Source organism: Falco cherrug, chromosome 6, assembly GCF_023634085.1.
Source record: "Falco cherrug isolate bFalChe1 chromosome 6, bFalChe1.pri, whole genome shotgun sequence".
In the NCBI taxonomy this organism is placed as follows: domain Eukaryota; kingdom Metazoa; phylum Chordata; class Aves; order Falconiformes; family Falconidae; genus Falco; species Falco cherrug.
Window position 1 is genome coordinate 54,635,558 of NC_073702.1, and position 107,415 is coordinate 54,742,972.

General features: G+C 41.2%; 6 protein-coding genes and 3 non-coding genes across 10 annotated transcripts; 5 read left to right on the forward strand and 4 right to left on the reverse strand.

The window, feature by feature from the left end:
• Positions 1–7,444: 7,444 nt before the first annotated feature.
• On the reverse strand, positions 7,445–11,539 carry RPS12 (ribosomal protein S12). The gene is made up of 6 exons (XM_055714323.1): positions 11,399–11,539; positions 11,209–11,260; positions 10,694–10,810; positions 8,908–9,010; positions 8,307–8,408; positions 7,445–7,531 (listed from the first exon to the last, which is right to left on the reverse strand). The coding sequence occupies exons 2-6, from the start codon at positions 11,220–11,222 to the stop codon at positions 7,469–7,471; spliced, it is 399 nt and encodes a 132-aa protein (XP_055570298.1). The 5' UTR covers positions 11,223–11,260; positions 11,399–11,539; the 3' UTR covers positions 7,445–7,468.
• On the reverse strand, positions 7,863–7,994 carry LOC114016846 (small nucleolar RNA SNORA33). Its single transcript, XR_003561571.1, has one exon. It is a non-coding gene; the product is annotated as a small nucleolar RNA SNORA33 (small nucleolar RNA).
• On the reverse strand, positions 8,475–8,561 carry LOC114016847 (small nucleolar RNA SNORD100). The gene has a single exon (XR_003561575.1). It is a non-coding gene; the product is annotated as a small nucleolar RNA SNORD100 (small nucleolar RNA).
• LOC114016845 (small nucleolar RNA SNORD101) lies at positions 9,892–9,966 on the reverse strand. The gene has a single exon (XR_003561567.1). It is a non-coding gene; the product is annotated as a small nucleolar RNA SNORD101 (small nucleolar RNA).
• Positions 11,540–19,550: 8,011 nt separating the features above from the next.
• SLC18B1 (solute carrier family 18 member B1) lies at positions 19,551–37,558 on the forward strand. The gene is made up of 14 exons (XM_055713409.1): positions 19,551–19,705; positions 20,203–20,342; positions 21,450–21,545; positions 23,230–23,303; positions 24,076–24,223; positions 27,043–27,199; positions 28,702–28,838; positions 30,484–30,585; positions 31,571–31,662; positions 32,860–32,955; positions 33,761–33,835; positions 35,274–35,367; positions 35,465–35,511; positions 37,005–37,558. The coding sequence occupies exons 1-14, from the start codon at positions 19,660–19,662 to the stop codon at positions 37,075–37,077; spliced, it is 1,377 nt and encodes a 458-aa protein (XP_055569384.1). The 5' UTR covers positions 19,551–19,659; the 3' UTR covers positions 37,078–37,558.
• An 8,244-nt stretch (positions 37,559–45,802) lies between these two features.
• Positions 45,803–56,601, forward strand: LOC129734113 (pantetheinase-like). Of its 2 annotated transcripts, none has more exons than XM_014282912.3 (8): positions 45,803–45,982; positions 47,792–48,033; positions 48,134–48,264; positions 50,110–50,302; positions 51,763–52,054; positions 53,244–53,617; positions 55,387–55,557; positions 55,805–56,601. In XM_014282912.3, the coding sequence occupies exons 2-8, from the start codon at positions 47,821–47,823 to the stop codon at positions 55,931–55,933; spliced, it is 1,503 nt and encodes a 500-aa protein (XP_014138387.2). In that variant the 5' UTR covers positions 45,803–45,982; positions 47,792–47,820; the 3' UTR covers positions 55,934–56,601. The 2 variants fall into 2 exon arrangements, with proteins under 2 accessions (XP_014138387.2, XP_027665961.2); XM_027810160.2 differs by having other exon boundaries at positions 47,802–48,033.
• A 2,105-nt stretch (positions 56,602–58,706) lies between these two features.
• Positions 58,707–67,370, forward strand: LOC102058065 (pantetheinase). Its single transcript, XM_005432861.4, has 8 exons — positions 58,707–58,827; positions 60,739–60,970; positions 61,071–61,201; positions 62,264–62,456; positions 63,034–63,325; positions 64,314–64,687; positions 64,854–65,024; positions 66,361–67,370. The coding sequence occupies exons 2-8, from the start codon at positions 60,758–60,760 to the stop codon at positions 66,478–66,480; spliced, it is 1,494 nt and encodes a 497-aa protein (XP_005432918.1). The 5' UTR covers positions 58,707–58,827; positions 60,739–60,757; the 3' UTR covers positions 66,481–67,370.
• Positions 67,371–82,013: 14,643 nt separating this feature from the next.
• On the forward strand, positions 82,014–83,216 carry TAAR1 (trace amine associated receptor 1). Its single transcript, XM_005432837.2, has one exon. It carries the CDS (start codon positions 82,034–82,036, stop codon positions 83,102–83,104), a length of 1,071 nt encoding a protein of 356 aa, XP_005432894.2. The 5' UTR covers positions 82,014–82,033; the 3' UTR covers positions 83,105–83,216.
• An 8,304-nt stretch (positions 83,217–91,520) lies between these two features.
• On the forward strand, positions 91,521–92,592 carry LOC106631381 (trace amine-associated receptor 2). Its single transcript, XM_014282542.3, has one exon. The coding sequence runs from the start codon at positions 91,521–91,523 to the stop codon at positions 92,556–92,558; it is 1,038 nt and encodes a 345-aa protein (XP_014138017.3). The 3' UTR covers positions 92,559–92,592.
• Positions 92,593–107,415: the final 14,823 nt, after the last annotated feature.

Below are 107,415 nucleotides of genomic sequence, written 5' to 3' on the forward strand. Positions count from 1 at the left end.
ATTATCTATATTCACAACCATGCTAGCTCATCAATAACAACATGATGGATTTTATCATAAGATAATGGTGACAGCCATACAAAGGGTGCTGCAATTCTACCCCTTTCTCTTGGCTGTAGGCCAGTTTGGCTAAAGTTTTTCTTCTTTCCTGAATATATACAAAATCCCGCATAGCTCATGTGCAAACAGTGTTTCGGAGTGGTTTCACACAATTGCAAGTAGAAGAGGCACATATATTCCAATCTACTTCCGCTTGTAGAGGACATGTAAATAGGCTTGAGGGTCAGACAGAATGATGATGCTGTTCACAATGATCAGGAAAGGATTGAGACATACTGGTCTTAAAAGGAAATGTTAAAAGATGCTGTGCTGAGTTAAAAACAGATGGTTAGATAGCCATGAGGGGAAAAAATATATCAATGGGAGGAATGGTAAGGTGAAAGTCTCTGCAGAAATGGGACTTGAATTTATATGTTTTTTAAAGTACAGTAGCTTGCTAAATTCCATGCACATAAAGGCATTTCTTCTTCATGTGCTGACAAACATTGTATTTTGTTACCCTGAAAAAAGCAAAACTGAAGGGTGTTACTTAAATATTGTCCGTTCAAATAAATGGATGAAAAAGGGAATATATACCATAGCTTGTATTGACATAAAAACACTTTTATATATATGGATATCTAAGGGTGTTTCATTTTTTTGTGGAGGGGTTCTACAAAACATGACCTCCATTCCCTTAAACACATACTCTTAAAACTAGAAACATTTTGGGTTTTTTCTCCTATTTGCCTTCCTAAACCTGTCCTAAGCATCTGTATTATGTTATCCAACACACTGGCTGCTAACAATACAATCAATATAGAAGGTTACTTAGGGGGCATGGCTTTTTGATGTCCTCAATATACAAAGCTTATTTTAACAGGGATTTGAACTCTTTCACTGTGGAAAATGTCTTAGAACCATTCAAGGCGGGGCGGGGGAAGGAAAAAATGAAGCATACTGGAATTACAATTTTTTGAAGTATGAAAACAGGAAATTTGCTTTAATAAACATTTTTTTGCACATCAGCATAAAATATATTTTTTCAGTTTCATAACTTGATTGTAAAATTTTACAGGGCAGGAACTTGGCATGCCAGGCACTGACGTAAATGCCTATTATTTCATTCCTTTTAGAAAAGAGTATCTGACTGCTTATGTGTTGGTATTTTTGTAGAGTATCAACATACAAACTACTGTTCTGCTTCAGAGAATAAAAGTTATCTTACAGACACTAGCCTCAGTCAGGCTATAGCAAAGATGAAAGAATTCCTGACATTGACTGAGCTAAAGGACTACCTTGTAGGTAACAAGCTTCCGATCAGATAAGCAAAACAGCTAGGTTGATTTGTACAGAAACATTTTTCTGTTTGTAGACACATTTTTATATAACTCTGCTTTGTGTCTGATAATCTGTCAACAATATGAAGTATCAGATGATTGTTAAAAGGATTTTTTTTTAAACAAACCAATCAGGTACAAACAAAATTATTATATCAGATTGTAATTTTTTTAAAAAATTATGGTTGTTGTTACTTTACTTGAAAGTAAAGTATCAACAAAATTGAAAGTATCCACATTTTGTTTAATACTGTATTGCTCACACAGGTCTCAGTGAAAATATTATAACTACTTTTGCTTAAGTACTATATATAGTCCCCCAATTGCTTTTGAATTGGAAGAGGAGGGGAAAAGCTGTTTTAAGTCAAAGTGATTTTCAAGTTAATTTCTACTAGTTCATATAACATAACATGACTCTGACCCCTTTGGAATTAAAAGGAGAAAGCATAGTTACCAATGGCTGAAAGTTCAGATATTTGTATAGTGATTTACTTCCATAAAAGGTTATATCATCATTTAGAACAGGTCAGCTACATGAAGCAGTTAATGTGGATTTAGGGGTTTCTGTAGGACTTTCATTCAAAATTAACAACAGTGCATGAGAAAATTATGAATGTGTGGCATCATTATATAAAGCATACTGTCCACCTGCTCAATTTGGTGAAGAGACTCTCAAATGCTTGCTGACCAATGGCCAAAAAAGTTCCTGTGAATTTATGTTGCTGTCTAAACCCCTTGAGAAAATAATTTGCTATTACTTCTGTTTTCCTTCAGGCACAACTGTACTCACCAAGCATCCAGTGTCTTGTTCAGTGGCCTAATGCAAATTAAAAATCCTACTGAGGCTTCACATCACATCCCAAACACATCATCTCAAAAGGCAGGACTGACAATGGATGTATGTTGAGTTCCTCTACATCATTGCATGAGACCCCTTCGTGAGGTCTCCAGGAAAGGGAGCATGTTTCAGGGACCATGTTTGCACCAGTTCAGTAACATGGACACAAGGGACACAAGAGGGGCGCTGGCTTACAGCTGGGATATCCAGGTTCTGTAGTATAAACAAAGAAAAAACCAAACAGGTAGAGGCAATTGTAAATCAGGAACATTATTCAGCAATACTAGGGCTTATGCTTATTTGTTACAGAAAGTGTCAAGGATGCTACATGCTTTAATACTAAATATATTGTTTCTTCATGTGGGATTAGTGCTCACCCTCCATAAAATACTTCATGTGTTAAGTAAGAGTGGAAAATAGACTTTTCTCTTAGCAAAGCAAGCAGAATAAACAGTGCTTTCCAAAGGAGTGGTTGGAGCCTGCAGAAGTGTTTGCACAGCATGGCAATTTGCTGCTGACAAGCCTTGATCCTCTGATGTTTGTGCTGCTGCAAAACATGTCAGCACATTACAGTGGGAGATCCTGATGTGAATGAGTTGTCCTGATAAGACATTACCTTCAAGTGAGTGCTCAGGCTCCCACTACACATTACGAGCACACACACCTCCTCCTCAACCACAATTAGCATGCAGTAAGCATGGAGTAGCACTGCTGTTATCCCAGGCTCCAAGGGATTGAAACAGTAAAACGGGCACTGTCATGGGAAAGAGCAGAGGGCAAGTGTAACCAGCTACCCTACAGGAACCACAGACAGGGCCACAGCTCTTCGAAGTGGGAACTGTGCAAATGCGTCACGGTGGTGCTGTCCAGACGCTCAAACTTTTACCATCTTAACGCAAAATGCACAAGACACAGAAAAGCAGTGCTAGCCAGGATGACACACAGGTGGTTCCAAACCAAACTGAGCTTAGCTGTTCTCAAGGTACCTTTTTATTTTCAGTCTCACATAGGATGTTATTCCAATAGTGTCTAGAAGCCTGTACTTAGCACCTTCACAATGACTTACCAGCATTCTTCAAAGCACTTTGTAAGCTTTCTATTTCACATGGAAATGTAAGAATTTAGGCCTGGAAAGGACTACCAATCCATGCAAACCCACTGAAACCTGGTTATTTTAGTCCAGAAAAAGAAATCCATTCTGCTTCTTCTGCCAACCAGAAGTCAAACATGGTTTGTTGAGCACACCATTCTGCATTATCCCTGTTTCACAAGGAAAACCTGCAAGGAACATTAAATATGATCAGCAACAGAGCAAGTCAGGGTCAGTCCTGGAACTTTCCAATTCCCAGTCCTATGTTTAGTGCTGTCTAATCACACCCTTTCAGGGGACAGGTGATGGGTACCTTTAGGGTGATTAATACAGACAGCTGTAATTTAGAGCAATCCAAAGTCTACTCCTCTGAAACCTTAACTGAAATCCTGCAGGACATGTCAATTATCAATAGATCTTCTGCGGCAAAACAAAAATACCATCTATCAAGAAAAGTTAAGAAACCGGGTCTCTTTAGTCTACAAAGCAGAGGTCTCAGAGAAGCAGATGCTAAGTCTTCCAGTATGAAGAAAGATTAGCAATCACTTGTATTCCTTGGCCAATTTAAAAAAAAAAAAAACAACAACACAAATTTAACTTTCACAAAAGATGAAGGTGAACCAGAAAGTTTAGGTGGAATTTAGTTCTCAGGAAATTTTTGAAAATAAAACTATCCTTAGTGTGTGATTTAAGTAAAAAAAAAGGTACAAGTATAAAATAAACTGAGTCTTAATCAGTTCTCTAACACTGACCCTGCATAGGTTCTAAGGTCACTTCCAAGAAATGAAAGATTACAGGAAACACCTTAACTTGATACCAAGCATTTAGATCAGAAAATAAAGATCCCAACCCAATTCCTTCTGGCAGTATTTCAGAAGTTCATTGGTTTGAACATTGAATTGGTTCAGTCCCAATGAACAAAATCTTGTATCCTGGTTTCAGCCAGAAAAGCGTTAATTTTCTTCTTAGTAGCTAGTGCAGTGCTGTGTTTTTGATTTGGTGTGAGAACGTTGATCTCGCACTGATATTTTTAATTGTTGCTGGGTAATGTTTGTACTAAGTCAAAGGCTTCAGTTTCTCAGGCCCTGCCAGCAAGAGGGCTGGAGGGGCACAAGAAGCCAGGAGGTAGCAAAGCCAGGACAGCTGACCCAAACTAGCCAAAGGGATATTCCATACCACAGAACATCATGCTCAGTACATAAACTTGGTGGAACTGGCCAGGGCCTTGTGATTGCTGCTCAGCAACTGGCTGGGCATCAGTCAGCAGGTGGTGAGCAACTGTATTGTGCATCACTTACAGGGGTTTTATACCTGTAAAAAAATAAAAGGAATTACCTTCCCTTTGGATTTTCTCTCTCCCCTTCTCTCTCCTTTTCATTATTACAGTTTTATTTTATTTCAGTTATTAAATTGATCTTCTCAACCCTCAAGTTTTACCTCCCCTCTATCTCCTCTGCTCCCCATCCCCCTGGGGATGCAAGCAGCTGCATGGTACAGTTACCAGCTGGGGTTAAACCACACCACCTTGGCATAAAAAAAAGTTCCCTAGTATTAACATTAACATTCATTACCATGTGTAAAATGTTAAGGTGACATAACCTAACCACCCCCCACGCCCCCCAGCCCTGACCTTATATTGAGCTATCATTTCATTGTTGCAAAAGAAACACCACATAACAAACTTGCTCCTGGACTACAGGTCTTACTTGATCCCCTTTTCCCAAGAGTTAATTGATGATAGATGATGGTAATTAAGAGGAAACTTATAACCCAGCTACTGCTAAAGTAGCAATTCCAGTATCCCACCATATAAATGAAACATAGAAACCATTTTGATGTTATTTTTCTCACACTGAAAATAAAATGTTATATGCAGCAGAATATTCTGTGAAGTTGAATAGCAACCAAAATTGTGTCAAACAGCCCTAAAGCCTTAAGCAGGTTAACCTGACATCATTATACATCCAAAAACTATCTATACATTATTTACTTGCCTGAACAACTTGCCTTTGTAGTTAGTGAAGTGTTACCTGTAATTAGGGGCTATACTCTTTTCCATTCTCCTGGATCAATTTGTATTAAAAAAGTAACAAAATTGAAAGCTGTGTTTTAGCCACCAAGCCAAACATCTGAAAAAGCTCAGTTTGCCTGCACAGACTTAGCAAAGACTTCAAGTTTGAGAATAAAAAAGATTAAATCTTGCAAAGATCTTCACCTACTAGCCTGGAGGGGCTTACTGGATCACATTCATTACCCTGCATCCAGATATGTAAGGCATTAAGAGGATTTTACTACTAGCAGGTAAATGTTCCGGTACAGAAGCATATTCAATTAAGAAAATTTTCAAACTCAGCAACATACAGGCCATCAAACACAGGTAGAACTCCCATTTTGGCACCCAAATCCTTTTGTGAATTTAACTCTGACAGAACAGCCAGCCAAGGAAGAGCAAATCATAAATCCTGTTAGACTGCCAACACCATTTCAGAGAATTCTTTCTCTACAATGTAGCTGCCAACAGTATAAAAATATGAAGACCAAATAATAAAACTATTTTGTGCTAAACTCTTGGAAGATGCAGCTTTTTAAGGCAGACTAAAAGATGAAGTGTGCTTCTGTATACAAGTCCGATACTCAAAATTACTATCCACCCTCAACTGACAATTGGAGTTTTTCAATAGTAGTGTCCTTCAAATCCATTTAGAAATTAATATTCTTATAAATTATTCCTATTCTCAGTACTTAGAAACCTCCAGTAAGTTAAAGAAACTTAATTGCAGATCTTATTTCATATCTACAGGAGTGAAATTGTACAATTTCAACTATATTCAAGAACATCCACATAAAAACTTTAACATTCATAATTTCACTTCCCTCTATTTGCAATACTTGCTTGATATTAACTAACCTGTTAAAAGCTACTTTAACCCTTTCACTGAGAATTTCAGACAAGACTGAACATATATAAGTTCAGCACAAAGATACACATTTTTAATCAGAGTTGGAACAGGTGACTCCATGAGGCACGCCTGAAAATATTCCTACAAGAATCTGTCAAAAATCCAAGCCACCTCATCTAGCTACTAGAAAGCTGTGACAGGGACAAAACTTAAGAGACTGAAGAACTTTAATGAGGGCTACAAGTGCATCCGAGCCATCCACACTACATGAATGATTGTGTATATAAACTAAAAGAGTTACAAACTATAATGAAAATTCAAGCTGAAGAGCCCGAGAAGACATACACATTCTCATTTCCTTGGTCTACAGGTGCCCAGCCCCATACTTGCATTCATGTCCTACTTCTCAGTGTAGCACAGGCAATTCCTTGACTCCACTTGACAGCTGCTCCCCAGAAAATGACATAAAACAACTTGCAGGAGAGAATAAAGTAATTTTGTATTTCAGTCTGAATCCCACCTTGTTTGCAAAAATTGACAAAAACACAAGTTCTGCACATCATCTAACTCCTATGGAAACCAAGACTCTGGGCAAGTCAGAGTTCAACACTGCCTTGTTTGAGCAGCAAGATCTCAACGACTTTGCTACCTTGATACTCAACTTCTACATAAGCAGATCTAGAAGTACAAGACAATTCTTATAATAATCTAATTCCACTCACAATTTGAGAATTGGAGGACACACACACGACATGATAACATGACATCTTGCATCAAGTAAGTTCCCTGTATAAATTAAGATAGCATTAAAAAAAATTCCTGCAACATTCCAGAAGTTTGGCAACATTAAGACTGTTCTCATTTGCTTCAGCAGAGGGAGCCAATTTTCACCACAGATGCAGTACTTCAGCCTCTCCCTAAAAAGTTACTCAGAATCCCTGCAGGAGTACAGGCCTAAGCACTGTCAAACAAAGGTATTAATTCTCAATCAGCATTTTTGCAACTGAACAGCTGTGCCAAGTTCCCCAAGTTGGTAACCTCTGGGGGAAGGAACAGGAAACAAAACCCTAGAATACAAATGGCAAGGATCACCATTATCTTTTTGGCAAGTTGACAAGAGTTAACATACTAATAAACTACACCAAGACCTGCAAAGTCCTTTTATCTTCTGATGTTAATCCTCTGCAACTCAAAGAACTACCCCAGACACCCACACATTAAAACACACACACACTAGTCAAGTTCAAAATTTATTTTCCATTCATTTCTTGCACTTGAAGTACTCTTCGATGACATCTTTGGCCTGAGATTCCTTGCCATAGTCCTGCAACACAAGATAACCCGTTATTAACATACTGATCCATTCAAAATTTTACAACCAATTTTTAAAAGGACAACTGAGACTCTGACACTTTCTCAAGGCGTTCCAAAATATTCCCAGAATTCTGCCCATACAAGTAACCTCAAGCAATATGCCAGATGCTTTCTCTTCATTCTCTAAGAAGACTATTCTAATAAAGGACTATTCCACTCAACTGTAACACCTACTGTATGCATCCAAACAAATTCTTATTTTCTGCTTAAAGAAAGCCAAGTAATGTGAAATAGCAGCGAAGTATGGAAACACATGCAGAAGGCATTAGCCTTTATTGCTAAGATGTAGCCATCTCCTGGGACCTCAAAGACAAAGTCTTCAAGGCTCGTACTGTGGCATTACTTTACCAGTATCATTTTAAAATATGGTCTGCAAAACATTTTCAAGTTGAGCAGACACATTTAACTGGCATTTTTTTTCTGATGCAAAACTTCATCTCTTTCAGTTAAAAGGTCTTTCCTTTAAACACTTACTGTCAAGTGGGCATAGATACTTCAAGGAGACAACTGTTAATTCACAAAACGAGCAAAAAGTATTTTTAAATAAACATGAAAGGGAACATAGAACAGGGAAGCAGTTTATTTTCACTATCAACAGGGGAAAGCAGCTGGTTTAAAAAATAAAAATCCAGGAGCTCTATTAAATAGTCCCTTATCTAAAGCAACCTCATTTTACTGCTCATTTTCAGAAGTCAAGAAATAAGCTGTAATTGGCATCATCTTACTTTGACAACCACACAACTGCAGCCCACTACTTTGCGAGGTTTTCCTTCTCTGTCGATCTTGCAGAGACCTACCCATTCACCGAGTTTCTTGTTGTCATCAACCTGTGTAAAACATTGCATCCCATTAGAACCAGCCACTTTAACATAACTGGATTCAGGAAAAAAGCTGCTGTACACTCAGAAGTATTGGGTAACGGATGGCTGCTTTCCTCACAAGTATCAGCAGAGGGAGCCAAAGTATCATCACTGTACAGCTTCGAAGTATTTTAATATGAAGAAACAATCATAGTGAGACTCCTCCCATGCTCCACAACCACTTGCAGCATTAATTCCAATTCTTATTATACAGGACAAATTCACTTTAACTTTCTAAAATACCTGATACACATCCTTTGCCATTTAAATCCCATTTCTGTAGTGTTTCTATGATAATTGCAAAGAACTAAAACAATACCTGCTGCAAAGAGAAATTCTGCTTAGATAAGCCATACACAAAATCTCAGTGTTTCAGATGTTCAGGTCTCTATACACTGAAACAAGCTGCTTATATTTCAAGCAGTATAACAGTTCCAAACTTGTGTCTCGATGTTCTGACACTCACCTTTATTAAGTTGATCTGATGTTCTGCACAAAGTGCTTCAACTAATTTTACATACGTGGGTTCATCACAGTTTGAAGCCAGAACACAAAGATGGGCTTGGCGTCTAAAAAAAAAACCACACCTGACAAATGTAACTTCAGACACTGCTTAAACTTCCTTTATAATCAAAACCACAAAATTCTGCATGTGCAGTTCTAGACAATCGCTACCTAAGTTTAATTTTTAGTTTTGAGATACTGTATGTTTTTTAAATATTAAATATACTTTTGATAGGAACTACCGTTATGTATATGAAAACATAAAAGCAGTCTACTCAGATATTCTTAGCTTTATTATCAGATTCTATTCCAGTTTCAGAAGCTTCTAAAAATCCCACTAAGTTCTCAGGCTCTGAAAAAAGATATAATGACTAAATAAACACAGGGCCAATAAAGGACTGGCGTCAGTATTAGAAAGCAACCAAGTAGCAAGTTGCTTTTTCTTCATTACCACAGATTACGATAATTTAACAATAGAACTGTAGTTATTAAAAACTTGAATTTCTGTATCAAGTTGTTATAACCCCTTCAGTACAATCTTTTCTACTTACGTTCAATGAAGCTGTTATGACAGGGCCCCAATTCTAATTAGGATCTTTGTATACTGTAGTACAATGTTAAGAATACCAAAGGGATACCTGACAACAGAGAGAGCTGTATAGGTCTTCCATGTTTAATCTAATGTAATGTGACCACTGCAAAAAAGTCAGTTTTCTCTATGGCCTTCATCACTGGTTTCACTGGAAAGTTTCAGGTGGTTCTTGCTTCCAAGCAAAAACCATCACACAAATGTATATCGATCTTATACATTCATCATCCTCTTAACACACAGCATATAAAGTTGTAGCTGAACTCAAAAGAAGTCCTACAAACTAGCTGTTGCTTGTCTAAGTTGTATTTCTCTTTCATTATTTGGTACCTTGTCTTAAGAGCTTTTTGCATACAGGTTTGTCAGACCACTGTTTTCACTCATAAGTCGAGTGAAGGGGTATCCGACAAATTGTTAAGTCATCAGCCAAACACTGTAGCATTACACTTAAGCACTATTTTTAAATGTGCCTGTATACAGACACACACACAAACAGGTGTGTATGTACATATATATATACACATGTGCATATATAATACTTCACCCTACCGATAAACCCTAACTAATTACTGTGGTTGGCTCATGTATGACAAGTTTAATATTGTACCAACACAATTATTTACAGCTGCAACAACAACAAAAAAAAGATTAAACTGGCAAAAAAGTTAAGGCAAGCTATGGATTTCAGGTTTTCTTCATAAAAACTAACCAACTCTTCCAGGTTAAATCTGACATACATATTAACCTATTAACCCAATTAAAACTTAGAAAATTTGGAGGGGCATTTTCCCCTTCTTAAAACACAAAGTTCTTGAGCCCTAGATTTCCAGAGCTACACACTGCAAGCATCATTCCATTTACTCCACAAAACCAAGCCACATGAAAACTCGATGGCAGTGAGGTCACAAAAAGACAAAACTTAATGCACTAGATGCTGTTATTCTTGAATCTCCGAGTTTAGCATCTGTATTTTATGACCACAGTTAAACACTCAAAACAGACAGAAGACAAAACTCACTAGCAGAAAAACATGATCTTGCAAAAGCTGACAACTACACATGTCGACAAAGTGACCTCTGTGTGTTCAACATACCTCATCACAATGTATCTCACCCAGTTTTGCTGTTCACCACAGACAAAGTGAGAAAGCACCACTTACTTGTCCAAGGCTTTAGCTGCTTCACGAATACCACGAGCTAGCCCATCATGGATAAGTGCGGTCTTCAGCACTTCTTGCAGGGCGGTGTTAACATCCATGACACCTCCAGCAGTAATGCTAAAGACAAGACAGAGATTACTCTGACCGTGCCAACATCTTGCAAGTGTAAGCAAAAGCTTCCCGTTCACCTGCAAGCATCCAATCGTTAAAGAAATAAAAACAAGGCAAAGAGCACTTGAAAGATGAACTTGACAGAAACCAAGAGACTGAATCCTCCTGGCGAGCCAGCCAGCTGCTCTCCCCATGCTCCCTTACCAAGAAGGGGAAGCCACGCACACAGCGACCCTGCCAGCCAGGCCGAGCAGCCAGCCTCCCGCCTGCAGGAAGCACGCGGCGGCCGCGCCACGGGGCCTGCGCAGGCAACGCGCGGCCCGGCCCGGAGCGGCGCGGCCTGGCGAGACGCGGCCCGCGCGGTCCCTCCGCCCGCCGCCCCCAACGGCCCCGGCCCCGCTCACCCTTCCTCGGCCATGGCGCTCTCGGTGGGTGCTGTCCCCGCCCGGGTTCCTGCTGCAAATACAGACACAGGCCGCCCCAGTGAGTGGCGCCGGCCGCCCCGGGGCCCCCGCCCGGCCCGCTCCCGCCGCGATGCCCCGCAGGCCGCGGGGATTCAGGCCGGCAGGCCCCGGCGCCATCACGGCTACTCACCCCGGCACCACCGCAAGCCGCCAGCGAAAGAGGGGGCGGGCCTTCCGCCTCGCGCTCTTATAGCAGGCGAGGACCCCAGCCGCGCGGGCGCGGGGGCTGTCCGCCGCGCTGCCTGATCCGCCCCTCGCCCGCCGCGGCGCCTCCGCCCGCGCTGCCAGCGCCGGCCCGGCCCGGCCGCAGGGAGGGCGGGCTCCCGGGGGAGAGCCAGCTGCAGCAGCCGGCTGGGGGCCGCCAGGGGCTGGGGCCCGCCTGGGGCTGGTCCCCCTCATTTTCCCTAGGGCAGTAGGGTGCACCTGTTGCCACTAACGTGGTCTGGCTTCAAATGGCACCGTTCCTCAATACCTGGCAGCCTAGAGGAAGATGGAGAACGAACGTTAAATCCCTGCCGTCTTTCAGTGGGGTTACAGCACTTAGCTGGAACTTGGAAATTTTATTTAAAAGTGCAATGGCGTGTTCCCGTTCCTCTCCAGCGCGCAAGTGGTTCGGCTGGTGGCGTGTGCAGCATGGCCACCCCATTACGAACATGTTACGTGCCCTGGTTCTGTCAGTCTGGCTGGGACTTTGTCCGTCCTGTTCCAGACTGGAAATTGGCTGTTAGGAGGTCTACATATTGCCATCTTCATAAAAAATACATAGTGACACAATATAAGAAAAACAAGTAACAAATAGCCATGATTTGTAGCTAATGCAAACACATTTGTTACTAATGTTGTCGGTCACCTTTTTTACAATATGTCCCTCGTTGATCTTCCCGGCATCAAGTGGCAGGCTGTAGGCTAGAGCCAGGTAGTGAGGAGATGCTCTGCACAAAGCCAAAGTGACCCATCAGGGCTGACAGGGCAGGGGAGGACAGAGGGAAGGTGGCGGCAGCTCAGCTGGCTCAGGACTGCCTCCAGCTCACAGCACAGCCTTGCTGAGCCTGCACCCAGGGAAAGGCCTGTGGCTGCAGCATCACCAGGTTCCAGCTGGCTCTCTCCCTGCTAATGTCAACTCTGAGGCCGTCAGGTATGTACCCTTTATATTACAGAGGTCTAGAAGTGGCAGAAGCAAACCGGAGCCCTCTCAAGACAGTCACGGAGACGGAAGTGTAGCGTGGGGCACTCCTGCTGCACTCTAAGCTACCAAGGGCAAAGACAGTGGGAACAACACTGCCTGTTACTAACACTGACAGCCTCCAAGGTGCATATGGCCACCTCCTAACTACTGCTGTATATTGCTTGAAACTTAAACTGCAACCCCAACTGCAGTACCCCATTGGGTACAGGTGGGAACATGTAATCTCTTTCATACTGCTCAGACCCTAGTAAGCACCCAAACACACAAAAATTACAATGCCCATCTCCTTTCCCCCTCTCTCTCTCCAAGGAGAATGCTCTTCCCTATATTCATCTATCACTTAACCTTTCTGTATTCCTTAAAAAGCCCCAAACACACCTAATCTATAGAGGAGCTTTTGTGCTGAATGGAACAATAACCTATTATTTCCCTCAGGATCATCAAAGGATAACAAGAAGTCTGTAGCCAGACACATCAGTATTGCCAGACAAGCAATTCTGTCCAGGAGATGGAAGTATGCACATCTGAAAGATTTGTACTGCAGCAAAAGTGGTAATCACAATGAAATTATAATCTAATATTCTAGAATTAGAATATGCAAAAATAGTTTTCCTAGTACAATTGCAAGAAAAGAAAGCCACAGTAAGATAAATTATGTATGTGTAGAGGGGAGGTTTTCATTGGCACTGAACTCTGTGTTGAAATGTTGGTATAGCATAGTATGTGCATGTATTTGTGTGTAATAATTAATGGAGGTGTGTGATCCTGTTTAAAAGTAGACTCCACTGCACAGTGTGTTAATGGGATCTCATTGTTCATGTGGGCACTCTGCACACTGTTGGCACTACTCCACCTGCTCCACCTTTCTGTCTAGATTCCTACAAGGAGTAGCTAGCTTCTTTACCTCTGTATTTTCTCTTGGAGTTAGATCCATTGAGCACTCTGCAGTTTAAATGCTGGCATACAGCCACGGGGCATGACACCAGCAAAACAGACACAAGGACTGCAGTCTTGTGCTAAGAGAGTAATTCTAGTGCACTTGAGGGTGGGTAAGCAGGGTAAAATGCTGAGTGCTAGAAAACAAGGACCTGCCAGATGCAGTGCAAGAGCCTGCCTGTCTTGTCCAAAAAGCAGATTCATGACCCAGTGTTCACTAAGTCAGTTTTCACACACCCAGGGAGACATTGCTTATTTATTTCAGGTTTGCACAAAGCTGGGGGCTAGGTGGTATTCCAAAAAGCAAGCCCCCCAGATGAAACTTCTCATGATCTATTTATAGAGTTAGTAAGTTTCCAAATCCCTCCTCTTTACACTGACTGGTTAGTAATTGACATATAATATGGTTGCACAACTATTTCTACTATCGTGAGTGCTCAGGAGAGGGGTCTTCACCTGGGCAAGGCTCTTTTTGACTTAGGGGTGTGATTTTTAGTATTGTAATGGGAGCAGTTCAGTTAAAGATACATGGATCTTGAATCTTCTTGCCAAGTTGGCAATGCATCCTCAAAGTATCCTTATTAACTGTTTCTTCAAAGCCTAATTGTTCCAGAGTGTCCTTGCTCAAAGAATGGCTATGTACTTTTCTGATTACAGCCTAAACTTGTTAACTTAACATGTACAAAGTATGCCTTGCACAAAACAATCAGAGCATTCTGCATTTTCTGAGTTATCCTTCAACACCTGGGCTCGGGACAGCTGAGGTGGTGTCATTGCATGCACTAGCCTGGTGTTTCACTGAGCAGCCAGCCCCAGCAGAGTAATTCGGTCCTCTCAAGTTTTGCTTACAGACAGCATAACATGCTGTCTATAAATGTGGATTTGGGGAGAGGAAGAGTAACCATGAGCTGCTGTCACATGACATGCAAGAATTTGGATTCTCACCAGCCTGCTGTTTTGGGCAATCTATTTCGACTCACCATCTTGCTGCATGTATTTAAAAATCCTTTGGTTATAGCTACTACCCTCTGTGCTCTCCATTCATTTCCTTGACTCCCCCTGATTGTCTTTTGGGGTGGCAGCCTTCCTCTTTTTTTCCTTCTATGATCAAAACGGCAACTGCACTTGGGGGCTTCTTCAGAAGAGTGGTACTGCAGTGAGGACATAATGCTTCACTCTGTCTCAACCATCCTCTTCCTGCTCCTTTTTGCTTTCGCTATTTCTATATTTGTCTCTTGCTGTGGTAATCTTTACCTTCACCCTGTGCTCACCCTGGCAACAATCACCGATCTTTTCTTCAAAATGCCAGAGTCCAGTAATAGCTTAAGTGGCAACTTGTAAACTGTGGAGACTCAGAAACTGAAAATGAGTAGCTCAGACAGTGGCACAGTACAGTGAGGCAGACAGGTCAGCAAGTGAAAATGCCAGGTATTAGAAACTCCCCAGAGAAGTCCATGACACTGCTAAACTGAACAATCAGTTCTGAATTTCAGTTCTGAACAATCCTTGCAAAACTTATTTCCGTCTGACATTTGTTTCTAGAAATACAAAGCACAGGCATGTGCTATGATTAAATTTCCAGTGTCACAAGATAGAATTATCTCTTTTTCCTTGCAAAACAGACATGATTTCTCAGCCTTGTGGAATATAGAGTTGGAAGCTTTCTTGTAAGTTACACCAGTGCACATTTCGCACTTCTTAAACTATTTTCTTGTTTATTTCCTGGTCGCACAGTCCAAGAAAAGTTTCTGCATCATAAAGATAGGAGACCGGGCTATTTTTACTGATTTTCTTGCCTGACATCCACAGAAGCCCTGCTTACCAGCCCAGAGAGGAGAGATGTGTATTTTTAAGAGCCTCCAGGTAAGAGTTCAGAACAGCCCACACCACATGCCGCTATTCAGGAGTGCCAGCAACGTCTTTGTTGAGTTTCAAGCGCCTGGAGGAATTACAGTGAGACCATTCTGGGGTTCAGAAAGAGAACAAGCTATGGCATTTCAATACTGATTTGAAAAGAAGAAAGACCTTGATGTCATTGTAACTGAACAAAACAGTTTGCTGGTTTTTGTTGCCTTCCGCAGATTCTGGACTAGTCTCAAAGGATGTGGTTATCATGTGGCTACATTAGAACCATTTTAAACTTTTTCCAAATATGTGCAGCCACTATGCCTTCTGGCAAAAGAAATAGTAATAGGTGTAGAAGAATGGCTGCAGAAGCATGGCCTTAGAATCTCTGAAGATCTGCACAATCCAGGCGTGGTATTAGCATAGGCCTGTAATCAGAATTGTACTGAAGTTGCTGTGCTGAAGTTAACAAGAAAGGTAGCCTTGAGCTATTCTTGAATCCTGAGACCAAGTAATTATGCTGTGCCAACAGGCCGTGGCTGTAACAAGCTACAGCTGCTGGGAAAGCAGGTGCAGGGCCAAGAAAGATAGGGACCGGTATGGGAAAATAGGGAGTAACAAACTACAAGGCTGAAGCACAGCAACACAATTAGCTACATGGATAGAATGCTTATCTTAGTCATGATAATTAGGGGTGTGAGAACCGCGCACGTTTTAGAGACTATTAACCAATTTTATTTCTGCTTTACGAATATGCATGTGTATCAGTTCTATATAAGTAGCGTTAGAAACTAATAAAGTTGAGCAAGATGCATAACTCATATTGAGCATCTTCTTGACTCCAGCAAACCCTTCTTCCAACAAATAGGATGCAAATAAGCAGTGGCTAAGTGATTTCTGGATTGTAATGAGCAAGTATTTCTAAGATCTCTACAAATACACAGAACAATAATAAGGGATATGTATTCCCCCATGTGCTGAGCATTTCAGAACGTCCTGGATGTCCACAAAGGAAGCTGTTCTTAAAGCAGTTTTTCTTAATATATTTTTATCTTGTGGACGTGAACAAGGGATGTAGACTTTATTTGTAGTATTTATAGAGGACTAGTGTTCCAAGGCTTGAATTCTACATATGATTTGGGATCTGAAAGGAAAGATACATTATTTTAAAGTTGCTGAAGACATGAAATAAACAAGAAAGGCTTGTATGCTTAAAAAGAATTATTTTTGTTAGACTTGAAAAAGTGTTGCGAGAAGCTGGTAACAAGTCCCAGTTCAAAGGTCAACAAATATTTATAGCTGTGCTGGTCTTGGCTGGGATGGAGTTAACTTTCTTCATGGTAGCTGGTATGGGGCTGTGTTTTGGGTTTGTGCTGGAAACCGTGGATAATACAGGGATGTTTCAGTTGTTGCTGAGCAGTGCTTACTCAGCCAGGGCCTTTTCTGCTCCTCACCCCACCCCACCAGCGAGGAGGCTGGGGGTGCACAAGAAGTTGGGAGGGGGCACAGCCGGGGCAGCTGGCCCCAGCTGACCAAGGGGGTATCCCATACCGTATGGCGTCATGCTCAGCATATGAAGCTGGAGGAATAAGGAGGAAGGGAGGATGTTTAGAGTCACGGTGTTTGTCTTCCCAAGTAACTGGTACATGTGGTAGAACCCTGCTTTCCTGGAGATGGCTGAACCCCTGCCTGCCGATGGGAAGTGGTGAAGTAAATTATAAAGGCAGTTGCACATGGCTTTTGCTTTACCTGTTAAACTCATAAGTTGTCTCACTTGTACTCTCCTGATTATCTGCCCCATTCCACTGGGAGGGACTGAGCAAGTGACTGGCTGGTGCTTAGTTGCTGGCTGCGGTTAAACCATGACGCTAGCTTATGAAGAATTAACAAAAATGTTCCCTTGACCAGTTTCTTCTGGCAATAATGAGCAGTGCATAAGCAAACGGTATGCACGCATAGGGAGTTCATAGCCCTGTTTCATTATTTGAGCCATAGCTTATGCTGATCACGGTGCATCACTGCTACTTTCCATGCTTCAGCCTTCTACTGCACACACTGACTTTGTGGAAATCCGACTCCATAAGCTTTATTGAATTACTCATTACTCGCATGTAATGAGAGGAGGACTGGGTTTTGAAAGTAGTTGGAATCTGTTGAGGGGGTGTCTACACTGAGAAGAGCAAGTACTTGGAGTGAAAACTATTTCACCTAGCCACCAAATGAAAGCTTTATTCTCTCACAACTTTAATCTCTCTCTAAAAGTTTCTTATTTGCTCTATTTGTGTGCCATGCTTTGTATATATCACCTTTTTCTTATTACCCTTTTGCGAAGTCAGGATGACTTGCAAGTACTCTTCCTCTTTTTGGGGAGAGGGGGTTAAGGCTGCTCAAGGGGCAGTATCTATGAAAAGGCTTTATGTTTATGTCTTTTTCTGGTGGCAGACAGGAAACAATAAAAGTAGTTCTTAGGGATTTTTCAACTTCACAGCAATAATACTGGAGTACTGTATCCAGTTCTGGGGTCCCCAGTTCAAGAGAGACAGGGAACTACTGGAGAGGGTCCAGCGGAGGGCCACAAAGATGGTGAGGGGACTGGAACATGTCCCTTATGATGAGAGAGCTGGGCCTGTTTAGCCTGGGGAAGAGAAGACTGAGAGGGGACCTTATCAATGCATACAAATATCTTAAGGGCAAGTGTCAAGAGGACAGGGCTGGGCTCTTTTCAGCGGTGCCCAGCGACAGGACAAGGGGCAACAGGCACAAACAGCAGTGCAGGAAGCTCCACCTAAAGAGGAGGAAGGTGACAGAGCCCTGGAACAGGACTGCCCAGAGAGGTCATGGAGTATCCTTTTCTGGAGACATTCAAAACCCACCTGGATGTGGCCCTGTGCAACCTGCTGTAGCAGGGGGTTGGACCAGATGGTCTCAGAGGTGCCTTTCAACCCTCACCATTCTGTGATAATATGTGCCACAACAATACATTGTCAAAGTAGGCTTCAGCAAAGGAACGTGTGGCTCTTGTTCCTTGTGGCTGCTAACTAGTTTTAAAGTTTCCTAATCTTGTGATGAGACAGTAATTCTGCATTTTCCTGTCACATGGAGTGTGGGATTCTGAAGTTAGGTACACGACAACATTTGCTCTGAAATGTCCTCATTATGCATCTTAATACTATAACTTGTGACTAGATGGAATACTGATGGCCTAGTTAAAATAGTGCTTTTGAAGAAGTAATGACTGGGTTTTCCTTTCAAGCAACAGGTGGTCTGTCCTTTATTACATTTGGAAGAGGTCCCCAGCTCATTCCTCATCTCCTTCCTCACTTTCTTCCAGATGAGAATTCATGCAAAATGCGTTGATTTGATGTGCGGAATTAAACTTTATAACTCAGGATAGGTTATAAAGCAGGTATGTCTAATTCATCGGTGGGCATCAGGGTGGATAATTCCAAAAGCACCTGCTGCCCTGACTTCTTTGTGCACGTGTGATTTAAAGTATACATTAATACATATTCAATAGATGCCCGAGAATAGGTTGGGTTAGGATAATTAGTCTACCTAGAAGTCATTAACCTAAGTCTCCTCCCATTTGCGCTTGCGCACTGTCTCCTGGCGGGGGTCGTTGAGGATGAAGGCTTAGTAGTCAGTCTCCCTCAGTCTGAACTTTTCACCTTCACTCTTTCCACAGACTCAGTCATGTCTGGAGTTTCTTCCAAACCAAAAGCCAGGACAGATCCAGTTTTCCAATCTCAAGGCACAGATGTTCGCATACCAGTGTCTTCTTACCAGCACACAGAGCATCCCAGGTCCACCTTATCAGTACAAAGGGCCTAATTTGCAAAGTCATCCTGTGAAGCTCCTCTTTGTACATACAATGAGAGTTTTAATTATTCTCAGTTTTTCCATATCCAGTTAATCTAGTTATTTCTAAGCTTTCATCAGACTCCATCACCACTTGCTCATCTCCAGGATGAAATCACTCCTGGCCAGTTTGTAGCTGTTAATTCTTGTGGTAACGTTGTCGTTCAGCTCCTCTGTTAATTTTAATGGATCCTGCAACTCGCTAGGGGCTGTGTAGGTGATCAGCGGTTTTGCTTGGTCTGCCAGTCCCAGGGAAGCCCTCACGACTGCCCCGAGCCAGACCGGGGAGCCCGCAGGGTGCTTCCGGCGCCCGCTGGCGCCCAGGGTTTTTCCCCGCCCGGACCGGCACCCGCCGAGCGCCCCCGGCTGCGGCCCGGGCACCCCGCGGCGGCTGCCCCCCGGCTCCCGGCGGGGCGTGGGGCGCAGCAGGCCGCGCCCGCGGCCCGAGCATGCTCTGTGGCGGCGGCCGGGGCGCCGGGGCTGGCGTTGGCCCCAGGGCGCTGCGAGCCCGCGGCCGCTGCCAGACGCGGCTCCGGGGAGGCACCGCACCGCTCCGCGCCTTCCCCATGGGCAGCCGGGCGGCGGACGGCGCGGGGAGCGCGCAGCCCCCAGGTGGGAAGCGAGGGGCGCCCCGCGTTTCTCCGCCGGCGGCACGACCGGGGCCGGGGGGCGGCTGCGGCGCCGCAGGCTCTGCCTGCCCGGGCCGGGCCGCTCCGCAGCGCCGGGAGCCCGCGCTGGGGCAGGGAGCGGCGTGCGGGCGTCGGGCTCGGTCCTGCGCGGGCTGAGCCCCGCCGTGCCCAGCGCGGCGGCCCCGAGAGCTGCGGCTCGCGCCGCCGGCGGGCGCGGGGCCGGGGCAGCCCCGCCACAGCCCGTGCCTGCGGGGGGCCGAGGGGCGGCTGCGGGCTGCGCCGCCCGGGGAGGGGGGTGCTGCCGGTACGGCGGAGCCTGCGCTCCTGCGTGGGGAAAGCGAGTGGCACGGCGGCGCTGAGTTCCCCGGAGCCGGGAGGTACAACTTCTGTGTGCGGATCGTAGTTTTCAAACCCGGTCTACAAACTGTGTTTCCCTCTATCAGCGTATATTTTTTCCCCCTTTTTCTTTTGTACTTGAAGTACGTGACGTGCCAGAAGCACTTGCCGAGGAATCAAGAAGGTTTACCAGGGAACAGCTGTTTACAATGGTTGCAACTGCTTCTATAAACTTCAGTTCAATGATATGCTATTCAATCCTTGGACCCTTTTTCCCTGCAGAGGTAAACAAACAATTTAGCCAGCTATTCTTTAGTGTATTTTGCATGTTGAAACTTTTAAAAAGATCTTTAACACCATGGGACCTTTATGGCTGGCTGTAAGCTCCGAGTTAGATGTTTCATTTGTCGGAATTCGTAGTGGTAGCCTGATGCTGGCTGAAATAGATTAGAGTGTATATAAAGGTGACCTGGCTTCTGCCCATGGATTAATTTAATCTTCCCTGCGGCTGTGGAGGAGACAGCAAACTAATAATAAAGGATAGAAATTGAAATGGATGCTTGGAGAAGTGAAAGTTTTTTGCCCAGTGTTGCATAGCAGTTTGGTAGTAGAGCTGAGATTAAAACTCTGTCCATGTCCTGACTTGCATTTCAGTGTGTAGCCACTCAAGGACTTTTTATTTGTGGCTACCTCTCTGTTAATTCATACGGGGCCATCGTTCACTGCCTTAAACTTCCTGACCTAGCAACTGGAGGGGAAAAAAAATAATCTCTGCTTATGTTGAGTGAATACAATGTTTAAACATAGGGTGAAAAAAATGGTCATGCCATCTTTGCAGCAGAAGTCCATTTCTCTCATGACCAAGTTGTTCCCAAGTATTAACAAAGAAATGTTAAAATTATTTTTACTCTGAATATTTCTATATACTGCTTGTACCTAAGTAAGTGTACTTTGCCAGTTGCTTAAGTCGAAAATTTGCCTGGTGCTTGTTAGAGGGAGGCGTGATAACAGTGAAGATAACGGATACCTCTGTTCACTGCCCTCTCACATGGCAGGGATCAAAGCTTTGTAGTTAGCTCCATTGCACACCAGCTGAAGCCACCTGTATAAAGTCTGGTTACCTGTTCAGTAGTTCAGCAAACAGCACAGTGTTTCCATTCATTGAGGAATGAATGTTGCTTTTCCCTTGATTACATATAGCTTAAATAGAAGTGCAACGTGTCTTTAAATTGCTGTGTTGTTACCTTATGAGCCCCTAATACCTTTGAGAAAGGAAATTGCTTTCTAACTGCACTAACAGAGAATTAAAAAAATTCAAATGTACAAGACATGAGTGTTACTCATCTCACAGATTTGCCTCTGTCTTTACATAGCTGTGATCTTTTTTACAGGCAGAAAAAAAAGGTGCCAGTAACACCATTGTTGGCCTGATTTTTGGATGTTTTGCTTTGGTCAATTTCTGGACTTCTTTAATCTTGGGAAATTATGTAAGTTGAATAGAAGCTGTAACTTATTTCTGTGATGATGCAGGTTGGTATGTGAAAATAGTTCTCTAAGGCTGAGAAAAGAGATGTCTCTTCAGTAACAGTCCTGCAGGCCTGTGTCTACAGTAACTGCAGCCTGGCCAGCCAGTCTGAAGCTGATCTACGTCTTGTCAGTACGACTTAAAAATTACTCTTCTACAGTTCTTGAGGGTAACATAGGGTGGCAGACATGCAGATGTTTTGTTTCTCTGGTTAATTGTTCTGTTTGCTTCAGAGTAATCTGCTGATCAATTCACCTATTACCTCCTTTCCCCCACCCCTCATTTTATTTATTGCACTTACTTACATATTCTGTTTGTCTTTGGCAATGTTCTTAATGTGTTTTGGTTTGGTTTTGGTTTTTTTCCAGTTAGCTGCACTCCTACGTTTATGGTATGTTGTCTTTTTTTCCTTAACATTTCCTCCTGTTATGACTCTCTGCTGCTTAATTTGGTTTCCCCTTATATTTCATTATACAGCAATATGACATAAATGTCTCTAGTTCTTGCGACTTCAGTTTTCCCACAGATCCAGGATTTTTCTTATGCTGGAGGAATTGCAAATAAATTATATAGCAGTTTGTTTATATGCTGGAGCACAGCTGTCTATGCATTTTTGGCTACAGCTGCTCAGGATCATACCCTGAGTTGGGGCTGCTTCAGTGTCACGGTCTGCTCTTTCTTTGGCTGGGCAGTCTCTTTGCTGACTCCATGGTGAATGATTTTCTTTGGTGCTGAGGTGGCTCTTAAAAGGTGTCACACCAGTGCCATCAGTAAGTTCTATCTCGGTGCCTGTATCGGCATTTACCTATGTCGCAACCCTCACAAAGTACTTTGGAGGGCAGAGGGTGTGCACTCCATCCTCACTGCAGACAGGTGAAGTGATCACCAATAGAGGTGGACAGTCCAGCAATCAGAAATCCTGAGGACTTCAGTGGAACTTGCCAAAATATGGGCTTTAGTAATAATGGCTGAAATGCAGGGACTTTGTCCAGGCCTGAACAAGAAAAGAATCTGAAATACCTGCTGTCCTTAGGGGAAGTTACAGCATGGAACTGGAAGCTCAGATGTACTTTGTTATGGGATTGAGTTAGCTTTATGGCAGTGCCTCTTGTCCTTCACCCTGGTGGTGGAGTCTGAAATGAAGGAAGGAGGGGTCCTTTCCCTGGTAAGGAATGGGGAAGCCTGAAGCTACTGTCCTTCCTATGCTAAACCTTTGTGCTATTAAAGGTTGTGATAAATTTGCTTTAAAATCAGCTTCCAATGACTCTCCTTAGCCATGTATGTGACAGGTATTGCTGACTTGGCATCACTGACAGTGCTGGAGGGGGAATGTATTATTTTCTGTTTGTTTATAATGAGGAATGCTGCTGTAACCTGCTGCTCTGCAGAAGGTGCAGCGCACTGCTGTGAAATAGTTAACTGCACCATTGTCTTACTGAACTGGGTTAAGTCACTTAACCGTTCAGAATATTTTTAGGTTCTGTATTGCATGAAGGCACACTGTCAGGAGCAGTGTCTCCAGATCTTTTAGTTACATATGCTATGAACTGCCCATAACGTTTTGATTTCTTAACAGTAACTTACTTTGAAAGATTTTTGATCTAGACTTGAAATAATGACATGTAAAAATGGTGTTTAATTTACAGCTTACACATATTGGAGCAAAATTCATGTTTGTGGCAGGGATGTTTGTTTCAGGATGTGTGACCATTCTGTTTGGGTGAGTAGTTTTTGTTGGGTTTGTTGCATATGTCGTCTTATCGTTTTCATTCATGTGCAAAGGTGGACACAAAACAAAACTGGAAACTCTTGGGCATCTTCTGGGTGTTGGTTAGGTTACCTAACTTTTTGCATCTTTTTTATCTATCCTTTGTAAAGCAGAACAAACACTTCTGCCTTTCAGAAGGTTTCAAAGCCTGTTTATTACTTTGAGAGCAAAGGAGGAAGGTTCTATGTATTAAAGTAACTACTATAGTTCATGAACAGCAAGTCTGTCTAAGTGCAGCAATAAGGGAACTATTTATGCATGATGTTTTAATTATTCTTTTCTTAAAAATATTGAGTGCAAATGAGAAGCTTTGCCTGGCAGACAGAGAGGCCAAGACACTAATCTTAGCAAAATAAAAGTTTTATTAACAGTGAAGGAAGCTCTTAATAGGTAGTTGTAACTCATTGCATCTGTCTCCTTGCACAATTGCTTGGGAAAGCTATGAAATAGCACAGAAGATGGCACTGGAGTTTTTTACAGGTTAGGTTTTTCATACTTTTTTCACCACCAAAGAAAGGGGAAAAGGAGAAAGCTGCCAGAAATATTTTGGTAAAGTTTGAGTGACTTCACTGGTAAGATTCAAAAAGATGTGGCAATAGAAAGCATAGAGTGTCTTGTAACTGTGTCCTTTAATGAGTAAGAGGTGATGCTCCAGGGCCTTTAATAGATGACTTGTTGCATCTTGAGAGATCTCCATTTACTGAGCATGATTCTTTTTTTTCAGAATGCTGGACAAGGTGCCAAGTGGACCTATATTCATTGGTTTGTGCTTTTTAGTAAGAGCTATGGACGCAGTAGGTTTTGCAGCAGCAATGACAGCATCATTTTCAATCCTTGCAAAAGCATTTCCCAATAATATAGCTACTGTCCTGGTAAGTGCAAAAACCTGTGTTAAAGCTGAATACCCGCAAAACGATAAATTGCCAGTAGGCAGCCTAAAACTGGGAGGAGAAAACCTGCTGTCTCGCGCAGGCGTATTTGAAATTGTGATGTAATGTTTGTAGTCTAGAATCACAATCCTAGAACAAATTTAGAAGTATAAAGCAAGCAGTGTGTATTAGTTGCCTATGTTTTGAAGACAGCTGACCATTGACGGCAGTAGTTATCTCTTCAATTGAAATCAGACTATCAAAACACTAATACAGCTTTTAGTGACTACTTCTACATGGATTTTAAGAATCAATGTGGATATATTCAAGAAATTTGATTAATTCATTCAAATAGTATTGATTTAAATGACTGAAAGATGCAAAACTGGAAACAATTTTGATTTCATTTTTTTAATCTATTGATAAAAGTGATGTATTTCTCTATGAGAAATACATAGAGGAGACATAGAGGAGAGCTAGAACTGGAAATCTGGAGGGCACTGTTTCTGGTCATCAATGATTAATTTCAGCCGGAGATATCCTTATTTAGTCAGTTTTTGTGGTGCCAGGGAAAAAAGTTTTGTATTTAATAAAATGCTGCTTTCTGTTTCTCTTTTTCAATAAATTATAGTTTCAATTCAAATACAGACTGACAGAAATAACTGGTTTAAATTTTAATGAGTGAACAAATGTTAGAACGCCCTTCAGAACATTTAATAAAATCAGAAAGGTCGATGCTTTTATTAATATTGTTGTTAAGCTGTATAGTTACTGTATAAATAAATAAATGTCTATAAGAATATGACCTCATAACTAGCAAAAACTAGTAAATTGTATGAACAGTGAGGAGCTGGCAGTTTCTTTGGAAAGCAGGTTACATATTGTAAGGGTGTTTTGGATTTATTCAGTCAATAAAGTTAAAGTTTCCTGTTTGTAAATTTAAAGATGTAATTTATATCAGTCCATCAAGTAATTCTGACTTAAAGGGACTTAGTTATCTGTCTTATAATCAGACTTTAAAATAAATGAAATTCTGTGGTGGCAGCACAATAAACACGATGCATAGCTGAAAATGGTATGTGATAATGAAGATCACCTCAAGACCACCATCAGAAATGCTACACTGCTATGGTTTGGCAGCTACCTATGTTTAAAATCTAGAAAGGGTCTATCAGAAGACAGATCTCTTTTAAATGTTGATCTGTTTGCTATATTTTATACTAATATCTTGTTCTGCATGCGAGTAAACCCTCTTCAAATTCATTCATGTAGACTTACTGTCCTTAAATAGACATGATGGAGAGTTCTTGTTACTGTGAGCTCTGCTCATGGTGGCTGCAGAGGCAGGAGGCAGAAGACAGAGCTGATTAGTGGAAGCAAGGTGCATCTTAGGGTAAAATCATATGACCTGAAGGAATGGAAGAGGTGTTTTTAGCCTTGCTTTCCATTGCCCATCTTAATAGTGCTAGATACTGAAAAGCACTTTCCCTCTCCTTACCCTTTTGGTACCAGTTTTTGGCCCACCTTTTACCCATTGGGTACCCTAGAGAATGTATGGGGAAGTTATTAAATGTAGACATAATCAGCCTTGTTGGAGAGGGGAATTCAGCATTTGTCAACATGATCCATCCCGCTGTTGGAGGAGGTATGGACTTCAGAACACAAGCGATATTACTTTTCTTACAGTATCAGGTTTGCCTTGTTCTTCTCGATCTGTAATAATGCAATGACGCAGCCTCCCCCTGCCCCCCAATAGTTCATTAACTTAGAAGGGCTAAATGGTGTACAGCCTGATTTGAATTGAAGTCTCACCAATCATAAATATTTTTAATGTATGTTTGATGAGCAACACAAGTAAAAGCATTATTTGGATGCGGTTAACTCATGGGCGTTCCATGTGCTGAAGTTTACCAAAATGTCTCAAATCTATCCAGAAATTTTGAAGACTTGCTAGTCATATCTTACTACTAGTTATTTCCCTTCCTAGGAAAGGAAAGGCTGTGACCCTGGGCTGACCTAGAGTGAAGAACTTGGCTATTGCTGACTGTACCTGCTTTTGGGCCACTTAGCCACTGTGACTTGTATCAGTAAAACTAAAGATGGGAATGAATCCCTATACTATATCTGCGTCCCAGAAGTTAGCAAAATGTTAATTGTAAGCAATTATTACCATCAGCTGTTAGTGCTGGTTTGAGTGTTGATTAATCAAGTGTTGGGGCAGATGTTAACAGTGGTGATTATAGTGTTGTAACACAAGATTTAAGTGTTTAAATTTATTAAATTGATATAATTATTAAATTATAGCCAAAGTAATCTGAGTTATTCTCGTTGCAATTTCCCTGTCATTCCCTACCATTTGTCAGTTATAGAGAGAAAGCTTTAACTTGGCACATGCAGCTCTTCGCATGCGATGATGACCCATCCAGGCAGGCTTGTTTGGGTCCTCCCCCTCAGGCTAAAGTGTGACAGCAGGTGGCAGAGATGATCACTTCAGCTTGAGTTGTCCAACAAATACTTTCCTAGCATGTCTTCCCTTAGGACTGAGATCTGTTAGGTGACAGCAGAGTGGCTAACACTGCAGTACAGGTGGTTGCCTGAAGCGAAGCAAAAGAAGTGATGGTTGTTCATGCAGGCAACTGAAATTCCTTTTGCTATCCCACTTTGTGAAGGTCACTACCGGCAGTTATCCCCTGTAGTGATGCAGTGCCTTTTTTCTTTTCACTGGCCTATGCTGTGCTGCACCTCAGTAAATGGCTTGCTTTTTATTGTTATGTTGGAGTTTCCCAGCTCTTTATCTTTTCATTTTCTTTTTAATCCTTTAGGGCAGCCTTGAAATTTTTACAGGACTTGGACTGGTGCTGGGTCCGCCTTTAGGTGGCTTTTTGTATCAATCGTTTGGTTACGAGGTTCCTTTCATTACACTGGGATGCGTAGTGTTGGTCTTGGTGCCTGTGAATATGTGCATATTATCAAAATACGGTAAGCATCCTTCCTCCTGTCTCCTTAAGTCACCTTAATTTCGCATATATTTAACTGTCCTTTAAAAAAATACCAGCTTCTGGAGTCTGGTCCAACTTGGAGGGCAAAGCTCCAGCTGAATTAACTTGTGATCTTGATCAGTCCCATGTTTTAATGTTACTCTAAATTAATGTGTGCAGATGGCCTGGAATGAATCCAACACCTCATGCCCATCTCTGCAAATACTAAGAACTCTGTGTGGAATTGAACTGAGATATATTTTTGTTTTCTTTTGTCTTGTTAGCTTCAGGGCTTATAAAGGGATCAGTTGTGTCTGCTTAGTATCAGTTTGTCATTGCAGCTAGTTGAAAAAAAGCTGGAGATAGGTTTTGCCTAAAACAAGAGAACTTGACATATCTGAAGGATAAAACAGAATTACAGAGAGAACAAAAGGTGGTTGGGGTTTTTTGTACTGAATAATGCAGGTTCTGATTAAGAGGAAACAGCATTAAAGTTAATAAATGAGGGGTTTAACTGAAGTACTGGCGGTCAAATAAATTTGATTAAATTTTAGATGGACCTGCTTGGAGGGAAAGCTAGCGTAAAGATAAATCTTCACACAAGATATTTGCAAGGTTACAGTTCTGTTAGTCTTTTCTAGAAAAAAACCCTAGTAACTTATTTTCAAAAACCTTTTTTCCTCTTAAATATGAAACCCTTGGAGAGTAACATCATATATAGTAGCTTTTAGAAGAAACTTCCAGTGGTTAACCATGTGCTGCTACTGCTGGCTTCCCCTCCACCTCCCCAAGCTTTGAAATTGTCTGGAGTCATGATGTTCCTAGCCGATTTAGAGACTACATTGAATAAATATTAGCTCTGAGCTGGTGGATGCTAATGAATGAACTTTTAGTTCTATGTATACTTTGAGACCACATTCTACTGTTAAGGTACCAACAGCATCAGGAGGGGAGCCTGACTTGGAAATGACACCTAACCATGACACCTGAAAGAAGCTTCCTGTCTGGAGTACAAATTGAATGTGTAGGAAACCTGAATGACTAGTTGCTTAAAAATTCAGACAGATCTCAACTGATAAATAGTGATCTTTTTATTTTACTTCCAAAACATGCTTCTCTGGATATGAGCAGTTCATGCGTGTGTGCATGTTTTAAGTTGAGACAGATCCATGAGATTTTCATTGTATAAAGGCTAGTGGAGAAATAACTGTTTTTTCACATAATTGGAATAGTACATACTTTTGTTTCTTTCAGGTTGGGGATTTGCAATGTTGTAATCTAAATTGTGTACTTTTCTTCTTTTATTCACCTATCAAATTTGGGTTTTTTTAACAAAAATAATATAGTGCATAATAGTCTACTATTGACTTTCATTTGTTCAATAACAAGAGTAATTGGACTAGAAAAAGCAAATAATAGTGATTTCTAAAGCAGAATTTCAATCATGAGCTTATGCTGCTGAAAATAATGCACTTCCCCCCTGCCCCCCTTCTCTTAAAACAGATTCAGTCCCTAGCAAGGACTCCTTTTGGAAACTCATTCTTCTGCCGAAAGTCTTACTGCTCTGTCTTATTATATTTTCTCTAAGTGCATGCTTGGGCTTTTTGGATCCCACGATGTCTCTATTTATCCTAAAAAAGGTAAGTCCTGTTAACACGCAGGGAAGTCTTTACCTGCTAAATAGTAAATAACTGGTTATAAATGTGGTTTAAATATCCTAAACAAAATTAAGCCTTATCCAATTACACCACTTTCATTAACTGGTTTCCAAATGACATTTTTTTCACAGTACTGACAAACTACGGTTTCCATAGACACCATCTGTTGTCACTGGGTCTCAGTAACTTTGAGGAAATGTAAGGCCTTTAAAAATACGCTTTTTCCACTTAATTGGCTTTCAGCTGCAGAGTACCTTCTCCACACAGGGCATGGCAGCTGGTTTTGTGAACAAGGGACTCTTTCCTCCTTTCTGAAAGCAAATTCTGTAAAACTGCAACAGTCACTGACAGCGTTGTATCTCTTGATACGGACATTGTTTTCATGGACGTGATGTCACAGCTCCGCGTTCTCCTACAACAATGCCAAAATGTAGTTTAAATTTAGTAGTTTTAATTTAACTGACTTCTTCACTCATTAAAAAGGCAAATGCCATTTCATTTATTTATTTTTTACATATTTTAATATTTATTGATTTGTTTCCTACCTAATTTTATTTTCCCCATGGTGTTTAAGGTAATGATTTTGAAGTAAACAGATTAAGATTCTATAACTGTGTGTAATTAAGCAATGCTTTTTGAGTCGTTTGTTTATTAATTGTTTTTCCAGGGAATAGCATTTCACAGGTGGTTGTGCTCCTACTTTTTGTCTGTTTAGTCCAATACTTAAAGCACTCATCCAGGGTGAAGGAGGCTTAGTGCTGATGTCTTCCATCATTGGAGGTGTGAACGCACACCTTCCGTCACCCAGGAGGGATCTGTAATTATCCCACTGTAGAATATTGTGCACTTAGGTGGCTCTTCTGCTTTCCCTCTGCTCTGTGCTAACAGATACTTGCTGTTGAAGGGCTGTAGCCTTCTAGGCAGTGTATGGCATATGGCAAGGAAATAGTGAATATTTATGTAGTCCGTGCCACATGGAACATCTTGGAATACCTTCTGCCTGATAGTTAAGGCACTCATTTGAGAAACTGGTATGCTTTTGGTTCATTACACGTTTTGTTTCAATACAGAAATTTGACTCTGCCTTAGGAAAATGTAGACCTCAGGTTATCTGCAAAAAGCCTCTTATTCATTCTCATAAAAATCCTCCTTTTGTTGAAAAGCTAGCATTGTGTTTTGTGGCACTACTTACTTTTAAGATCCACTGATTAGCAGTGGATGACTACAGTATTTATGCTTTTTTAAATGGAAATAAAATTGAAGATTGGAGAGGTAAAGACTAAATCCATCTAAATTTCAGTGTCTGAAGTATCTGTTTCAAATGTGCCAGATACTAATGGTAGAATCCAGTGTGCTGGTGTAGGGACATCCCATAGTGTTTCCACCTGAGATTATTTAGGCTTTATCTGAGTACAGTTGTGCCCAGAGTTTTCACTCCATGCTTAGAAGTGGAAGTAAACTGGAGTTCTGCTGATGAATACTTAAATAGCCTCTGTATGGTATAAGTAAAATACTTAAAATCATGTATTTCAGTATTTTGACCTAAAATATGATTCTTGGATTGTCCTTTAACGGACATAGCATATATGGTTTGATGTTTTGTTTTTTGTTGTCTGTCTTTCCATAGTTCAAACTCCCAGCTGGTTATGTGGGCTTGGTATTCCTTGGTTTAGCACTCTCGTACTCCCTGTCTTCTCCCCTCCTTGGACTCCTAAGTGACAAACTGCCAGTGAGTACTACCCTACTGTTTGTACAGGGTTAGTAAAGCAGTCTGTGCATTTGGTTAAAACTGGACAACTTCCCATATTGAAGTGGTGGATATAGGCCTGGTACTGTAAGGAGATCTGTCTTTCAGGTCCTTGCACATACACCGAACACTGTCAACTTGAAGGTCTCTTTTTGCAAGGTCCAGGTAATACAAGAATGTCCAAAATAGTAAAGGATATTGGACAAGTGTCATGTAGTTGAAATGTGTTGAGCTTTTCCAGTGGACTAAGCCCAAGCTATTTCCAGCCAATATGGAATACAGAGTGGGAAAATACATCCCAGTTACACGTGCTATTGACCACATCTAACGTTATCAGCTTTTGAGAAGAGGAGTAAAGATGTTCTAGTTAGATGTATTGACTTTGTTTCTTTAAAAATGTAATATCCAAATTAGAACAGCACACTGGCTGTGGTTCTTTAGCTCTTAAATGCACCTCAGAGAGACTTTAACAGTAATACACTTCAAATGGCCTGGTTGACAGCCACCACTAATTAATTGATCAAGGAAACCTACACTTTGAATGCTGTGTGTGAAGGACAGTGCCATTTTTCTGACAGTTTTTTCCTGACACAGACTAACAATGGCCTTTGTACATGAGAATTATATGCAATGCTACATGATATTTCTTATACTAAGGAAGAGTAAGACCTAAAATACGTTGTTAATAGGGAAGCACCATTACTCAGTATCCTAAAGAAATCACTGTATTAAGCCGCTGCTGCCAGTGATTGCACTGGTGGTAAGGAAACATGAATTCAGTATTTCTTGATGGTGTTCAGAACTGGCAGAGAAATTGTGAATTCCCAGTTTGTGAGTAATGATGGTCTCTACGGGAGTTGTACTTTTCAGGAGATGAAGATTTAGAAGAGCGGTATTAGGAAAGGCAAAATAGTTACATTATAAATTCATGTCTTTAAAATACATACCTCTTCCTTTTCATTCACAGTACCTCAGGAAGTGGCTGCTGGTATCTGGGGGTTTAATGACAGCACTGTGCTTTTTCATGTTAGGACCTGCTCCTATACTGCACATTGAAAGGTACAGAACTGCCGCTTCTTCAGCCTGTCCCCTTATGTGATTTTTTTGTGATAGCTGTCATGACCATATCATGTATATTCACAGATCTATAATTAGCACCTCTGACCATGAAACAGAATTTTTTAACTTCTAACATGTGAATACAAATGTAAAGCAGTGGAAGCGTCTGAAAATGGAAATTTTACAGCTTTGTAAAACAGATCCTTTTCCTTTGCTTTTTACTGTTACTGTGTTTGCTCACATTAATGTGAGTGGTGGGAAGAGCGCTGCTTTTTATTTTTGTTTCTTCTCAATTCTGTAGCATTTCTAGTGCAGCAAAACAAAGTTCTTTTTTTGGCCTTATTTTTCAATTTTCTCTATTTCATCAGTATTTCTTAACTCTGGGTTTTATTTGCATGGCTGTGCAGCAGTATTGATTTTTCCTCTCTTTGTATATAGCTTACTGAGGAAAATGCCGGATTATGCATGAATTACGCATTATGATTATTAATGCTTTGTTTTCAGCTAGCTAAGTAAAGACAACGTCTGTTGCACCTGAACACTGCATTACCATATCTCTCAAGTTAATTCAGAGCAAACCACTCTAGTATGTTTTCAAAACAGCTATACAGTCCTTTTATCTTAGGTTATGTACTCTGTTAAAGATGATGATAGGCTTGCTAATGTGCAGAATTATTCGACTTCCTCCTAGACTTCTAATTTTTAAAGAAGATCATACATTTGAAACTGGTGAGGTAATATGTTAGAGCTGGTGAGAAAAAGAAATCAGTAAAATCTTCATCATTATTTTCTTTAACTAAGTCTGTTTCATTATAATATATTAGGCTACACAATTTTAGGTGCAAAATCCTTCACTTGTGCAACAAACCAAGCCTGGAGCTTGGACATAGGTATTGCCGAGTTAAGCTCATCTGTCTACCTCTTCTCTCTGTGCTCCTCTTAAAATTAACTGCATGTGATAAGGAAATAATTTGAGCACACGATTTTCAAATTATTTTACAAAGTCTTTTTTTAAGCATAGAATTGTATTTTTCAAGTCATAGCTTTCAGTTAAATTAGAATTCTTTTTGGCTTTAAGAAACCTAGTTTTCTGGTCAGTCACGGAGAGCTGATACAACAGCCTTCAGTCAGATGGGGTCCTTACTTGAAAAGAGTCTTCAGCAGCTAACTTCTTTTAAATGCCTCTTTTTTTTTCAGTCAGCTGTGGATGTTTGTGCTAGTGCTGGTTTTGATTGGCTTTTCCCTTGGCATGAGCGCTATTCCAGTGTTTCCAGAGATACTGCACTGTGCATAGTAAGTAACTGGGTCCAACAGGTCTTTCATGTTACCGACAGTAGGAAACTGCAACTAATTTTCAGGGGTGGATATGAAGTAGAATTTTGGCATGGCTATTACCGCCGTTTTTGAGGCAAAAGCAGTAACATTTAAATGCTTCCACTACTCTTTTGTCTTAGTTGTTTTTTGACTGAGAACCCCGGTCATTATACTCCAAATGTAATTTTCTAAATGTGTACCTCAGTACTGTGAACACACTGAAGTCCATCAGACTTTGGGTCTCATAGCATGGGGTGACCTGCGCGTGGTTTCATATACATAGGATTTATTTCAGCTTCTGAGGACAATTAATAACAGTTTTCACTGGATTTTCAGACTGCATTGTCACTGCATTGTCTTTAGTAGCTGCACCTACAGGAGTCATACTTGCTTAGAGTGCACAGCCTGTGATGTGGCTTGGCAGTAACGACCTAGAAGGGTCTTGGTTTACTCTAGTTAATATGTTCCTTTTGGAACAAGGTCTTTCTGTCTTAAGTCACCCGTCACTGTTTTACACTTGCCATATGAAACATGGGGATTAAGTGATGGTGTGATGTTAGGAGTCTTACTTGAAAGACATCAGAGATGAGTAGTGGCACTGCAGTCCTCCAGAGAGGCAGCAAAGAAGAAAGTACTGGGTAAACAGATATGATTCCACTGTAAACTTTTGCTTGTTAACTATTTATGTTGTATGTAAATTAAAAGGAGGGAAAAAACTATATAAGGGAAGGCTATAGACTGAGACACAATAATGTACTACTCTAACTGGTCTGTCTTTCTGCAGTGAGAATGGATTTGAAGAAGGTCTGAGTGTGCTGGGACTGGTGTCTGGGCTTTTCAATGCCATGTGGTCCCTTGGGTAGGTACACAGTCACCTTTTTGTAAGCATTTGGTTGTTTTATGCTACTGTCACATGAAAGCCTGATGCGTTACAACCAGAAGTCTTGCACTGCAGTCATTGTGTTGACCTTGATTCAAAAGGTTCTTGCTAAACAGATGCCTGGTGGACATATTAAAACAAAGCTTTTTACCCAACAAAGGAAATGGACTCTGAACTTATCTTCCCTGAAATGTATTGCCCTGCATATCAAAACACTTCAGTGATTAAGTGGATGTTAGCTTGCACTTCTGTGTGGTCATTTTTGTTGTCACTGAAGTATTTAATGCTTAATACAGGGAGAGGTGGACTATTAATTTTTTACTAAGCTAAGTCCATCCACATGGGATGGGCTAGAAGGTATCTGCTCCCGACTAATTCTGTTCTTCCTTTTTCATTTTCCACATTTCCTCCTTGTGTCTGGAATAGCATAAGGTAGAATCTCCTTTTCTCTTTCAGCCATTATTTAAAGTCTGTGTTTGTGCATCTGTGTGTTTTACCCAGTGGTCATCACAGAAATGAGTGGAAGGTGCTACTGGCTGAGTGACTCTTCAGAGTTGTCACTCAGTGGGAAGTGACAGTCCCCCTGTTGACAGCCACTTTCAGGATTTTTTTTTATTTGGCCTTGTAGTCCTCTGTGGCTGCAGGCGAGTTTCAGTGGTACAAACTTGCATCATTTTTTCCAAGCTAACTGAAGTTCTAGCTGCCCTGTTCATTTGGCATAGGGTTCAGTACAGATCTAAGTAGTATAAAGTTACCAAAGCGCAGCTTTATGCTGTTACCAAGCTTGGCTTTATGTGACTTGCTTCCAGGAAGTCTCTCGAGTTTTACAGAGTTTTGTCCCTTTCTATAGCAAGAGACTGTATCGTGTAAGACCATTCATAAAGTGACAGCAGCTGCATAACCTTTCATGGCATTCTTCAGACAGGCATGAAGGTGCAGGGCAGTTACACACAGCTCAACCTTGCAGTGACTGCGTCTGTCACAGTGTGTCTCCCCACCTGTCTATATCCATCAGTCTTTTGTCTTGAAGTTTGGAAGGTTTACATTTTGAGGGAAGGGATGGGAGTTTAAATTTCTTTTATGATAGAATTGATTGGTGTAGATGCCCTGTTAGAACATGGTTCGTAATGGGGCCTCTAAGGTGTTCCAGATACAGAAGAGAGTGCATTCAGCTTTCTGATGTGGATCCTATTTCCAGCTGAGGAGGTAACTAAACAGGTTTGTTGGGGCCATGGCAAACAAAGCATTAATACTTATTGTGGATTATAGGAAAGTTAGGTCTGTAGAAGACAATCTTTTTGTTGACAAAGGAGAGAGAATCAATGGTGGGAGGCCACAAAATGCCATAAAAAAGTTCTCTGAGAATGTGTTATCCTTTCTGTTTGGGATACCAATACCTCATTTTGATTTGTGGCAGGGCATTTGCAGGTCCTACTTTGGGAGGATTTCTAAATGAGAAGCTGGGTTTTGAATGGGCCTCAGCCATCCAAGGAGGATGGGCACTGTTAAGTGTAAGTAATTACACATTTTTTGCTTTTTATATCTATTGCAATTATGAGCTATTGCATAAGGTTATTATTACAATTGTAACTGACTGTTTCCTCAAAGGGTCTTGCAACTGGAATATTCTATATCACTGAGGCAACAAGAAGCAGGTATGCTGAGATATTTATTCTTTACTTTGCTTGTAGCCATATGAAGCAAGCCTTTGAAAGCTGTGCTTCCAGTTTTTACTCTCTACCAATCTGATAATTGACAAGATGAGCATTAAAAACACTGCTTAAATACTTTGTCTGTATCCTTTCCTAAATCCCTACTGACCTGAACAGAGACCTAAACCAGGCAATGCCTGTTCTACACAAGCAACAGGACTGTAGCATTGACGAGCAAACTCCACTGATGGTTCCTCTAGGAGGGTGTCTGTGATCTTGAAGTGGTTGGATGGTTGCGTCCAGAGAGTAGTGGTCAATGGCTCAGTGTCTCTGGGTGGAGATCACTGATGAGTGGTGTCCCTCAGGGGTCAGTATTGGGACCGGTACTGTTTAATACCTTCACCACCAACAACAGTAGGATTGAGTGTATCCTCATCAGATTTGCAGGCGACACCAAGCTGAGTGGTGGTAATTGACGTGCCTGAGGGACAGGGTACCATTCAGAGGGACCTCGACAAGCTGAAGAAGTGGGCCTGTGTGAACCTCCTGAGGTTCAACAAGGCCAAGTGCAAGGTCCTGCACCTGGGTCAGGGAAACCCCCAGTATCAATAGAGGCTGAGGGATGAATGGATTGAGAGCAGCCCTGCTGAGAATAACCTGGAAGGTACCAGTGGATGAAAAGCTGGACATGAACCAGCAAGGTGCACTGACAGCCCAGAAGGCCAAACATATCCTGGGCCGCATCAAAAGAAGCATGGCCAGCAGGGTCAGGGGAGGTGATTCTGGCCCTCTGCTCTGGTGAGATCCTACCTGGAGTGCTGCATCCAGCTCTGGGACCCTCAGCACAGGAAAGACATGGACCTGTTGGAGAGAGTCTAGAGGAGAACTAGATCAGAGGGATGGAGCACCTCTTCTACGAGGAGAGGCTGAGAGTTGGGATTGTTTAGCCCGGAGAATAGAAGGCTCCAGGAAGACCTTATTGCAGCCTTTCAGTACTTGAAGAGGTCCTATAAGAAAGATGGGGACAGACTTTTTAGTAGGGCCTGTTGTGATAGGACAAGGAGTAATGGTTTTAAAACTAAGAGAGGATAGATTCATACTAGACATGAGGAAGAAATTTTTTATGAGAGTGGTGAAACACTGGAACAAGTTTCTCAGAGAGGTGGTAGATAACCCCGTCCCTGGAAACATTTAAGGTCAGGTGGAATGGGGTTTTGAGCAACCTGATCTAGTTGAAGATGTCCCCAATTATTGCAGGGGAGGTTGGACTAGATGTCTTCTAAAGGTGCCTTCCAACCCAAACCATTCTGTGAAAAGATAGCCATAAAAGCAATAGTACATGGTTCTGCACAATAGTGGGGAACCAAATCCAGTGATCCATGTAGCTATTTCAATGTAATGTGTGGCTTTTTTGCTGTAACGTTGATATTGCATAGAAGTATCTGGAGAATATTAAACCTGTTTCTTCCCTCCTGTTCTTTTCCTTGTGCAAACAGTTCCAGTTCCAGCCTGCAAAATCCTGCTGGTAATAATGAAGAAAGAACTCATCTGATGGGCAGTGAAACATAGCCAGATATACTTTCAATTCTCTGTTTACTATTGTGGTTTAACCTAGTGTTGAGATGAGTGTTTCATTATTCTGGAGCTGGGGTACGTGATCCCTTAATGAACAACCAGTTGTGGTTTAGTTGTAGCTGCATTACTGTTTTGAAACACTAAACACTGACTGTCTTTCTTTTGGAAGTCCTCCGTGGATTGGCCGAAGTGATGAGTAACCCTCAGATGTCAGCCTGTTTAATTGTGTTCCATATACAGTGCACCACTGTACGTGAAGAGATACGTTTTCAAATGTCTTGTTTCTATACTTGAGCCTGCTGTGCATTATTCTTGGGTAAAGCTACTATTTTGCTACCATGATTTTCTGTATTTTTTTAAAGAAAGTTCAGTATCTTGTAATACTTAAACTGATAACATAAAATGTTGAAACAGAATTTGAAATTACAAAGCATTAAGCACAATATTGTTTTCAATAAAGCAACTTTTTTCCTAAGTTTTGTGATTTTTCTTAGACAACAAGAGTCTAAAAGACTTTGTGTCTACCAGCACTTGTATTATCTCGAAAGTGGCTGAAAACAGAAGGCAAAAGTAACGAAAAGTTAGCATCTCTATACAGAATTAACTGACCTTTGGTCCTGGAGGAGACTTTGCATCATGTGTATGTATGTTTGTATTATATATGAAGACTCGGCTTGGTATGTATGAGATCTGTTTTACTCATAAATGCCAGCTGGAATGTTTGTAACTGATTGCCTCTGCAGCAGTAAATCTATAAAATGAGGGGCTACTCTTTTCCAACAATGGGGAAAAAATGATCTCCTCATCTCCTCTGGATGCTCAGCAGTAAAACACATTGGGAAGTGAGGTAAGGGTATGACTGGCACACTTCTCAGCCTTGGCCGTGGCAGAAGTCTTTTCATTTGTCCTTGAGGCCAGAACTGGGTCCTAGAAGGGGTTCTCTGTGGGATCCATTTTCCCCTAAATGAGAGAAATGGTCTAGTCTTAGCAATTTCCAATAATTTTCTCTTGTGAATAGCTACTGGAGTTTACATGACAAGTACTTCTTTCTTTCTCTCCCAAAAAGGGCTCTAGCAAGAGCTGCTCTGGTAGCCAGCTGAACTGTGAAGCATCAGGGCACCAGAGGCTTCCCCTGGGAATATCCTGGCAATACCTCCCTTTCCTTTTATATTGGGTGTTAGACTGGAACTAGGAATGTACACCTCAGCCTATTATGAAGTGCTGACCCTGCCAGTGCTGATGGTGAAGCAGGTGAGAAGGAGCTGAGAGGACTGGAGGTAGATGCAGATGCACAAGATGCAGATCTGTAGACATGAGACTTAAATTAGCTCTCTTTGTGGAATGAGTTGTTCGCTTACCTGACTTGTGCTGTTAGGACTTGAAGTGGCTGGGATTATCAGGAAGAGCACAAATGTCATTGGAATTAATGAGCTGTCCTGCAATGCATGAACTTCATCAGACCTCCAGTGGAAACTGGACAGGTTTAACGAACCCCTCTGGCTTTCTGGCAACACATCTTCTCCCCTCTTCATTCTTTCATGTGCACAATAGAGGCAAAAGAAATCTGAAGAGGAGTCCTGGTGTCCAGGTTTGTTGTTCAAATGGACTCACAAGCATGTTCTCCTGCCGTGATTGTCCAGGGGTCCTGGAACCACGGTTAAAGCAGAGCAGTGGCAACTCCTATGGGAAACTCAGCAACCCCTTGGCTAGGGCTGTGCTGGCCTCCTGCATGGCAGGGCTGAATGCCCTGCTGTAACGGACACAGCTGTACGATCTGTGAAGCTGTGATGAACTACACTGACCTAGATGGGAGCAGCCCTGAGCTGGGGTGGCCCAGGCAGTGCCCATGCGGCAGCACCAAGCTGGGGAAGGGCTGCCTGCCTCCTGCAGCCCGTGCCCTCGGCTTTGGGCAGGAATGTGGCTGTGCTGAGATTTCACAAATTCTGGCTTGTTTTCCTGCTGTGACCTGGGCTTGCCTTGAACTGCATTACTACAGCCATGCCACACCTGAATCATTATTTGCAGATCTGGCAGGTGATGTGTTTCTTCAGCTGCAGCACAGCGGTGACTTCGCCATGACTTCTCTGCCAGTGGTGTAAGGCAGAATTGCTCAATGCTGGCAGCTCTCTTGCCTTTGACACTTGTGAGACTTTCCAGGCAGGGTGATTGCATCCCCAGGTGTTGGCTTTCTGCCACTCTGGGGAATTCCCAGGTTTCATGCAAGACTTTCCCTTTTAAGGCCCCCATCTTTGCTTGCCCCTGACATCTCCTTGGGTGACTTGGTTGCTCCAGCCATGGGTCTTCCTAAAGCCTATGCCTCTGCTGTGCTTTTGGTGCTGCCTGCTCTGGAAGCCTGTGACCTGGACAGCTGCGTTGCAGCCGTCATACGAGTACAGCATGGTCTTAGAATCATAGAATCACTGAAGTGCCAGTTTCTCCTGAGGAGGCCTTGATGACGATAGGGAAAAATATGGCAATTTTGGAAGCAGCCTTCAAAGAAGTAGCCAGACATGTATTATGACCTCCTTAGAGACTTCATTTTGGTAAACTGACCATTTATTCCTTTTCTTAATAGCATTTTTGGGCTTTGCACGTTGGTACCAGGGTGCCCATATCATTGTGACTCCTGAAGATGGCATTTATGGCTAGGTCTTCACAAGGGAAACAATATATCCTTATCTTGAGGATATCCCAGAGCCACAGGTGGACTGGATTCCATGTGCTGATCCTGGAAGATACTGTCCCTACTGTGCATGGGGGAACAATCTGATGGGAAAGACAGCTGCCTTTAGGAGTGGTGGTTGATAGTTTTAAATGTCTTCAAACAACTGCTGTGAAATGAAGGCAGGTTAGGCATCATGTAGTTGCCATTAAATAGCTTCAGTTGACATCTTTTTTTTCTGTCATTTTTGCTTGCTGTAATTCTTTTTATTTTAGTTAGTATACTTGTAAAGTTTGAGATTTATTTAAAAGAAAAACAAAAACTTAACAGAATCCACATCTTAGTAATGCGTTGTAGAAAAATAAGATATGTGAATATTAAGAATATTTGTGGGTAAGATACCAGCTTCTACTGAAAGGATATGCTGCACAATTTCAAATCTGTCTTTTTGATTCATGAAATGCTAATCTTTTTATTCTGTTACTTTCCTTAATAAACTGTACCATTTTTTGAAGCTGGAATACTTCATGAAAGATAACAAAATGCACCATGGAAGAAACAAATCCTAAGCTACCTCAGCACAGCAGCCAAATCAAGAGCTGAAGCAGAACAGCTGAGATTAGCCCATGTGTCGGTGTAACATCAACGCTGTGCCACAGGCCGGCAGCAGAAGGAAGACTTGAAGGTGCAAAGATTCACTTTCACTGCAGGGAAAGCCCTGTATTCCTCAGTTAATGGGAAGTGAAGCCAGGGTTTCAGCACACGAAGCTTTGAAGCGCAAAACCGCTGCCTTCTGTTGAATAACAGAAAGTGACAGTCTTGTATTAGATATGACTAATTTACAGCTATCATCCTTGTGATCTGTAGTCTTAGTGTTGGCATTTTTATGGGTTGACTGGTTTTGATATTTTACTTCCTTTCTTCCTTCCCTGCTGTTGAGGTTTGCTCCCTCACTTGTGCTGGTAAGACTGAGCTGTCTGGCAAGGGGTAACTCCATCTGTGTGATTGTGAATCTGAGAGATAAGAAGCCACGTAATTCCAGTGATCCAAGGTGCCCGAGTGATGGTCACTAGCGGTACAACACCAACGTTGTCTTTGGCTCAGAAGGGAAACTGGTGGCTTGTTACCCACAGTGTTCGGGGAGCACGTGATCCTCGGGTGATTAAAGATGTGAGAGACAAGCTGCTTCCCAGGCTTAAATGTATTTGCACGTAGAGTCAGGTGTCAGAGGGCAGTTGAAAGCCACTGCCTCAAGATATCTTTGTTACTGCTATTCTGAATTCAATAGCAAGCACTTAAATTAATTACAACTCAATAATGCCTCTATTTTTACTGCTTCTCAATAGGAAGCAGCACATGAGATTTTAAAACATGAATGTCCAAAACTTGCTAATACAAATCCCCTTCACTATAGATCAGAACCATGGATATTTGTGCTTGACTCCTCTTGCAGTGGTATCAATTGTCCTTTTCAAAATTAAGATATAGCATATTCACAAAACATATTCTCCATTAATTGTATTTAAGTGAATGAGTATTATATTAGTCTGATTTAAATGGTTTGATTTCTTTTCTAATCTTTTTTTTTTCCTTTCCATGAGCAGTACAACCTTTTTGTGACAGTTTAATTGCCCTAAGGATCCAGAATTTGTAACTATCAATACTTCCTTTGGCTATGTTGGCATTTTCACTCGTGCAGATATCTGACATTCTGTCTTGACCCAGCTGTGGTCTTGGCAAGCAGATTTCAGGCTGACTCGGTGCTGTTCCCAACTGCTTGGGGTAACACTCTTCCACTGGTGTCAGCTGTCCAGTTTCACTCAGCCCATGGGAATGAGCGTCAACTTTCTTTCAGCAAATACACTCAGCTCCACTTTAGTTATGGCAGATAATGTAATATTGCTCTAATTGATCTTGTTTGTATGGGCAACATTTATATCTATGTAGTGCAATTGACCTGAGCAGAAATTCCCATCAGCTTTAGGTGTGCATGCGTGTCAACAGGACTAGGACAAGAGAACTTGTACAGGTAAGAAGAAAATTAAAATGTGATGTATAAGAACTCAGAAGCTCTTAAGTTGACTAGAACACCTTTAGTTACTTGTTAAATGGTCGGTCCTGGGAGTTTACCCATGTGATCCTTAATCTGACCCCGCTGTAGATGGATGTTTTGGTCATGTGAAGGCCCAGACTTTTTCTTCTCCACTAGGTGGAAACCTAACTCTGAGAAACGCGGCGAGCCCTGCAAACATCGCCTTTGGATGGGAGACCTTGTGCCTTCATTGCAGGCTCTGGTTCCACTGTGTATTTCCCCTGAGCAGAGGCTAGAAGTCAAGCACAAGTGTTTTGGGCATGTGCTTGCAGAAGTGAGAGAAACTTCCTGGTGTGGCTCAAATGTAGCCCTAAACTTTGCCTTCTGAATAAAAGCAGATATGGGCCGTTCCTTTAGTTCTCAGTCATGGATGACCCTGTGTTGTACAATCCATATTCTTTATGAATAGATTTTAATCTGGGCTTTAAAGGTTTATGTATTTATGTAAAGAGCTTGTGTAAAGATGTGACTTTTTGTAATATCTTTCCCTTATAGATTTTTTTGACTTGACAGTGTTACCGTTCATTTTAATCAGAAATACTGATTGCTAATGCAGCTAAACCCAATGAGGAACTTGGTCACTTCAGCTACTTAAATCACATATAATGGCATATAATTATTACAGTAATCTTGTCACTGACAAGACATTGAAACATCAGAGTTTGGTCTACTTTCTATTGCTTTCAAAAAGCATCAAGTTAGCTTGTAGTCTGTGAAGGTGTAGTTTTAAAACAATCTGGTAAACATTAGACTAAAATTTGGCACATGTTTAATTAGCGAAGATTGCTTACTTGTCCCATATACTTGCTTTCAAATTAAAAGTTTTCTGGTGTCATGTTTGCAGGGAATGGTATTTAGGCCCCAGGTGGTCCAAGAGCGTATTATTACAATACAGAAATGGAAAATGGTCACCTTTTGGTGACAGAACTGAGTTCACACCCACGTCTCTCTCCTGACTATCCTGCTGATGTTTACTGGAAATTGTATGCCAGCAGAATCGAACAGCTTCCATTAAACAACCACTATTTCAGTGGGGTCATTTACGATGGTATCTTCTCCTTTATGGAGCTCACCGAACCCGAGGGAAATTGTGCCATTTGCCAGCAGGACCTCTGTTGCCATCTCAGTTACAAGATGGCAGAGAAGTGGAAAGATGACATTTATGTTCTGGGTGCCTTTGATGGGCTACATGTTGTTGAGGGAAAGTATTATTTGTAGGTAAAGGTTTTCTGTTCTTATTTGTACAGTGGGAAGGCTGCAGTACTCTCTTTGCAGCCCATTTGCATTTGTCTCATTATTGACTGACATTTTTGACCCCTTTGAAAACATTTGTTTTCTTCATGATGCATTTATGCATTTTGAGTTCATTAGGGGTGTTGATTCTGCTTTTCTCTCTCTGTTATGAATGATGAAAATGAAGACCTTGCATTGACTCTGTTCTATAACACTTCAGAGAGGTTTCCATATATGTGTACAAAAGGGAAGGAAGATTGTAGAGTTCTCCCTGTGTCCTTAGGGATGCTCTTGTCACAACAGAGAGCAGTTTTCTGCTCGGTGGTATTTACCATTGTGTTGATGTGATTCTCTAACATGCAGTTATCTAAAAAATATTGAGAAACTAAATGTGTTTCTATAACATTTGTATCCACATGGCTTGTCAGTGTTTTGGTTTTTTTTACTATTCTTTTAGATTTTGCTGTCAGGCTTTTTTTTAATGTTCTAGATCTTTTTATCTTTTCTCTATATCTTTATAGAGTATTCTCACTAGAGCAGGCAAATAAATATTGATTCAGTTCTTTAGGAAACTCAGCCAGAGCTGAAGTAACTTCCCTAGGTCACAAACTGTTCTACATCTATGACTACATGCATATGCATTATACATGAAGACACACATAAACAGCATGTATACACACAGACACAGGGGTCTTCTGCAGTGCTGGCAAAGAACTGCCTTTTTGCAAAGTTTCAAGTGCCACCCACAGATCCTCTTGTCCTAAATAAATAAGATGTATTGGATCATTTCTTCACCGTGACAGCTTTTCTTACAATCAGACCTAGCTCTTGATTGCTGAAAGCTTAGCGGTGTTTTGCCTTTCTGTATCCTCCTCCCTGCAGATATGCACGCTGCTCAAGTGCAAGAGCACGGACCGGAACACATGCGGGCAGCCCGTGGAGACGGCTCAGACCAAGTTTGAGATGTTCTCCCTCAGCGGCACGTTTGGCACCAATTACGTCTTTCCAGAAGTCTTGTACAGCGGGGTGCAGCTGGCCCCTGGGGAGTTTGAGGTAATGGGACACCTTGTGATTTGTCAGACTTGTAACACAAATGGTCCAAAAGCCACTACAAGACACAGGGCAACTTGGTAGCTACCAGTGTCCTCTGTTTCAGTAACTGGCTTGAGTTCAAGGGAGCTTTGTTTCTGCCTGATATTCCTGGTTTCATTTGTACAGCAGGCCCATTTTTCCGATTCTCTTCTTCCCTGTTCCCACAAGTGCCCTAGAACCAGATCTTGCTCAAAACAGAAGTGCAGTTTTTCACAGACTTTGTGGTAGCTCCAAGTGAGCTACTGAATCTCTCCACTAGGTGAACATTAAGGAATATATTATTTTGTGTTTGTCATACAATTGTACTGCTTTGCTGATGTTCCTGTTTATTTTACTTTTCCATAATGAGGTACTAACTGATGGACATTTGGTAAGCTGGACTTCAAAGCCAGTTTTGAGTGTAACACTCTTTGGGAGGTGGTATGAAACAGACCCTTCACACACACAGCAAGCTTCACCATGATTTCACTGCAGATCCTTTAAGATCTCATCTGCTTGTTTCTGTAATGCTAATTAATCATATTGTTAATTAATGTTAATATCCATAATTATAATGGCATTCTATTTCTCAAGTTGCCTTATCTAACAGCATAATCAGTGCACATGGGTTTGTTGACTTGATTTTGCAGAAAAAATGAACTACTCCGCTGGGCAGTTCTGTATGGGTTTTTACATGACACAGTTGGTCGTCATAGGCTTGACCTTGACACTGGGAGATAATAGAAAGAAATTCCTTTGACTTCAGTGGTGTAGCGTTCAGGCACATGGCAGTGGGTTGTGGCCCAATAACAACTGATTTTTAATACTTTGAAGAAATTTTTGGTGGACACACACTCGCACACACACACTTACTTATCTTTTACTTTCAAAAAGAAAACAAGCCTCAAAACACCATTGCTTAAACAAAACAGTTACTCATAGCACACAATGTAACAAGTTGTAGTTGGAGGAGTCTACTTGAATCTTTCTGGCCACGGTTTCGAGGCTTGGAAAATCTCCCTTCCACAAAACTATTGATAACTTTATCACCTTTTTCAAGCAGTCAGGTGGGTCCATATAAAAAATTCTCAAAATAAGCGATTTTGCAGGTGCATATCTGTCTTCCTGTTAAATGGTTGCTTGTGCTGGTGCGAGGGAGAGTCAGGACTGTGCAGGCAGGTGTTTGGAAAGGCTACTGAACAGCTTGAACAGATGGAACACACTGGCGTGTGTGTGGGTGCAGACCCTGTGGACTGTACTTTCTGAGCAAGCGGACTGGTTTATTTTGCATGGCGCAGCCAAGATTTCTATGCAGTTAATTCTGTTGCTTGTTCTGCAGGCTTGTATTGAAAGAAAAACTTTGTTCACATTTAATCTGGCCAACATAATAAAAAACCAGACTTGCAGGATGCAAAATACATTGATTTTGAAGAAAGTGAATGTTGGAAAAACAAGGTTTTAGTCTGTAAGTGTATTAAATCATAACTATCTACAATTCATATAATAGAAGTAATGGAAAATGCTCATTTGTGGAGAAAAATTACAGTATTTCTACATTTTTGTCTGTGCTCCAGGGCATGGTGTCCTGTTACAGCTAAGTAATGTACTATGTGTTGTTGCTACAAATGGGCGGCTTCTGATTTCCTCACCCCTGCCGGCAGTCCCCTTTGCAGTGATTGCCTGGTTGCAGATGTGACCCTGCGTGGGCTTCTCCGTGGCGCGACTAACCCTTCGCTGAAGGAACAGCCTTCCATGCAGCCTTTTAGCACAAGGAAAGGAACAAGACCGCAATATAAAGTCTAACCTTTACAGCTGAGCTGATTGCACCCTGTTTCACAACAGTAAGTCCTCAGATTGCCACCATTATCGGGCAGCAGCAGAGACTGGGACGAGTGAAATACAGGGGTGGGGAGGGTGGACTGGGAGGATGGAGGCATGAAAAGTAAAGGGAAAGCAGCATGAGCTTTAGGATAAACTTCCTCTTCCTCTTACATTGCCTGCAGCCCTGGTCCACTGTAGTTTTGTTAAGTTTTATTCCGTGGGTTTGTTTGCATGTTTGACTGGCATTAGTTCCTTGTTCTTGAGTGAACTCCCAGCTCTGCAGGCAGTAGCAGTGGTGCCTGCTGATAGAGGCAGTCAGGGATGCCTCCATCCCTGTGGACTACAGACCGCCCCCCCCCCCCCCCGTCCTGGCAGTATGACTTGAACTTTGCTGGGCAGTACCCCAGCCCCGCACTTGTAACTTTTTCCACTCAGCCCTGCCAGGGTAGTTACCTTTCTGGGCTGACTGTTGCCCCAGCTGTTGCTAAACAAGGGAGCATTTACTGCTTCCTCCTTCAGACTTACATCCGGTCGTGGTTAATGTGACTCAGTCCATATTTCATTTGGTAAGAAAAACAGGGGGGAAGGGAGAAGGCTTCCAAGCTACATTACTTAAATTATTGCTGCAATCTCTATTGCAGCCTTTTAGAGGCTCGTATTTAAGGGTCCTGAATGAGCATGCTGTATCTAGTAATGGATGTAAAGAAGTCATTAGAGGTGAAAGTCACCAGATGCAAATTGATGTTTTTAATGGTTGAAACCCTCGATCAGTGCTACTTTTGCTGGGAACTCTCTGGTCCTTGCATTCACCTGCATTTCAGTCTTCTCTGAGACAGCTTTGCTGTACCTGAAGGCATGCAGCCTGTTCCGCTTCCCACTTTTCAGAAAACCTTTTCAAATGAGAATACTGCAACTGCTATAAAGTAAAAAAAATGGAAAATGTCATAGCAAAAAATGCATGTGAACTGAATTGAAGATTAAAAATTAAGGCCTGTCAATACACAGCATGGTCCTGGGGACAGGGGAGGTGAACAGAGGAGTAGGCTTGCCACCGCACCTCGTGAACTAGCCTGCTATTCTGCTTCAGGCTAGCAGCAGCCAGGCAATGAGGTACTTACCAGCCTGACTTCAAAGGAAAACATTCCCTCCAGATGCATATTTTCTGGTGGAAGGCTGTTAGAAAGTGATGTACAGCTAGACAAAAGTGACTAGGAGAGCCACTGGAATAAATGCAAGGGACAGTTCTGTTGCTGGAATTTTCAGTATATTACACCTAAGTACAGTGAGATGCTAATGTGATGACTTTGATCTAAAGAAATCCAGGGAAGCAAGCTGCACATACTGACAGGAACTGCATAGGAACTGGGGAATATGAAGACACTAGACCAAAGCAGTTTTTAAGACCCTCAAGTTTTACCACTCAAACTTCACAGAAGACTAGCTCCAGGGGTGACATATCCACCTTTCACCTGTGTATCACAGTTGAGCCAACATAGATAGTTGTCTATTACAACATAGATAGCAAGTCTATTGCAATTAATGATGGAGAAAAGTGTAAGAAGAAAAACTGGACCGTTCTTTCTAGCCATGTGGTTAATGATTTATTTTTATATTGGTGCAATTAGTCTTGGCATTGCCCAGTTTCTTAGCCTCGTTCAGTTGCAACATCCTTACTGTTTACTGTTACACTTTCCCGTATGTCACCAGGGATGCTTGATTCCAAGGTAATGTTTTAACAGACTAGCACTTCCTCCCTCCTTCAAAGTTACATTTTGTCCCTCTTTTCTTTTCTATGCATGCTCCTTTTGCACTGTTTGTCCGTGACTCAGACCATTTTAGGAGCTGTGAGGCACCAGCCATGCTCCCGTCCCAGCCTCTCCTGCACGCTGCAGTGCTTGCACTCGCAGCCCTTCAGGCCCTTGCCTCCGACACCTTCATTGCAGCCGTCTATGAGCACGCGGTCATCCTGCCAGATGCCACTGATGAGCCTGTTTCTCCCGACGAAGCTTTGGCCCTGATGAACAGAAACATGGATGTCTTGGAAGGAGCCATCAAGGAAGCCACCCAGCAGGTACTAGGTGTATTGTGAGCGTTGCTAATGTTTTCTTCTCCCACTGTCCCTCCTGGTTATCTGCTGATGGGTGAATTCTTAACGGAGCCTGTTGTGTCAGGGCGCCCACATCATTGTGACTCCTGAAGATGGCATTTACGGCTGGCTTTTCACGAGAGAAACCATCTACCCCTACCTGGAGGATATCCCTGATCCAGCGGTGAACTGGATTCCTTGCACCGACCCCACAAGGTGATTTCTTCTGCAGTGATTGATGTGGTTCCAAGCCAGTGTCTCATGCAGTCATGAGCTGCTCCCAGTAAATGCCTAAGGACTGCTAATGCTTTTGACATGACAGTAAGTTTCAATTAAAGTTACATATGAAGATAAATCACATGCTAAAATATATAACATGTCCCTGACTAATTGACAAGGGAACCCTGTTAATAAAAACAACTTGGTTTTTGAATTAGACACTCAAAAGAGAAATTCAAACAATATACAAATTTGGGTTACTGAATGTAGAGGAAACATCTTTTTTTGCACTTGGAAAAGCTTTGGTGCCAGAATATGCTTCTTCTCATTCTGCTTTCAGGTTTTTTCACTCTATTTTGAATAGAACTGATTGTAAATTTTTAATGCTAGTTTTTATTTGTTTTGTTGGTTTGTTTGTGTTTTTACAAATGCAATGTTCAAACAAAAGCACACATACCGTTTTTGTTGACAGCCAAGAACTAGTTTCTGAGTGGCTAATAACAGAGGTGATGAGGTCAGTAGTCAAAATCCAAACTTTTCAGTGATACAGACCCAGAAACTTTTAATCTTAGTTTTTCACAGTTAAGATAGGATGAAGTAGGAATTGCTAAAGTCTCTGTGCTGTAGAACATGACCTGTCATTCAAGCATCATATTCCAGCAGGGACAAGCTAACCTATAATTGAGTGCTGGACTTCAGATCCATACAGCATGCAGTAAGTGCTCAGCCATGGCACTACAGCTGTGGTCTGCCTTTTTCACCACAGCTTGCTGCACCTGCCCGACAGTGATGTGCTTACTGCATGTTACTACATCTGCAAGGATGTAATTCCTCAACGGTCCCAAGGGGAGGATTCACAATGGGGAGAAGTGCAGGATGTGCAACTTTTTACTGAGACAAAAGCAGCTGAAATATACAGTCAGTGAATGGGGGGTGTGGGGTGGCAGCATGTCTAAGCAGGTCTTTATTCCAGTTAGTTTTTGTGAAGGTGATCTATGTGTCTCTTCACTGTTCTAAATCAGCATTTTCATTAGCCGGCTTGTGGGAACATAATGTCTGCCATCACAGCCTGGGATCACCTATTCCTTGGTGCTATATGTGTATTTTGCATGATGGCCCTCCTCTATGGCCCATGCACACATTGCAAAGCCATATGCATCACCACCTTACAGGAGGGGTATGTCTGCTCTCTTTCAGGCCTGGTATGGGTGCCTCAGAGGTGCTGCCAGTTTATGGCACGTGGCCTGTCACTTCTTGAACTGAGTATCCCACTATTGTTCATGCCATGGCTAGGGGACTGTGTGCACCCATCCGTGGGAGGAAATTAATTGCCTTGACTGCATAAGCTGTACTATTCCACAGCTCAACGCTGCTTGGTGTGTCGAGAGCCCAGAGCTATATACCTCAGGTGCTGTTATGCCAGACGCTAAGGTGTTCTCCGGTGTGACACCAAGTTATTCTTTTCCTCTGCCCAGCAATTCCTCTCCTTCCCTTTCCCAGCCCTAGGGTTATCTGCTTGCTGCAGAGCGTGTTCTGGGTGCGGAGGGGTGCTGGCGGGCAGCCCAGGGGCAGCATGGCCCTCTGACACCAATGGGAGGGCTCCAGGACCTACCCCAAGGTGCAGGAAGCAACCTGAGAGAGTGCTGCAGCAACTTTGTGTATCTGCCCGCCCTGCTGTGACTGCAGCATCGGAGGTGCTGCCCATGTGCCCTCAGCACTCTGGTGATGGACACCACTGGCGGTACAGATATTTACAGATATATATACATATATTTATATATAAACAGATATACAGATATAGGGTTTATTTGTTTGTTTTTTCTTTTCCCTAAAATGCATTAGATTTGGTCCAGCACCAGTGCAGGAACGCCTCAGCTGCATGGCCAGGAATAACTCCATCTATGTGGCTGCAAACATTGGGGACAAGAAGCCGTGTAACTCCAGCGATCCTGGCTGCCCAAGTGATCGTCGCTATCAGTACAATACTGATGTCGTCTTTGACCCAGAGGGGAAACTAGTGGCTCGTTACCACAAGGTAAAGTGGCCTTGGAAAGTCAGGAGCTATTTTTCCACAACTTCTAAATTGTGTCAGTTTGGCAAGAGAATTATGTGCCAGTCATTGTCCCACAGCAGATTTTTGCTTCTGTTTATAATTTAAAAGAATCTCTCTCTTGCTGTGAAGTGTTGACTCCAAATTTGCATTTGCTGTCATGTTTCTCAAAACAAGACTAGAATGAAAAATGATTTCTCAGGTCCAGTTTAGTGGCTTATGTGTTTGGTTGACTTTCTCAGCTTGTTAACACCCTATTACTGGAAATCCTGCTGCTTAAGCAGCTTTAGGTTTCAGTGCCAAGTTTTCAAGAGACTAGCCCTTCCCATTCCAGGATTTTAAAATGTTCATCTGCATCTTATCTTAGGTGAGTAGTCTGATTCAAGGAAGACAGGCTCTTTCCTATATTTTTTTCCCGATTATGATTCAGCACAGTTTTTGCATAGCAGGATTTATCATGGAAAAAACCCATGGACCTAAGTCAGGTGTAAAAAGAGATGAGAGCATTGAAACATTTGCACCCAATGAAAGTATCTTCTTTCAGTTTTATGTGCCTACCTGCAAACTTTGTTAAAGTTGTTTGGCGGCCATGTGCCAGATACCATGCCTATGTGGCCAGACTGAAGTCAGTTGTTTATTTAATGTTCTTCAGGCCCAGGATTTCACCTGGTTCTTCCCAGATTATGCCAAGATACTTCTTTGTGAGCAGACCGAGTGAGGGGGACACTAATAGGCTGGTCCCTTGTGTGCCAGCCTGGCATGGCCCAGGGGTTGAGTTACAAGTTCAGTAAACTTGAACCTCTTTCCTGGCTCGGTGCACATGTTTATTGTCCAGGCCACCTGGAGATTAAAGAATTCTTTTAGTAAACATGAAAGTGAAGGAAGAAGGAAAATGCTGGAAAGCTGAGAATGTTGCAAACTTAGATTATTCTCTTTGCTGAGATCATCTACCTTTCCCCCATCACCACAGCCTTTGTTTTCCTCTCTGCTTTGCAGTCTCCCAGTACTGTCTTGTGCTTCCTGCTGGTGCTTCGTGCTTCCGGTCCTGTACGTCTCCAACCAAGGTTGCCAATCCTGTCTCTTGGCACCAGATCCTCCGTGCTCCTCTTCCATTACTTCTCTTCTGTGTGTCTTTCAGGTCACCAGAATTATAATCTAGGTGGGGAGAGTGGAGATGATATTTTTATGGGGGTTGCAGGTGGCTGTCACTAACAAACCTGCAGATAGCTGGTGGCTTTCCTAGCTATATGCCAGGACAATATGTCTCCCGATAGCCACCTTTTGGGCACTACGCTGATCATAACAATTTTAGCCTGACTTCCCACATGTGAAGGCTTCAAACACAGGTCAAAATACTTCTCCAGTCATTCTGAACAGTTTTAGGGAGTAACTCCAGGATATTCCAGTGCCTTTAACTGGTTTCTCTTTTTTTCCTTCCCCTACAGTATAACCTCTTTATGTCAGAAACTCAGTTTAATTACCCCAAAGAGCCAGAAGCCATCACCTTTGAGACCCCCTTTGGGAAGTTTGGCATTTTCACTTGCTTCGACATCCTTTTCCGTGAGCCTGCCGTGGTCCTGGTGAGTGAGTTGCAGGTGGACACCGTGCTCTTCCCGACAGCTTGGATGAACGTCCTGCCGTTTCTGACTGCAGTTGAGTTTCACTCTGCCTGGGCTATGGGCATGGGTGTCAATTTACTTTCAGCAAATACTCACAACATCAGCTTGGCAATGACAGGTAATTAATTCTTACTCTGACTGAAAAATATTTTCTGAAAAAAACTGAAAAATAACCATGAATCTTTATTCCCTGTTCTGCAACGTGATTTTGCAGAGGAATACGATGTGTTTATCTGCAAGGTGAAGAGTCTAGTTACCAAATTTTAAACCCAACAAAACCTGTTCCTACTGGTGCCATACAAGGCACAGCAAAACTTGTGGTGTTTTCCTTTCTTCACTCTAGCTTCTTAGGATTTTCTTTTGTTTCTTTTAATGCCTCTAAACAACTAGTAAGTTACTACCCCTCATACCTGAGTAGAAACTTCTGAAACTTAGGCTCTTTTCCTCTCCACCTCTAAGTCCGTGACTGAATGCCACACTGTAAATATACTTGTAAATTGCATACATGTCTCCATTTATTCTAGTCGAATGAAAGACTTAGTTGTAGCTATATTTGACACAGTTGTGTTAAAAAAACAAATTTTCAGACCTGTTTCACTAACATTGCTAAGAAGCCTGAGTTTTATAAGAGCATAGCACTGATTTTCTAGAGCTTAGCTCATGGTATAATATATTTCAGCTAGACCAGTATCTTCACTGAGCTGTGAAACCACAGTATTGGCTTGAGGCTTCTCATTTGAAATGACTGACAGGCCACTGCTTGTTGTCCATTTTAGGTGGCTTTTCAGCAGTGATGGGTATGACAGATCTTTGATTTCCCTCTGTTGCTTGGCGCTGGTCAGGCGTGAATTCCCTATGTAGGGGCAAGTCCTCAGCCAGTGTGAAATGGGGCTGGACAGCTGTTATCTCCTGTGTTCACCAGAATGGTCCTGTGATACTTGCCTGTGTTGTGTTTTGGATGGTCTCAATTGGTAAATGGTCCTTTTACATTGAGTAGCCGAGAAGAAAGGAATTCTTAACTGACTCTGTTGTGTACAGGAGAAAAGAGAACTGGGGACACCATAAACACAACCATAACATAACATCCTCTGCCTTTGGCTATACTGAGCAAACCTCACGCAGGGAAATAAATGCTATCTTTTGCCAAAACATGAGCTCTGTGTAGTGCGTTGCTAACGATCACCTTTGGTGAGACTAAAATTTCTGTAACATTTATAAAATAGTGGATAAGCTAGCAGTAGGGACAATTAAAAGCACAATATGAATTTTTTTAATTCTTTTTGGACTGACTATTGTACTCTCCTCAGGGAGTGGTATTTATGCACCAGACGGAGCCAGAACATACTACTACAATATGAAAAGTGGGGATGGTCACCTCCTTATTGCTGAGCTAGATTCGCACCCTCGCCTTTCTCCTGCCTCCTCACCTGCTGTCAGCTGGAGCTCATATGCTTTGAGCGTCAAAAGATTCTCACTGAACGACCGTGATTTCAGTGGACTCATCTTCCATGACCGGTTCACTTTCACTGAGCTCACTAAGCCTGAGGGGAATCTCACCGTTTGCCAGAAAGACCTCTGCTGTCACTTGAGCTACAAGATGGCGGGGAAACGAGAAGATGAAGTTTATGTGCTGGGTGCTTTTGATGGGCTTCATGTTGTTGAAGGACAATACTATTTGCAGGTAATGATTCTTTGGAGGGGGATTACTTATTTTAGGAAACTTTACAGGGAGAAACCTTCAGCTCTGTGTGGGAAAAAGACAGTGACTTTCTCGTATGCTGGAGTCCTGGTGTCCTATTTGTTAGCGATGGGAAGTAGTTGCTGAAACTTCCAAGCCTGCTTACCTTTAAGTCCAACAAATACAGTGGAGAGTATCTAAACCTCTTTTAAGATCCCAGAGTGCACTCACTGCCTTTTTAGGCATGCAATATTGGCTGAATTTAGGTCCTCTTTTGTGATTATCTGCAGTAAGTGTTCTGAATCATCACTGTAATCTTCATCAAACAGTTCCTGTTAAAAAATCAATTTATCATATCTATCTTTATGAGTTGCTTTGATAATTTAGAGTCATAGAGATGTTAACTTTTTGTCATTACCCAAATCATAGCAATGTAATTTACAGAAATTGCATATGACTTCCACAGGAAAAATCCACTCTTCCTCTCTTTCAATCAAATGTTTGAGAAGACAGTGAGTTACATTCTGGTTGAATTTGCTTAAAGCCATATTAGAAAACATTCTTTGCCTTCCTGATTTAGTTATTGTGCCCAGCATGTGTGTGCCAGATTATTCTTTTTTTAGTTACTTCTGTCTGTCGGCGTGGCCTTTGTTTATCAGCTGGTACAGACTCCCGTATATGGGGGGAGGTCTTAGCCAGAAAACAGCTCATCCAATACATTTAAGAAGGCAGCTTGAATAAATTCAGTTCTTGGTGAACTCACTTGAAAAATTTATTTCAGTGATTGTGGAAGCAGCACATCGTCTCTACTAATACTGAATTTTCTAGAGGACAGGAATTTTTACTCTTCCTTTTTCCCTCAGTAGTTTTTTCATTCCCTCAGAACGTGCTGAGAGAATTTTGTTCTTTACTTCTCAGCTTATTTGTATTTCAACACAAAACCATACTTGCTGATGAATAATACTTCTGATGTTTGCAAATATGCTTCTTCTGTCTCCCAATACCTGACACATAGAAAAATTCTATCACCTGACAGCAAAACCAGCCAACATCCTTTGAATCTTCACAGGAGTGTTAGCCCTATTTCATATGTCTTCATGATGTACATAAATATTTATCAGCAGGATAAAAGAGCTCTTACGGACAAAAGGAAAACATTGCCGTTCCTACTTGCCTTTATGTACTGCAGCCACTAACACAAAACTCTAACAAAGGATGCTAACTTCATCACTTAGACATATATTCACCAGGGTTTGCATAGAGGACATCAGATTCAGATTTCCCATGGACTGCCAGGCTGTCAAATGAATTGTCGTTAGCAACGTGTACAAATACCAGTGAGAGAACCTGTGAATACAGTTGAACAACGTACCCATGAGGAGGACTGTGTTTCATGTGTCTAAAATTTCCATTCACAGACTTTTCTTACTAAGACATGTGGGAAAGGAACCTTCAAACAGGAAAACTGGCAATTGGAAGAATTACTGGAAGTGACAGGACTGGGTTTTAGGGATGAAATAAATTGCTCTGGCAGAATTTTACATCAGAAACAGGTTATTTCTAACTACTAAGGCAATGGAGGTCTGGAATACCCCCAGTCAGATCAAGGGGTGAAAAAATAAGCTACAACTAAAAAGAAGTTGCTTAAAGATTATGAAAGAGATCCTGTGATAGTCATGTGCTCTGACACACACTAGCTTTGATGACACAAGACTTTCCTACCAGAGTATTTCTGTCTTCCTAAATATGTTGTTGTCTTCTCCTCCCTGCAGATATGCACGCTGCTCAAGTGCAAGAGCATGGACCGGAACACATGCGGGCAGCCCGTGGAGACGGCTCAGACCAAGTTTGAGATGTTCTCCCTCAGCGGCACGTTTGGCACCAATTACGTCTTTCCAGAAGTCTTGTACAGCGGGGTGCAGCTGGCCCCCAGGGAGTTCGAGGTAATGGGACACCCTGGAGCTGTGTCATGCTAGGTTCTAAGTTCTCCGCAGGTGATGGGATAAATTCTCTCAAAACAGCCAATAGTGAATAATCAAATCTATTAAATACCTTCTAATGAAGTGACTGTTCTCAGTAAGAGATATGTTCTAGGTACCTTCTTCCTATTTTATCACATTTTTCTGAGCTCTTAGCATGTTTGTATGGGTACTGCTCTAATCATGTCCTTCTCTTACCTTTTTCAATTAGGTATTGAATGATGGGTGCTTGATAAGTAAGACAAGACCAACAAGACCAGTTGTCACTGTGACACTTTTTGGACGGTGGTATGAAAAAGATCATCTGAAACAAGACCCACAACCATCAGCTTCCCCATGATATTACCGTAACTGAAGCTGTACACTATTAATGTTGTATCCAAATGAGATACAGCATCCTCTACTACAACAATCCCATCTATGTTTCTTATTTATAGTTTCACAAGCTTCTTATCAATGTACTTAGTTTAGTAATAACACAGCAATATTATTTTATTGCTACCATTTATTGAGAAGTATCTATCTTTATATGATAAAATTAGTAATCTTTTATTAGTGCAAAAAAACAGTTGTAGTTCTCTCTCTGTTTTCTGGATTTTTATTTTTATAGCCCTCAAAAATGCTGTATTGTGGGCCAGAGGATACATTCTTATTAAAATAGCATATTTTATAATTGCAGATTATTATGAGACCAGTAAATAAACAGTGAAAGGTATGATTTGTGGCAGCTCTGTGCAAAAAAGCTCAGCAATGCTTTGCCTCTGATACAACTACTTATGCTGACCTATGCAAGTCTGCTCTTTTACCCCACTTATACAATTTTTTTCTATTTGTGTTGCTTTGGTTTTATTGCCATTATGCCATTTCTCCATGTCATGTGGCACATGTGTTTTTCTGATTGACTGGATACCAAGCAAAAATGAATTCCAAATTAAATATAAGAATAAATGCAGTTTATTATAATACAATATAATAAAGGAAAATAGCATGCCATATGATAAAAGGAAACAGTACTGGTTATTATGCACAATATGATAAAAGCAATAGGAGGGAAGCATCAAATCATTACTGCAAAGCGTTACAGAGACTAAGAAAAGGACACATCACCAATTACCACCTTAACGCCATTCCAGGTCCACACTCTGGCTGCGAAGCCTCACTGCAGCTGGTGCCAGGAGTCTCTTGGTAACTGGGAAAATTCCTACATGTTGCGTCCACCCGTAGGTGAGGCTTCTGCCCAGTCCCAGACCTTGCTCGCCTTTATCCTCAGTGAAAAACAAAAATAGTTTACACACCTAGTGTATGTAAACTTGTAAGTTTAGGCTAAGTGCAGGCATGCAGTATCTCATGATTCATAAGGTTCACACATGCCAGGGACATTGGCAGACACCCAAGCGTGGTGGAGTTACTGACGTGACACAGCTGCACACAATATTTATGTGTGGATGGTCCTGCTCATATCTTGCTTGTTCAGGGGGCTCAGGACAAACACCACCTGCTCGTTAAAGTTGTCCTTGAGCTTCCTGAGCTCACCGTCCAAGTTGAATGATTCCTAATTGAAGACAAATACTTTTTCATAAGCAGTAATCAATTTAATAATTTTCAACACAACATGGCAACACAAAATAGTGCATCATGGAGACTGAGCAAGGACTCCAATCAAAGAACCAACCCTGAAACAAAACCTGCCACCACTTCTTGGTCAGAACCCAACATGAATTATCATTTGATTGAAATCTCTGTTGAAGCAAAACTTCGAACTGAAATATTTTGCTTGCCAGTTCTAAACATCAGCTTGTCAACACCTGCTGGCTGCACTCACTGGATGCTTTTCAGTGCTGAACTGTTTGCAGCCAGTAAAGATATCACTGAGTGGCCTTGTATCATATAGCAGCTCTTCCTCCCATCTTCTTGATTTCTTTCTGGTCATATAACACCAACGTATGTGAAATAAGGCTTTTCCTTTGCTTCTTCATGATAATGCTGGGTGGTGCTGCCCTGCAAATGAATTTGCTGTAGGGATTAGGGGGTTCAGATTTCTACTTAAGACCAGCTACTCCTGGTGAGAAGACACTCTTGACATCTTTGCTTCCTCTTCTCCCCCAGCAACCTGTGCTTTGTTGCTGCTGCCGGACCCTAGTGACCTTCCTTCAGCATATCAGCGTATAAAGATGTGCATGTTTGTGGCTGTGTCTTTAAGAGTAGTCAGAAACTGCTGTTAGTTTAATTTATCTTTCCTTTTCCCCACACTGGCACCATTCCTGGTCTCAGTGCTCTCATGGTGTTGTCAAGATCCTCAGTCCCATGTACCTCTGTTATGGAACTGGTGAGATGCTGGGAGTGCAAATACTATCCCAACTCCAGCACTGATTATGCATGATGTCACCATATGACCTTTTCTGTTTTCAAATGTAAATAGGTACTCACATGTGACATTAGCATCATGTCTAACACAACAATATTTATCAAAAGCCCCAGAGAATGTACTCTGACTCATGGAAGATCAACTTCACTGCTGCGAGAGCTACGCATTCTTAAAACCTTGTTCACTGTTGGGAGTCAGTTACTGTCTGACTGCAGACTGACCGCAGTACGGCGAGGCATTATCCAGTGTGATCCTCTTCCCATGGGTACAGACTCAGTGCAGACACTGTACTTGTTCCCTGGGAACCTGGTGGGTGATACTGCAACTCTCTCAGGGAAAGGATCTGGCTTTAAGGGAGGCTATGGCATGGAAGGTCTGCTCTTGCAATGCAGAAGGGCTCCAGCAGGAATGCAGAGCCAGTCTCAGAGCTGAGGCGCGGCTCCTTCAGGTTTGTTCACTGCTGATACTAGTCCTCTGGCTGAGGGAATGTGTGTGCAAGTAGTGTGTGATCCCAGCCCTGAATCTGGTGAGTATCTTGAATTCAGGATTCAGTTCAAGGCTATTGTACTTTAGGTATATTTGCATGTTGAGTATTTTCCTATAGAAGACTGGCATAAGCCATCATGACACTAAACTCTTTTTGCTACAAAGATTGTGTAACATATATCGTTGTGAAATGTGTTATTGTGTCAAGTGAGTCAAGCATACAGAACGTAATCTGATGCAAATCTACCCATTATCCACATAGCAACTCAGTCTGCATAAAGACAAGCCTGTGTGTAACCACCGATAACAATTCATACTTCTCTGAAGGAAATGCAGTAAAAAAGCGTTTCGTTACCTGACAGCTGACCTCAGAACCAAAGAAGGTAAGAAACCTGGGCAACTAGATACAAGTGGTTTTTGTGCATGTGCAGCTATAGTTTCAAGATTTCTGCTGGAGTGATCCGTAGACATAAGAAAGCAGGTTGCAATATGTGAGATTTAGAAATTGCGGCTCCCATTCACGATGCTTTTCCAACGAACACCTTTGGGGACAAAAGATCTTTAGAGCTCAGCTACTGTGTGGTGTGCTGAACAGGTTTGCTCCTGGCAGCCCCCTGCAATGAGGAGCAGCCCCCAAAGGCCCTGCAACTCTGAGCTGGTGCTATGCTGAGCTGGGGTGGCCCAGGCAGTGCCCATGCGGCAGCACCAAGCTGGGGAAGGGCTGCCTGCCTCCTGCAGCCCGTGCCCTCGGCTTTGGGCAGGAATGTGGCTGTGCTGGTCTGTGCAGAGATTTCACAAATTCTGGCTTGTTTTCCTGCTGTGACCTGGGCTTGCCTTGAACTGCGTTACTACAGCCATGCCACACCTGAATCATTATTTGCAGATCTGGCAGGTGATGTGTTTCTTCAGCTGCAGCACAGCGGTGACTTCGCCATGACTTCTCTGCCAGTGGTGTAAGGCAGAATTGCTCAATGCTGGCAGCTCTCTTGCCTTTGACACTTGTGAGACTTTCCAGGCAGGGTGAGACTTTCCGGGCAGGGTGAGACTTTCCGGGCAGGGTGATTGCATCCCCAGGTGTTGGCTTTCTGCCACTCTGGGGAATTCCCAGGTTTCATGCAAGACTTTCCCTTTTAAGGCCCCCATCTTTGCTTGCCCCTGACATCTCCTTGGGTGACTTGGTTGCTCCAGCCATGGGTCTTCCTAAAGCCTATGCCTCTGCTGTGCTTTTGGTGCTGCCTGCTCTGGAAGCCTGTGACCTGGCATATGAGTACAGCATGGTCTTAGAATCATAGAATCACTGAAGTGCCAGTTTCTCCTGAGGAGGCCTTGATGATGATGGAGAAAAATAAAACTTCTGGGTGAAAGTGCATAGCGAAGAGGAAGATACTGTCAGGATGAAGAATATTTTCTTTGGTTTTTACTGTGTGGTAAACGTTTAGCCAGGTCATGTCCCTTCACCCTTATAGACACTCCACAAGTTCTAACAAAGGTTTTTTTATGAAGCACCTGAAACTATATCAGGTATATTCTATTTCCAAAATACTATGCAAAAATTGCTTTCCATGAGAAAAAAACCTGCTTTGTATGGGTATGAGTGATTTCAAATGGCTTATTGTGCATAAAGTGACTTTTGTAACAAAAACAGTAAAAACCCCCAAACTGTTGTTTTAATTCTTTCTCACAAAAAAGCAAGGATGTTAGCCCTAGGCAAAGAGATCAGCACAGTTCAAGGGTTAGTTTATACAGCGATATGAGCCTGGGAGGGAGGACACTCTCAGGGCAGCTGCTACAACTATAGTAATCCATTGGCCAAAGGCAGGAGGCACGGCAGGACTGCATGCCTCATACACATAGGTGGATCAGCTGCACTCTGAGGCATGAGGGCTGTACTTCATGCAGGTGATCTGCCTTCAGCACTGGCTAAATTTTTAATTGATCCAGCCACATGCAGTAAGGTTATATGGAATAGTGTGCCCTGACCAGGGGAGTCTGGGTTCACCTCGAGATGGGTTTGGAAGCGCCTCTTCCGCAGAGCTCCTTGTAGATCAGCATTGCTTCTGACACGCTCTCTTAGCCTTTTGTTCACCTGTTATTTACAGCATTTCAAACTGGAAACCAGGTCCAATTCCTAGAAACGTTTCTTTGACTTCTTACTATAAATAAACATCCTGATTGTTGGCAGAACGATACTGCACCTTTACAGATTACTCAACAGAAGATTATTTCCAAAGCAAACTTATTAGCCTTTACTCCTCCTATTTCTACCCGGGTTTTAATCCCTCTGTTCAAACCAGGAGCTGTGAGGCACCAGCCATGCTCCCGTCCCAGCCTCTCCTGCACGCTGCAGTGCTTGTACTCGCAGCCCTTCAGGCCCTTGCCTCCGACACCTTCATTGCAGCCGTCTATGAGCACGCGGTCATCCTGCCAGATGTCACTGATGAGCCTGTTTCTCCCGACGAAGCTTTGGCCCTGATGAACAGAAACATGGATGTCTTGGAAGGAGCCATCAAGGAAGCCACCCAGCAGGTACTAGGTGTATTGTGAGCGTTGCTAATGTTTTCTTCTCCCACTGTCCCTCCTGGTTATCTGCTGATGGGTGAATTCTTAACGGAGCCTGTTGTGTCAGGGCGCCCACATCATTGTGACTCCTGAAGATGGCATTTACGGCTGGCTTTTCACGAGAGAAACCATCTACCCCTACCTGGAGGATATCCCTGATCCAGCGGTGAACTGGATTCCTTGCACCGACCCCACAAGGTGATTTCTTCTGCAGTGATTGATGTGGTTCCAAGCCAGTGTCTCATGCAGTCATGAGCTGCTCCCAATAAACACCTAAGGACTGCTAAATTTTTTATTCTATTAGAAATCCCAAGTGTCATAGAATGAGATGCATCAAAAAGAACTCTTAATTAAATGGGATGGGAATATGTAAGGGAAAAGTATTGCGACAGTCCCACTTTAAAAGTTGCAAAAAGAGGAAAATGAGGAAATTCTGGGCAAAATCAGTATTTTTAAAACATGTAAACTTTATCATTTCAGATCAATTGTGAAAATCTTCTGTAAGTATAAGCTAGTTTATTATCATGTCAGATGCACAGATTACACAAAGTGCTTCAGCCCTCGGCTCATTTGGCTGGGTCATTTCTAAACCAAGTTGCACAGAATATTTATCTAGAACCGAAAGAAGCCTGACTTTTAGAAATCCAGCCACTAACAGTCTGCTGTATTACACAGGGCTGCTCTAAATGTTTGCCAGCAGGGGACACAAGAGGGCCAAGTTCGGGTCTAAGGGGATTTTTATTCCCTTCTGAGGCTTTGCGAAGCTGGTTTTCAGGGGTCTTAAGTTCTGTAAATGCTGTGGCCACATTTTACTAAAGGCTTATGAGCACCGAGTCTTAACAAAGGCTAAAATAGTCTTTTGGAAACAAGGCTTGGATCTGGCTGAAAAAATATTTTAATGTTATTTTACGTTTATGCCAGTATACCATTTTATTCTCTCCCTTGTTTTCTGAAGCTGTCCATATCATTGTATGTGTCTTAGCTGGGTATTATATCCACGCAGAAAATAACGTAACATTGTTAAGGGCGTGGGAAATAGGAACACAGGGAGACCATTTTTTAAAGATAAAAGAGACCAGCAATTAAAAAAATATGCTATGAACAGAGAAGAAAATGAACAGAAACTATGATTTGATCTAGCCCTTTTTCAGGACCTGGAGATTTGCACTCAGAATAGTAATTTTGAATGCATTTCTTCAATATCTGAACTTAAACTTGTAAAATTATTTGGGTTTTTTTCTTTCACCAAAAATGCATTAGATATGGTCCAGCACCAGTGCAGGAACGCCTCAGCTGCATGGCCAGGAATAACTCCATCTATGTGGTTGCAAACATTGGGGACAAGAAGCCGTGTAACTCCAGTGATCCTGGCTGCCCAAGTGATGGTCGCTATCAGTACAATACTGATGTCGTCTTTGACCCAGAGGGGAAACTAGTGGCTCGTTACCACAAGGTAAGGAGGCCCTTCAGCATCAGCATTATCAGTATATTTTTTATCTCTGGTACCGATTTCAGCTGGTTTATACAATAATTTTACATTACTGTAGAGTGTCAACCATTCCAGGATGTTCTAATGCAAGGTTCTTATGGCTAGAAGGAAAAGCAGGCAAGTGTTTGTTTGATCAGGCATTAATCCCAGGAGCACTGCAGCCGCAGAGCGCATGCTGGATACCAAACACCTATGGGCTACATTTATGATAGTAAATGGGAAATAATCAGTGACAATATTTTCCATACTCATAAATATTAGCTGGTCCTCGGTACAGTTTTATCCAAGCCAGATAATGCATTTTCAGGGGATACCTTGGCAAGGTTTAGCAGTTAGTATTGACTAGACATCACTTCCAGGAGGCAGCTGGGGCACAGCCACCCTGTTTCACAGAGAGAGAGGGTTGGCTGGATGGATGCAAACCCACTGTGTTGGTCAGCTTAAGTATCTCAACACCCAGCTTTGCCTTAAAGCCTAAAAGTAGCTGTTCATAATCTTGCCTTATTTTTGGTTTCTGAGATGCCATTTTCTTCACCTGCAGTACAATCTGTTTAGAAGAGAAACTCAGTTTAATTACCCCAAAGAGCCAGAAGCCATCACCTTTGAGACCCCCTTTGGGAAGTTTGGCATTTTCACTTGCTTCGACATCCTTTTCCGTGAGCCTGCCGTGGTCCTGGTGAGTGAGTTGCAGGTGGACACCGTGCTCTTCCCGACAGCTTGGATGAACGTCCTGCCGTTTCTGACTGCGGTTGAGTTTCACTCTGCCTGGGCTATGGGCATGGGTGTCAATTTACTTTCAGCAAATACTCACAACACCAACTTTGCAATGACAGGTGAGTTGCATTTGGGAAAAGGGAAATTATCGTCAGAGTATTGAATTCAGAAGCAGATAGAAATGTTTCACAAATAGTGAAGTCTCTGGAAAATAGTATTTCATTCAGATAAAATATCTTCTTGATGTTGTATTGAATGTAGCAAACAGCTTCAGGCAAGAAAATGTTGAAGGTACTGGGAAAGGTAAAATTAGAAAGTCCATGACATGAAATTTTGATGATTTAAAAGTGAAAATTTATTTCAAAAATAGGACAAATTTTGACCTAAATTTTCCTCCTCTTGTTTAGAAGCACCATTTTTTGTTTAAAAGTCAATCAACAGTCAAATGGAGAAAAAATGTTTTAAACAGCACTTAATAACCTAAAACCGAAAGGAGGATTCCTCTTTTATACTGAATAAAACATTTTCAGGTTTCTGTGGCTGCTGAAGAATTAAAGAAAATTTATGTTTTTGTTTGATATGAATATTAACTGCCATTTTTCCCCCTGTAAACTGAGAAAACATTGCTGTAGCTGATGTAACTCTCCCCTGAAGCCAAAGTGAAGGCTGCAAAGGAACGTTTTTGCCCGCCTTAAATAGATTGAGCTGAGTTTAGGCAACAGCCCTGTGTTTCCTTCCATGAAACATAATTACCCCCATGGTTTCCTTCTTTGGCAAATATGCCACTCTTAGTGCTCTGATTTATATTTAAATGAACCTAAGTTCTAAAAAAAAAAAAGATGGTCACGTGTCAAATTGCCATTTAAGGCTCAGATTCAGGATCCAGGAAAGCATAAAACCTGTGAAGTTTAGGACATGTTTTTAAACTCTGATGGGTGTTTTAGTGGGTCTGTGCTTTAAAATTCTTCCAATATTCTCCGTAACATGGTGACTGAAAATAGCATCACCGACAAAGCCCTCCAGTTTGGCATGGAGGGCGGCTGGCCTCCCTGCTAAGCCGTGCCCCCGGGTGCCAGCTGATGGAGGGCTGGTGGGTGTCCTTGGCAGGCAGTGGGCTGTTCACGCCAGAAGGACCGGCCGCCTACCATTACGACAGCGAGACTGAGGAAGGACGTCTCCTGCTAGCAGAACTGAGCGCACGCCCCCGTCTTTCCCCCACCTACCCCCCTACCATCAACTGGAGCTCATATGCCACAAGCATCAAGAAATTTCCAGAAGAAAAAGACACTTTTCTGGGAGCTGTCCGGCGGGATATATTCACTTTCAGTGAACTCAGGCTCAAAGCTGGAAATCACACAGTTTGCCAAGGAGACCTCTGCTGTCATTTGGTCTATCAGATGTCAAACAAGAGCAAAGATGAAGTTTATGTCCTGGGTGCATTTGATGGGCTTCACGGTTCTCTCATAAAATACCATTGGCAGGTAATTGGTTTTGTAGGGGTGTGTGGTTTGTATATACCTACATCCTAACCACCCCAAAGCACTTGTCCATTAACTGCATCATGAGAACTTTTCTTGCTATCAAATCCAGCTCTTGACTGTTGAAAGCTTAGCGGTGTTTTGCCTTTCTGTATCCTCCTCCCTGCAGATATGCACGCTGCTCAAGTGCAAGAGCACGGACCGGAACACATGCGGGCAGCCCGTGGAGACGGCTCAGACCAAGTTTGAGATGTTCTCCCTCAGCGGCACGTTTGGCACCAATTACGTCTTTCCAGAAGTCTTGTACAGCGGGGTGCAGCTGGCCCCTGGGGAGTTTGAGGTAATGGGACACCCTGGATCTGTTTGACACAAGGTTTTCCAGACTGTGGTGCTGGACACTGGTATAGCAGCAAAGTCGTATCCAAGAACCACATTCTTTGGTTCTGCAGACCATAACTCAAGGGGACATTGAAATGCATGGACTGAATTAATCCTTACTGATGAGAACATATAAATGCTAAGGTCAAGAATCTCTTCAATGTTTTCTTTAGCAAATACGCCTTTTGACTTCAGGTCCAAAGTCGATAAATAGAAGCTTTCAAGGAGTTATTTTGTACAGGTCTCTGCTGATGGGCATTTTAAGAGACAAAGAAATCAAATACTCTGAGAAATTGTCCAAGCAAGAAAAATTACTATTGAGTATCATGCATGAGCAGAGATCCTATGCAGTTAAAAATGTTAAAAGGGATTTTTGCAGGGTTTGTAGGGTTTATTGTTTTTTATTTGAAACTTCATAATATATTTTTGCTAAAATATGTTTTCATTCATAAACCTTAGTTTATAACATATTTATAGATTCATATATCTTAGATTTAGATAAGAGGCTAGATGAAATAATAATTTATTTGGAAGAGGTATTTAATAACTTACAAGAGACAATGAAGACAGTGAAAAAGACTTGATAATTTTTAGGGGAAACAAGAGTGACTTTTTTAAAAGGTAGAGAATGGAAAAGCATTGCTCATCCTACATACTTGTTTCGAATGGCACTTCTGTAAAAGCATATAGATCAAAGTATTTAATGGTATGCTAAAATATGATCATGGTCTAATTTAAAAAAAATGTTTTACATTTTCTTAAGAAAATACACGCTTTTTTTTTGTCACAAAGGCTCTTAAATGTTGCAGGTGTTCACAGTCTATGAACAACACTGATTTCAAATTGGTCTAGAGAATGTAATTAAGAAAAGCAACATATGGCCAGTAGCTTGAAATTCTCTACTTCTATCTGGAAATCCTTTTGGCATCTACAAATCAAAAAACTTTTCAAATTACTGTCCTAGATATGTATATAACCTTCATTGACATGCATGAGTAACTAATGAGAACCTTACAAATCAGTTATTCTCACTCTTACCTTCTTATGATGTTGAGAAAATGTTTTGGGTTTTTTTTCCAAAGATAAAGCTGGAAGAAGCTTTAAAGACCCTCAGGTCCAAGGAAATGTAGAAAGCTATGGCAAAGCCAGAGACAGTTCTGGTTTGTTTCATTCTCAAGATTGTCTTTTAAAAGAGCTGCATCAAAATATTCAACATCTAAGACCTATCCTTTCTGTACCATGCAATATTGCAACTCTGTAAGCTGACTATTGGTGCCATTCTTTCTCTTTTCAACTAGGTGCTATGTGACGGACGTTTGAAAAGTAAGCATGGCACATCGAAACCACTCATAACAGTGACCCTTTTTGGAAGGCTTTACGAAAAGGACCTGCCACACCCTCTGCGAACCTCCCAGTAATGTAACTCCTTAGGTGTTACACACCCACCATAGACAGGAGGTGAATTTCCTGCAGTGATCCACCTCCTCATGAACCATTGCAGTTATCCTGTATCATTCCTGTTCTGCAATCTTGCACTTCTGCCCAGCAGCCATGGTGGTTGGGTTTATTTAGGGGAAAGCGATGTGTTTCACCTTGTGATGTATAATAGCACTTGAACCACTGCAATTATTTTTTTGCATGAATGCTCTGTCACATGAAATCCTTAATTATAAATGTTTCCCCCAAAGATATCATGTAGATTGCCAGAATAACACTAGAAAGAAGGTTGATACTGAAATGTGTGAAATGTGAAGTTTGCCAGTTTGCTGCAGAAAAAAAAAATCTTCCCCAAGGAAGCTTTTGTCCCTTTTGCCCCTTCCTGTTTTTCAGACTGTAGGACCACTAAGTGTCTGTGTTTCTTAGCCCTTACACATCAATCAATAGGGCCTTCCTAATACTCGGTGGGCCTTGGCTCCATTCTGACCAAAGGACTGTACAATGAAGAGAAACCCAAATTTAAAGTGGTTTTAGGTACAGCCTTAGAGAGAGAAGGTGGCCCTCCACAACCCACACAGGCGCTGAGTTTGGCTGAGCCCCATAAAGCATCTTCAGTTCTGTAATTTCTCTGAGCTTCCACCACTTTGTGCATTGGAGATGTATGCAGTGTCTAATGCATTTCAGATCAGATTTAACCATATAAACATAGCATGCCAACACTTTCTTCTGGGTATTTGGAAAATGTCTTCAAAACTGTGAAAACATAGGAAATAGGTAATGTTGTAGTACCTGAAACATGTACTACCATGTAGTGTGAGACGGGCATTATTTGGGACTTCTATAATGATAAATGCGAATGTAAAACCTGGCAGTCCTGGGTCTGATTTCTATCGTGTTCTGCAGCAAATGGGCCTCATTTGCACCACATGTGCTTTGGAGTGGTCCCTGACTCAGTGCTTGTCACACAGACTTTTGCGTCTACGGCCTTTCACATCACTGGCTTACAGCCTGCACCATGCTTAGCACTGAGCTGTGCTAAATGTGGCATGTAAGGAACACTCTGTGGCTTCCCCACAACCACCACCCACCACCCCCAGCCCAATGTATGTTGTCCAAAAGATGCTGAAATCACATAATTTCTGTTTTCCTATGTGCTGCTGCTGCTCAGCAACAACTTCGGAGGCTCCTTCCGGGACATGTTTCATCCTGGAAAGAAAACAGCTGAGCTTGTGTGCAGGGGAGGGACTGTACCGCGTGGGAGCAGTTATTCAAGAAAGGCAGGGCCTCCAGGCTGTGCTTGCTGGTGCCTTGTCCAGCACCTCACTTTTCTCACCTGACTTCTTGTAATCCAGACTAGTCTTCCATCAGAGAGGGCTTTGGTCAAGAGGATTTCTGACCAACCTGTGGCAGTACTAATTCCATGTGACTGTTTTGTGTGTATGGGGTCCAGAATTTCAAGAGGCAGATGGCCACACTGAAGGATGAGAGCTAAGCCTGCTTCCCGAGCCAGTCCAGTAGCCTCCAGGAGCCCCTCGTCCATAATGGGCAATGGTTTGGGAAGGGCAAACGAAACTGAACACGCTGGTTATGAAGGTCTGCAGTGTCCCCCTATTGACTGTGCGGGTCTGTTGATTTGCACTGGGTTCAGCAGTCAGGCATGTACGGTGGAAGGTGTCTCTGCAGCAGAGCAGCCAGGAGCTTTGTCCTGGAGGTGGCCCCCTCTGTGGTGCTTCCCCATCCATCCTCAGTGCTGCTCACTCAGCTGTCTGCCCTGGGAGGGCTCAAGGAAATACTCTGAGAAAGGCAAAAGCTACCATGATTTGTAAACTCCACTACTGAAAAAGACCCTAACACAGTTTTTAACTTGAAAACATAATTTTCTCTGTTGCCCCTGAACCCTGCTTTTTTCCTCCACCCCAGAGGATATACCTCTCATACCTTTCTGTTCCAGTCTTCCTTGCTCCTTCTCTCATACCTTTCTGTTCCAATCTTCCTTGCTCCTTGGGACAGCTCAGGCCTTGGCCAGCGGGTAGGGCTGGAAGAAAGAGAAAGCTCCATTGGAGGAAGGCTGCTGCCTCCTGCAGCCCTCTCACCTCGCAGGTGCTGCAAGAGCTGCAAAATGGGGCATGGAGCCAGCACCGCACCTCCTTCTCACGCAACCTGCCACTCACCTCCTCCTCCCCCTTGGCTGCCCTTCAGGCAAAATACACTTTTATTACCTGGCCTAGAACTGCTCATACGGAAAAGGAAAAAAAAAATAAAAAAAAAATAAAAAAGAGGAACCGCTACGGGAATGGCATGTGAACACTATTTGACCTTTGTTTTTGTTGTAACAGTCAAAACTCTCGATTAAAATCTTTTTTCACTGGTTGGCATCAATATCTTTACATGCTAATCCACAAAAAAGAAGAATCTGAGTACATTTTAGAGAGAAACACCTCACGGATGCATCAGTGGCACTCTGGAAACAAAAAATACTTTGCAGGTTGCTGGTACTCTAAATGCTGAGTATTTAATGTACTCCAAATGGATGTGGAATTTATAATAACCTTTCTGGACCTGAAGAAGAATACAGTTGGGAGACCTGGACTGAATGGAATTGTAGACAGTTTATTGTTAGTAGGTTAATCTTTCTCCTGTCAGGTTAACTTTCCCAAAAATATCTCTAGCAGAGGAGTCAGTAAGAGTTCATTAGTGTTAATTAAATTGGTCCCCATGGGAGCTAACTAAATTTTAAAGAAATATTTCTCTTCTATTCAAGGGCAGACCTTGTGCCACATTCTGCTTCCTTGTCACTATTCAGGCTGTAGTAATTGAACATAAAAATCTCTCACACGTTGCTTGCTGGCAGTTCTGAAGTTTAGAGTACTTCCCAGATACATGCAGAGCTGACTGTCTTAGGTTAGCAGAGCTGGAAATGGGTCTGATACAATTGATATTGCTAGTTAAGTAGCTTATAGGCTACCAGGAAAGGACTCTTGAGCCTCACCCATTGGGGGTGCAGAAGTGCAGGATTTCTTGAAAATTGCACTAAACTCAAATCTGAAGAATAGCTGACCTGTAGTTTTCAAGATTTGCTGCCCACTTGCCTCTCCCTGAGAGGGTGATGAGGGTGCCATACAACGGACCACTGAGGAGTTCATTAATCCCTCTCTCATTTCTGAAGGTAAAGCAGAGGATGAAGTTACATGGGCTGTTGCAGCAATCTCATAATAGCTCCATCATTTTAATGCATAAGAGCCATGAACCCTGCTTTGGGGTAAAAGTTCCCTGGAAGGAGTGCAAACACCAATCAAATCTTCAGCAGAGGAACTTGGTGGTCACAGTGACTAGATGAAGTTGTTTTAGGAAATGTGAGTTTTTGTAATAAAGGCCAATTTCAAATGATGTAAATTACAGAAATAGTCAGAATACAGAAGCAGAGAGATAATGAATGTCAGATAAAGCAAATCACATTCATCTAGAACAGTTTCTGTTGAATTCACAGAAGAGTAACAGACTATACAATTACTTTCCTATCTGCTAGGTGGGAGTTAGAAAAGAGAGAATGTTAGCTCATCTTTGGGGGGCAGGGTGGAGGGAGGCAGGGGAAGTCTTTTCTACATTTTCCTTATGGGACAGAATTTGATTTTCTGAAAGAACAGGAGTGTTTACTGACTCTCAGACAGATATGCCAGAGGAGAAGAATCAGATTAATTTATATGTAATTCACGTCAATGACTCCACCTCAAAAGCTACTCCAGATGGTATCCTAATATCCCATCCTTTTCTGAGCTGGAAAAGCCTACTCTTCACACATCAATTTTTCTTCCTTGTACGTTGATGCTGGCCAAAGCAAACAAGACCCACCTGTCCACGGTGTTTCTGACCACATAGAGAGAAAAACAACACCTTAATAGTTTTTATTGGTGCAAAGCTTCAGACGAAGATAGAAAAATACCATGTTAAGAAAGAAAGGTATGATCTAAAAGTTACAGCTGACTTAAGACTGGTAACAACTTTAGGTAAACTTTAACTCGGAATAAAATCAAATGTACTTTATTGTACATATTGAATTAAAGCAAGCAGTCCTTGAGCAAAACCAGTGTCAGAATCTTAATCTGTTTTTCTTTTAAAGAGAGCAGGACACTACAGCCACATCCTTGTATGCATATTTTAGTCATCATAACCTCAATTTATCCATTAAATACTGTAGAACAGCAAGGTGCAGTCAGTGATTTGCAGCTGTTAGACCCAATAACACAATACTAAATGTTTATAAACAACTTGTGTTACCATAGGTGAATTACTAGCAGTATGGGACACTGTTCCTAGGTACACTGAATCAGTCATAGAGTGAGTGATAGGCAGAATGCCCATGACCTGAGTTTGAGTTGATGAATTCATACATTTCTAATTAACCAAGAACCAAATTTTAACCCCACCTCATCCAGACAGTGTTTGCAATGTCACTGTCTGCCATCAGGGCAGGAAAGCTGAAAAAGAGGAATAACTTGCACAGGCCAATAAAGACAGCAGCAATTACTGTAAGTCTTACAACAGCTAATACAGGAATACTTCTCAGTGGCTTGTGATGGACTATGAGATGTCATGGAACCCAACAGAGAAATAATTCCAGCATACCTTCTAAAAATTAATCTCTTGATGCTGTAAACAGTACCTGCTACTGAAGCCACGGATGATCATAACAGCATTACTAGTGTTGCCTACCTGTAGGTCAGGCACAGCTAGAAATGAAGAGTCTTGGTGAAACAAAATTTAGCATATTGACAATATGTTAATTTCTCTTACAGTTTAGAAAAGAATGAATTAGCAGAAGCACTTGTAGCCTCCCTGTGAAAGTATTAAAATGTTTCTTGTAGCTATTCATTACTATAAAGTTGTAAGTGAAATACTCTATTGTCTGTTCAGATATTCTCATGGCAGCAGTGAATTTCCACTACAAGTATGTACAATGTAAGTAGTGCATTATAAATACATAATTTTAACTTTACCTATCCATCTTCATTTGCTGCTTCTAATGTTAATTTTGTTGAACGCATAGTCTAGTAACTGTGATGGTCTCAGGATGCAAGAACAGCATGGAACATAGGAAGCAGTAATATCTTTTAATGTCAGAAAAAATAGAGAATCTTTAGGAGAGCCCTTTTCAGAAAAAAAGGAGAATAAGTATTTGCATACAGTCGGTTGCACAGCTCACAAACTGCAAAACATAATAACATAAAACTTCATACACACAAAAAAATCCCCACAACAGTACCTTAGAGGTAATCCTCAAGATTGAGTGATGACATCTGTAACAGAAATTTGTGAACATTTGCTTCTAAATGAGTGTTAGGAGTATGAGACATACTTGAATTTATCAAAGTCAAATACATGGAAACATTAAGGTCAGTTTTTATAGGATGGTTATTTTTCTATTCTACAACTCACTTCGCTGTGTTTTCCAGCCATTTGATACTGGGTTTTGTGCACTAAAAAAGGACTATTCAGTTATAGTTTTGGGGTTCTTTTAGGAATAGACATTGGGTTTTTTCAGGCACAACTTTCTTGGTAATTCATATCAAATTTACAAATGGTTTTGGAAAAATTTAAACCTCAATCTGCAAGATTTATGAAAATCTCAGGCAAAATATGATAGCAACAAGCAGTTTAAATGCATTAGCATCAACTCCGTAAGGTTAGGCAAAGAGAGTACAATGAACTTTATGTCTATGTCATTGCTAAATTACTTACTGACTCTAGGATACACTCCCCCATACTTGTGAAGAGACCTTTCTGAGTTTTTCATATAGCCTTTATTACTGTGCTGGCTAAATGCTGCTATCTAATACCTAAATTTCTTCTTTTCTTTTTTTCATTTTATCTCCACTGAGAGCCAGAAATCTTGACTTAATGCTCTTTTCATTGAGGTCCAATGAAGTCAAATGGGGGCAGTGACTTTTTTGTACTATTGCTAAAATCAGTGGTGGTACATCAGTTTGCATCTGCTGATTGTGCATGTGCAGAGACAGAGATGTTCTGCATCTAGTTATGAATTCAAACAGTCGTATTCTGTGTTTTTTATAGTGTGCTGTGCATGGAGGCTCTCACACCACTTGACAGGGTTTGGTTGAAGCTGGAAGTTAACAACTCTGCCCAGGAGAGATTATAGAGACAGTAATCTGTAAAGGTCCTACCCTATCAGAAGTTAGGTGTGCTCTCCCTGTAAAAAAAACAGTATCTTGGTTTGTCATCCAGCTGACAAACTGTAGAAAAAAATTTTCAAATATGAACAAACCTTTGTTTTCTTCCTATCCCCTACTTGGTTAGTAGTTGCCTTCTCCAGTTTTCTGAGAGATGTTCTTACGCTGAGTTGGCTGCAATAGCTAGCATATCAAAATTGTGAAAACACATTATAATTAATTTGCGGAAACTTATTATTCAAGAGAAGAATTATGCTTGCTTAAGTCTAAATCAAATATACCTGACACTGAGATATAAAAGGGAAGAACAAGCTGTAAACACAAGATCATTAATGGACAGCGATGTACTTCCTGGTAGCTAGACTGAAAGACAGAAAGCTTTTGGCAGGTGTGGGTAAAAATACACATGTGGTGCCTTTCATAACAGATGTCAGCTATACCTCAAGAGTATCAGATGGCTGCATGTTTTAAGGACTACAGCTATAAAAAAAAAAAAAAAAGGTTAAGTTTGATCAATCATCATTACCTAGCAACAGGCTTAAACATTCATTTTGTTGAAGACTTTCTGAGACTATCTGTAATGATTCAGTGGTTTCCAGTAGAGTAGCCACACTTTCAGACCAGAATGTGACATTTCAAGACCTTCATTTCACCAAGAATTGTCTCTCTTGCTCAGCCTCATGTCCCCTGTGCCACCTTGCCGTACTTTCCTATCTTCCAAGACCACTCCAATCCCAAATCCCCAGGGAGAAGTTACAACCTGAGTTCCACAGGTTCTGCTCAGGGCTCAGAGAAATCTCAGGGGACAGGAGCTGGAAGGCATGGCTCTCCGCTAGCATGACCCGCCAGCTGATGCACACAAACTGACCCAAAGTGGGTCGGTTCTCCTCCTTGGGATTACTTCTTTCCAGAAGGACTCTCCTCCTTGGATTCCACAGCAATACTAAAACTCAGACTGGATATGTGGAAGCTGGTTGACAAGCAGTGCTTTTAAAGGCAGCAAGTTGTAGTGTGGCCACTGCTGATTTGTAATTTGGCCATATTTAGGGACAGTTCCTCTGGTACGGTGAAAGATACATAAACAGGCAACCAAGACTTCTTAAATCCCTGCTGCAAAGCATATAAACACCAGAGCATCAGAAATAAGAGACAAGCAGAATTTTTCCATTAGGAGGAAACAGTATCTTTTTAACCAGTCTTGTTTTCAGATACTGTTGAAGTATTTTGGTTGGATTTTTTTTAAAATATCCAGTCTGGGATACACAAATCAAATCTTCAGAGATAACTGAAATTGCTAAAGTTTGTCAACGTTACAGAAAATTGAAAGGAAAGAGAGAAACACTGGGCTATCTTAAAAACAGTTCAGTGCTGTCAGCTCCATCTGTGCCTTGACCATAATAAACATTTGTCTTTATTTTGTATGTTTATTTCCATGAGCCTGGCTTTAACTTAATTCAGATTTTTGCATGTGTTAATAGTTTGTGTCAGAATAGATTTATTATCTGCTTATCTTTCCTGAATATTTAATATTTACGTCATCTAGTTGATGACGAGATTTTTCCAGCAGGCTGTAAACCAGAGTCAGACCAAGTATGCAGCTACTCAGCTGGGAGATTCGCGTGGGATGAGTCAGTATCACGCTGTATCCACAGGCTGCACCGGTTCGTGATGAGGAAATAACTCCTGAGCAGGTACTGTCTCCGTGTCACACAGTCTGAAATGCTAGTCTGGGATATTATTTTGTTTCAAAGATGAATCTTCTGTGGTTAGTGCTGAAGATAATAGTGGTTATTCTGCACAGATCACTGGGTTCTTTCTGTAATGGACAGCAACAGCACCAACAGCAATGAGGTTTCGGTGGTGGCTGAGAGCATGATTTAAAAAGCAATTCATTCCCAATAGCTGAAAGAGAAACATAGCTATTGGGGCAAAACTCTTTTCAGACACAACTATGAATTCAGAGTAAGGCTCTCTGCTTTCTGTGAAGTTATTCTGGGACCATAAGGATGCAGAAGGACAAAGCTGGGATTGTACCTGCTTACTGGTCACTGCCTCCCTCCTCCATGTTCGCCATTGTATTGGAGGTGATGCTTGGAGGCCATCAAATATCTACAAACTAGCTACGGTCCTAAATTCACTCCCATGGGATTGGTGGGTGCAGGGGAGCATTGGTGAGGCACAGGGGACCTGTCCTACTGCATGGGTGGCTCTGCTCTGTACCTGCACGTTGGCTGGAGGATTCGCTCGCCCTGCAGAGAAGAGAGGTTAGGGGCTGCTCCTGCCCTCCGGGGGTCCCTGGCACTGCAGTCTGCCAGGGCAGCTTTTGCTGCTGAGCAGAGGCAATGGATTTGAGTTATGGCATTACTTAGCAGGCCATCAAATACATAGACCACCTACCACCCCCCACAGATATAGTTTCTTGGCTTTGGATGGATGTGGTTTGCTTTGCCATAAAAACATTATTTTCTTGGATTCTCTTATTCCTCTGTGCATTTCAGAGATTTGTATTTTTATTTGGATTTACAGACCACATCCTAAGCACTGCAATTGGAGAAAGAACACAAACATTGCATTACTTTGTATAAACAGCTATTTTTACTTAGCAAGGAAAAGTGATGGTTTCCACTGAAAAGCAAGGATACAAACCATGGGAAAGATCGAGAGGTCAATCATCTTATGTAATATTCTTTAAATTTCTCTGGTATAAGACTGGGCTGAATTCGGATTGCCTTCAGTGGAATTGCACCAGTTTTGCAGCAATAGTATTCAGATTAGCAGTTGGAACATCTTCTCATTTAACATATAATTAAATATTTATTTTGAACTAATAGCTCATTGGGAATTTGTGCATCTTCCCCCAGATTTCAAACGTATGAATGGGAACTTAAGAAGATACTTTTTTGTAATGCTGTACTTTTTTTCCTGAAAACTGCATAAATGGTGAGTGGAGTTACATACTTTCAAAATTACTCTCCAACCATGGGGCCACATTAAAGCCTCTGGTAGTTTTAAATCCATGGTTCCCCTCTCAGAAATCCAGGTTTTAAAATGAACCATATGAAAATGAGAAACTTTGCTCTGTCTAATGGGTATTGTAAAATGATATTTTCTGCCAGATGACCAAACTTTACCCATAGAAATACAAGCTGAAAGAATCACAGTAGAAATCAATGATGTCCTGCCTTCTATTTCTTTTCATGGTAACAGTTCCCATTTTTGAGCCCCGTTCTTTTCCTTCCCATTTCCAGTGCCCCTTCCACAGTTTTGCCTAATAAGGACAGGATCACTTTTTAACACATTGTGCAAATGGCTTTGGCAAATTTCTGGCAAATGTGCTATTTCCATTCCCTTCTGCACTGTTTTCCATTGTAATTATTTTATGTTTTAAATATAAACAAACAAGAAGTGTAAATGACCTAAAGTATGCTAGATAGTATGACATCTCTTTTTCTTGGTTTTCCTAAATCTGAAAACTTATTATTGCAGAAGCATAAATTTTGCAGAAAAGAAAGCCACAGCAACAATTTTGTAGACAAGTTTTCACTTTGCGTTTTGATGTATAACTGCTTTACTATATTACAGATTCAAAAGACTGTCAAACACGATTTATAAGTGCTCTGAGGTCTCCCAAAACCAGAGCTTGACGTATTTCTTTTTGATATTATAAACAGAAAGTTTGAGAAATTTCTTTACAATCCACATCAGCACTAAGCCACAAGAAAATGCCTGTTTGAAGCATCTGCACCAACAGCATGTAAACTTGTTACTAAAGTGTTCCTTGTTGCTCTAAATTAGTTGATGATTTGGCCTGTTTAATTACTTGATTGTCTTGATAACTTAGAAACTGCTACTTTACATTCATCTAGTAAATATACTATTAAATACCACCCTCCCCATGCTCACAGCTTCCTCTGGGTCCGTGGTTCATTCCTTCCCAAATGCGTATGAGTCTTACAGTACAAGCTGGTGCATTCAGAGGTAGCGAATGCTAAGTGCTGTGCCTGTGGGTTGGTGTGCGGTAGAAGGGCGAAGGGCATCTCCAAAACTAGCCTGTACAGAGACATGCTGTTGTGCCCTCCAGCAGCTTTGGCCGTGGGCAGCCTCCTGCTGCCATGGGGCTGCTGAAAGCACCTCCTGGGCCCCACACTGGTCCTGTCCCTGCCACGGGCTCACCAGCCAGCCCCAGCCCACTCTCTCCCCTTTGCTTTGCAAAGTACATGGTAGGTGTTTTGCAGCTTTTGGCCCTGAGAAAGTTTTGGTAGGAGCAGGAAGGCTGGCCAGCCCCACAGGTGAGCCTTTTCTTCTTTAGATGTGAAGTCAAGGTGAGAGCCCAGCCACACTGCTATCAGGAACAAAATTCACCCTTAGTGTCACCAGGTCCCTTTCTCCACCTTTTTTCTTCTTAAAGTAGATTTAATTTTTTTAAAGCATATAGGCATTACTGATAGCCAGCTAAGGAGCGAACACGGCTGGCTCCAGGGACCTGCGCTCCACTGGCTGCTTTGAACTTCCCCTCCACCAGCATATTCCAGTGTTAAGTGCACAGCACAGGCACAGTACAGGCAGACAAGATGTGACTGTCATGCTGCCCTCCGATAAATACAATAACCCTACAACATATGGGTTTGTATCATCGGGTTTTGGCTCTTCCTCTTTATTCTATTTCACCACCCTGAGCACTTCTAACCCTTCCAAAGTCCTCAACAGGTTTTAAAAGAAGCAGGTTGCCTCCTGGAGAAACATCACATGTTGAGAAGAACGGCAAGTTGTTTTTGCATCTTATTGCAAGCCAGAAACTGGAGGGAAACACTCCCTGACTGGACTCAAAATGTGGTTGTGCGGGGAAGCAGAGCAAAAACCCAGACTTCATAGCTGGCTGCTGCCTGCCACCTGCAGCAGAGCAAAGCTGCTCAGGGCAGGGGAAGGCTCCCCAGACCCAGAGGGTCCCCAGGGCTTTGGCTGGTTGCTGCCAGGCAGCTGCTTTTGAAACAAACACCTTAAGCAGAGCTGCCTTTCCAGATCGTCCCCTTGAGTCTTGGCCACCATGTCACCCAAGGGAGAGGCATGGCAGAGCAGTGTGTGTGCATGCATGGGTGGCCTTTAACTAAGTTCCCATAATGAGCTGGCTGCCAGACTTCTGTATGAGTTTTGTACAGAGTAAGGCAACATGGACTTGTTCCGCTAAATTTTACCTTCTTACAAAATGTGTATGTCAAGATGGTAGTTACCAAGGCCTAAACCTTCACTTTTCAAAGAGAAGTGCCTGGCTCTGAGGGAAGGCCTACAGCCAGGAATCTCAGAAGCGAGAAGGCCTCTCTCAGAGCCCAGTATCTGAGTGCCTAGCATTTCTTTGATATTTCCCCAACCCTGAGCGATTGGACCTGACTCCTCTTCTTGATGTACCCTCTTTACTCTCTCAAGTAGCTTCTCGCTCAGCCTGATGGTTGTTTCTGCACTTTTTTTAGTTCACAAACTCCCTTTCTGTAGCAAGGAGAACCTTGCATCGCAACCTCCCAGTCCCTTTATGAGTGCAGCCTCAAGAAAAATAAAGGAACTGAGTGGTTTGCATTAATTTTCATTTTTGTGCACATAATGTAATGAAGCAGCTAACCCAGGTTATGCAGCATAGTTTGCAAGAAGTAGTATCTTAACCTACCTTGTTGCATATGTCCCTGAGGCATCCAGGGCTTTAGCTGATGGTCACCATATTGACAATCTTTTATGTTCAGCAGTATCACTGTTTTAAAAGGCTGCACAGTCCTTTGTGGAGCAAAAAATTGATGTCCTCATCTGTTACTCTAATACAGCCAATAATAGGTGTTTATTTTAAACACCATTTTAGTAGGTGTATCTTGCAAATAGCTATTAACTGATTAGGCTGTTAGATTAAACCTGTTTGTTCAGTAGAGTAATCGGAACTAGCCTGGTAAATACACATCATGTCACTCCATACACGATATACCTTTTCAAGGAAATCTTACATGTTGCTGTGACGTACCTATACTTAGGTATTTTGCTATATTTTAGAAGCTTACAGAAGAGAGACTACATGGTGGGGTTTTTTCTGTGTCTAGATGATCTTAGGCCACTCACAATGGGACCACAATGTTTGATCAAACAAACACATGTACTTCATATTAGTTCAATTTACCTATAAATAAGGCCTGTTAAACAAATATGAGTGTCACAGCCACAATTTTGTTCTTAAGTGGGTGGCAAAATTAAGTTTGAGCTACTATTCACATTAACAGCTGCTCCTGAGACAAGGAGCCAAGAACGCAGTTCATCACACCCAATATCCTCCAGCAACATGCTGGGGGTTTCTGGAAGCTTCTCCGGCTGTGGATCAAGTGCCTGTCCTCTCAAAATTTGGACTGTTATGATGGTGAAGAGGCTCATCTGCCTTTTGAGATGGTCTTTAAAAGAAAGGAGTGCCACTCAATCAGCAGAAAACAAATGAGTGTCAAGAGCAGACTTCTACCGAGCATGAAGGGAGAAAGGTAGGATAACAGGTTTTTAAAAGTGTGTTTCTTCATATGTCCATTTTATTGAATTTTAAACTTTGTAATTAAGTGTGGAAGGGAAGCATTCTGCTTTCTTGTTGAAAACTTCTTTAGTGTTCAGCTCATTTGAACAGTTTGCCACATGAGTTTTGATTTGTTTTGTTTCCGTTTCACACAAAGCCACACACTTGATCTGAGTTTGCTCAACCTTTTGGTTGCAGTTTCTTCTTTCTGTTTAACAAAAAACCAACATCCCCTGAAAATAAAGTTTTTTAAAAAAGACAAACAGTTTCCAGGGGGGAACATATTTCTTTAGGCTATACAGTTTCTCTGTGGAGAACGATAGAGAAGCTATTAATCTTTTAAATCTAAAAGAAAATTAGAGATAGCACCTTAATTCTTTTGGGTTGGCTTCATAGATTGTTTTACCATATTTGTTTTATTTATTTACAGATAGAAAAAATGAAGGTCAAAATTTCTGTGACACATTTACAACCTGAATAGACTTAAAACTTTTACAATTGTGCTCAGTATATACACTTATACTGCTGTTTAATTATTTCTGCTGTGAAAATTGCAAATTTGGGTTAATAAATATCCAGCTGGCTGTGCTTTCTCTACCTTGAGTGTAAATGTGCTGAAAGAAGAAATGACAAGTAGGAAAAGAAACATGAAAAGACTTGACCAAAAGTGAAGGAAAAGGTATATGAAATGTTAATTAAAGTGAGGTGAAAAAGAGCAGAGATGATGTTAAACATTAGTAGGCAGAGAAAAGAGGAAGCAAAAGGCATTCCAAACAGTAAATAAATATACTCGGATGCCACATATCCTGTGCTCCTGAGAGTACTCTGGATGCACCTTGTCCCTGGCACTCGGGTGCCACTGCCTGACACTACCTGAAAATCCCTCTGTATAGCACAGCCTATTAATGGTAGCTGTCAGAGTTTTGCAAGCTACAGTTTATTGTCTATATTCAGCTTCCATTTAGCTTCCAATGGCATGGTGTGCTTGTAATAACATTTGTTTCAATATGGGAAAAGATTAATTTTTCTGTTCTGTTCTATCTGGAATAACCAGAGGAAGCAAAGTCCCAGAGCAAATTGGTTACATTAGTACTGGCTGAATTGCCATGTCAGTATTTGTCTGACTCCAAAAACCATTTTATACTATAATGGTAATGCTATTGAATAGCATATGCTAATGTTATTTATTTTTCACAATAATACTATTTTTCTGTTCATTAAAGGAAAACCAGATCTTTCAACAATGAATACTGCTTGCCCAAGGGCTAAGCACTTTCATTAAATGCTTTTGTAAAATGAGAGACTCGCAAAAGAGACATGCTACTGCATACGCAAAGACAGCAGTATTTGGGTCCTAAGATGCAGACTAAACCAATGCTCAGAAAATGTTTCTCTCCACGTTTGTGCCTTAGGTAAAAACAGTATTAACATAATAAATGCACATAACATTACTGAACTGCTAGCACTGAAATAAACTAGAGCCCAAAAGATATTTGCTCATTCAGCAGCTAGTACTTCAGATTACTCAGGCTCTTCCATTACATTTTGGCAGCAAAAGGGCAGAAATTTTATTTTGTCCTCTTAAATCTTTTCCTTATATCTCTATTTACAGCTAAAGCCTACAAGAATTTTACAGTAAGATAACCTGGTGAGATAGTGACACCTGCCTAAAAACTGAGGTCTTGTGTAAACTTTTTAGTTTTGCCAGTGTCCTCATTTCAGCTGGGATAGAGTTAATTTTCTTCCCAGTAGCTGGTACAGTGCTTTGTTTTGGATTTAGTATGAGAATAATGTTGATAACACACTGATGTTTTAGTTGTTGCTAAGTAGCGCTTACCCTAACTCAAAGGCTTTTCAAGTTTCCCATGCTTTGCCAGTGAGGAGGTGCATGAGAAGTCGGGAGGAAACAGAGCCAGGGCAGCTGACACCAACTAGCCAAAGGGATATTCCATACCATAGCATGTCATGCTCAGTATATAAACTGGGGTGGGGGTGGGGATGGTGGTGGGTGGGGACTGGGGTGGGGTGTCAGTGGGTGGTGAACAATTGTACTGTGCAGCCCTTGTTTTTCTTGGGGTTTATTCCTCTTGTTTTATCATCTCCCTTTGCATCACTACTACTACTACTACTACTACCACCACCACTACTACTACTAGTGCTATTTACTTCATTTCAGCTATTAAACTGTTCTTATCTCAACCCATGGCTTTTACCTTTTTCCAGTTCTCCTCCCCATCCCACCAGAGGTTGCATGGTACTTAGTTGCCACCTGCAGTTAAATATGGCAGCCAGGCTGCACAGTGTGTTCAGGTATCGCTGTGAGGTCAGGGCTGGAGGAGAGGCCAAGTATGGGCTTCTCAGCTCTAGCCTTCTGTTTTATACTTGTAATTTTTAGATTTGCGTAATAAAAAATAAGTTGAGGGAGCTTCAGAATCTAAAATTGCTGGTTTTCAAGAGCAAACAGAGATACAGGACTCCAACAAATTTTGATTAAGAAGACTAGGACTGTTTAAACAGGAAATAATGAAAAAGATTTCTCATCCACCCACTAGACAAGACATTGCCCAGTGTAGTCCTCTGGAAGCTACTTGTGTGAGGACACCCCATTATACACTTTGTTTCATCAAATGACTTCCACATTTCAAGGGAAGTCTAATCTAAAAGCATAATTCTGTTAAAAGTATAATTACAAAATAGTTTAAACCTCCATAAATAATGAAATATGAATTCCCTACACATTCAAGGAAGTGAAGGTGTTTACAATTGCCTTTTTTTTCCCTCCCTGCAGCTCTCCCTGTATAGAAAGGAAAAAAACAGTTGTAAATGTATCTCAGCATTAGGAAAAACAGTACCCGTGCTGCATGCCTACGTGGATTTGAGACCTCAGTAAGGATGCAACTGTGCTGTGAATCTGTAAATGGCTCTTGCATAAGGAGCAGCTGGTCAAACAGCATCCGTGTTTCCATGTATATCTTCATGGTTTGCATCATTCTGGCCACAGTGGTTGGAAATTTGACGGTTATCATCTCAATATCACATTTCAAGCAGCTCCATACACCTACAAATTTCCTGATACTTTCTATGGCTACAGCAGACTTTCTGTTGGGACTCATCATCATGCCTTGCAGCATGGTGCGTTCTGTTGAGCACTGCTGGTATTTTGGAGAGATCTTCTGCAAGATCCACACAAGCACGGACATTATGCTAAGCACAGCTTCCATCTTCCATCTTTCCTTCATATCCATTGACCGTTACTATGCTGTGTGTGATCCTTTGAGATACAAATCAAAGATAAATACTTTTGTTATCCTGGTCATGATATTTGTAAGCTGGATGGTCCCTGCTGCTTTTGCTTTTGGGATGATCTTTCTAGACCTAAACTTGCGAGGGGCAGAAGAGATTTATAGCCATGTCCATTGTGCAGGAGGATGCTTTGTCATTTTTAATGAGACTTCAGGTGTTGTGGCCTCTATAGTGTCTTTTTACATCCCTGGATTTGTTATGCTATACATCTACAGGAAAATATACTCTATAGCCAAGAGGCAGGCAAGATCTATTAATGCAATTAGCCAAAAAAAGATGAGATTTGAAATGAAGCAACACATTTCACTCTGCAGAGAAAGGAAAGCTGCCAAGACATTAGGCATAATAATGGGAGTATTTCTCATCTGCTGGAGTCCATTCTTCTTCTTGACAGCAACCAACCCATTTATGAATTATGTGATACCTCCTATTCTCATTGATGCTTTGGTTTGGTTTGGTTATTTGAATTCTACATTTAACCCAATTGTTTATGCATTTTTTTACATGTGGTTTCGCAGGGCATTAAAAATCATTCTGCTTGGAAAAGTTTTTCAGCGGGACTCTTCCAGGACTCATTTGTTTTTAGAGTAGCATGTTTTAAATAGTTGGATTCATGGCTTTGCATTTTTGCCCGGAGGCTGAACTCCTGCATGTAAGAGCTAAAAATGAAGGAAACACCTGTTTCTTTACTCATTTACCAAGTTTGGTTCAAGGAAATAAACAACTATTGCGCTTTACATCTTCTTTCATACCAGACTGGGATTCATATGTAATGTTTCAGTTCTAGTTATTTATATGCAATGCACAGAAGACCAAGAGTTAAGTTTAAAAAAACTTACAGCAGTTCATATCCCTGCTCTTCATCATTAAGAAATTATTCTGATAAAACAGATCAATTTCTTGAACAAGGTGTGTTTATATTACAATATTTGTGTTTATTTATCATCCTCTAGAAAGAGGAGAATTTTTTTCCTATTGAATTTCTAGACATCTTTGAGTAATAACCCAAACTTTTAAGTTTGTCCCTTTCCTTCAGTATGTGTGCAGATGTGCCCATAACCAGCCATACCAGCAAACTCCATGGAGGGAAGATCAGACAAAGAAAAGTCATGCTGCTCCTTCTGTTTCCATTTCAACTAGTGCTTGTCACCTATGAGTTTGTCACTTAAAGGCTTTGCTGCTTAATGAGATCAAAAGCATGTTTAACATGGTCAAAAGACAAGGAAAAATACGAGGTACAAAATGAAAAGCAATAGCAAAAAGCAACATTGAACCTGACAGTGCCAGAAAATGATGCTTGTCTAATGAATGTTTGTATGTAAAGTATTTGCCAATTTACATCTCACAGAAATTTTTTTTGGTCATATTGTTATTCTGTCTGATGGCAATGCTGTGACAGCTGGTGAGGAAAGAATATAGAAAATTGTTAAGAAATGCTATGGTTGGCCTGAATGGAGGGTGAATGGGTCAGGGTGGCTGTGGAAGCATCAGGAGGAGTGGCAGAAGAAGGACTATAGGAATGGACCTGGACATGCAGGCTGTCACGGTTACATCTGTGGGCAGCTTCTCAGGACACCCAGACTGGGACATGAAGGACAGGTGAGTAGGTAAAAAACTAGCACATGGTCACCATCTAAAGAAGACCCACAGACTGTTATGTTTTTGAATTTATGACCTGGCTTTTCTGGAGTTAACAGATCACCAAAGAGAAGGAAATATTACCTATGGCCTGACCTTGTGACACCTGGTTCGACTATGAAGGACCAGTTCTGGGAATGGAGACGAAAGAATTAGGACCTGAGAAGACACTATAGAGAGAAACTGATGACTCTGTACTGAAATAAGAGCTATGCTCAACAGTAGATGATGTCCTCCGTTCATGTTGCATGTATAATTGCACGTTGTATGGGTATTTTGTCTTTCTTTTCTGTGCTTTGTAGAGCACTGAAGCATTCTGTGCTGTAAAGCTTAAAAATTGAATGATGCTACATTTCAGCAGAGCAAAATATTGGGATCTAAAATTGATTCACCATCATCTTGTATGTTTGCACTCTCCAAAATGACATAAAAAGGAAGAATGAAATATACACTACATCAGCACACATGCTGTGGAAGATAACCCTTGTTAGTGACAATATGACTACTTTAATACTTTATCTCACAGAAATAAGGTAAGTTAAGATAAAAAAGTCTATCTTTCTGATAAATTAATGGGTATTTCTCATCTTCCTTCATCCCCAGTGAGGCTGACATGATGTAGCTAATTTTCTCATGGTCTGTGTTACCTTCTGAAACTGCATGATCACTTGGACATCTAGATCTCTCTTGAAACTGCAGTTTCAGAAGTGCTGTCAGGTGATACCTCCTTTCTTCTGGTGGTGTTACAGATTAAAGGAAAGTGATCTTTCCCTATGAGGAATGTTGCCCATCTGAGGCTTTTAAATTATATTTACTAAGTTCAGTACATATTAACATAGGTCCTTTAGGAAGTCAGTGGAGTGGAGAAGTTGTTTCTTTTCCTTTATCTCCTGTCTATCCCCCTGAAAATCTGGAAACATTACTGTGTTTCCAGAGAATTTCACTTCTACCAGAGTTCCCAGCCTGTCAGTCTCTCTTCGTAACTTGCTCTGACATATTTCTGGCATTATTTGCTTGTTGCAGCAAGAGTTTGTGAATGAATATGATCCCAGCTTGCCTGCAGGATAGCCTCTAGGTCAAATAGAGCACAAGCCTCTGCACTCTGTGTCTAAACCCTAGGGCAAATCTAATCCACTTAAAACTTCAAAAATAAAAATAATAATAAAAAAAAAAGAGACCCACACTCTTGAAGGCTGATAGCCATCTAATGTAAATTTATACACCTAAAAGTTAGGCATTACATCTTCTCTAGTCATTAGTAGTTCTCTTTATACTCACTGTAGAAAACCAGTTGCTTTCACAGCGTGTTTTGTCTTACCATTTTTAGGTAAGATGAATTGTTCCTGCAGATATTCTTTCTCTTCCGACTAAGAGGGATCTTTCAGTGACTAGAATAGATGTTTTGATGTTTTTAGATATAATTTTTGGGTAGCTGAGATGAGGATCACTCAGTACAGGTGAATCCCACACTATGGAAAAGTTGGCATGAACCAGGGATTCAGAAAATGCTCACTTCAAAGGCCAGGGTTTGGGAACTAGAAGTTAGATGTCTTCTCAGCTCTTGACTAGCAAGAGCCCTGAAATGAGATTTTAGATCTAGGCAGTGGTTCATGGAGCTACTATTGAAGATTTGCCTGAATAGCTGCAGCTCAGAGATGATGGTGGGATGGTGGATTGTGAAGTCCCAGAGGCACGCTATAGTTTCCTGTGTCCTGTCCTGGAGAACATCAGGAGGTAAGAAGGTCAAAAATTGTCAGGTCATTGTGAGGAGATGACCTGCCAGGGAGGGTGTATAGGGGAGACCTTGGGTGAGGGGAGTCTCAGCCATCCAGTCCATGTTGTACAGAAGTTTGGAGAGTGTCATGGTTTAACCCCTTCCCCCTGCTTGCCCCAAGGTTTTATTGCTGAGCACATCACATGATGTGCGGTATCCTTTTCATCATTTGGGGTCAGCTGTCCCAGCTGCGCCCACTCCCAACCTCTTGTGTGTCACCATTCTACTCACAGACAAGGTCCTGAGGCTGTACGCAAGATCTGCTCAGCAACAGCTAAAAGAGGGGGCTGTTGTCAACACTGTTTTCATCACACATCCAAAGCATAGCACCACAAGTGAATATGAAGAAAATTAACCCCATCCCAGCCAAAACCAGTAGAAAGGCCATCTCAGCATCGTGGCTGCACAAGATCACCACAATCTATTTAGTGTAAATGGAAATAGTAGAAGAAATTTTCAGTGTATAGACCAACAACTCTCCTGCAAGCTAGTCTAGCCAAGATGTCACTGATATATATTCTCTGCAATAGGAACAAGGGGCTTCCAGCCACAGACAGGTGGTGACCTTCATGCACACCTAGAAGGCAGTTCTCCTTGTTCTTAGTAACCTACAATTATGCCAGCTTTGTCCACAGCCCAGTCAGAAAGTTTCTGAAATAACTTTTTCCTCTGGTGTCCTATTACCTAACGGTGGTACTTTCTCAAAGAGTCTCCTTGCCTTCTGTTTACAGAGTGCCTTCTCTAGCAGAGCAACTTTAATGAAGTCCCAGGTTACTTTCTCTCATTAGCTCTAATCACAGGCAGCGCAAAGCTATTTCTCACTGCGAGAGGGATGTACAAATGAGATGTGTTAATGAGGCTGCAGGGACTCTATTTGAACCCAAGACTTTGATAAATTAGGAGAGCACAAGAAAAATGCCTCATACTATTGTCCAATCAGATTATGAGTTAGGTCTGGTGAAGTAGAATGTACCTTACTGCAATCTCAAAGTAGCATCATGTAAATGAAGTGCAAAGGGTACTGTCAAATTCCTTATCAACACATTTAATTAGTGGCCTTATTAAACCTTCCCAGATGGCCAGCTTTTGCAAAACAAATGAGTCTCCAGTGGGTGATTTCATATGTTTTAACTTCCCTGAAAACTTGTGCAAAGCAATTACTCCAGCATGATGAAAGGCTCTGTTTCACCAGTAAACCTATGTCTGTTCATTTTGCCACCAGTGAGCACCGTTTGCAATGTCACCTTCCTCTCATGCTTTGTACAAAACTGACAGTAAATTTCAGAATCACAGACTGCCACCTGTCCCCTCTGCCTCGGTGCCTCTATCTTGTGGTTTGGTGGTTGTAACATGGTGTGGCAGCCTGTGCAATGCCACCTGCTATGTACGGCCTCATGCATGGTGGTCCACCTGTGGCTGAGGCTCATGGTCTGCCCCTCAGACACGAGGTGCAGCAGGACAGGGGAAGAGCAGGAGCACCCACTGTCCGAGCAGGACCCTTCTAGAAGCCTTACAAGGAAAGCTTTGCTCCAAAATGGAGATTTTAAACTAGATAGATAAAAACATACATTAGTGCAGTGTTCAAACAAGAAAATTGATCTCTCAAACTGTGTAAATATTGCAAAGTGTATAGCTTTCCTTAAATCATTAACTCATCTAGGTTGTGCACACTGTGCACTCTCTGTCCTTTACAATGCATAAAGAGCCATTCAGTAAGGAGGAAAGCACTAGATACAGTTAAACATAAGATTCTTAGTGTTCTACAAAAGTATTTTACTTCTGTAGTTTTTCTGATCATCTTAGTTATGTACAACACTACTTCCACACTACTGCATCTAAAGACCTAATGCAGAAAAAGACTATGCCTATCTGTAAGCACTTTTTTACTAGCCTGTTTCCATTAGACATAGCCTAAATTTTTAAAACTTCTATCATGAAATGACTGGCCTGGTAGATGAGAAGAGAGCAGTGGTTATTGTCTACCTAGACTTCAGCAGGGCTTTTGACACTGTCCCCCATAAGATCTTCATAGAGAAGGTAATGAAACGTGGGCTGGATGAGCAGAGAATGGACTGAAAACAGGCTTAACATCCAGGCCAGGAGGGTGGTGATTGGCGTAAAGTCTAGTTGGAGGCCAGCAACTAGTCTAGTGTAGCCTAGAGATTAATACTGGGTCCAATTCTGTTAATGATCTGGATGATGGGGCAATGTTCCCTTCCAAACTCAACTATTCTGTGGTTCTTTGAAATTAAATTCCCATAATACTTAGTGAGTCTCATAATGTTATGTAGTCCTGCACAACCAGATTTTTCCAACTGATTTCCTACTTCGTAGGTTTTTTAACGAGATCTTTTCACCATCATGCTGCCACTTTAACTCAACCAACTTGCATTGGTAATTGAAAATGTTTCTATGTGATGACTATGCAATAGCTTTTGTAAAGCATTCATTTGCTAAGGGACTGAATTCACAGGTAGCTTCGGCAGTGGCAACTCCAGAACCCACTCCTAGATGTCTTGATCTCTTATTTCCCGTAAGTATAGGAAAAGTCAATCTCCTTAAACAATGCGTACTCACAGCATACTGACTAAAAGAGATCTGTCAGTTAAAGAGAGATCACTGAAAACAGAGTGCATCCTATATGCTTCGGACTTTCTCCGTTACCAACAAGATAAAACAATTCTTCAAGAAAATTTGAGCTTGTATTTTGCTCTCTATTGCTGTCATTTCTGCTTTACTTAAGCGAGCCCAGAGGAATAAAAGCAGTTAGTAATAAGTAACTAAATAGTTGTCTCCAATCAATAATTAAGGACAACATGGAAATTGTGAGGTACAACATGAAGGAAACTCATATATTGTAATAAAACTAAACTGTTTTATCGGTGAAAATAATGACTATGACAATTTTCTCTCCACACTGCCTTTGCAGCACAGCAGTGCCTCACTCAATGACAATTTTTAAGGTCTTTTTTTGTAGTCTTACTTTAATGCAGTTTAAAAGTTTCATTTAAAAGACTTCAGTTCCTGTACACTTGTTAGCAGGTTTTAGACATTTCATTTCTGAAAGGTAAGGTGTCAAACTATTACCCCACCACTGCCCTCTGTCCCATGCTGAAAGGAGAACCAATGGTGAGGCACATGGGGGGCTGCTTTCTGAAGGTAATGCTTTTTCAAGTGCAGTCTCTTTCCACAGGTTGCTTTGTTTTAATCCAATATAATTGTGTCTGCATAGATTCCTCCTTTAGTAACTTCTTTTAATAAAGGATCATCTGTGTGAAACTTGCGTATCTCTCACTTGATTTCTTAAAAATAAAATTACTAGACATGCCTGTCTCAAAAATACTGACAGATCTCCAAGATAAAATATTTCTGCTGTACACACTGACAAAATGTTACCATATGTGGAGTCTGTAACTGATTCTTTGTAGATAATCCCAAAGATTTAGATTTTATTTCCAACAGAAAATTTCCTTGTTTGTCTTTAAAGCATCTGCCATAAGCAGACTCCTTTAAATGTTCTTATTTTTCCCTTAATTCATTTTGAAAACCATATTTATTTTCTGCCCTGTTCTTGTGGCATACTGCAGATCATAATCAATAAAAATCCAGCCTCTGCTGAATAGTGATCATTTACCCTTGATTTGTAACGCATCTTCAATACACTTGCATAAGGGTCAGCATTAAGTCTGAGTGTCCACCTCTGACCACTTACATTAATAGTGAATTAATTTTGTCTTTTCTTGTCTACACTACATTTCCTAATTTTTATTTCTTTATAAATAACGATTACCCAATAACAGATGATAGATTGCCAACACTTCTTTTTATGTGTTTCTGTAATGTATGGAGAAGACTTTCTATATGCTATGTGAAAGCTGCAGATACAACCAGCATGAGAGAAAGTGCTGTTGTGGCCCATTAAATTACAAGATCATAATCTTCTTCAAGGTTATTAAATATTTCATTTCTAAGTTTCATTAGAAATGGTAATTATTAAGAAATGTGAAAGAATGTATTGGCCACTAAAATAGATATAAAACAGAAAAACTGTCCTTCACCTTTACCTTCAACCTCTGCTTTCAAAAACCCATTTTGATATGACTTGTGTCTACCTTAAGTCACCAAAATAGCTCCGCTACACATGAGGGTAAATGAATTAATAGAGCAAACAGAAATAATGGTCTTGGGAATACAGGCACTTGGCTTGTTTATCTCCTGTTGTTGTAAACTCCTAAATTATATACATATTTTTAGCTCAAACTTGCCTGGGAATTAAATGTAATGTAATAAAAAATAATAAATTCCCATCTTTCCTTAATCTGAGCCAAGTTACAGAGGGGATCTGCCTTTTAACAATTCAGCAGCTTTGCAGGACAAAACCCAGTAAAATGTCTACATAAAGAATCTATCAATGGTTTTATTAAAAAGATGCAGGTAGGACTAGCCTATAAAACTGACTGCCAAGAACTCTTCTTAATCCTTTGATGCTCTGTTTCTGTATTTTTTTCATTCCAGGGTGATACTTATTGGAAAAGCCAGTGGACTGAGCTGCTTCCCAAATTCCTTCTAAGTGGGTTAAATTGCTGTGGAGAACAGTATCTCTTTCTGCTTGTATCTCTAAATTTGCTTTTAGCCCAAAACAAGTTATCTGGAAAAGAGGTGGAAGAAATGGGTTTGGTTCTCCCTAGATAAATGAAGGGAATTTTTTGGCCCTTGAAAATACTCACTAGTGTATTCATTTATAACTACTGCAGCTGGACCACGGTCTGTTACAGGAGACAAGACTCAGTCTAGATCCACTCCCTCTTAGTTAGCAGAATTATAATGATAGAAAACAGGTGCATATGTAAGGAAAGAAAAGAACATTTCTTATCATACTAATTTTACAACCGATTTCCATCAGATGTGTTCATTGCTAGTGCTTCAAAATTGACGCAGGTGAGTTTAGCATCATCAGTAATTTGGAAAAGGGGGTTTTGGCAGCTGATATGTGACTCTTTGAGATGAGCATTTACGTGAGTAGTCCACTAACTGAAATGTCCAAGAAAGCTGAGGTATGTCAGCTCGCATAATATTTCTCATTTAGAAACTGTAAGATTGAAGAGGCAAATAATTCCTATATAGTATTTACAGAGTGAAATGAATGACTTAAGGGGTTTCTTCCTCTATGCATCTTTTTCTTCTAATACTTTAAAATTGCTAATATTGTCAAGTATGTAAAATACAAGACCCATAATTTACAAAATATGATAGAATGCACAAAATAAAACTGATGTTACTATATAATTTAGTTAAGAGGTAAGTTTACTTTCAGCTGTTTTTTTTAATATTACTTGCAATTAATTTTGTACTAGATTCCAGTTATCAGATTTCATGCCCCATTTCAGAAAAATAATTGGTTGCAGTTGGTCTCTCTTTAAGCCAAGAGAAAGTTTGCCTCTGAATTACTGCATTTCACTTAGTAATTGAGTTAATGCTCTTGACTTACTTTATCTTGTATTCTCATAATAGGATTTGGAATCTTTTGGAAACATGTGAAAAATAAATCTGCTTATGGAACTGCATCTCCAATAGAAGTCTAAAAACGGATTGATTATGCTTTCTCCGAATATCTCGAAGGATTTGATGGATTGCTCTGAGTTTGGAAATAGATCCTGTCCTGAGAGCTTTAGGTCAGCAGGAGTACGAGGGGTAATGTATCTATTCATAACAGTAGCCTTCATTTTCACCATCTTGGGGAACCTGGTCATAATAGCTTCCATCTCGTATTTCAAGCAGCTTCATTCTCCGACCAATTTCCTAATCCTATCCATGGCCATCACAGATTTCCTGCTGGGCTTTGCCATTATGCCCTACAGCATGGTGAGGTCTGTGGAGAACTGCTGGTATTTTGGGATGACATTCTGCAAAGTTCATTACAGTTTTGACCTGATGCTCTGCTTATCTTCCATTTTCCATCTTTGTTCCATTGCCGTGGACCGGTTTTATGCAATCTGCCACCCTCTGCATTACACCAGCACCATGACTGTCACAGCCATAAAACAAATCATAGCAGTGTGCTGGTCAGTGCCCACTGCTTTTGCTTTTGGTGTGGTTTTCTCAGAAGATTATGCTTCTGGAATTGAGGGCTATGAAATGCTGGTTAAATGCTCGAGCTTGTGCCCTATTATGTTCAACAAACTGTGGGGAGCTGTTCTATTTACAGTTGGTTTATTTGCTCCTGCTTGTATTATGATAGGGATTTATGTAAAAATTTTTATGGTCTCCCGAAGGCACACATGTAAATTGAGCCAAGCACACAGGAACACAAAAAGTGATAAGAAAAATGAGCTTTCTAAGAATAAAGACAGGAAAGCTGCCAAGACTTTGAGTATAGTTATGATGGGTTTCTTAATATGCTGGTTTCCTTGTTTTTTTGCACTCTTAATTGATCCATTTTTAAATTTCTCTACTCCTTTACCTTTGTTTGATGCTCTAAACTGGCTTGGGTATTTAAATTCTTTCTGCAATCCATTAATATATGGCTTTTTCTATCCGTGGTTTCGGAGAACACTTAAATACATGTTAAAAGGCAAAATATTTAGCCCACAGTTTCGTACAATAAAACTTTCATCTGAAGATCAGTCACCATAGTGAATTCTATTACTGACAGCAGCTCTAGAAATGAAGAAGAAACAGTGCATTACTGGATTTTCATGGTTCAGTAAAAGCCTGAAATGCGCAACATGAATTTTGTGAGTCAGTCCTGTATAATTGTGTCATCAAATATTTCTTTTAATAAAATCAGACTCACTTTATATATTTATTTACTACTTGTGTTCACTCTTAATGCCTTGATAGGGTTTCAGAAGTTTAAGTCTTTCTAGAATCTCTTAATGCATTGATGTTTTTTTTTTATTTCAGAAAGTATTTGCATATATACATAATACAGTCCATAAACCTCATATTTCACTTAATCTTGTATACATGCAGCTAATCTTTCCTGAGGTTCACCACCGATAATCTCCTAAACTGGAAACGCCCCAGGCTAATATGGTGGCAGTCTTTGTCAATCTTTTGTGACTGGGACATTAGCAGTTGTATGGAGTCTGCCGTTATTCCAAAACAAATAGAATCTGAGCGTAATTTTGGCTTGAAGTTGATCTTTTCCCCTGAAAACACAGAATTGGGTTTTCAGCCCTTATCTCTGTGTGCTTCATACCCGGGGAGGAGTACTGGGGAACAAGAGCACTGCTCACACTCAGGTATGTGCTGCTCCTTTCTTTGTTTAGACATCAGGCTCCAGAGGTTATAAAATATGCTTGCTGACAGCCCGCCCCATATTCACCCCACCACAATTTCACACTGAACTGGAGTGTCTAACTGAGGTCCTTGCCATGCTGAGCTCCCTCTGAAGCCGGTAGGAGTCACTGCCAGGGTTCGCCAGCTGCACGCTTGAAGTAAGGTTGGCTGAATTGTCATTACTGAATACAGCTACTGCAGTCTTTTCATTGTGAACTGTACCTCTGACTTGCCTTTCGTGGTATGTGTACAGTGTGTGCTCCACCCTTATTAAAGTGTGACTACCAAAAAGCCACCCACATTTATTCATTTCTTGGCTTATCTGTGACAAGTATGACATGTGATCAGTATGGCATGGCAGTGATAGCTGCTCATTTTCTTTGCTGATGGTTCCACTGATGGATCTGTGATAACATGAACACGTTCTACTTTGGATGTGAAGAATCCCAGTTTAACCCCAACCCTGACACACTCGAGACAGCAAGGAGCTGGCGAGTCACAGCCCGAGCTGGGGTGGCGTGAGGCGCGCGCCGTCCCTAGTAAAACAGGATTTCCTGCCCCCTCGTGGAGCCCACGGGCAAAAGCAGCTTTAAAGAACAAGGTCGACATCTTATACTAACAGTGGTAAAATAAAAAAAAAAAAAAAAAAGGTTAAATACTTGGTCTGCAAAAACACCAGCTGAAAACCTTTTGAGAAACAGATTGATTTATTTTTGCAAGCTCTGTGTTGATTTGTATTTTATACCTTCACACTGCAGAGCACTTAACAAATATTTAGCATGAAGTCGTTGATACACTATGGCTCTGGAGGCAGGCGTGTTATGGAGGTGAAGAAAGTCAGCAATTACAAAACATCCTAACGGCAATTCACTGGAGACACTGCAGTTTCCAAAATAAATTCTTCAAGATTCAAGTTAAAGGTTTTGGTTTACAGGTATTAATTTTTCTATTCAAAATGAAAATATGCCAAAGAAGTCAGATAAATTCACGTAAATTAATGCTCAATAGTTAGTGTTCGGTTTTCAGTTATAATGATTTTTTGACAAAAAACCCTCACATTTTAATCAGCTTTAGTAAAAATCAACTAAATGATAGTAACTCTTTCAAGAAACTCCTGAACAAAAGTGCATATGCAACTGTAACTGTAACATATTAAAATAATTTATTTATTATTCCATTTATATAACCTAACCAAATAATCTTCCCACTGGATCGGTTGTGTGTCAGTCTTCACAGCTGCAACAGCAACAAAACATTGATGAAGCATTACAAAGAAAACTGACATAGAAATGGATGTGTAGTTTCTCAAGAGAGAGCCATGAATCTTTTTAGCTGTATATATGCCATAATCATTCTAGTTTTTCTTATAAGAAAAGAGAGGTGCTTTAACTTGTATTTTTAATTACACATTTCCACCAAAGTGCAGGATGGAGAAAAAGAGCATTTAAAGCAGCTTTGGATTTCAATAAGAGAAAGGATACTTAAACACCAAAAATAATTAATCTGGCAGTGCTCTGGCATGTAGAACAGAGCAAGATGGAGAGGCGGAAGAAGGGAGCCTTCTGAGGCAGGAGGGGAGAAGAAACCAGGCAAATATTGGTTTGGCTCTGATCGGGAGCAGCCTTCTCTCGTGCTGTGCTTGCAGGCAGACGCTGCAGCAGGTTGCAGGCGAGGCCAGCTGGGAGAGGGAACTGTGCCACTGGTCCCCATCAGCAATTTCACACCAGGTAGCTAGGGACATCTGAGCTCCATCCTGCGCTTGGGATCCTGCCCTCAGACACCTTAACTTCGGAGCCTGCCCGTGACCACAGTACGCTGACACTGCAGGTGCCTGGCATCAGCAGAGCTAAAAGCCAGATTTTGTCCCCTTGTCCTTCAGTTCAGATGCCAAGTGACAGAAGTGACAGAAGTGACAGAAGTGACAGTCAGAGCACTTGTGACTGTCACTTTTGTCTCTAGACCTGATGTAACACTATAATCATGGTGGTTTAAAGATACTTCTGAAGATACAATGTTTTAAATAAAGCAGGAGAGCCAAGTTTTGACACAAAGATGGATTTACGTGCTCAAGAACAACTTTTTCCTAAAAAAATTTTCCCCTACAGATCTTGTCCTTCAGTGTTTAAGCAATTTTGTTTTATCTGGTTTTCTTCCCCAGGACTGGCTGTGTTGCAATACTTTGGTGAATACTTCATGCTGCCAAATCGTGATTTCACCCAGCCCCTGGAGCTTACAGCTGGTGTAGTATTGCTTTGACTTGGTTAAGATTTTGGGGCCTAGAAATGCAAGATACAGTTAACAATCTAGGGCCTAAAAATGCAAAGTATGGGCTTTGCCCCTGTGCTACGCACATGTGCATGGGTGGAACTGTCCTGTCTAAAATGGGGGAAAATACGTCTGTGACTGCTTCCATCTGTCATCTCCAGCAATCCACTCTCCCACCAAGTTCCTGGCCTTCTCCATCGTCAAAACGGACTTTTCCTTAGTGTCATGTTATGCCCCACAGCACAGCCAGCTCTATTGAATCATGATGGCACCTTGGGGCTCTCTCCTGCAAACTCTACACACCCTGTGACGCAGTTGTATGTAACCTTGCCTTCTTGTCTGATTTCTCTCTCTTGCCTGTAATTATGCCATCTTTGACCCATTGCATTACATCACCAAAATGACCATCCCTATGACAGAATTAACTAGTCAATTTTATTCTTGTTCACCTTTAGCATGGTTTTCTCAGGGTTAAATACTGACATTATTGGAGAATATATGGCAGCTATTGCCTGCAGCATTTTCTGGTTTTCTCTCATACTTAACAAATGCTGAGGAGTGTTGACTTCTCCCTTTGCTTTCTCTTTTCCAGGCACAGTGATGGTAGAGATACAAGTCCACATATTTTCTGCAGTAAGAAAACATCAGAATTCCTTCAAAAACAGAACAAAGTAACAGAAATACCATGTGTAATCATGGAAATCTATGGGGTTTTTTGATTGATTGGTTGGTTGGTTGGTTGGTTTTGTTGTTGTTCTTGGCTGCCTTTCTCACAATAGTTGATCTTTTTATCAATTTCTTAGAACCTAAGGGTCTGTGCAAAGCCCCCTTCTGGCTGGATTACTTCAGCTCTGCCTGCACCCCTATCGTTTATGGTTTGTTTCATCATTTGTTTCAAAAAACCTTTGAAAATGGTCATTGCAGGTGCAATACTCAGACTGTGAATTTCAGTATACTTTACTGACTTCCTGTAAAAACTTGGTTAACTTGCCACATTCTTTAAAAATGAATTAGCAGCTCCTGGAATTATTTTCAGAAAACTTTGCAAATATTTATATGGGTTCTTTTATCTTTACAGTATTTGCATATACTGTTAAATAAAATAATAGGTAACCTATGGCTGGACTTACGTTCAGCAAGTTAATACAATATCCTAGAAATGTTGTGTCCGGATGCTAGGAAAGGACCCAGCACACTGACAACATGTACAGGATACATTATCCAGATTCTCTGCTGTGCACACAGAGACACAAACTACGTGGCCACAACACTGAAGAACCATTGTGTCCAAGGGCCAGAGCGAACTCTCACGTTTAAGCCACATGAGGTAATTATTTAGATGTTATTGTCTGAAAATTAGCACCCTAGTAATCCCAATCTATTTGCCAAACTTTCCAAAAGAACTAGGGGAGTGGAATGGCACCAAAACACTTTTTCCAGCTGAAAACACTCCATCATCTTTATCTACTCACAGGACTCCAGACACAGTCTTACAAGTGCTGGTAAATCAACCTCAGCCTGCTTTTATAAATGTAGTTTTTCATTCTGTAACTGAAAAATATTTTAAATGTGGTTAATTTAGGGTATGAAGCTCTAGCCTCTGAATAACTGCCTTTCTCTCCATCTGCTGCACTGCACTGCTTATGAAAATAAATTGTCATCTATGAAGGTGGGTATATTCCCTCACAGGAATTAAAGGTTAGATTTTTTTAAAGGGAATAAATAAAACCTAAATAAAAAATCTCCATCATGTTCACCAAAGGTTTCATGGGCAAAGCTTCAGTTCTGTCTTCCCAGAAGGTTACTGCCCCTTCCCCAGAATCAGGACAGCAAAGTGACAGTCGGGTGCTTCCATGCAGCTGCTCTGTTGTGTGTATACAAAAGCAGTGTGCTCCTATTTAGTAATGCAGAACATTCCAGTACATTTGGCTTTTCTAATGTTATTATGGGCAGAAAATTGATTTTTATTCCTCATTGTGACAATTTAGAAATCGATATCTCATTTGAGTAATGCTACCAACAGTGAAACACTGCCAGGTCAGCCAGGAAGCAAATGTACGTCTTCAGGGTTTGAAAGTGATGTTTGATGCTCACGGAGTAGCCTTGGACCAGAATATCCCCTCTAGTCTTGCAGCACTCACACCAGCCAAACAATGAAGAAATTGCGGGCAATTATATTGGCCATTTCTGCTTCCTTTGGTGGAAATTGCAGGGACTGAGTGATAGCTGGAGTCAGTGGTTTGGCTGCAGGTCAGTGCTGAGGAGGTGCCTTGAGCTGGCAGAAGATGGATGATGGGGCACGGGGGGTCACTGCTTTCACCTGCCATGTGCTCTCCCTCTCCTTGCTCAGAGTTTGGCCACCCCTGCCCATTTTGTGCCACTAAAAAATTGCCCAGTGTAAAAAGGCAGCTTTGCATAGGCCACATCCAGGTGGTTGAAGGCCATGAAGTTTGATTTGATGCTTGTCACAGGCTGGAATACTTGGGGGCTTGTATTGCTGTATTAACTCTTTTTTGCATTTTGTTCTGCCAGTGTTGTGCAGTACACCTTACTTCTCCCTCTCACTTCCTTTTTTACCAGCTCAAAGTGTTTTTCTTCTGAAATGTGAACTAAAAAGCCCTATTAAAACATTGCTTCTTTGGGTTAGATTATTCCCAGCTGACATGTGTTTTGCTTGCTGCAAACAACAGCAAAGGGAATCGGGAGCTCTGGGGAGGGGCTATATCGGTTGTACCTGCGGACCTCTTTTGCAGTTTTGGGATTACCTTTAACGTGTAATTAATGAATTATTCTTCTGCAGAGAACTCTTGAACCAGAATATATCATATTCAATTTTTTTCTGTGTGTATTTTCACTTTTTCTCTCATACCTTTTGCAATTCCTCTGCTGGATCACTAAACACTTAGCTCACTAAAAACTAGACTTTGGGGTCACATTTAGAAAAAAGCTTGTACAGAAAAAAATTACGAGAGAGAATGTTGTGAAGATGATGATCTATTGGGATTTCACTTTATTATGATATTAATAATTTCAAATTTGACATAAATGGAAAAAAAGGAGAAATAACAGGATAACAAGATCAATAAACTGAAAGAAAATCATTTTATTTTGGGTTAAGACAATCCTAGACTGAAACAAGTATATGCGTTGTTAATTTCAAAGATAACACATAATATATTTGAACCGCTTAAATCTTTTTATTAACTTCCTGAACTAAATGATCTTTTTTTCTACTCCTTCTCTAATCTACAATCTCCTCAGTTTTAATCCTTCAGTTGGAATTTGGACAGAGATGCTACAGATGGGGACAATGCCAGTGACAAGTTCTCTCTCCATGTTCACTTCCACTTCTAACACGGTTTAAGCTGCCACAGTTAACTTACAGAGGTACTGCTTCTGAAACTGCTCATATAGATATGTCCTGTATGAGTGCTTGAATGGACAGAACACAGACCAGTGTAAGCAAGACCAGGAAAACATAAAGCAAAAGTTACATAAAAACGGGACGCAGCAGGTGCAACAATTTCTTGTAAGTGCTACGGACAGGAATTTTCCATAGTTACAAAACTGAAGGTCAAGTGCTGCTCTCTGTGTAAGAAATACGAAGAAAAAATACAAACCACAGCCTGTGGAGATCCCCTGTCTGCACAGAGGTGGGGTGCACTACACCTAGCAGAATTTTAAATTTTAAATAAACAATAAATGGCCTGGGTCAGTAGTCTACATACATTTCCACCACTTTGCAGTAATGATAAAACACTCATATACAATATGCTGAACTTCTTCGGAAATGATCACTTCTTACTACTCCAAGGGAGAGCAAAAGGCTGCACTATAGGCTATATGGCTGTAATAACATGTGACAGAAGATTTGAGGTTTAGGTTTGCTAGCTCAATGTAGGTCATCTTGGGAAGCCCATAGCCTTCTCATACTGTTACATGCTATTTAGGGATCCCAGACTAACTCTTTTGGAAGATGTGAGGAAAAATTTCACAGCAAAGGGGCACTGATGATGGCCCTCTTAGGAAGTCTATAATACTTTGAAAATGTCTTGTTCTATTTTAAGGAACTTAGACTCAAAGGTTACTTAGAAGACTTGGAAGATCTTAGAGGTTATGTGCAGTAGTTTCAATAAAAAATATATTGGCTATGCATGTCTTCACTGCAGATCAAGCCATATCAGATAGCACATTTACCCTTCTTTTTGTGTGTGTGCGTTTTCCTGTGGATTACTAGGCTGCATAGTACATTCAATAAAAGTTCAGTTTGAGACCACACCCAGCGATTTTGCCCAAAGAAGAAAGGGCAAAAAAAAAAAAAAATCTTGAGTATGACTGGCATTTTTTATTTTATGACAATCTTCTTACTTTTGAAGTTGATACAGGTTAAAAGACCTACCTTGTCACTATTTGAGCCTTCTCTTAATCATGAATGGATCTCTTTTCCCATGACCAGATGAGAAAAGAGGGGAAAAAATACAAAGCAATTCCAACAAGTAATGTGTGCAGGAAGGGCGAGCTGAGAGTGTTTTGTTACATATTGTTCCCATTAGGGGTGGTTACAATCACTTTAGAGGCACCACAACAGCTAGCTATCTCGAAAGGGTAAGTATTTTGACAAGGATGTGATTTTACTTGGAATTTGAATGACAAAGTAATTGGATGAGAATAATACTTTATTGCATGTAAAATATAAGAATGAAAACTAATGAAAATGTCAGAGCACTAAGGACAAAACTCCTATTGTTAATATCGAAAGCTGTCCAAAAGCCTCTGACAATCTTAAAGTAAATGATCACTTGTTAAAATGTGGAAATAGGAAAAGGAGAAACAAATCTCTTGGAAGTTTTACAGCATATCTCCAGCTCGGCACATAGGAGTACTATGCCAAATTTACACCTTTTTTCACTGGGTTTTTTAGTAGTGTGGAAATGTCACCTTAAATTGTTGTTGAAGCAAAACTGAAAAAATAAAAAATTCTTGCTCTTGTAGGAGTTTTCAAATCCCTGTAGTAATAGCTGCTATTTGTGTCCTGGCACAAAACAGAATTATACGTAAACTGATGCTGACTTTCACTCTTTCTCATATTAAAAATTCAGTCTAAACAATTGCCTCAGCCTTATTCTAACAGTCTCTCTGCTGGGTGTCGGCTGCCTTTGGCAGAGAGTGACTCAAAAATGTCAAGAGTGAGGGGAGGGGAGCTGGGCAGCAGGCAACTTAACCAAAGAAACTCACAGTAAGGAAGATGAAGGGACAGTGGTCATTTTGGAGAGCTTGTAAAAAGCTAATTGCAGAGCAAGGAAGAAGACAAGCCCTGAGAGGTGTCCCATCGGAGTCCCTTAAGGTGCTGGTATGAACTTACCCTGACTGAGCAGGCGACAAGTGGAGGATCTGAGCACCGGGAAAACTTTCACCGATAAGTGAGAAGCTTGTTCTAAACCCCTGTATCCTGACTAGGATGAAAAATTGAGGACTTTCCTGTCTGATAGCTGTCTCTGTAATGTCCATGTTAAGACAGGCCGTTCCACTGCATCAAAGAAATATCACAAAGACATCCAGGAATGAAGGCTGGTGTATCCACATCTTCAGCCAGCTTATACTGTGGATAGAAATGAGGACTGCTACGGAGGAAACAAGGAAAATCCAGAGGTACCTGATGTACCTCCTTCTGAAGTGAAAGACATGATTTTGGGGAGACTGAGGCTCAGGAGCAGGCAAGGGAGGCCTCCATGGGGTGAGGGTCACCGATGCTCCAGGATGAGCTGGCATTAGCTGCATCTTCTTGCAGGAAGACCCAAAGAAAGAAAATTCACAGCAACCTCTGCTATAAATCTTCAGAGATTCAACATTGACTGTAATCAGCTCCAAAGAGGACCCTGTCCGTACTTTTCCTGAAAGAGTTGCTGCCTGTTTCTGAAGAGACTTCCTTCACAGGCAAATGTCTAATTTTTACACAAAGCAGGTGGTGCTGATTTACAAAGTTACATGGGGCATATGTCGTTTTTTAAATACGAAAAGGCATAAGGATGCAACTACAGGTGAGACAAAATGTCTACTTAAGCTAGTGGTCAACAGTAGACGAGAGAGCAAGGTTATACCATTATTTTTTACATTATTTTTCTAGCCCACAGGGACATGTCCCTAAGCCAAGGGCTACATATGGAAGACACTATCCTGAATTCCTCAGTATTGACCTTGAAATCCATGGAATCTTTGTTTGATCTGTGTGTGCAAGAGGGCTACTCCATACCTTTGGACACCCTTTTTGCATTGTTCTCTATGTTTTCTACTCCTACTGCATAAAGAGAGTTAGAAGAAGGGGGAAGACGGACAACAAGAACTGCACGGGGTACTCCAACTCCAGATATCAATAGATGTTACAATGTTTTATGTTTTGTTCTTTTATTTTCTTTCCCCTGACAATCCTGAGATTCCACATGCTCTTTTGTGTGTTTGTTTCCAAACACATGAGCAGGCCAGCTTACAGACATAACTCATGCTTACATATTTGGGCTGAGCAAAGTATGTCAGCATAGGTTCTCAGTTTTCTTCAGCTATGTTTATGTGCTTTCATGAGGCCATTTTTAAAACTGTAGGTGCTGATGAGTTAAGATCTCTGTTCAGCAGCAAGCTGCATGGTAAAATTTTGTACTATTCATAAGGGAGTAATTTTCTACCTCACTATTATGAACATTTTGTCAGAAAAAAATTACATTGTAGTAAGCAGTCTCTTCTATAGAAAATTAACAAGCAGCCAAATAACAACTCCATTGATTTTGTCTTCTTTTTCTGTTAGTTGTATGTAAAACTATTATTGGGTTTGAAGGTTGTTCAGATTTTTAGTGCCTTCTAAAAAAAGTCATTCTGTCCTATAGTCAGCTGCATATTTTCTGAGTCACAAACACTAAAAGAACAAACAGCTACAGAAAGCACGCAACTAACAGTACAAGAGCAGCAGATGCCCATAGCTGACTGAGAAGAGTGGTCAATTTTTCACTACATGCAGCAGGCAATTGAATCAGGCCTTACATGTGTGAGAACAAAAGAAAGGAATTGCACATCAGATATTCTATAGGAAATCAGGGCAATACACTGATTGTTGTAGCAGCTGCATATTTTAATATATGCAATAAACTAAATAATAAAACTTTTTTTCCCTCTTTTTTATCTTCTTGGTATGTTTTTTGCATGGCAAGAACAATTTTATCTACTGGTACAAATGAGCTACATCTTTGGGATGTTGTAATCTGTTCTGACATCTGTTCATCTCAAATTCTTCTCAGTTTCATCCATAATCTTAAGACCCTGGTCAGAAAAAATATCAGTATTCAAAATACCTAAAGCTAAAGCATATGTCTGGAGGAAGGAGAGGAGAAAGAGGGCTTTTGTGTTATTTTCAGGGATGACCTGAATAGAGTGTGACCACAAAATATTAGTGTTTTTAAAATGAGACATTTATGAAGCCTTGTGCTTGGAGTTGCAGTGTCATTCCATCTTACCTCATTCTCCCAGTGTCTAATATCCCCCCAGTTTGCTATATTAGTCTCCAATGTTTCTTAGGACGGAAGCCAAGGCTTCTTCTACTGTTCCTCTGCCTATTCATGCTGTAGCAGAAGGTAAAATCCTGACCCCCACTGCATACAGCTGTAGATTTTCTATAATAAGGGTACCAAACCCAGGCTAAAGAGTGAAAGGCAGAATCAGATTCTTAGAAAAATCAGGTGTCAAATTACCATAGAAGTATATAGGAAAGCTGTAGTACATCTTGAAAGACCTAGACTGTGGGACAAATTTCGAGACTAAGGCAAATGTAGTGTGTATGGGTAGGTGTTTATATTAATGGTAAATGTCTAAGCACTGATTACAGCTACAACCAGAATGGCTGTTTAAGCTCAGGCTGTAGTCCGTGGATATTTAGAGGCTATGAATAGTTTGCCTAGTGACACCTAAGATGCCTTAGGGAACCTGAGCTGTCTACATGGGGCTAGCATCCAGCACCAATGAAGCAGCACCTAAGAGTCGGGTAGAACAGATCTGGACATCTAAAATGGTGTTAGATACCCATCTGTGGGGAACCAAGCTTAAGCAAGGCATATAATAGAAGTTTAGACATTCAACTATGTAGAAATTTGCAGGTTTCAAACCCAGTCATGTCTTCGGGTCATCTTAACATCTTTCATTGACACCTTTTGCTCTGAACTCACTGCAGAAAAAGCAACAAAGGGAGCTTCCACTGAGTTTCTGGTTGTTTTTTGAGACATTTTCTACCAGTCCTCAACAGATTACAGAGGGTATATGCCATAAATGCATTTAATCAGCCACTCCTTTTTTTAGCCCCATTGCATAATCTGTCTTTTATTCTGTGGAAGTGGATGAGCCTATTTCTTTGGTGGGTTAACGCCGCCTATGCTGCCACGTAAGGACTATGCCATAACATCATCCAATTGTTGACAGATCTCCATTTTGGCTAAACAACAAACAAGGCTGGAACAATGGAGAGAGGGAAAAACAGAACCCGGAATACTGATATGTACAGTGACAATGGCAGAGCAAACAAGTGAGAAGGAAAAGCTGCTAAAACTCTGGGGGTAACCAGAACTGCTTTCCCGATTTTCTGACACCACATTTTGCAACTATCATTAAATAACAGTTTAATAACTATCCGCCTCTGTCCCCCTGCTTTTGGTGTCTGTTTGGTTTACCTAGCCAAACTCTGTCAGAATGCCTTTGTGTGGTTTTTTTTCTTCTCCACGTTTCAAAAAGCAATGAAGGTAATTAAGAATTGTAAAATGAGAAGGAGTTGCTTCATCAAATGATGAAGATTGATTGCTCAACAATGACCTCAAATTTTCCAAATTAAAATCTATTGGATTCTATCAGAGCTAGTTGCTGGCCTCAAAGTCCCTATATTTTCTTCTTTTTAATATTTTTCCTTCTGTAGTTTTGTATTTATTTATCTGAATAAAATATTGCCATTTAATTTTATGCCCTTTATAACTCTTTTATCATTTCTAAATGGTCTGGCTTAAGTTAAAAAGATTATGTATTTGCAGGTACTACTTAATTAAAGATTGGGCTTTGAAATTATAATGTCAGCTCATTTCATTAGTGCAGATAAAATGCATATAATATGGTCTTCGAAAATTAAACAGAAAGGCAAAGTAAGACAAAGGAAGATTTGAAAATAAGTTGATAGTAAACTTTTTTCTTTTTTTTTTTTTTTTGTTAGGAAACATTAATATTGGGAACAGATTTTTTCTCTGTTTATTTAAAACATATGCTACAGTGTTAATTACTGCTGCTGGAGACCAAGTACCAGCCTAAAAAGTATGCAAATGGTCAATACAGGTTTTTTTAAACAAATTTGGTTTACAGGCCATTCTGCAATATAATTAACCCATAAGCTTGTTCAGGCTGGCAACTGTCAACCATCATAATTTTGACAGCATCGGGTGTAATAGGAACTTAATCTCATTTCAGGTTCTGCAGCAGATATTTTAATTAAATTAGCAAATGGAGATGATGACGACAATAAGAGGAATTCTTCCTGATGGTGGAATGCAGTAAGAACTACCTGGAGAGCCCTGCTCAGCGGTTTGCCGTCGGTACCAAATACTGGCAGCATTGCTCTTAATACCTAAAGGTAGAGGCACTCAAGTAAAATACGATAGCAGAGGATGAGATTTCCCCATAAGGTAAATTACACACCACGCCTTGGAAGGAGGACACTCATCAGGAATACAAGGCCAGGGCTGGGCTGCTTCCCCTTCATTTCATCATGCGTTGTGCAGGCATGGGGAGCTGCATGGAAATGAGTGCTTCGCTCCTGTGTCACCAGCAGCCTCAATGCTTGTGCCACCCACACTGCTGGGCCCACGTATGTACTGGTTAGGTGTCAGGGCAGAAGTAGGAGAGGGGAGGCAGAAATACAGATTCAGGAACATGGGACAGATTTGGATACTGGGCTAGGAAGAAGGTGTGCTCTTTCAAAATTGAACTGTGCTGGTGTGGTTTAACTTCCAACTCTTTCAAACATCTTATCAAACATACAGATATCAAACAGCATGTGTTTGAAGTGACATCCCTTTTAGTTCAGTTTTACACACAGTAACAGGAATATAACTAGCAAATACTCTGATCTTTGGTCAGTGAATATCCAGAGCATCCTTCATGGTATGCCGTGCCTATGCATAGCAGAGTCTCAACATTTTCCCCTTTCTTTCCCCAGAGCTTTCCCTGTTTCTTTGAATCAATTGATATCTGATCACACTCCAAAAGTAACAGGAAAAGTAAATGAATACATGATTCTGAACTCAATCCCCAGGCAATGCTGTTGGAAGCTCTAGAAAGAAGCTGATGAAATCAGTTTAGAGACAGAATTGTATAGCAGCACTTCATTTCAGCATCTCTGACAGTAACATTTAGAGATGGCTTCTTTACAACTCCTCTCCGTGCACCATTGCTAGCAGAGGAAACTAAAGGAATCTTCTTGTTTTATATAAAAGGGCAAAACAGTGCACGTTCTCCAAGTGAATGGCTTTTCTACAGGAGTAAACAGAAATCTTCCAAGGATATAACATGCTCTTAGCAGTATCTGATCTATAAATAGGACTTTCTGGCTGGTCTAGTAACTGTATCTTCATAATCATTCCATATGATTATATTAAAGAGGCTATTTAAATATTTTCGTAGTACGGACAACATTTTAATGAAAAGTTTGCTTTAGAATCCAGATTTTCCTCCCAGGCTGTAACATCTTTGCTGGAACCAGTTAAGTTAAAGAATGATATCACAAATATTTTTCATTATTTAACAATAAAAGGTGGATGATGATGGTAAGTGAGCTAACAGCAGGTGAACACCAACATTTTGTTCATAAAATATCCAGCATCAGTAGAAAGCATTTGGATACCCCTTTTCCATAGCATGAGAATGAACATTGATCAGTGATGACTGTGATGCTTCAAAAAATATACCCAAGTAGTCATTGCAGATGAAGTATTCTCAGTAATGAAGAGTCACTTCTTTTAATGGGAAATGCATATTTGAAATCAGATAGCAAAAGATTTATTGTTTTGTGGAGAAAAACTGACAGTGATCTTATCTGAAGGTTTATAAAGCAAGAGTGACTGGGCTCAATCAATGGAGTTTATATATATAGACAAGCATTTGGAGATAAAAATCAAGGTTAGGCCTTAATTCAGAAGGGATGTTCATTATACTCTCATTAGTGAACCATCTAGTGAGATCATTTTTGATCAGCTTCAGTATGTCAACAGCATGGGGGCAAAGTCCTGCACATGTAGCAGCATTAAGATTACTGCTAATCAAAGTAACCTATTAAAACTAGAACGAAGATGTATACAAGATTCCTGCAGCAAATAGAAGTATCAGAATGTTTTTTTTCCTTAGTAACTGTAATTTATGGAAGTGAGAAAGACATTTCTAAGCACCAGTTAACATAAGAACTAAATACAGGCATACAAGTCTCAGAAGGTATGTTGTCTCTCCTTTCAGCATGCTTTGAGACACATCAGGAACCACCTATGTAAAGGGTAGCCTTGTCTACTTCAGGCCTCAAACTTCACTCTATTGCGCTAGCAGTTTATTGGTCTTTTCTGTTAAGTGTTATTTGGTTAAGATGTTATTAACATTTCCACTTCTCTAGTTATTTCTAAATCCTAGCAATGACCAAGATCTGTGATGTGGCAGAAATAGACTTGCACTTTCCAGCATCTGCAGCTCTTCCCTAGGCAAGGTTGGGCTTTGTGGGGGAGACGGTATTCCCAGAAATCAGGTGCCATGTGCTGTTTTGTCTGCAGTATTTAATGCACTTGGGGGTACGCTGCAGATGAAGCAGCCTAACGCTGGGGCTCTGGGGAGCACCTGGTCCTGTAATTTTCCGTCTGAGGAACTGGGGAGGATACAGAAGCACCCCAGCTGC

Bases quoted from the DNA above. Each gene is read 5' to 3' on its own strand.
- RPS12 (XM_055714323.1), bottom strand. The intron at 8,409-8,907 runs GTGAGTGTCAGA...TGTTTTACACAG, and splicing joins ATCAGATCAACTTAATAAAG to GTTGATGACAACAAGAAACT. The intron at 7,532-8,306 runs GTAAGATGATGC...CTTGTGTTGCAG, and splicing joins GCAGTTGTGTGGTTGTCAAA to GACTATGGCAAGGAATCTCA.
- SLC18B1 (XM_055713409.1), top strand. From the start codon at position 19,660: ATGGGCAGCCGGGCGGCGGACGGCGCGGGGAGCGCGCAGCCCCCAG. The intron at 19,706-20,202 runs GTGGGAAGCGAG...TTGTACTTGAAG, and splicing joins GGGGAGCGCGCAGCCCCCAG to TACGTGACGTGCCAGAAGCA. The intron at 32,956-33,760 runs GTAAGTAACTGG...GTCTTTCTGCAG, and splicing joins GAGATACTGCACTGTGCATA to TGAGAATGGATTTGAAGAAG.
- LOC129734113 (XM_014282912.3), top strand. From the start codon at position 47,821: ATGCTCCCGTCCCAGCCTCTCCTGCACGCTGCAGTGCTTGCACTCGCA. The intron at 50,303-51,762 runs GTAAAGTGGCCT...CTTCCCCTACAG, and splicing joins TAGTGGCTCGTTACCACAAG to TATAACCTCTTTATGTCAGA. The intron at 55,558-55,804 runs GTAATGGGACAC...TTTTTCAATTAG, and splicing joins TGGCCCCCAGGGAGTTCGAG to GTATTGAATGATGGGTGCTT.
- LOC102058065 (XM_005432861.4), top strand. From the start codon at position 60,758: ATGCTCCCGTCCCAGCCTCTCCTGCACGCTGCAGTGCTTGTACTCGCA. The intron at 61,202-62,263 runs GTGATTTCTTCT...AAAATGCATTAG, and splicing joins CCTTGCACCGACCCCACAAG to ATATGGTCCAGCACCAGTGC. The intron at 63,326-64,313 runs GTGAGTTGCATT...TGTCCTTGGCAG, and splicing joins CACCAACTTTGCAATGACAG to GCAGTGGGCTGTTCACGCCA.
- TAAR1 (XM_005432837.2), top strand. From the start codon at position 82,034: ATGTATCTCAGCATTAGGAAAAACAGTACCCGTGCTGCATGCCTACGT.
- LOC106631381 (XM_014282542.3), top strand. From the start codon at position 91,521: ATGCTTTCTCCGAATATCTCGAAGGATTTGATGGATTGCTCTGAGTTT.